Genomic DNA, 144179 nt, shown 5'->3' with positions numbered 1-144179 from the left:
TATCTGCTCTTGACCAATACCCGACAGCATTACACAGCTGTGCAGAGAGTTTCTGACTTTGATATTTTAATTAAAAAAAACTGAACTGAACTGAAATAAAGTTTGATGAATTACATTTTTGAAAATAGTTTGCTCTAATAGGCCCTCCTATTTATGTAATCATTAATTATACATTTTTTTAAAAAGGAATAGAGCAGCTCTGAAGTCTTTCATCTTTGTAAGTATAATTATTCCTGCTCTATATGGCTGCATACACACCATCTTCAAACTGTGATGTCAGCATTATCTGTGACCAAGACAAAATCCTGCACTTCAACATTAAAAAAAAGGCCAGGCGTATTTCAGACAACCTGAAACTGAGACATTAAATGTGACTCTTTCATCTCTTTTCCTTTCTTCTTTTCTCTCTCTCTCTTTCAAACACACAGACATTATTCTTCATATCAAAGCGCTTTATTGAACTGTGGTGGCTAACTGAAGCCACAAAGCCTTATTGTCTGACCTCCTCTTGAACCAGTCGGTAGTATACGGCCATTTCTCATCTCTCACCTTTTGTCTCAGGCAAGGTGTTAAAAACAGAAATAAAAGGGTGGAACTGAGAGGTCTGGTGTCCGTACTACAAAAGCGTGACAGGCCTGAAATTGAAGAACTCACTTTCAGCTCATCATATTGAAGAAAAGATAAAACTGCCTTGTTTTCCTGCAGCAGTAAAGAGATAGTCTTTCAAACGGAGAGTCTGGGTGTTGGACTAGAGATGCAGTGAGTCAAGTATTAGATTAAATCTTGTGTTCAGGTCTGCGCTGTTGAAGTGGATTAATGGGGATTCTCTCAGCTTTTGTATGAATCTGTCAATCAAACTGAGGTGGAGGTGAGAAAGCTATGTCGGCCTGTCACTGCGCTAGTGTTGCAGGTACTAGCCTGAGCCCTGAAGGCAACATTACAACGACTACTGATGTTCTTAAGATTGTTGGAGGAGTTGTCAACACATGCCCTGCAGTGCTGCAGTTGGCCTTCACTGCTGCTGCTGCTGTTGGATGTCCTGAAAATCAAGACATCCTAAAATCCCTAAAAAAGTTCTTATAGAGATAGAAACCACAGAAATGTTGGTGTGTCAAGAGCCTTAAGATAAAAATCCTTGAGTCAAACACTGTACAGGTGACAGCTTATACAGTACAGCTAGTCATCCTTTACATGTACATTGAAACATTTACACTTTCTCGCCACAATGTGCTCACGCTCCACCAAAAGAATCTGAGGAACTCTGGTGTGTTTTTCACAGGAATTTTCTAGGCTTCGCCAAAGATGAGTCATTGCTGTTACAACGTATCCCGACTGTGCTACGAAATATCACTACAAGCTTCCACATAAAAAGACTTTCTCACATTTTATTTGACTTACCCAGTCACTTGAAAGATCAAACCGGTGTCTTTTGCAACACATGCCCTGCAGTGCTGCAGTTGGCCATTGGACAATTTTGTGCTAGAATATTCAACGTGTTGTGAATGTATTTTTCTATCATCCAGGCAGCCATTGACTTCCATTTACTTCACAAATCAAGGAAAAGATGTTTAGGAATTTAAACACTGTTGTATAAAAATGTTGGCAGTAAGGTCCAGTGCTCATGATTTGTAGTAAATATAGTGGCTGAAACCAATATGGTCCTTTAAATTGTGACCGGACTCATTAGGTTTCACTCTTTCATTCCTGTGATAGTGACTGTAATGTGATGCACATGTTCTGTAGGTCACCGAAATATAAGATGAGGTGATGACTGCACAGAAATTAAGTGATGTAAACATTCAAATCTAACCAGGAAAAAATGTAGATATTTACAAACTAAATTTCCCACAAATCAGAGATGATAGAGATTAATAACCCACTATAGTATGAGAGAAAACTATACAATAGGCCGTATATTTAATGTTTGAACCTGAATCTTTTAGGATGACAGTTAAGACAGAATTAATAATTGTTGTTTTTAACTTTGATTAATTAAACTATTGAACTACTGTTGTACATGTTGCCTCATTTATAGAGACACAGACATTACTGTGGCCTACATAACCTCACCAACATTTTCTAATTTCCCTTGACTCATCATCATATTTCTGTATCTCCATTGTCTGCTCGTAAATTGTGTCTTCAGTTGCGAAAACAACATGGATTATTTAAAAAAAAAAAAAAAGACTTCTTCCATATTGTCAGAGCAAATGACAAAGAATAAATGAAGACATGGTTAACATACTGTAGGATTACCCTTACATACAAAAACAACAAGAAATATCTTAGATGTTTTTTTTCTTGCTTAGAAGTGACGACTCATCATGTCTTATGTAACCATGGAGCCACAACTATAATCTACCCTCACATAGTCACACAAAATAATTGTAACTCCAGTGGAGCTGAAACGATTTTACAATTAATGAATGAGTCGGTGAACAGAAAATGAATAAGCAACAATTCTGATAATCAATTAGTAAATTAATTAATAGTTTAAGTCATTTATGAAGCAAAAATGCAGAATATTTCCTAGTTCCAGCTTCAATGTGTGAACATTTTTCTCTTCAATTTCTATTCTTTTGAATAAAGTGGAATTTGTTTTTAAAAAAATGTACAGGGATCATATACCAGAAACAGTTTACATGTGACCTTTTACATATTTCTGTTACAATATGTTTGCAATTCGTCTTTAAAATTACATCAGGTTGCAAAATCCCCTCAAGAGAATCAATGAAATATGTCTTAGTTTGTCAAATATAAGAAAATATGAAAATACAATTGAGTACATTTTAACGTCATGTTAACAGAACTCAGTAGGTTTCAGAAATACAAACTCTTAAACAAAATAACACATTTGAGTTTTCCTGCAGCTCTACACAAATCTAACACATTGTTGAGAAAGACAGACAGACAGACAGACAGACAGACAGACAGACAGACAGACAGACAGACAGACAGATAGACAGACAGACAGACAGATAGACAGATAGACAGACAGATGGACAGATAGACAGACAGACAGACAATTAGATGGACAGATAGATGAACAGGAAGGAAGACAAACTGACAATTAAACATCTGGCTCTAAACACACACAGCCAATTATCTGTTATATCTTCACTTTCTCTTTACATTCACCAAGAGCACTATCAGAAGCTTGCAAACACACACAGAACTCACTTGGTGAAACCATGGTATTAATGTAAACACACACACACACACACAAATATGCTTGATATCAAATTCTGGGGTCAATCATTTTCAATTGTTTTATAATTTATATAAATAGCATCAGTATAAGATACCCTGGACATTTTTAAGCTTTGGGTCAAATAACTGTATTCATCTCTTGAAGGTTTTGTGTTCTGGCCTCATTCAGAATGAATAAACTTGATCTGTAATGGTCTATGTTCAGCAGGGTTACAACATTTTACTGTCACCGTGGTGGTTTTTTGCTGCCCTCTTGTGACAAAAGTGTAACAAGCCATGTAATGTTTATTTGTGTTTGAGTTACATTCAAGAAAGGATCAGAGCACAAAATGTTGAGAAATGTATCATCCTGTCTGTCTCTGTCAACAACAAAAACAGAAACTGGGCGACAAAGACCCCTTCCTGACTTCTTTCTTGACTGATTCAGATTGTCTGAACCCTTCTGACGGCATTTATGCTGGACTGAACACTTTTCCCGCAACACCCTTAACCATAACTGATACATGTCTATCCCCAATCGTGACCCCAAAGGTTATAATTTTAACCTTACTGATAAAGCAAAGTCTTAAAGGACGAGTTCACAATTTTTCAAGTCTGTCTTAAAACAATAGTCAGGTGACCAAATGAACATTGAAACAGGTTACAAATGCATTTTTGCAAGGAAGGAGGACATCGCTTACATTGAAAAAGCATTGTGAAGGAATCTCTTAATGGTCAGTATGAACAGAAGGAATGATTACAGTAAGAAAAACATGTCAATGTTTATTTGGGCACAAAATTGTTGATCTATCAATGAACCTTCTGGTCACAATCATCTCTAATCTAATCTTTAGGCCACTATTGCATAAAGACTTGCTTTTTCTGTGAAATTCTGCATACTTTTACCTCTTCAGGCCTATAAAAATGAACAATATGAGAAGTAAAGTCACTCTTTCTCTGAATTGCTCAGAGCTCATGTCCACTCTAATGCCATAAACTCTGATGAGTGTAGCTATTGCTCAATTTTAAAAGGGTCACAAGTCAAAAAGATTAGGAACAAATGGAGCATGCTTTAGTTTACGCACGAACATGTTCCATACACTCTCCAATCACACATGTCCACAATCTATTTTTCACAGTAGATGGTCCATGTAAACATTCAGTCTGCACACAACAACGCTGAGTTCTGCATCCTGGCTGCTACACTGATGCATGCTTTCAGAAATTTCACTCCACATCTGCAGCCTCCTCTTGTATTAACATTTAATAGTGTGTGTTCACTGATTGTTGTGTATCTCAGGCTCTGAAAGAGGGGTTTGTGAGCTCAGCGACAGTCTGTGTCTGCTCAGATTTGTTCCAGAGCATCACATGAGCGGAGCCACACTGCCAAACTAAAATATATATTGCTGTGACAAATGGTTAAAACCTTGATGTGAGCGTCCTGGCTGATCTGCATAAGAGCATTGTTGTAGTCAAAGAAAGTGACGTGTTTCATGTTTTTGTAGTTTATGGTCATAGTTTGTGTGAAATATTCTAAGATGATTTGTTTCTTTTTTTTTCATAGACTCTAATAATCATGCTCTATCTCTTCATCTGAAAATGACCAAATGTCACTGCAGAAAGGAATAAATTGAAATGAGCTGCACAAATGTGAGCATCTCATTTCCATGATGCTCATAATACAGGACCCTCATTTCCAAACAACATTAGGCAGATCACATTGATCTCTTTGTTTATGCCCCTACATCATGATCAGCTGCAGCCATTTTTAAAGGCTCATGGAATTTGATAACAACTCCAACAACAATAGTGTTCCTCTCACTCATATTGTTCAAGTGCAGGAATACAATGGTCGCCCAGGGACATTATTTGCATATTGTCAAGGGGTGTGTGAATAGGGCTTAGGAGAATGAGAAATTATATCAGCCACAAAGAAAAGCAATGGTCTGTGACCAAATGCTCGATCTCCTATGCATATGTTATCTCACTTTGAGGGGTTTTTGTTGTCATATAAATGCAAATGGAAGACTGGTTTGCGGGATATAATGTGCAATTACGGTTCAAATAAGAGTTTTACTGGATCTAATCCATTTTAGTGTTCTGTAAAGTATATTGCGCAGTGGACAGTGTCATACAAATCCTTCACAGCTGTATTATTTTTGGATATAATTAATTTAATATAGCATGTAATCAGTAATAGTCATGGCTCATCATCATCTTGGTTCATCGACTTCAGAAAAATGAAAATGTGATGAAGACAGACAGATGTATTAAAACTGAATATGATTTATTAAAATTGAATTAATTTGCTGGAATTTTAATAGATTTTATGATAGATTTAATTTTGCTCATTAAAGGAAGTCTGTTAAGTTAAACATCTCCCTTCAATAGTACAATGCAGAATTGAAAATGCTTGTAAAAAAGCCATTTCACCACTGGGTGGCACAACATAACAGTTTTTTTTTTTTTTCTAAAATACATAAAAAATTCCACATTTTACAGGATTATTTAACAGCACAGTCAGCAGACTGTAAAGCAGGGAGTTTTATAGAATAAACAGGTTTGTGGTCACAGAAACATTTTAATAGTTGCATAAAGTTTAGAGGAGAGAACTTAACTGAAGACAGCATTGTTTAAATCCCTGGATCAGCTGGGAAAGCCTGGTTAGGAAAAGTGGATGTGAAAGAGGACGATGATGCATAAAAGATCAGAAAATCAAGGAAATCAGCAATATGGAGTCACTATAACTGTGGCAGAAATTTAAGTCTTCAGCTGTTGACTGTTATCAATTTGGGATGCAAAATAAACAAGTCACAGGAATGGATAAATACATAATAAATATATGAACAAATATAAATGTTCAAACAAGTGTGATTACCTGCAGACTCCCCCATCACCCCCCACACCTTCATCCTCAAAGAGCTCCACGTCAACTGTATTTCATTCAGTTGTTTTCTTTTCTGCCCTTTCTTATTTCCTTTCCTCTGTTTTCTTGCCAATACAACTACATACCCACAAACACAAACAAACATACGTACACCTACTCATGCACAAAGCTTACTCATAGTACCCACTTTCATTACACCAACACACTCACCACAGTGCCGTCATAACTCATACGGGAGCCCTATTCTTACCATTCAGTCTTTGCGATGTCTAATTTTGTCAATGTATGCTCTATTGTATTTGCATCTGTTGATTCTCCCGTTGAGTTTTGTCATGTTATGTCTCACCAGTCAAGGGGGAGAAAATGAACGACAATCGGAAAAGAAAGTTAATTTGTGATTTACTGTAACACGTTGCAGGAACTGAGCGAGGGCATTTGGGCGGTGGCTCACTTCAAAATTAAGTCTTAACTTCTGGACATCTCTTGTATTTCAGTGACACCTGTTCAAGTGATGATGATCGTGATGACTGTGCCGAGCGATCAAGTGTCTTTTACTTAAGTAAATCTGGAATCACTGGTGAAAGGAAGTGGTGATGTATAGATGGGAATTCAAATATTATATTTCATCTGCTTCAGGCTGCTGTTAAAAGAGGGTTAAGTGTGCTCCTCCTCCAGTCAAACATGTTAACATGATGAAAAATTACAGAAGGGGACGCTTCCCCTGACTGTGTTTATATAAAGAAACCTACTGTATGTGCATTGAACCAGAGAGGATTACACACTTTGTGCAGCTGATTCTTGAACAACAGGCCTCATGTATGAACGTTTTCTTATTTTTCTCTTATAGTTGGTCTTTAAGAAAATCATACATGGTATTCATGAAACATGCACTGACAGCCAAGTCTGTTCTTCCCACCTGAGTATGTTAATGAATTGCAGTTGGCATAAGGAAATGCCCAATAAACCTATATAAGGGCAGCAGACTTAAGTACCGTGTGCAAACTACAAACCAACAAGCCACTGCAAATTGACAGATAATGTTAAACTCAGACAAAAGAAGAAAAGGAAGAAGATAGGAAAGGAAAATGCCATCTAAGGGCAGCAAAAAGGAAAAAACTTTTCCTCAGCAGCAATAGAAACTTTACTTAGTGAGGTTTCATTCAGACAACAAATCTTATTTTTAAGTGTGAGCAGTGGGGTCACCAGTCCAGAAAAGCGCAGAGCACATCACTAGTGCAATGAATGCTGTATGAGCAAAAGAAAGAACTCTTAGTGAAAATTTAAAAAAAAAAAATGTTTGATCTAAAAATGGATGCCAAAAAACAACTTTGTGCTGCCAGGCGTGCTATTGCAGCCACGGGAGGGGGCCAGGAAAGTGTCAAAACAACAGACATGGATAAGCGCATTGGAGCCATCATTGGAGAGGTTTCTCTGGCGGGGGTGCAGTCTGATATTCCACTGGACAGTGACCTACTACAGCCAGGAAACATCCAGTCAGCACCAGACAGCAGGATCAACTAGCGAGATCTGAAGACAATGATAAGCATCAACCCAGATTTTTAATCTTCAAAGGGAATTTAATTAAGTTGATTCCACATTAAACATATTTAAAAAACATTTGAGTTTTATCTAATCTATAGCCTACCATATATACCAAACTAATATACCATAAAACATTGGTATATGAATAAATGAAACAAAAACATATTTATTAATGGTCTTCATTTTATTTTTCAGATGCATCTGGCTCCAGTTTTCTTCAACATATGTCATCCACTAAATTAACAACACTCTCAAAGAAATAAATGAAACTTTAAAAACCAAGACATAAAAACCATTCATCAAATAAATGCCATTACATTTCACAAAGTTCAGATCATTTCACAATGCAACAAAAGTGATCTACTTACGTGTTAAAGAAGTGAAATGAGTCACCCGTGGTCAGGTTCGATGAAACCATGTCTTAAGGTTGTGGCGGTTGGGGTGGGGACACACCATGTTGCATTGCAATATTGTGCAGATCACAGCAGGCCATGGTTATTTTGCACACTTTTTCATAAAAGTTATAAAAATATAAACTATAAAAGTTTGCCACCTGCTGTGTCTAGGCTGTGTCATGATACTTCGCTCCACCATTGAGCGAGTGCACATCAGTTTCTGGTTATAAGCCACCTTCAAATTAAAAGTTGGATTTATGTTGAAAGGTAATAATGCAGACTAATGAAAATTCTATCATATTATAACACACTTACCAATAAGTCACCAATCTTCAGCAGCACCTCGATCCAATTGCATACATGATTCTGTGCATCACATATTATTCAGACGTTGATTGAATGGAATTGCTTTCCGCTGAGGAAGGGGAACGGATTTGGAGATGGTGCCTTGATGTGCATATGAGTACAGTGGATTGCTCTAATAGTATTGGGCAGTCCAGCAATGGCATAAAATTACCTTTTTATCTGGGTCTGTTGAGCAGCAGTAACCTGAATGTACTGTGGTGTTAACTGGATGATACCCTTGAGAACTTCGGTGACTGCACTACTCGCTTTCGGACTGGAGGAACTTTTTCATAGTTCTAAGAATGTTAGAGGAATTACTACCTAAGAAATGTTGGAGGAACTACCCCTTTTTTATTGTGTCCACACTACTGGAACTGGGAACGATCATAGTTCTTAGAACGCCGATAAGTGGACCGGGATATGCCAGACCTATCACCAATCTCTCTAAAAGGTCTCATTAGCCAGGAAACCAGTAGCATTGAGTGGCCTTTTTGCAGATGAGGTGGAGTGGCGTTAGATCATTTTGTCTCTGGTTTAGGTTGAGGCTCCAGATCGGTACACAGGTTTTGAAGAATCTGCCTTGGTAATCAAAAATGGCTTATGAGTCACTCTCTCTCAGCAAACAAATCTGCTTGATCTTTAAATACACACTCTCTTCTCAAGGCTTGGTTAGTCAACACATCAAGCAGTAGCAGATAAGCCACTGTGGATTTGGTTGGGCACTGTTTCATACTACTTTATATACCATGAAAAATCCTAATAGATTGCATGTGCTGTCATGATTAGTCATTGTGTGTAAGCATGATTCATGCATGAGACCCATTGTTTTGACAGTCACTCTAATGTTAATCAGGTGTGGAAATCTCAGCTGAATCAACATCTCTTTGCTTGGTTTGCAAAAAGCCTTTGGCACAGTGAATCATACTATATTGTTGTCAAAGCTACAGTCCATGGGTTTTGGACATACTTCCGTAAAATGGTTCACTTTTTACCTTACAGGAGGAACTCAAGTCTGTGATATTGAAGGAGTTATATCAGAACTGCAGTATATTACATGTGAGGTGCCACAAGGTTCTATTCTAGGGCCTGTTTTATTTCTTATGTATATAAATGCTATGTGAGCAGCTGTGAAATGCAAGCTCTTGTTGTATGCTGATGATTCTGAATTACTGGTGTCTTGGAATTATGTCTGTGAGATTGAAAACACACTTAGTAAAGAATTATAAAGTGTAAGAGAGTGGCTCATAGATAACAAGATTTCAAAACATTTGGGTATTTGGGTTTAGAACTAAGAGGAAGCTGTCAAGAACAAATAAGTTGAACGTCTCTTGTAAAGGAGCTGAAATTGTGTCTCAGACATGTGTCTCATATTTAGCAATAATATTGGACCAATCACTCTCCTGTGTATCTATTGCTGCTAAAATATTATCTAAGTGTGCCAGCAAACTCAAGTTCCTGTTTCACAAAACAAGGCGTTTTACTTTTCTGTTAAGAAACCTGTCATGTCATCATTGATACAGTGTCATTTTGATTATGCCTGTTCTGCTTGGTACAGTGGTTTGACAGCTAAACTTAGGAACAAACTGCAGGTCATGCAAAATAATGTTATTCGATATTTATTAAATGAATCACCTCAAACTCATGTTGGTAGTGATTAATTCAGAAGGGCTGGACTGCGGCCATTACAGCTCAGAGTAGAACAACAGAAGCTGCATCATATGTGCAATATCATCAGTGGGTATACTCTGCAATACTTATGTCCTCACATAACAATGGTCCATACTCAGCATATCAGGGCCAGTGTGCGTTCATGTAAAATGTGTGTGAGTGAATTAAGTAGCCAGAGGCTCCCTTTCTGAAACTGGTACCATGTTGTGGAACAGTCCTCTGCTACACATCCAGTTCTTAAAAATGAAGGAGAGGGGTTTATAGAAGTCAGGTTAGGACTCATGGAACAGGGTCACAGGTTTATAATGAAATCTGCAATGACACTGTTAATTTAGCTATCAAATTGTCCTTGTATTTTGATGTGGGCGTTATTATTTTTATTTCTTAAATAAATCTCATTGTGGTGACATGTTTTTGGATTTTATGATTGTTTAGTTTTTATATTGAATGTTTCTTTGTCTTTTAACATCTTGGGACAATGTTGGAAATAAGTGTTTTCACTTTGACATATTATCCCTTGGATTTTTATTTTTGTGTCTGTGATCCATAAATAAATCATAACATAACGTCATATCTCAAATCAGTTTAGTGCAAGTACTCTGATGGAGCATGTGTTGTTAACTGATACCAAATGACAGACCAAATGCTCTGCGCTGCACACCATCTCAAACTGAATGACCTCAACTCAATATCCTGTCAGCTATCAATGAGATTATGCAGGCATGCTAACAACAGGAAATTTGCTCTCACAGGGATTGACCAACAGCCATTTATGGTGAGTCATGACTCAGAGGTAAGTCATGACAGTGGTGCCTCAAACCGCACTGCAAGGCAAGCCTCTATTTTACAATCAGTCATAGTGGGAACACCGAATTATCACTGAGGTTGTCATTTCACCCAATGAGTCATAGCTCCAGCGGAGATCAGCTGGAGATAAACTTTTCACTGCTGTAAGGATTACAGCCAGTATGGCTATATAAGGAAAGAGAATGGACCTACCTGAGTTGTGACTCGTGTTTGTATTTGATCCACTCATGTGTATTCATGTAGTACCAGGGAGAAGTCGCATAAGCAGAGTCACACAGTGCTGATGAGCAACAAACATATGACTCTGCTGTGCCAGTCAGGACACTCACATTGACCCATTTCCTTCTGAGGGTTGCAGCACTAGTAAGGGGGCGGGGGGCAGTTTTCCAGCCTTTCTTGAAAAACAAAACCGAACTTTACTCCTGTTACTGAATCAGAGGCAGGGTCGTAGCTATTATTGTGAACACTGAGGTCAGGTCTTTGGTATTTTTGTGGGAATATGGGTTTTTTCTAACAATTTAGAAAAATAACACACAGTAGTATATTATTCAACTAGTTTTAGACTCAGTATATTTACTGTTAATTTTACTACTTTTAAGCCAACAAAAAAGACAAAGGAAACCGTATTTCCCCACCAGAATTTACTCTAAATTGTCAATAGTAAGTCTATCCAGAGTTTATATATATATATATATGTGTCTACTAAATCCAGCATGTTTTGCACTGCATACTCTTACACAACTTGAACTAGCCAGACCACAACAGCGCATTTACATTTTTCAGTATCAGTTCACTCTGTATATCCACGTAGATACAGTTTGTTTGATGTGTAGTTGTTGCACCTGGATTCAAACCGCTTGTATATATGTATGCTTATTACATATTCGGTCATTAAAGTTGATTCTACTTCTGAATAAAACAATATTACACTGCTACGTTCTCTTTTTTCTGAAAAAGTAAAATTTTCTTTGAGAACATTTTGAATTTCAGTCTGAATGAGTTTAAAAAAAGGGTTTCATCTTCACCAAAATTCAAAACACAAGCTTTAAACCTGCTGTCCCTCCTCAATAGATTGATAGGAGGCCTTTTAATATGAGTACCAACTAAATCCAATTTATTGATATTAAACAGGCCTATATCTTTAGTTTGATCAGTTGACAAACAAACAAAATGCTGTTTTTTCATTTATAAGTAAGTACACTTTACTTTATTAGCAGCATAAGAGGATGTAAGCCAGCAGTTTTTACTTTTACCAGATATATATGGCAGATACTGTATGTGAACATGTTGTGTTCCTGCCTTCAAAAGAAAAAAAGGAGGATAATCGTAAAAACATCTTATGTCCAAAGCGTCATGCATTTGGTATGTAATTTAACAATGGCTAACTTTATGTGTGTGTTTACATTTACTCAGGCTGCCACTGAGTATTTTGTTAAGTGACAGGCAATTACGCTGAGAGGAAAAATAGCTGTCTTCCTGTTATTCATTGCACGGCGAGTTGTGCAACAGCCTGACGTTTCAAAAGATTTGACACAGAGGACTTATGAACGGTGAATTGTTTCCTCTGCTCAAGTGGATGTACACAATGGTCGTATATAAAACCTAATCTACGTAAAGAATTTTTTTATATAGATGTGAGTAAAGGCGTGTTTGTGGAGGCAGTGCAAACAAAAGTGAAAGAGAGAAGAGAGAAGACAAAATGTCATCTATAGAGCACTGAAGTGAGAGAGGAGGGGCCGGTTGCATGTGGAAGGGGTGGGGTTGAGTGTGTGTTTGTGCGTGTGTATGTGTGTAGGAAGGTTATGATGTTGAGCCTCCGGTACACCATGTGCTCTACTAGTTGCTGGAGGAGCTGTCAGGAGTTGTTGAGCGATTGATGGCTTTCTCAGGGAGAAAACACAGTGTCTCATTGCCAAGGAGATCTGTGAAAACACTTTTATATGGCTCTCAACGCTTGGCTTTGCCCTGAGGTCTATACACTCATAAACATAACTGAAATAACACCCACTTGTATCTCACAGGTGTAGGCCAAACAAACACGCAAACAAGCAAACAAATGCACGCAATCACAGCCACACTGTAAAGATTAAACATGATTTAGACTTGCTATGAAGAGATTTTTAAATCTGTTGCTAGATGAGTAAATAAGTGAAAGCAATGATAACCCACAGAGCCATTTATGAGTGTATACTTTCTGTAAAAGCCTTATATTTTAGATTGTTTAAATACAGTAGTAAACTGTAACTAAATGTGTTTAGTTATGCACTTTAATGCACTGTGCTGCTAACTGCTTGTTCTTTTTTTGTATGTTTTTTGTTTTTTCTCTTGGGATTTATGTTTTTATCAATTTTTAGATATACAGTATAGCTTTATCCTTTCTGTTGTTGTTGCACAGCTGTGGGCTGGGAGGAACGCCATTACGTGTTTTTTTTGTGTATGCAAATACACAAGAAAATGACAATAAACTAAATTTTGAATCTTGAATGCTGAATCTGTTCTACATACAGTACTGAACTTTTAGTACCATTTTAAGGTACCTTTTATTTCTGCTCCAATACAATTCCAAGTGTAATTTTAACTCTACCACATTTATTTTACAGCTCAAGTCACAGGTTAATTTGCAGATTACGTTTTAAACACAAAACATATGTATGATTATCATATAAAATATGATGCGTTGTTGTACATTGAACTACTGAATTGTATATAAAATAGTTAACATTAGCTCCACTCTGAGTATCTATGATATTAAAATGCTGCTTACACATTTATTCATCAGTGAAAATAATCCCATAATATAATATATAATAATATAACACAGACACAAGTCATTCTGCTGCATAATGAGCACTTTATGTACATTTTGCTAAAAATACTTCTGTATTTGCACTTGAGCAACATTTTGCAGGACTTGTGCTTCTAAGTTGTGATACTGATATTTTAGTATCTGAATGCTTGGACTGATATTATATTGTATTTTAGACAAATTCTGAACTTTCTGAAGACATCACTTCATGCTTAATTAAATGGAAAAATGTGTGAAATAATGAACAAAACATCTGCATGTTTCCGTTTGGTTACAGTGGAGTGAAAAAAATATTGAGATACGTACAATGTTGGCAAACAGTGGAAATATTTTTAAATCTAAATTCAGAGCCACTAAAGGGAAACTTTAAGGTGGATATTGGGTTAAAATTAATATTGTAATGTTACTGTGCATTTTCTGTGGTTAATAAAGCTTCTTAAAGATTAAATTGCAATCTGGCTGATAAACATATATTTAAAATAAATAAAAAATTATACTAAGCTGGCCAAACGTTGGTCCTCCTCTGTGTCCTTATCACACTCATCCAGGGACCCATAATTTCTATTCTTTCTGACTCCTCTCCATTGAGACACCAGCTGACATCACACCCACCCACCCACCCACCCACACACACACACACACACACACACACACACACACACACACAAACTCTGGACCAAGTCCCCTGAGGTCGAATCCAGCACAATGTCATTATCATCCATCGGATTGTACGTGGTCACTGCCTATTCAGTCTTACTGACGTGCCTTTTGTGCTCAGTAATTCTTCTCACAGAAGGCCCCCCTCCGTATTCCCCCGTCCACCCTGTCCTGCCCCCCAGTCTACTGTGGCCCATCTGTAATCCCATCCCCCATCCTGCACCCCCATATCCGCCCTGTCTCGCCCTACACTTCTCCAAAACAAACCAGCTGTCTTGGACGGTCGTGTCCCCGGGGGCGTAAACAGGTGCTGAGAGGGCCGCAGGGCCTCAGCATGTGACACATGGCAGCACGCTCCTCCAGCCTTCTCCTACAACCTGCCAACACACCAGAGAGACAGAGCTTGGTGTGTTTTACAGCTGTAGACTTGATTGTTACCACAGACAAGGAGATGTTGAAGGCTAATAGCACAAAAACCACTGCAAATAAAACTTTCTCATTAGTCAAATCATCCATGCATTGAAAATGCTTGTGAAAGTACTTGTTAAAAAAACACATTTAATAATTTCCTAATGTTGTAAATTAAGAATCACTGTATTATAAGCTTTATTTAATAACATTACTATACAGTATGAATGTACTGTATTTCTTAGAGATCTTTTGATAGTAAGGATGAATGTCTTTAGCAGATCTAAAAATATACATTGCTGTGTAACCAAAATAGATAAAAGGAAAGAGGTCTGTGCTGCTGAGGCTAAAGCCAGCTGTATTTTTAGCACAAACTACACACTGTGCACAAAGAGGGGGACTGCTGGACGCAGGTCAATGTGCCTCTACACACATTCCAAAATGGTAACCACAGGTCGATGCTACTATTCTCGTATGACTGTGAACTGTCAATGGAGGCACTGATTAAAGGTTTGCACTCATTAAATACATAAGATATGGGGATGAGAAAAGGGACAGTACTCTTTTGGGAAAAAGGAGAGATTATAGAGAGCAGAAGGCGGTTTGCATTTAGGTTTAGACCAATCTTTAAATATGACTAAATCACACAATACAGCCCAGCAGAGGATAACAAGTATTTGATTGTACTTTTCAAAGCCAATCCGTGTGCATTATGCTTCCGCCTCTTCTGTGTACTACTTGGAAAGTTGATTTCATGACTTGCCATTGCAAACCATTGTGCTGCAACTTTATAAATGGGAACTCAGCAAGTGCACCAGCTTCTTTGTGCAGAGCATTCACAAGTTTTACAACTCTTTCAAGCGCTTGCAAATAAGGGACCCGAGTTTGGAAACCGTCCTTGAATGCAATAAAGTCTTTCTTTTGAAGCTGAAGAACAAAGGCAGCTTCACACTCTAAACTGTCCAACTATCACTCTCTCTCTCAGAGCTCAGCTGTGCTACACACTCTATTGTACATCTGGTACTTTGACTCCTTGACACTGCGTGCGTGTGTGTGTGTGTGTGTGTGTGTGTGTGTGTGTGTGTGTGTGTGTGTGTGTGCAACAGTGAGTGCGGGAGGGAGGAGGGTGAACATGTGTGCATATGTCTGTCTATATTTGTGGTTTTCGGGGCTGAGCCACGTTGCACATCAAAATGTTATCTTGTTGAGCAGGTGTCCTATGCTTGTACATCTTACAAGCTGAGGCACGTCAGTGGCTCAACTCGTATGTGTGTGCGTGACTTTTATCAACTTCCATCTTAAAGCAGTTCCTAAGTTATTTTACCCATGTGGATACAAACAACCCTAGTAGCAATTACTGGAAAGTTTTTAGCTGGAGACACTGAATGTGAACCCATACATATTTGTCCAATAAGCACACACGAGATTGTAACCTTATGTAATAGCAGTTGCGTGAATGCACTCAGATAATTAAGAATTTGTGAATATCCAAGAATAAAATGGAAAATTGGAAGGAAAAATCAGTGTATTTTCCTATTAAAGTTAAAAAACCTAAATTCTATTACCCTGTGGAGACAAATTAAGAGGCAAGAACATCATGGCCCTTTGTGGACTATAATTGTGTTACGCAGATAAACTGAAACAGATGGATGATTTCATTTGGGTGGATTTAAAGGTGACATACAAAAAATAAACGAAACATTAATATTTCTGGAAATGTAGTTTTCTTTCAGTTTAAGCCTATGTGTGTTTTTTTCACATAGTAGACCATATATATTTTTATGCCCCACTGAAAAGATCAACACCAGGAGAACAGATACTTCATTTCATTAAAAATTTTAGGTGCTTATTGGCACTCACATGTTCAGCTAAGTGTTGCATGACTGAAACAAGTGATCTGTGTGTGATTGTGACAGCTCATTTAGGCACAGCAGCATGCACTTTTATCAGCGAGGGATTGTGCAATATTAAGGCTGCACATTTGGCCAGCTTCTCAGACTGGCCTTTCAGAGGTCTGCTGTGCAGCCTGAAGTCTTGAATGGAGACTCTCAGCAGCAGCTCCTGCATTTGCATTTGATGCAGACTTCAGTCGGCGGACCAAGGCAGCACCGCGGATGACTCTGAACTTAACAAAACTTTGCTGATCGAGGGTTTAGTGCATCCGGAGAGAAACATTAATAAAGTAGCATCAGTTTCCTGTTAGATCGTAGTTTGAGTTAGACGCATAGCCTGGTGTGACATGTGTCGGTTTTATTTAAAATAGCTGCGGTTTGAAGAAGTGTAGACGGGACTAGTTTTCTCGGCGGAGTAGACCCACAGCGCAACGGACTACCGGTGCACACAGCTCACTGCTGAGCTCGAGCCAGGCACAGAGAGTGCACTAGAACTGCAGCGTTAAACTCCGGGATGCTTCTGTGTCACTTTAATAAACTAACTACTATTTCTATTTTGCAAAACTAAACGTGTTCACCATCATTGCCAGTTGAGCTGTTTGAAGAGCAGCTGTCCCTCCGTGTTTTTTGGGTTTTTTTTTGTGTGTTTGTGGCCCAACGGTCGGACTTCTCGACACTGGAAGGACTTAACTGAACTCCAAAAGATGTCAATTCTGCCTTTCACTCCCCCCATTGTCAAAAGACTTTTGGGCTGGAAAAAGGGAGAGCAGAACGGCCAGGAGGAGAAATGGTGTGAAAAAGCGGTGAAAAGTCTGGTGAAGAAGCTGAAGAAGACGGGACAACTGGACGAACTGGAGAAAGCCATCACCACCCAGAATATCAACACAAAATGCATCACTATACCGAGGTGAGGGACAGTTGGAGCGCTTTGTTGATGTTGACCGTGGCGGCAGCGACGAGTCTGCATCCTAGCTAGCTGAGGTGGACGGATTTAAAAAAAAAAATAAAACAGACGTTTAATTACACCGTTATTACACAAAACCAAACACTCAAATATATCCCAGGTGTTTTGCTAACTGTAGCATGCTCACCGTACACATTTTATGGCATCCTTACTTGACCCTGAAGTTGTCATTTCCACTTCCTATCTCGCGTCAATATTTCAAACTCTGCTTATCTTCCTTTACGTTTATAAAACAGCAATATGGTGGCTAAAGGTAATGCTTAACAAGCTAACATAAGTCCACAAGGAAAGCTAGCAAATCATTGCACAAATATCTGCTCAGCGAGCTGCCATACCATCATATGTGCGCTTTAACTTTAGGTGACCTGAGACTGTAAAACTATTTCAGCCGTTTCTTGTGATCAGACTGACGTATAAGTGGAGTAATTTTGCTGAAGAGGGGATATAGTGTGTGCATTGACTAGCCAGCAGCGCACATGCAATGCAAAAGCACAAATGGAGTCCAAGTTATATAACTTGGCCTTAATCTGGGACGCTTTGTAGCTCTGTGCGTAGGCGAGCCTGTGGAGCTGGCCTCCTCTCTCTCTGCTTTCAATGCTCTGTGAAGGCATTTGTCTATCAACACATCGTTTTAGAGCCAATAATCAGCACTGGCACTCGACATTAAATTACCTGCACGTAGTTAAAAGAGATTTAATTCTGTTATTAGCGGTCACTCTCCTGCTTTGGTGAAAGATTTTGACAGGTAAGAGCCTGCTGAGGTGCTGTTTGTAAACACTGGCCATGTCTGTCAAAAAGACTGTTCCCCCGCTCATCTCAAGTCATACAAACGTGAGAGTAAAATCAGTATGTAGTGCTGTGAAAAAGTCCACAGCATCCATTATGTACACTCAGTTACTATTTTATTAGATACACCTTGCTTAATTGTGTCCACCTCATTTATATTAGTGAGGGTAGACAAAATATTAACATTTTTCAGTATAATACATGACAATTCAACAGCACCACAAACTGCAGACTCCAAAATAGTCATAGTCAGTATTTATTTGTATAGCCCACTATCTCAAATATCAAATTTGCCTCAGGGGGCTTTACAGTCTGCACAACAATACAACATCCTCTGTCCTCAGATCCTCAATTGACCATAAAGTGAACTCATTACCTCTTCAAAACAACAAAAAAAAACCCTGAACATTATAACCTTCATAAAAGTAGGATTTATTGAAGGGCTGTTGTATTAGTTTCAGCTAGGTGTAACTCTTAAACTTTCAACTGAGTGTATGTTCACACACTTGCAGCAGTTTATAATCTCTACTGTTTTGGGAGTTGTAGTAAGTTACAAAAAATGGCCCAAGATTCCAGCTTGTGTCCATAAAAATGCAAAATCTCACTTGCATGTGCTGGCAATTTAAACTAGACTTAATAGCATACTGTGTGTTAGATGAAATTGAAATCCACACAGGGCACTCCCACATTCTTGATTGCCACAAGTGTGCATATCACAGCTTGCACAGGCCTGGGCTGGCGTTCAGACTTAAGCCTACCCGGAAAGTTAAATAATGTTTGCCATGATCCTGGTTTCATATTTCCCACCACTAATGCAGAGGGGAAGAGGCAGAGTGCATTAAGATGACCCCAGATCAGAACTGGCTGTCAGTGTGGGCTAACAGTGTCCCCGGAGAGCTGCTGTTTCTATTAATTCCCCTATGTTCTGGCTTGCTGACAGCAGCTGCCTGCATGTTCAGGCCTGTCCACGGGGAGGTCAGCTCCTATCTCTCTGACACATGAACTCCCTGATGAGGCTCATCGCTACCCCTCTTGATGACGGTTTGCCTTGATGCTGAGTGCTGATGGAAGCAGGCTCTGCTCATCAGATGAGCCAGGAGTTGTATCTGGTGGTGTAATAGCAGATAGGGATGTGTGTCATTTGGATTTTAGATATATTTCTGCACTTTTCAGTCCTCGCTATCGGTCTGGTTCTTTATTGATTCTCTCTTTATGTTACTGTAAGTGCGAGTGAAAAGCCAACAAGAGTCATTTATTAATGCAATCCACTCAAAAGATGTACAGACGATGGGGGCCTAGACCATAGACTAGGACCCTAGAACATAGATGTCAGTCACTATCAATCATCCCTTATTCCTCCTCTCCTCTGTCATCCTCCCTCTTGCTGCTAATGTGAATTCATAGCTGGACTGGTACAGCTGGTAGAGGGAGGAGGCGCTGCCGTGTCAGCCATCGGTCTACAAGAATTTGCCAGAATTCTTGTAGACTAAACAGTTACATATACTCTGCTTTCAATTTAGCTTGTTCATAAGAACATAATTTAACTACAGCTGTGTGTCTGTGTAAAATAAAGGGCTGCAACTAATGATTATTTTCTTGATTTTCTCAATATTCAGTTAACTATCATAGAAGCCTAAAGAAACCACAAAATAATCACATTTACGAAACTGGAACAAGATAAGTTAAGTATTTTTTCTTTAATAAATGACTCAACACGATTATCAAAAGAGTTGGCAACTAACTGATGAATCGACTTATCATTGCAGCTCTAGACAGATTGGCTTTTTACTTGCAAACTTTTACTGCACTTAGAATAACGAACATAGGTGTGGTTGTGGAAAATGTTATATTTGACCCCACACAGTTTCACTTTCTGCTCTGCAGTAAGCATGTTCAGTACATGTACAAAATAATCTTTAACGGAATCTTCCAGCTGAACTTACGAAACCGAATCACCTATGTCACTGACTGAATGAGTAGCTTTTAGCAGTCAAGCTCCACATACTGGTGACTGAGAGCACCTATGTCAGCTCACAGATACACAATTCCTCCTTTAATGAAAGCTTATTATAAGACCGTGAAAACCGCAGAAACAATCACGATATGATAACTCTTTTGCAAGTTGTTTGTGGCTGAGTTGTTAACCTTATACAGAGCTTTACATAACAGATCAACCATATTACTGACCTGAGGAAAGTAAATAAGTATGAATGTTGCAGCGTTCACTTACTGATGTACGTTAGAACTGGTTCCAATTCAGAACCAGGTTTTGGGGGAACATCCTGCTAACCAAATTAGGTATCAGTTTGGGTAATTTAAGGTAGGATTATTGGCTTTGAAAAAGTAGGAAACAGACACAGAAACTCATCACAGCTGATTCAGATATAATACTGTATGTTCGAGGGCCAAGTGCCACTAGCTGATTTTAAAATCTCAAGGCTAATGTTTTCCAGTTGTGTTGAACAAAGCTGATGAAGTTTGAAAGTTTTGTCTGTCAAAACAAATTTACAACTGTTCAGCGCTGGGCAGATGGTAAAACTTAACTTCTCAGGAACTTTGGAAAACCCGTCCGTCTGATTTTAAAGTGAACTGCTAGATAACATTGAAAATTACAGCAGCGGCCTCTGGTTAGATATGGTATCACAAGAACTTGTGAAACACGGTAAGTTTGTGCGAGTCACAGTTATTTTTGTGTGTGGGTGGTTGATGTGGGCGGTGGGGCTGAGTGTGTGTGCATGTCCCAATATGTTTACACTAGAGATAAAGCCCACATCCCATGAAAAAAAAACATTAGTCACACTCACTTGGACTTAAATTCCCATTTGAAGTTGGAAACAAAGGACTTTTACTGTATATCAGGTTTGCCTATCGCCTGGGCAGGGCTACTGCTTCACTTGCCTTTTAGGTCACTGTGGTTTTGACAATATGCTGTTTTTACTTTTGTGAAGAGCAATAAGCAAAGTGAATGTTGAGGCTTCTGTCCAATTTCAAGCCTTAGTCACTCAACAAGGAGCAATTGTGGTATTATGGTATTGACCTACCCTCCTCCCTCGTTTCTCCCTGTTTCTTTTTTTAAAATTCTCTCTTTGCATGAGCTGTAAACGTGGGTTAGTCACAAACATTGGTGTGTAAAGTGCGTCAAGACATGAAAATCTACCGGTTTCCGATGGTCAGTCGGTGAATGTGAAATGTTGTAGGCTGCACTGTTTGCGTGTGTCAAGATGACTAACAAATTAATTTCCCTCTGTTGTGTAAGTGCATTTACAAATAAGTGTCAGAGTTGTTTCAGTTGTAACGCTGGGATGGTAAATATAGGTGGTCAAAGCTGTCTTTTAAAGGGGACATATTATGCATTTGGTGATTTTCTGTTGTTTTTATACTGTTTAGATGTCAGATGTCTGTGTTAAATTTGGTAAAAGTCCCAGAACTTGAGGTGAACATATGTAGAATGCTCCCTGAAAGTCAAAAGCCAGGGCTTCAGCCTGCTCTGATTGCTTTGTTAGTAATTTTACTTCTACTTCCTACCCATGATGACGTCAGGTTGTTCACGCATGCCCACAAACAGCCATCCGTTCCATAGCCTTTGGTGCTTAGATTGTTCCATGGGTTGTTTGTTGTTTGTTTGTCCTTCGTTAATCGAAGTTTCCATTTCGATTAAAGAAGGAGTGGAAACGGAAACGGAAGAAATGGAAACTTCGATTAAAGAAGGAGAAAAAGAAGTGAAATCCTCCTACTACTGTTTGTTTACGTTGCCTCCAGAACCGCCAGAAGTTGGCCAAGATGCAGTTTCCGGGAGCTAACCAATCAGAACAGAGTGGGCTCATCGGGTGGGGGGCCCTTAAAGAGACAGGAGCTAAAACGGCCTGTTTCAGACATAAATAGACATAAAAAGCCAGTATAAAATAAAAAAGGGAGTTTTTTGAACTGTAATTCATGCAGATATACCAGTAAAGCCCCAGAATAAAGGAAAAAAGGACCCGGAAATGTGCATAATACGTCCGCCCCCTTTCAAAAATATTTTATTATTTGAGCGCAGAGAATAAAGTCTCACTGTTTATAGGATAGATCTCCCAAGAAAACAACAGCATCATTAGTTTCTGCAAATGACCATCAACTTAACTATTTTTACATTGAAATGACAAAGCCCTCAGGCGGCTGTATGAATTTTGACTATCGTCCGTCCGGAGCAAAGGGGGACGGATAGAGGGAGGAGGTCATGTTGGTTGGATGTCAACAACAGAATGTCAGACTTTGACACAGGAGACTCAGTTCCTGTCCAACGGATAGTCAGTTTTTTTTTTTTTAACCATAGCCATGATAGTTCCTCAACCTTAACCATGACCAAGGAGGTCTGCTAACCTTAAGGAAGTCGTTTTTTTTTTTACCCAAACCACAGTGTTTCCCTAACCGTAACCAATGAGTTATTTTAACCTAAACCACGACCTTTCCCTAAATGAAACCTAGTCGATTTTATGCTTAACCTAACCAAACATTAGAAAGATCAGATTAAGAAAGGGTTTTTTTTGCAACAGTGATTTGTAACTGTTGTGCAGGACACATACAGTACATATAATGTCATCTTGCTGTTAAGGGTATCAATAATTACCAACAAAACATTGTATTATTTAATTTGGAGGAGTTGTTGATAATTTGGTAACGCATCAACTCACTTCCTACAGTAATATATATTTACTTTTAGTCTTTCACGTAGTCCACACTTGCCGTTACCTATGGTGCAACCACTGCACACTGCAAGTTTCTAAATTGGTCACTTCCTCACTATACAATACTTTGTCTTTTCTTTGAATTGATTGCACACAGGAATAAACACTTCTGACACAGGATACACAAGCCTGTCTTCTCAAGTTTATATAGACACAGACACACTCTATGTTTATCCAAAGGATAATCATATGCACAATGCCAGATAGCCACAGTTAGTTAATTAATTAAGGAAACCCTGACAGGAACATTGTAGCCCCATCTTTATTGGCCCTGTCATGTTTGAACACACTCAACTATGTATGAAACAGCCCTTACTTTAACACAGACACCAACCCATTAATAAAGCAGTAGGATTCCAGTTCAGTGGGGGAACACTGGTGGTATAATGGAAGAAATTATCAACGGTGTGTGTTGGTGGTATGTGCGTCTCTTTTCACAGAGCCTGGGGGAGTGGATTCCTCACTCCTACCTACCTCTACCTACTCTGGGTATGGGCCAGTGCTGGGGAGTGCTTTCGTCTTGTTCACACACATCCCTCCTGGCAGCAAGACTACAGTCTGATTCACACTGCTGCATGTCAGGGCAAGAGAGAGGGAAAGAAGGAGACACGAGCATAGAAATAAAGATAGGATAAAACAACAAAGACAGGGAGTAGAAGGAATATGGATAAAGAAAATTAAGGCAAAGGCTGGGAGGAACTGCATTAAAAAGAGGGAGATTGGAAGGAAAGGAAGAAGCAGTACACTTTTCCCATGCAAATGTTGGTATTCATATAAGAGTTTATAGGACTTCTTTTATTGATTTGGTGTCTTTGTGATCAACAAGAGCACAATTTGTGATGGACAGGGCTAGAAGTCAAAACCACCATTTGTTTACTTTAGCAATGTGGTAATCCTCTAAATAAAATGTGTGGTTACCATTTCACACCAAAGCAGAGCCGTTACAAACTTGAAGTAAAATTTGATGGACCCAAGACTGAGAGCCAAAGCAGAAAACTTGCAGTATTGAACCTTAATACTTTTTTTTTTGGCATAAATGTGTCCGTGGCACGTAGAATAAAAAATTGTCAAGAAGCAAAAACTGGCGAAAATGTCTGTTAAGATATGTAATCTTGTTGACTTATTCTTTGATCAGATAGTTCTTGATTTAGAGAGTTTTGTACGTTGTTTTATTTAGGCTGTGTCCTTGTATGACTGCTTGTGTTCAGCACTTGATAATCCAGGCATCTTCTGTTAAATAAAAACATGTTTTTATAGAAAAACATATTTACATTTCTTAAAATAACCATCATTTTATGAGAACGGAAACTGAGACATAACATTGGCACTAGTTTTTAAAATTTTCAAACGCTACTCAGGCCTGCTCGGTTGATGCGTTTCATCAGATGGGCTCATACTGTAGTGTCAGGACCATGAGAGAGGGAGAGAGAAAGTGTGCGAGTTGATAAGGAGGGAATACAGAGTGCCGAAGAAGCTGGGGATTCCCGCTGTTGTGTCTGGTGCTGGAAGCGAGGGAGTGTCATGATAGTGGGAGAATGCGGTTTAATTAGGGAGGATGACTGATAAATAATAGGCAGACGACCACAGAGAAAGAAAAGAGATGAAAACAATGTTAGATTAGTGCAGGGATTGAAATTTGAGGGGATCAGAATGCTAGAGAGAAAGGTAAACCAGAAAGCCGAGGGGTTTAGATGAAGGAAGAGAGGGAGACAGAATATTTGGCAAGCGCCAGTGTGCTGGATTCTCCAGCTTATCAGGAGGAGACTGCGGTTAGTGTGGTTTGCATGCAAAAAAAACCAAACAGGCTAATAGCGGAGATAGAACTGGTTTGTTTTTTAGCGTGACAGCAATTCAACTTCAAAAGAAGTGTGTCTGCATGCGCCTGGATGGCAGACTTCATTAAATACACCAGACACACACACACACACACACACACTGCAGCTACTCTGTCCTGAAAATGCTGTGTATACCTGCACTGCTTCACAATGCTGCATAGACACTTACAATACAATACATCCTGTTGTTAAGCATAATAGAGCTGCAGCAGCAGAAGTCTGTGCATCCTGTGTGCATATTGTCTTAATTGTCTGCTTATGTCTCTTGAATCAGTATTTTTAATCTTCGTATCGGATGTGTGCTTTCAAAGTTGGTCAAAGTTGGTCAGATCGAAACCAGGTTTGGTGCAATTTTTAAAGGGGAACTGAAGCTTGATTTTAAAAGCTGATGGTTAATGCTGCTAAAGCTGCAATGATTTATCGATTAATCGATGGACAGAAAACAACTATTTTGATAATCTTCTTCTTCTAATTCTGGTTTCTTTAGTCATTTATAATAGTAAACTGAATATCTTTGCGCTGTGGACTCTTGGTTGGGACAAAAGAAGACATGAGGATGTCATCTTGGGCTCTGTGATACAATGATTGACATTTTTTACAATTTTGTTACATTTTATGAACCAAACAGCTCATCGTTATATCAAGAAAATAATCGTCAGATTGACTGATAATGAAAGCAATCGCTAGTATATCCAAAAAGTTTTGTTTCAATTATTCAGATACAAGCTACAGTAACACTGAAAATGTTGAAGAGACAGGGCCTCCCTTGTTTTTATCTAATGATGTTTTGGACATCTTTATGCCTTTATTAGAGAACAGACAGTAGAGAGATGATCGGAGATGAGGAGAGAGAGAGAGAGAGAGAGTGATGTGGAATACATGCAACAAAGTCCTTAACCTCTGTGTCATCAGGACAGCTGCGGACGTTTCTTTTTAAACAACTTACTTAAGATAATGGAAAGTGATTGACAGTAGAGTTGAAATAATTAGTCGATTAATTGATTAGTTGATCAATGGGAAATTTATCTGCAACTATTTTGATAATGAATTAATCATTGTTGTCTTTTTCTCTGGTCTCTGCTTATCCATTGTGAGATTTTCTGCAGTGAACTGAATATTTTTGGGTTTTGGACTGTTGATGATAATGAAAATAATGGCTAGTTGCAGCCCCATTTGACAGTATCCATCAGAAGCGCTGGGAGGTCTTTGCTTTTTCGTTCTCATAGTTTTTTTCTCACCTATATCTTATTTACGTGTCACTGTGGTTAAAAGTCTTCCATCACCTTTTTTTACAAACACGCACACACAGTCTCTCACCCTATCAGGCCGCTTTCATGTCAAGTTGTACACCTGAGTCATCCGAGACAGCATTGTTCGACTCGGATACAAGACAGGTCACACAGAGTTTATGTGTGTTGTCTGTCTGTGTGCGGTCGGCTGCTCTAATGACGATAATAAGTTGCTCTCTTCAGTCGGGTTCAGGATTCCTGTCATTCTTTGATTTACTTGACAGAAAAGGGATAGTGCAGTGACTCCAGACAGATTAGTGTGTGTGTGTGTGTGTGTGTGTGTGTGTGTGTGTGTTTTGAAGATTATAATACATGTATTATCATGTTTACCTTGTTGGATAAAATTGTTAAAATAAGTCAAAGCTCAGTGGCTTCACCTGCTTGCTGCTGCTGGATAACACCTCAATTTGAATATTTACTGTCTTTCAGAGCGTTAACTAGTAATGATATGATGATCTTGTGAAAATATGTTTTTTATTGAGGACACTTCTGATGTTTCAATGAAAAACATTTTACTTAAAAACTTGACAAAATGAAGCTTAAAACAGTTTATGTAGTTCAGTATTATATGTTCACCATTATATATACTAATAAATAAAAAGGGATATCCGCATTGAGGCCGCTTCACTAAGGGGAACAGTGAAAGTAATATCATATGAATTTTATATCATCATTACATATTTCTGTATTTGTGAGTGTGTGTGTGTGTGTGGTTAGTCAGCTCAGAGGAATGCTCTCTCTGCCTGCCGGGTCCTTGAGGAGGGCGTGGGCTGCTGTTTGGTTTGCGGCTTGCACCAGGAGTGGAGGGGGTTAGAGAGACAGCTCTGCCTCGACTTGGCCGTCTCACTATCTGCGGGGGAGTGCGTGTGCACGCAGAAAAACACACACACACACACAGACACACACACATACACACTTACGTACACACAGACACGTTCACCAGACAACAAGCCTGCCTTTGTGCTCCACTGGCCACTACCACCACTGCTGCTACGGGTGCTGGACTACAGCTGGATGTGTGTGGGAAAACAACTTGACATGAAGGAGCAGGGTTTAAGAAGAGACAGAGAGATTACATCTAAGCCATGAGTACAAGTTAACATTTTGAAATACAGAAAGAAAGTGATAGACAACTAAGGGGGTTAGTACATGTTAGCCAAAGTTGTGGAAAGCAGATGAGTCAAGGACAAGAATCACTGGAGGACATCGGTTGAAAAAACAATAATCTGCTGATTTTTTGTTTTATTAGGTTTTCTGAAGCATTCGTTCTTGAATCTGCTCTGAAGATGAGAGCACCATTTCAGCAAAAGTTGGAAAACCAAAATCTTAAGTCTAGCTAAAAGGTCCCCAGACACTTTTCCGTCAAGAACCCCAAATATAGCAGCTAAAGAGCCCGGGCGTGGACCCCAGTCTGATAAGATTTGACTTGAGGAACTGCTTATCTGAAAGCACTTTTGTTGTTTGTTTTCATTTGGTATAAAATTTCACTGTTGTAGTGCTAACCCTGCAATCAAAATACTCATATTCCCTCTCAATGAGCTCACTATGATGAGGTTGTGAACTTCTACCGAAATTTGACTATGATTTATTTTGCTTGAACTGCAGGGAACCTCTGGTTTCCTCTCACATTCCAAATATATGCAGAATATATGAATAAGAAACTCAAAATTGTCTCTAAGTGTGAATGTGAGGGTGAATTTATCTGTGTGTGTTGGTCCCTGTACTAGACTGCTTACCTGTCTGAGGGGAACCATGCCTCTCATGCATACTGGGATAGGCTCCAGTGTCCCACAACACTGAATAGAATAGGCAATTTAGGCTATAGATGGATGAATGTAGGGATGTGTTCCAACAGCGGGCTCTATTTTGGAAATGTGTATGAAAATATCCAGATTTGTGAAGCTCTGAAATCTCTTATCAAATCTTCTATCTCTCCTCACTCTTTGTCATTTTGCAAAGAGCAATAAAAACCATACAGGTAGCAGACTCCACAGTTGCAGCAGACCGTTGCTGTTGCTGGTGAAAACGACAAACATCATAGCAGCTTCATGTTAATTTTGTAATGGCTAAAATACAAAAAAACTTTGGCTGTTCTTTAGTTAATGTGCTCTTTGCAGCTGGTGTCTGTATTTGGACAGATTGTTTGTGAGTTAACATCACTGTTTGACTGCGAGCGACTCTTCTCTAGAGAAACGATCACCTAATGTCAATTCATGAATCTCTCAGTTAATCTTTGGTTTGTATCTTATCAGCATTTTAATCTGGGTCAGTTTAACAGTTCTGAATCATGACCTTCAGTATTTGGAGTAAGTAGTTTGTAAAGCACAGCCGGTTGTGGCTGTTAATTAAAAGCGTCAGATACATTTAATTAAAATTTCATATATTAAGCAGCTCATCTACATTGTCAGCCAGCAAGAAGTGATTAGACTTTCAATTTCAGTTGTAGTTATTGTGAGGAAGTGCAACCTCGTACAGTTATTTCAGCCTTCAGTTACGTGCATGTGCTGAAATATAGTTATGATTCAATAAGGGATTTGAAAGGATTGATTTAATGAAGTGGAATCGAAAAAGTTTGTGCTTCTCCACAGAAAGTGATTTGGTAAGACTGGGAAGTATATCATTATATCAAATTATTTTTTGCTGACTTGTTGACAGTAGAGGACTCGGATAATATTTTTGTCATATGATCATTTCTGTTTAATGTTTTTGGATGATGCACAATAAGTATTTTGAGCCTTAAACTTCAGTGTAAGTAAGCTTGAAATTATATTGGCCTATATTTCAAATCTCTGACCATTCGCTATTAAAAGAATCAATCAACTGTGGACAAAAATAGTACAAACTAAAAACTAGGCTTCAAAATGAACAAATAGTTGGTCACCAAGCATGGAAAAGCCATTTTAAATGACCAATGTATACTTAAAAACTTAAATTTAAGTGGTCCGTGAAGCTCAGTTGATTTTAGGTACTGAGTCCCAAGTAGTAATTAATGTCTCATAGCGAGTTCATATCAGCTATTTAACAAACCCCAGTCAACTCTACTGTGATTGTATAAATGTCACTTCTTGTTGTAGGATATCTTCTACAGATGGTGGATGGTATGGTGTGGGATTCCTGTTTAAAAGAATGAATAAACCTGGCTACAATCTGCCCTACTGTAGGAAAAAATTAACTGGACTGTGGAGAGAATTTATTGATGTCTTGCATCTGGAATATTTTCAGTCATTCATCATTTTCAGAGAGAGAGACAGGCTGCTCAGCTCATTGACTATTAGCAGTAAAACTAATGGTTCCCAGTCCTCCATCGTCTCCCCAGTTTTTCGTGTCCAGACTCTGTTATTTGCAGTCTAGCCTTGCCAGTCGTCTGTCTGCTGGTTTCTTATTTCACATTAGGCCCTCCTTCACTGGTCCCAGCACACTCAAGCCCTATGATATCACCTGTGGGCCACAGTCAGACTTGCTTTTCTCTCACACTCTATTCTTGGTTCTCTTCCTCCCCCCCCCCCCCCCCCTCCCTTCTTTACTAAGGAAAAGAGAAGTCTGATAGCTTTTCCAGAGAGAGTGGGAGGTGTATGTGGAATATGTTCCTCTGTGTGAGTTGCACCACTGCTGGAATGTCCTCACAAGCCAAAAATTGTGCGTTTTGAGCATTTTTTTTTTTTTTCTGTAATCACGTTTATCGCTGCTGGCTCACAATGATGAAATATATGTGTAGACCAAAGATTCAAAGAAATAATAAAAAGGTTTGATTTTTAAGAAAATGACCAAAGGTTTTACCATCTGCCCTTAAGAATCAAATAAAAAGGGAGACTTCTAGTCTCATGATGTTGATCTGGTTCACAAACTGAGATGATAATTTATCCACTGACAGTTGTCTGAGTAGACCAGAATGACATGCTATGTTTTAAGTGGGGTTGAGATGATGATACATAAAGTAAGACGATAGAAATTTGTTAAGCAGTGCAGATTTCACTTTACTGCTGCTGATGTCCCTCTGTTGTATCAGGTTATATGAGACTATTGGCTGCTGGAGCCATTAAAGCTTTGGCGTTTTCATTTGATAGATGTCTTAAATGATTAATCAATTATGAAAATGCTCTGTAATTAACTGTACGTTGATTGACTAAGTGATTAATTGACTAATCAGTATGATGAGGCACAAAAGATAGACATTCGCAACTGGTTATTCTATCTAAAAATGTTAAATTTAAAAAAAAATGTAATATGTAATGATATTGCTATTATGAAGAAGATTTTGTTTTACTACAGTGATTTTACTGACCAGCCCTAGATTTAGGTTGTGTGGTTGTGTAGGTTACTGTCCTCACCTACATTGCTACCAAACTGATGAAGCAACAAGTTTTTTTTGAAAAATTGTCAAAAAGCGTTCTTGGAATTGTAGAAAGTCATCGATTCCTAATTGGGATTGACATGGATTAAACATGAAGGGGGAAATTTGCACCATCCGACTCGGCTTTGTGATCCAACTCCCAACCAAGTCGTACGCTGCCCCGCTTCGCTGTACAGATGAACAAAGGGTTTGGGAGTTAAATTAAGTGTTATTAATGTTAAAATAACATTTAACCAACTCCCTCCAGCCAGCTCAAGTAGGAGATCAAGAGAAAGAGAGAACTGAAACTATAGCTAACTTCATTTTGTAATTACATCGCTTAAGTTAAGATTATTTTGTCAAACTACTGACATGTTTTCAACACAGTTTGGTAAAGTAGCAGTGTGTCGAATTTCAGAACCAAAGGTTTATTGAAGCCTCCCTTTCCAGAATTAATGAATGATTTGTCTCTTCACATGTTGTTATTGGACGACAGCAGCCCTCTGCTAAATGGCACTGGACTCCAGCTCTGTTGGTCATGGCTCGACAGACTGGCTGCAGACTTTATGAAAGGCACAAAGGTCATTTCAGCCCTACACCGCCCCCACCACCACCACCACCACCACCACCACCACCACCCTTCTCCCGGCGGTCGGGACAGTGGGACAGACGGAGGAGAGGGAAGGGGGGAGGCGTTTTAGGGGGCCCAGCCACAGACACTCTGAGCTGCCCTGAGCTGTTGAGACAGTCTGTCAGTCCTATTGTCCAGCAGCACCCTCCTTTCTTTATCCATCACCCACTTCATCTTCCCCCCTCTGTGCACTTATAGAGCAGATTGTCGCTGGAGGTTCTGATGTTTACATGCACTTGTCTGCTGCAGGCATGTAAAATTGCCCCAAAAAATCTTTTTAATGGTTTTTATTTGGCTTGAACATTACAGTTCAACTTCTCATAAATCTTCTCATACTGCAGCCTAATGACCAACATCAGAAAACAACAAAAGCAGAAGGTAAAAGGTGTTTAGCTTCTCACTGAGACTTCTGGCATCTTTTTAGTGAGCTTAGACTTAAATTTGAGTTTGAAGCTTGGCAGCGAGTTGTAAAAAGTCTGTGTCAAAAGGTCTGAGCCCACAGGGAGAGAGAGTGTGTGTGCGCGCTTGTGTGTGTTTCTTTAGCACCATCGCCAGCCTGAACACACACTATGTATATGTTTGTGTCTCTGAGAGTAACTGAGCATGCCTCAGAGTGTTTGTTTTGCCCCCCTCCTCCCCATCTCTGTGAAGCTCAATCTGCTCTGTCTGAGTTGGTTTTATGTCTAACACGCACACACACACACACACACACACACACACACACACACATACATAGACACACATCTAAATTTTGTCTAACCACTCTCAAATAACATCCTTATTTTTCACATTTGGACACCCCCTTTTACACTGATTATTACTAAATGTGTGAAGTGTAGTTATTTTGGTATGTGTGTGTGTGTGTGTGTGTGTGTGCGTGTGTGTGTGTGTGTGTGTGCGTGTGTGTGTGTGTGTGTGTGTGTGTGTGTGTGTGTGTGTGTGTGTGTACGTGCGCGCACAGATTGCACCCCCTACCATTCACACAAACTGACATGCTGGTTGGGCTTAAAGGTCAGGTTCAGCCTCGGCTTCGGGTCATGAAACACAATGATGTTGACACAGTTTCCCCTGTGGAAAAAAATCTATACCAATTTGTGCCTTTCATTTTTGTACATCAGTTTCACTTTATCTCTCGACAGAAGAACGTCATTGCTTCTCCTCTCGTTCTCAATCAGAAAGAGAATAAAGGAGCCCTAGAGATAAACAGGCATCTGATCCAATGAGTTTTAACTAGCCTTGCATGTTGTCTCGACAGATGGAAATAAGAATCAATGCAGGTCAGAAAAGTGAAGGGAGGTTTGGGTATTTCAGTTCAGTATTTTGTTCTTTGGGGTATTTAGTCATTTCTTGCACAATTCTACTTGCATTGGGACTTCATGATTGATTGAATTTGCTGATTTTTTTCAGGCATGTTTTTGTCTCATGTGGTAATGTTGAAATGGAAGGCGCTGAAACAATTATTTTAGTTATCAATTAATCATTAAGGTCGTTTTTCAAGCAAAAATGCCAAACATCTCTTAGTTTCAGCCACTCGATCTTGAGCATTTGCTGCTTTTACTTGTCTTGTGATAGTTGCTATAAAGTCCTTGCATTCTGGAAAGTCCTACGGACGGGATCAAATAAATAAAGTGAGTACAAGTGAAAATATGCAGAATCTGTTGGTTCTTTCACAGTCTTAAGTGATAGAAAGTTGAATATCCTCCAGAACTGGAATTTTGTTTAGTTGTTTGATGTCATCACCTCGAGTTATAAGAATTTTGATGTTTTCACAAATTTTTCAGTTTTCTGTCATTTTATAGACCAAATTATTCATTGATGATACAAGAACATAATCTGAACATGAACCCATAATTAGAACAAATGTTATTTTACAGCCCTCATAGTCTTTTTTTTTTATCACGATTACCTTTTATTACCTTTGGGTCTTGAACAGTTGGACAAATCAAGACATTTGAAGAAGCCACCTAGGATTTTGAGAAACTGTGATGAAATTTTACAGACAAAATGAACAATCAGTTAATCAAGAAAATAATCTGCAGATTTTTTGATAATGGAAGTAACAGTTACTGGATATATCCAGTACATACCACACAATTATCTAGTAACACATGCTGAAATCAGCCCTCTCCTTAAATCGGCCTTAAATTATACATTGTTCATTTTCATGGATTTGAGGCCGTTGGCATTTTTGAAAGCTAAATTTGTCAATATTGCAAAACAAAATCAAGGTGTTCCTGTATCATTCCTATCTATCCATATATTTTAGTGTGAGTTGAGACGTAAACTTTAAGTCTGTGGTGAGTTGTGGAGGCCAGTTTCTGCTGCCGTAGGGAGGAGCTGAAGGTTGAAAACTGCTGGCCTGGATTCTTGGAAGCCCTCGGATCCCACCCATGTCCTTCAAATCTTCAGTCTGGAGCTAACACACACAAACACAGACACAGGAGCCCAGCAGGGAATTTGGGGTCATGGTTCTCCCCCCCTCTGCCTCCCCCTGCCACATAGCTGAAGCACTCTGAGCTCCAAATCATTTTAAAGTGTTTTTCAGGGTTTGAGGTTGCCTGTTTAGACAGTGCTACTGGCTCGTCCTCTAAACAACAGGCTGAGGCTTGACGGCGGCGCAGGAGTGGTTTTTTTTACTGTCCCGGAGGTGTTTCTCATCAAAGTCTCATTGAACATGCCGTCATAAATCTCTTCAATAAAATGAGCCATTCAGATAGAGAAGGGTAAAGTGCATGTCTGGACATGTCGTGTTCACAGTGTTTTGTCTGTTGCTGTTTGTTTTGCCTTCTTGTTTTCTGTAGGTAAACAGAAATAAATCAAAGTACCGTATAAGAGAGTGAACTGACATGGCCTGTGAACATTGCAGAACATACTGTACCATTTAACCTGTACCTGCGGAGATAGTTTCTGAGTACTGGTAGCACATATTGCACGTATCAAACATGAACGAGAGCACACGGGCAACGTGATACACATTCCTGTGGGCCGGTTTCACAGAATTCCAATGATCAACATTTGCGGAAATATCTGCTTACAGAGGCAAGTAAACATGATATAAACAATTAAATCAATTAAAATAGTTTCAAAATCAGTTTTTCTAAATGTTTTACAAGAAAGGAAATGCAGTCAACATGTTTGTTAGACCTCACACTGTGTGTTTTGGTAAGAATCACTGAATGTAAACATAATTCTTGTTTGTCTTCCAGAAAACAAAAAAAAAATTTTTAGGTTTAAGCCAAAATACAAACTACAAGACTCTTAAATCCTCACCGAACATACTCACTGCATCACATGTCACACGTAAAATTAGTTCAAACCTAAGATTTAAGTTCATTTATTTATTTATAAGGACATTTCACATGAATCAACATTTCTGTAAATGTGCCAATGTTAGCCAGCTGACTAATTTTCAACCTCAGTCCTTTGGCAAGATGTTCTGAAACCAGTGAAGTGATGGTTAAAAATTACAAACAGGAGATAACAAGACACCATAATGACAATAGCAACAAAATAAGCATTGCCAAGACAGCGCAGAAGCCGTGCAGAGCAACAGGAAACAGCAAAACATTAGTACACTGACACATCAACAGTATCCACTATTTACTACATGTAGCCACGCAAGTAAGACAAGACAATGAAACAAAACAATACTGATGGATGTGTGTAGACGTGCAGAGCAACAAAAAGCAATAAGGCATACATGAAATATGATAATCACAATCTTGATTAAATGTTAAAAAATGCAGTTACACCCAACACATGAGCCATGCAGAGTTGTAAGACACAACTGTAGAAGATCGTACCACATTGTTAATAAAGTAGTAGATCAGTCTTACATACCCAGGTCATGCAGAGCTGACCGTAAGGCAACAGGCAGAGGACATGGGACAAGTTAGCAGCAAGTTAGCCAGTAATAACAGTAATAATATACAAAAATACATTTGTAGAAATTCCTGTAACAGAAATAAATGTGAAGTCTGAGGCTCAGTTGGAAGTTTGGAGATTTATAAGATACCTTGAAAATGAGTCATAATGGTCAAACGGGGGATATACTGTAGCTTGGCCTTGAATCGCGTTTTGTGTTTTTGACATTACTGTCTGTCTTAGGATTGGTCATGTCGGTCGTCCTTACTCCTATAAAGAAGAAAGTGTTACTAGTATTATTAGTGTGACTCAAACCATAACTTTACTGTAACCCTTCTCTTCATAAATACTGACTGGAAGGGGCTTTACAAAGAAAAGGACACTAACCCGGACGCCAAATAGCCAGTAATGTCACTGCAGTTTGTGTATGTCTGTGTCAGCCCACGCAGAGTCTAGCCCCACCAAACACCCACTCTGCAGGGGCATAAAACACATACCACTGACATCAGATCAGTCCCGCCTGACCATTTAACACATCTACAGTACAGTCAAAAGACTTTTTCAGCTCCAAAAGAGCAAGGGAATACTTAACACAAGAACTGCAATAGCTCTACATAAAATATTCCCTCTTTAAAGCTTATATTGTGCAATTTTTTTGTGGATACTTTGAGGCATTGTTATTTTTGATTGCACAGAATGTGAGTGTCTACATGTGATCACTGTTCCTCTTTGCAAAAGCACTTTTCATGTGTTTACCTCGTGTTATCATGAGTTTTGGATAGTTTATTATGGTTCACTTTTTTTTTAGCTGGTTTTGTGATTTAGTTATTTCAAAACTGATAACTTTCCTCATGTTCTCTTTTTTTTTTTTATCCATTTCCTGTAAATAAAGGTTGCAAGTTGTGTCATTAGGTTAAATATTAAACAGTGTGACAACATCTTAAGTGACTTTTAAAGGCAACTTAGATTCAAAGAGGCCTGAATTGCTCATGTGTCAGTCACAAAATATGCACTAATATGCCAAGCACATGAAAACTGCAACAGGATAGAGAAACAATGACTCAAGTAGACCCTCACGAACACTCCAAAAAGACACTTAACAGAATAAACACTGTGCTATGACCTCAAAAACTGAAGACCGAGGGCTTCACAAAGACAGCATTTACTGCAAGGTTTTCTATGTCACTACATAATAACACAAGGTGTTCCTGTTTTGTTTGTCCACTCTGGACAGATCAAAAGCTGCATAGTGGACTAAACACTGTTTGCCCTCAGGCGCTCTTTGATCAGACACCAAACACTTTGTTTTTCATGAGCTATCGCTCACTTTATTACAACAAGGACAACATTTATTTTTATATTCTTAGTCACGATATAACAGGTTATAATTATTATTATGTTTGCTCACTTCCCTTTTTGATGTGTCAGCAGTGATAACGAGTATGAATATGTTGTTGCTCACTCTGAGAACTTCTGAATGTGTTAGATTCACTGTCACTGAAGACAGGGCTTAACAGAGATAATATAATAATACACTGTCACTTAAAAAACATTGTACCACAAGCAAGATGACATTTCTGTTTCAAAACCTTATATTTGATGTATTATTGATTTACTATGTGTGTGTCATTTCATCTTGTATGGTTAACGAAGCTCTGATATCAACTTTCAGTTCTCTAATGTTGACTACTGGACCAATGAGGTGTAAAGTGCCAAGAAATTGCTGATGCTTTTACAAACTGTAGAAATTTTTAATAACAATAATAATTTAATTTATATAGCACTTTTTTTTTAAAAACATTGTTTACAAAGTGCTTAACATTGTCTGCACATTTATAAAACAAAAGCACATATAAATGTTTAAAACAAAATACAGCGATGCCCGTAGGAATAAAGTAAATGAAAAGAAAAGGAGATCAGTAGGGAGTGCTAAAAGATAAAAGACAACATCACATAAAAGCACATCTATAAAAGCACGTTTTTAGAAAAGATTTAGATCTTCTGGCAGGCTATTTTGGCAACTGCTTTTCAGCCATTGGACGCCTGTAAAGGGGAATCTTATCATATGAGGTTTGACAGCTCTTATTCATGATTCATGATTAAGTGTGAATAATCTTGGCATTGACCCCCAAGTGACACAAACTCTCCAGGTCTCACTTGGAGGCTTTTAAAGAGGTTTTTTAGATTCTGAACTTCACCAGCTTTCATCCAGTGATAGCGTGCGTCTTGAATTGTATGCTTCTGTATGCTTGCTTGCACATAAAGTACTCAGACACCATTTTACAGTTTCTAGACACCCTTCCCCCCCCCACCCCACCCCCCTCACCCAACACACACACTCACCCCAGCCCCCTTTTAAAGTACAGAAGCAGTGAATAAAAGCTTTTGCCATGAAAAATTAAAACACCATTCTTCGCTTGTCGCTCGTACAATGGTTGACCCAGATGGGGCACCACTGAGCTTTCAGTCGTTGGACAGTACACAGCCTTGTTTTTATTTGGAGACTGACATTTGTCCTTCTAAAGGGCTTTAGCTTAAGCCTTTGACCCTTACTCTGTATTTGTGTGTGAGAGTGAGTGGGTGAGACAGAGAGATAGAGGGGGCATATGTGGTCGTTGCCTCTTGCATAAGATGATGAGCGTGTTTTTTTTTTTTCCCTCTTTCAAGGGTCATTGTCCTCAGAGATTATGAGCTACTACCCCATTATGTCAATCAGAAGCATAAAACTAGCACTCATTACTATCTGACAGCCTAAATCATCATCCTGCCAGCATTATTGCATACCACATGAGTGCAGATGTTATAAAACACAATGAAATTCCCGTCGGTTGCTGCTGGTTTATTATTAGACATCACCTCATAACCAGCGAGCGCACAGCTGGGACCCTTCACAGAAGCCCCGACTTAACAACAATGTCAATGTTTGATATGTTTTGGAGGACAGAATACGAAGACACCAGTTTAATTTTAATTCCTCTTGAATGAAAATGCTTGAAAAACAGTCTATTTCAAACTAAAGCTCACCGTTTACTGACAGACCTCTCTTGATTTCCTTCCATCTCAAGGTCTCTGGATGGCCGCCTGCAGGTTTCCCACAGAAAAGGTCTGCCCCACGTTATCTATTGTCGTCTATGGCGCTGGCCAGACCTGCAGTCCCACCATGAGCTGCGGGCGGTGGAGCTGTGCGAGTACGCCTTCCACACAAAGAAGGACGAGGTGTGCGTCAACCCCTATCACTACCAGAGGGTAGAGACGCCAGGTATGATATTATGGAGTGGGCTTATCTTCTCTGTAGACAGTTTTATGGTTCTAACATGTTTTAAAAAAACAACTTTTTCCAAGAATTCAAAGGATAAAGTTTTATTGTTTGTACAGATCTTGTTTTTCAAGATGGACTTTATAGACTTGTTTTTATCTAGAAAGTTGTATCCACTTTTTGCTTTTTCTCTACTTTTCTGTTGTGTCATTGCATCACTTCATTCTTCTGTTATTCAGTTGTTTCACATTTTTACTTTGATTTATAATAAAGCATAATTTTTTACTAAATTCTGTTTTGTGTGTGTGTGTGTGTGTGTGTGTGTGTGTGTGTTTGTGTGTCTGCCTGTTTGTCCATCATACAGTACTCCCTCCAGTGCTGGTGCCCAGACACACAGAAATTCCCAGCGAGTTCCCACCTCTGGATGACTACAGCCATTCAATCCCAGAAAACACCAACTTCCCCGCTGGCATTGAGCCCCAGAGCAACTACATACCAGGTACCATCATGCTGTCTAACATCACTCACACTAAGTCTCTATAGCAAGGACACGTGTTTCTCCTGCACCTGCGACACAGGGCTGACGCGTATGGGATTCATTCACATTACCCCTTTGTCAAGCTGTTAACATTGTACCTGGGTCATGGGTAATGTAGTGATCCATGTTGTTGTCTGCTCTGGTTAGTCAGCTAATCACTCATCTTTAGTTCTTGGACACTAGACAACGCCTTTACACTTCCCCTTTCTGAGAGTTTGGTGTTGAAGGGGTATGAAAGTCCTTCAGTGTTCTTTTGTAAAATATTTCATGTGGACCAGTAGTTGTTGAAAAAGTTGGGACCCTAATGTGGGTTACCCACATAAGGGCTACAATGAGCTGAAGTGTCCCTGTGTTCATAAGTGTTCTGTAGCTGTATCCTACAAATTTCAAATTTGTAAATAATATTCAAACAGCAGAGAATTTAGAGAGCTACTACAAGAAAATCCAGTTAAATTGATATTAAAAAATAAACCTCTAAAGACTCATATTCCCTCCCTTTTCTTAACTAATGTTTCACTTTTTTTTGTTGATATTATTTTTGATATGTAAATTATATTTTGTTGCTCTTGTGTTTGTGACTATCTTGCCTGTTGGATATGTAATTTCTTGTTTTGAAAAGGGCTGTATAAATAAATCTTAACCTACTTAGAACACAGATATGCACCAGAGATATCTATCTTAGGAAATGTTTCCATAATTATGATTTTTTTTAAGTCTTGTTTTGGTCTGTGTGTGTCTCAGAAACGCCACCACCAGGCTACCTCAGTGAGGATGGCGAGACCAGCGATCACCAGATGACCCACAGCATGGACACAGGCTCCCCAAACCTGTCACCAAACCCTGTTTCACCCACACACAGCAACTTAGGTAAAGGACTGTGTGTCTGTGTATGTGTGCGTAAGTGTGTGCTTGTGTACTTTTCTGTCTGCCTGCCTTTGCTTGTAGACAAATGTTTCCATAGTGCATTTCCCAAGTGGGAATTCTCCGTTTGATTTGACTCCATTTTTGTAAGAGGAAACCAGGTGATGAAAGAAGCCTTTGTCTTCCCTTCACCGTGTGAGCTGTTAAACAGGCCAAGACACTATTCAGCCCACACTAACATCAATGACAATATCCTATGTTTATTCTATCAGGACGGAAAAACGCCAGGGGTCTTGGCCGGCGAGCTACTGGTGAAATAACAAAATCACAGCAGTTTCATTTGGCAATGCCGTCCAGCTCCGTTCTGTACTTCAAAGCCAAGGACAAAATGTTGAAGTTGTTAGAGAGTCGCCATGTTGAGGGGAAAAAGAGCAAATTACCAGAACCAGATGAAGTTACTGAAAACTATCATGGATAAGCCTGTAATTTGACCATTTTGGCTCCAGCGTTCCACCAGTGAGGGTTGAGTTTCCACATTTTGTCTCGTTAAAGCTTCTGGGAAACAGCGTATGGGTTTGACATTTTGTGACGCAAGCTCAATCTAATGTTTTCTTTGGTTTGGTAGTGTTTTCTTCCCCGCTACATCTACCGCTACCCCATTCTCTCCCCACATTCACCCTTTTTCACTCTTCCTCACCATTGTTGCCCTTCATTTGGATTTTCTGTCATATTAATTATATCTTGCCTCTTTTTCTCTGTTTCGTATTCTTCGTTTTCATATTTGATTCAATGCAAGCAAACTGTCACTTTCTCCATCTTTGTATCAGATCTTCAGCCAGTGACATACTGTGAGCCGGCTTTTTGGTGCTCTATTTCCTACTACGAGCTGAACCAGCGGGTAGGAGAGACCTTCCACGCCTCGCAGCCCTCGCTGACAGTGGACGGTTTTACGGACCCCTCAAACTCAGAGCGTTTCTGCCTGGGCTTGTTGTCCAACGTCAACCGCAATGCAGCTGTCGAGTTAACACGCAGACACATTGGTAGGTGCTGCCTCGGCTGAGATAATGATTCTTTCATAATCTCACAATACGTCTTTACCTACTCACAATCACACTTGTATTTCACTTAGAGTATACCAACACTAGAAAATATATTACTCTACGTTTGCAATTACTGTTCACTTCTTCAGTGCAGTATGAGTTTTATCTGAGGAGTTTGTTGTTCTGTCTTTGCTTCCTTTAAGGACGCGGTGTGCGACTGTACTACATTGGAGGAGAAGTGTTCGCTGAGTGTCTCAGTGACAGCGCCATTTTTGTCCAGAGCCCCAACTGTAACCAGCGCTACGGCTGGCATCCCGCCACAGTCTGCAAGATCCCTCCAGGTATGTGTCCAGCAGACAGAGATAGAAAGTTTTGGGAAAGAGAGAGACAGAAACGGGGGAGAGAGAATTGAAGACAGAAAAAGAGGGGAGAAATAGAGTTGGGAGCGAGGGAGGTTGGTAGAAAGAAAAATTGAAAGGAAAAACTGGAAATAATGAGTAATGTGAGCAGCTGTGGCTCAGGAGGTAATCGCCAAAAAATTGCAGCGTTGGCTGTTCAATCACAGTTCCTCCTGTCCACATGTCAAAAGGTCCTTGAACAAGACAATGAACTCCAAATTGTTCCCGATGGTCAGACCAGCAGATTGCATGGAAGCTTGAACCAGTAAATGAGAGGCCAATTGTAAAGCACTTTGAATAAAAGTGTTATGTAAATGCAGTCCATTTACCAAACCGGCAGAGGTCAACATACACAAAAACAAATTAGCTTTTCCCACATGTTCATAAGAAAAGCCCAGTATGAAGTTGTTGTTGAAACCTGTTGTTTCACGGGTGAGTGTATTCTCTGTGGGTCGAATATACTTCAGCACTTCTCTGAGCACTTTCTGTGTCTGTGGCAAAACTGACTTAACATTGGAAGACCTCGCTAGTTAGCCAATTTAAGTTAAGTCAATTATTTTAAATTGATGATTCAGAAAAGATTTACTGTGGTTGTATTTTTGCCGCTGTGAACATCATTTCACCATCAGTCTGGTTATGTCTTCTCTAACCAAAGTGTAATAAATAAAACGTCTTCCTCTCCACAGTGTTCTGTAGAAAACTATTAACATATGATTTCTAAATTTAAGAATGTTACATCTATAAGTCGTAAAGGAGGCTTGTTGACTAGAAGAACAATGTCGAAAACATTCATTGCACTTTGTTGTCTGAGCCTTTGCAAGGTATTGAACTGGTTTTTGAGCTTCAGACAGTTAAACTCAGAGTTCCCACCCATGTGTAAGCCAGATCTCCCTAACAGCTGTTGGGGAGATCTGGCTGTTTTCGCAGTGTGTCCCTGTGAGACCAAGTTGAGCGAAACCTGATTTTTGGTTGAATCTTAGTTGTCTAATGTTCTGTTGCTCGTTTTTTTCCCCCAGGCTGTAACCTAAAGATCTTCAACAACCAGGAGTTTGCCGCCCTTCTGGCCCAGTCAGTCAACCAGGGGTTCGAGGCCGTCTACCAACTCACCAGGATGTGCACCATCCGCATGAGCTTCGTCAAGGGTTGGGGAGCCGAGTACAGGTAAGCCGCTGTGACCTATCAGCAGCTTGTTTAGTTTCTAATCAGTAAAACCAACCACAACACGGCTTAACTGCTTAAATGGTGACAAATCTCACAACCAACCTGTCAGCAACATTATCAGCTCTGTTGTGTGAAGATCAAATCCTTAGCAAATGTCCTATGTAAATGCAGACAATACAAACAAACAGACAGTGAATCACATCCCACAATCCAGCCGCCCCCGCTTCCAGGCATCTGCTCACACTCTGGTGAATCCGGTGTATGACGTAGCCAAACCCTCATCAATAGAAACAGGCCCCAGTTGGCACGCCAGACTATTTTTAAACAAACACACATGTGCTGTGTCAAAAAGAGATGTCAGACTTTCCCTCTTCCATTCCCTCCCTGTTTTCCACACAGTCTGACTCACTGATAGTAAGAAAAGAGACGGAATGAAAAAGGGGAGCTGATGATTGGCTAAAAGTTGGCTCTGCAACAGGAGGTTTCCACAAGGGAGAAACCTTTGTGCTGTGAGCAGCTGCTCACCAGTCCTGTTCAGACCGAATGCTGACATGTGGAGACACTTAAAAACAGGATTCAGGTTACTGGACCAGCCATGCCCTCCTCCCTCTCCACCCACACCTCACTCTCTCTCTGTCTTTTCCCAAGCTGACCGTTGGTTGTTGTTTTAAATCTTTTGTCCCATGAGCTCCTCTTTTTTTTTTTTTAAATTTACTGGAAAATAGACATCAAAATGCACATGAACAAATGTAAAGGTGAATGTATGTATCTTGAAAAAACTGAACTATAATTGTCGCACCTGATTTATTCAGATAGAAGCTTCCTATCATTGTAATCTAGAGGCAAAATCATGCAACTGTCTCAGTTCATCTGGTTCGCCAAATCATAAATCAGACCTGATAACGATGTTAGATGATGTACAGATACTTTCTGTCTGCTGTTGTTGCTGGCATTGACGGGAGGTTTATGTTATTAGTTGGGTTTTTTTTAACTTAAAGTAGCTCATTCAAACTGCTGCAGTACATGAGCTTTGGTTCATCTGCAGCGTCCACTCCACACAACTGTCTGGCTGACTACACGGTTGTCAAAATGTGATTGAGTCAGAAAACAGTTCAACATCGAGGCGAGTCAACCAGTGGCAGAGCAGAGAGGAAAAAATTACACTTAGTTATCACTTTGTCAGGCATACTGGAAATAGAAACTTTTTTGGAAATCTGACCCTTCCTTTCAGAGCACACAGCCTGCATTTTGGACTACAGTCTGTGCTGTGTTTTCTGCAGCTGATGTTGATCTTTTATTGGACTCTTGAGGCACAAGAGCTGTCACTTAACTCCACCCGCCTTCGTACATATCGCTTGGAACACTTTTGCCTTTCCTCTGCTCTCCTCTCTGTGGGGAAAGCAATACGGGTTTTCATATAAAAGCTGCAGGGAATCAAGCAAGAGCCAAAGGATATGGAGATCACGAACTCGAATGTCTGGAGAAAGAATGTATACTTTATCTTCTCTGTTTTTTGTTTTTCAACAGCCTTTTAAAACATATTTCTTAAAGAAGCTATCAGAGGAGCAACCTTGAAAAAACTTAGTACAGTCTAAGCTTTTTTAAAGGTTTATAGAGCAAAGGTAACAAAGTTTTACGAAACACAACTTCCCAATTTCATTTGCACTTTAGGAAAGGGAAAGAATCACGTATAAGAGATGATTGTTTATTACTACTCAGGCTTATTTGAAATGAAATTTATCTTAAATTTATTTTTACTGGCATTAAAACTCATGTAAACCTGCACTCATCCAGTTTTGCGGTTTGGCTTTTTTTGTTTTCCAAGGCTTGAAATAAAAGAAGAGTAGTTTTGCTTTGATTAAACTAAACTTTGTACATTTATTCACACAAAATCCTGCCGTCTTGAGTTCTTCACATCTGTTTCTGCTCTCCTTGTGTCTCTCCCAGGCGACAGACGGTGACCAGCACCCCCTGCTGGATCGAGCTGCACCTGAACGGCCCCCTGCAGTGGCTCGACAAGGTGCTCACGCAAATGGGCTCCCCCAGCATCCGCTGCTCCAGTGTCTCCTAGGGAAAACCCTTCATTCATCCAGCCACATCCTGTACACCACATCTTCTGTCAGTGACTAAAAACACAGACTGCACGCAGATGAGAACGGTTACACAAGTACAGAACGATGACGAGCCCCCCCACCCCACCCTTCCCCTTCTTTCAGCCAATCCTCAATCTATTACTTTGTCCTTCCTCCCCACCAGCTGTCAGTAGCACTTTTTATATACATGTTGTTTGTGGCAAAAGGGGACAAGTGCATTAATGCAGTAAAACGTTAGTATGATCTCCACTTTTTGTCCATAATTATTTTGATGGAAATTTTTACCTTTGATATGTTTGGCAACCACAGTAAGTGCCAGAAAGGCTGTAACAATGGGAGGAGGGTTTTTTTTTTTCAATTAAGAGATTCTTATTTTCTTCATTATTTTGTTGAAAAACTCATTTTTCATGATTTTCATGTTTTTGTACAGACATTAAAGTGAACAGTGGAATTTTTAAAAAAAAAATGAATTTAATTTTTTAAGCATTAATAACAATTTTGTAAAGCATGTGTAAGATCATGTTAAATGCATTTCACTTGACTTTGTTTCTGTATTTGGGCATTTGATAGGTTATGAAGACATTTACAAATGTGACCCAGTGAGATGGATTGAAAACACATAATTTCATGGAAATGTTCAACCAGCATTTGTAAACACTGTGTGAAGAAATATACTGTAAGCCTAGTAATGATACTGGTTTAGGGCTTCATACTGTCAACTTACACAGCTTTTGTTATGACATGGTGTTTAACTGCATGTGCTTGTTTGGAGGGAAACAAATTATAAAGAAAGCAGCGGGTTAGTCTTCAAATTAAACTTTTGCCCCATCTGAGAGCTGTAAACTGTATACAGAGCAGAGTCAACAGCAGCTGAGTCTCTTCTAGAAGTCGTATGTGATACAACTTGTCAGCCAACTCTTTGTATAATTACTAAAATAATCAGTGGTCATTCCCCCTTCCTTAATGTGGTCCGTCTTGTTGTAATCAGTCCAAATCTCCTGCCTGCATGTAGCTGTGTTTGGGCAGTAGATTTGACTCACTGACAAGCCGTCTGATGCTTCAGAGTAGAGCAGAAAGGAGTAACAAATATTAAAAACCCGTAAATTAGTACTTAAAGACATTGGCATACATCAAATGCACTTTTGTTAAATAATATTCTAGTAAAGCGATGTTGAGAAAGTACATTCAACCGCAGTTGGTCTGCTACTCAGAGTGAAATTTATATCCTGCACCATGTACAGGAAAGCTTTGCCAATTTGCAAAATACTTTTTCAACTTTGTGTTGTGTAAAAGGCAGCGTATTCTCAGAACTTGAAAACATCTCACACGCTATTCTGCACATTTCTACAAATTTACAAACTGAGGAGACAACATACAGCAGTTTGCATACTTGTGACTGATACGAGCACTCTGCCGAAGGCTTTGAAGTGTGAAGAGAGCAGGAAGATGCTTTTTGCTATTTTCATTTTCTCTCTCAGCAGCCCATAACATTGGTCTCATCTTTAGCCATCAGTGATATTGACTTTTTGCACACTCAGGACTGTAAAAAAAAAAAAATGCAGCAGAATTATGTACAGAAACAGTGAAAAGGACAGATGCATGACTCTTGAGACTTTAAAGTCTATTTTGCTACCAATTATTTTTGTAGGACAATAAGGTGATAAATGTTTTTTTTTTTTTTTCCGCTCCAAGTGTTTTTGCATGACAAGACAGAAATACTGCTGGCAGGTTTGTGGATTAACAACCTTGTATTTTTCTACCTGTAAAGATGAGGCAGTTTCAGTACAAAGCACAGCTTTTTACAAAGGGAAATGTTTAGATAGATAGAGGCATGTAAATAACAGTAGCTCCTCAGAATCTGATGTCCCTATGTTTTTAGGTTAAAGTACATGTAGTATATACATGTGTTATTATGTGACCATTAACCTTTATAATGTTGATGGTTTTGCCAGCAGGAGAAGTAAAAAAAACAAAACGTGAGTTAAATTTGGGGAAGAGCTAATGCTGAAATAGAGAAGCATAGTCTTAGCTTTGGTCCCGTTTCCTCTCAGTCACCTGCTGTGTTGCAGGTGGTTGGATTTCCTTCTGGTTCCAAAACACTAGACAAAGACACAGTGGGTGAACATGGACAACATTTGAATCCTTTTACAGTACTTATTTACATTAACTCAGCGTTTGATGTTAATACCAGCCCGGTGGTGCTAATATTTAACATTTGTTGGGACTCATGAGAACTGCAAAGCCATGTGATTTTACTCTTAAAGCTGGCAGATTTTGATCTCTTCAAATGATGATGACTTTTAAACTGTCAAATTATGATGTTTCAGAAACAGTAGCATCTATCAATCTGAGACAAGACGGCTCTGTGTGGAGCTTCTAGTGTCCTTGAATGCAGCAGTCCTAATCCTAATGGGTTCTTTAACCCCATGGTCAATGTAATTACCCAATAGGGAATATTTTACAAGCAAATTGTCATTTTTATACACTCTTCAAGTAATAGTGCTTGTGTGTGTTTTTCCCCCTTTGTTTAAATTGTTCACTGTAATCGTTATTAGTTGTGATTTATGCTTTTGTGCTCTGAATTGGTCTTTTTAGATGTCTTGTATAAAATTATATCCTTTATTTTTCTCTGCCTATAAAAAGTTGATGTGATGCTTTATATTTTTGTTTATTATTGTTGGTGTATGAATAAAATCTATATCTTGTGGTGATACCGGGGCCGACGTGCCAAGTACGAGGGAGACTGGTTAGTAAGAATCTTAAATGTCAAACCGCATCTTTATTTCAGTGACCTTTCCATCGGATTTCAAGGTTATGGAATAACAACATTAGAAATCACAATTACCAAGTACTAACTTGATTTTATAGCTCGGCAAGTTTTGGTAGCATGAAATATACTTAGAGGCAGTTTTTACATGCTCTGTCTGGAGACATCTCAGGTTTTAGTCCCTCTGTCTGTTTCCGTCTGTAGTTTGGGGATTTCCTAGTCTGTGGCTGTCCTCAGAAGCAGACAGAAACAGTAATTACAGGCCCAAAGCAGACGCTCTGTTGTTTCTCCACTTATTGCTACATTACAAGCTAATGCAGACCATAACCATCTCTGCTGTCACAGAGGCACGGCAAGGGTTTGAATATGAAGGCAGGCTTTGTTTGTTCGATGCCCTTAAGGTAAAAGGGGGCAACTTGCCAGGCACTTCAGAAACCACTTCACTGTGGTGACAAATAGTTTGGTTGCATGAGAAAATCAATTGTTGAAGCAAGAGGTTAGGCTGGGCCTGAGCCAAGCGGAGTTTTCATCCTGCTTGTTCACTCTTCTTTGATTTATGGAATCTGAATGCATTAAAAAGCGGTTAACGCACTAGCAAGAGTCTCCATATTACGATTTTATACAGTCTACAGAGATACAGAGTGATAAAATCAAAAGCTGAAGCAGCAACTTTACATTAAATCTCCACCACAGTCTCTTTTTGTCAGAGTCTAGTTCTGCCTGCGCCTCTCTCCAGACAATAAAAGCATTTAGCACTTAACTCTGTGGTTTGCTGGAGAGTCAAAGACAGGGCAAATATGAATCATTGATTGAGACGTGTGCATGTGTATACGTGCTTGAAGGATGTGCATATGTAAAAATAGATAGGAGGGAGATCTGTAGTGTAATTGTCTGAGGATATATGACGTTTACAATGATCTTTACAAAAATATACAACACATTTGAATTATATTTTCAGAAAAAAAAAGCATTAATAAGCAGTTTGAATATGTTTCAAACAGACTGGCCCTTTCTTTCTTACAGAAAAACATACTGTATATAAAATAATCTGACAGCATTGGGCAGATATATAAGACATCTTTAGTTACTGAAGCTTTTTGGACACATAGTTGACACGAAATGACAGTTTTATGTGGTAAAAGTTTCTCTTTGGGAAGTCATCACTCTAGGTATTAAAGTTTCAAGTCAAAGTGCAAAAGGCTGGATGAATTCTGTCCAATAAATCACACTCACAAGGAAAGTGCTATCAGATAGCAGACAGAGAAACTGAGGAGTGGTCCTGTCTGAGTGAGGGGCACTGAATCATTTATAAATTATGGCCTGCTATGATTTATTCCACACAGACAAGAAGCAGACACCAGCCCTTTAAATGCATAAAAGAGTAGACAGCTGGAGTGTATTCAGGTTAAGACTCTATGCTCTATAATCATTTTAGCTTTTGGGTATTTTCACTCATAATTTTGTCTATTAAAATCCTTTAACCTCCCATATTAACATATCTGAATAAAGCCATACTGACATTAATATGTGAACATACACTGTTAATGTCAAAAAATAAAAATGATCTTTTTAAGTCTTTAACACATTCAGTTGAAAATAAATGTTTCCATACTCACTCATACACAATGTAATTCATTTAACTGATTCTCGGTCTAATTTTAAACATTTTTAAATATCATCTTCAGTGTCAGTTTGGATTGTGTGCACTCTTGATACTATGTTGGTAGTATCACACAGCAAGCCTGTTAATAAACTGAAGATGAGTGATCTGTTTTAGCTCAACACTGCCATCTGCTGGCAGCAAAGATTACTGACGGGCCATGACATGAAATGAGTTCTGTAAACAGCAAGAACAGCAAGTTTAAGCTTCAAACTCGTATTTATTTAATGTATTTTATCAAGTATCTTTACCTGTATTTGATAGTGAGAGGAAATAAGTATGGTGTCCCAGAAAGCTCAACACACTGCTAAAAAGACAAAACACAAGCAAATGAAGAAAACCTCTCTGTCAATTTGAGAACACATGCACAGTATTTAAGAACAACTTGGTAGTTGAATGGTTACAGCACAGGCCACATAACTACAACGTGTCTGGGTTGGTCCCAGCCAGGGACCTGTGTGTGTTGCATGTCATACCCATCTCTCTCCCCTTGTTTCCTGTCTGCCACTTCACTATAGACTGTCCAATGAAGGCAAAAATGATCTTTAAAAACAAGAAATGCTGCAAAGTGAGAACTCACAAACAAATACACCAAACATTTCAGTGATGATGTTTTCTTCATTTGCTTGTATTTTCTTATTTTGCAGTGTGTTGAGCTTTTAGGGCCACTGTAAGTCTATTCTATTCTAAACTGTGATAATGTGGATTTTAAATCATTTGTCTGGGAGAGTGTAATGCCAGTACTGCCTGTCCACATGCACACACACACACACACACACACAACTACATGGTCAGCATCTCAGACCCCTAGGCCACCAGAACACCCACTTTTAATGTATGACTAATGTTTGTAAAAGTTTTATTTACATTTTGTCAGTTTTCACAGAGAGAAGATTCACTAATGCTGAAAAATGAAATGAGCTGTTTGTACATATATGTGTGTCTTCAAAGTCTTCAAAGTGACAAAAGGACAGCTGAAGATATTTAACAAATGTCCAGATACAGATACACATAAATATCAGTATAATTATTCAGACCATGTCTACTTATGTTATGTTAATAAAGTTAATTTATGTTTTTAAGTAGTCTTTATTCTTAATAAAGCCTCTGTGAGGCGAGGCACCTTGCAAACACAGAGGCTTTACATAAGATATTTGATCTGAGATTGCAAATAACATAATATAAAGGTGAAGATTCAATAAGAGCACAAATATTTGACTCATTTTTGAGTGCAGAAATCATCAAAGAGCAAAGGTTCACATACTTCTAAAACGATACAGAGAATTTAGGATCAAAGAACAGCCTTCTGCAGCATCCACAAAGCATAAATTGATTATCATCACAAGCCTGTTAGACTATTAGCCCACATGATTACAGCTAATAGTGATTAAATGAACATGACTGTATACGGCAGAAAGAAAGGGCTCCATGCATCGACAGAGTTAGTGGAAACATGGCTCATGTTGTCTGTTAAATTGACACGACTTAGTGTTGACGAGTGAGCACAAAGATGAACAGATGAGTGCCGTCAGCTCTGACTCCACATGAAGGTCATTCTGGAGCAGGTGTTGACAGCGAGAACATTTTGTGGGAAAACAAATCCATTTTTACAAAGGTCACCATTTGTTTGGTGGCATTCTCTCCGTTTATCTCTTCTTCTCCCTCCGTCTTTGTCATGTCTCCACACTCTTCCTGCTCTTTCCTGCTCTCTGTTTACTTCTCTGGCTTCAGTTTATTTTCATGAGGAATGCCTGTCATTGGTTCCTCCGTCTGCCAGGTGGGAAAAAAAGCGCAGACTGCAGCGTTATCAGCATTCAGTAGCCTCCAACCTGATTTCACATCCATGGGTGGCTACGTTACAGCTGTCTCTGGACAGCAGCAGGTACTCGGCCTTGCATGCCAACCCGAGATGAGCACCCACTTCTCCAACTGGCTGCCGTTGGCCCACTGCCTGCATGTCACCCACAAACACACACACCAGCAGCAGCAGCAGCAGCAGCTACTGTGCATGCCAACACTCATCCCCCTTGTCAGCTGTATCACCCGTGCAGGAGAAAAAACTGTCACCCTGCCTCAACTGAGTAGATATTTTGTTCAACATCATTCATAAGCACCTGGCCAACACTTATGTTCAGTGCAAAAAAGCATGCATATGAAATGCTCAGATGCAAATTGGTTGTGAGAGAATGTTTTGTGTAGCTTGGAACAAGCAAAAGAGTTTAATTTTGCCCCTTGAAGCAATTTTCTGCTGCCTGGTGCATTTTTTTTCTGTCAATATGTTCATAGTTTCACTCCCTTTCAAACTGAATCGCTGCACCTTCACTCATCTAACTTATATTTGAATCCTATTGTTGAATTCTGATAAAAAAAATAAAGTAATAAAGATCAAAGCAAGAGTAGTTCAGGAAGCAGATCAACCTGAAACCCTGAAGAAGAGGTAAAACAGTACAATCACAAGAGCAATAAAAAGAGTGGGAAAGGAGAGTGGTGGGAAAGACGTGGCAGTGAGGGAAACATATTTACTGACATCCATGGGCTGTCACCACTCTGATTAATGGTGGTTGGAATCCATGCCTGGTGAAAAGGTGTTGTTGGGGTGTAGAGAAAGCCCAGGCGCTGACCCAGAACTAATAGCATTTGACTTGAACAAGCTGTCCAACCTGAGAGAGTGAGCTCTACTGCTGCCGGTACAGCACCGGGCTGGAAAGAAGGGGAAATAAGAAAAGTTAGAAACGGGAAACAAGGTAGTCAGGTTCACAGCACAACCTTTAAACTTCGGACATCTGGTCTGAATTCAAGGCTGTGTCCAAAATCTATTCTCTATTTACTAGTCTCCATATAAATACACAAGCAATAGTTTTCTCTAGTAGTGAGCAATAAATGTAGATTTCAGACACTTAACCGCTAGCATTGTGATGTTCCGTAACTGTAATTTACAGATCCTTTATAGGTGAAGCATTGCATTATGGGATTCAGAGCCATTGCTAAAAGTGAGGAGACAAATGGCACATCCTCTGCATTGTTTTTTGGTATGTGGGGGTTTTAAAGTTGCACTAATAATACTTTTATATCAACAATATGAAAGGTCTCTCATGGTGGTAAACCGTACAGAGAATTACCACCCAACTCTGCGGTTCCTTTCAACTCTACGGAGCATTTGCATAGTTTTGATTTCAGTGCCCACAAATTTCACTTTCCAGACACAGCTTTTTTTCAGTGAAAGAAGTGAAGAATTTCACTGTACTTTACATGCCCAACACCAGACAGCACACAAACAAAGTTAGCAATTGAATGGTGAACAACATGGAGCATTTTAACTGCTAAAGAGCCAGATATTTCCCTCACAGGTCGGTGGAGACCAAAAACAAAGCTAAAAGGAGAGTAAATATTAGAGTTATATTGAGGGACTGGTCCTGGTGAGATATTAAGCAAAAGGTAGCATGCTATTACTACCTTTTAGCAGAGAACCACATAAAGCATATACATTTTACACTTAATTTAACAGTGGAAAGTAAATATAATGCACCAGGTATTGAATTCAGACAAAGCTCATATTATTTAGGCTAGTTGCACTAGCGATATTAAAAGGTTGGTTCACACAATAGTGATATCTAGTCATGCAAGTAGTTTTGGTTTCACTTCACAGCCTCTACTTCAATAAAATGGAGGTGAATGGGATTTTGCTTGTGGTGCTCACAGCATTAAAAACATATGAAGAATAGCAGTTTGAATAGTCTTGAACACCAGTTATTCAAGATAATCCACAGTACATGCTATTTCTATGGTTGAGAGTAGTTCCAGTAAAAAAAACTATTCATAGAGAGTTTGTGGAATAAGCAGGACATGGAGATACACACTGTTTTGGATTTTTTAAGTATAATCTTTTAATTCTGTAAGTACCACAAACAAAATTACATTGACCATCATGTGCATGAACAAGTAAAACCAAAGCTATCTTCATGGCTACATACTGCGACAAGTGAGTAAGAAAATAGGTTTTTTTTTATTTACAGGGGGTTTTAATAATGGTGTCTAATGGGGTTCTATGTCTAATAAAGGTGCATTTTAAAACTGTCATTACATTTGGAAATCTAGCACAGCTACAACTCAATATGGCTATTTCTGCAGGTCTAAAAAGGAGTTAGAGTTCTTTAAGTCAAGTCAGGATTATTGTAGTCCAACATAACATAATACCATATAGTTCCTGATCTGTCTCAAGCTCTCAAAGAAGAACAAAAAATGGTTAGGATGTGCACTGTATACTGTGAACACAGAATTCTTGGTTCAATTCCTGGCTGGGAACTTTTGTTGTATGTCACATAAGACAAAACATGAAAGAAACCTTGCGAGCAAAACTTCAATCAATGATCTGAAGATCACCCTCCTCGGAGTGAGCAATATAAGCCATATGTATACAAAAAGACACACACACATAACAAGTTTAACAGTCTGTAGAAATTCACGCTGCTCACACTTGTGTTGTGGAGCTACATGTTGGTATTACCTCCTTATGCTCGATTCTTTCATGTGTACAGGTCACCTCACCCTGAAAGAAAACACAATACATTCACCAGTAGCTCCTGGTCACGTTTCCCTGCAAAACACAACAAAAAAAGGGGGTCTTGCTTGAACAAATCTGCAGTGTATTTGCCAGGAACATCATCCTGCCACGGTTGTTTTTGCTGAGGGCAACAGCAAGCCCAACAGCTGGGACATAATGAAGCTTTCAGGCACTTGTTCTCTTGTCGTGTAGCGCCAGCCCCTGTCTGCTTCCACCAGATGTTCCATGTTTTCCCTCCAAAAGAGTCTGCTGCCAAAATGGGGACGACTGCTAGCAAAGTGGGAACTAGCTAACTCCACAGTCGATTTGGTTAATTGCTTGTTTCGTGTTTATTGGGCAAGGCCCTGTCACTTGGTTGTCATCTTTTGTGTAGCCGAGAAAAACAGTGCTGCTCTTGTCATTCTCACTGGTCTGGAGTCAGTTGGGTGCACATAAAGACGCTGTTATTGATTTATTTTCAAAGATCATGGTGGCTGTCATTGTGGATGTTGTTTGATGGATGATGAAGGATGACATGCACATCATCATCATGATTCCTTAAAGCAGGTTAGACTCTGCCAAACCAAATGAATGCAAGATGTTAGATGATGCAGGATACCATGAGGAGCGTGATGTGTGTGACTCAGCGCTTATCACTAGCTGCTGAACCAGCCAACTTTACAGAGCTGGAAGATTCAGTAGCATCTCTTCAGCACTAAAACTGTTGTTATAAATCAGAGCTGCTGACTTTACTTCATGTCACATGATGGTTCCTCACAGTGCAAAAGTGACCACTGGTGAAAACTCTTAGGCTACCTCTTCTCTTGGTGAGAGGAACAAAATCACAGTGTGATGTTAATGGAGACATACTGTACAGTATGTGACTGTCAAGGAAGGTGAGATAAGGGATTTCAGTTACTCATGTTATTGTAATAAAGAAGCTTTTTAGAGTTCCTGAACTACTTATGAGTACATTTGAAGGTGATTAAAATATATAATAGCTTAGTATTTTTCTTTTTTACAATTTTAACAGGAATACTTGTCCAAATTCTAGAAAACATCTGTTACAGAGTATTGTGTTTCGGTTAGCATATGAAATGTGTCCATTAAATCACAATACACTTGAAATTGTACTAACAGGGAATTATACAATACAGAGTTGGATATCAAACTGCACCTTCAAAATGCTACTGCTAATGCTACTTCACAAAAACACAGCTATTTTTTGACTTTCTGAGATCTTTCTGGAGCTGCCTCCTACCATCCACTAATGTTTTCTTTCTTTCCGTCTTTGCTTTGCATTTTGGGACGATACAGCACACTTGAATAAATCAAATGTTTTTGATATGCATAAGCTAACGGCCACAACGGATAGCCTTGAGATAATGCTAAGTGACAACAAACACACTTAGATGATGATTTGAAGACGGTATGTATTTATTTATTTATTTTTTGCTGAGGTAAGTAACACTAAACTGTCTGAAGCACAATCAAGCACATAGACTGGGCCAAAGAAACGCCATTTTTGAGAGTTTACTTTTCGTAAGTTACTGTCTATCAGGACACCTGTTATATAAGTTCATTTATAACATTTCCCTCTCTAAAAATTAGCTTTATACAGAGCCCCTAAAGTCCTGATAGGTGATACTTTTTTATCTTGTGCGCACAAGTTATTACCTTGTTCAAACAAGTTATTATCTTGTTCAAACAAGTTATTATTTTGATCAAACAAGTTATTATCTTATTCAAACAAGTTATTACCTTGTTCAAACAAGTTATTATCTTATTCAAACAAGTTATTACCTTGTTCAAACAAGTTATTATCTTGATCAAACAAGTTATTATCTTATTCAAACAAGTTATTATCTTGTTCAAACAAGTTATTATCTTGTTCAAACAAGTTATTACCTTGTTCAAACAAGTTATTATCTTGTTCAAACAAGTTATTATCTTGATCAAACAAGTTATTACCTTGTTCAAACAAGTTATTATCTTGATCAAACAAGTTATTATCTTGATCAAACAAGTTATTACTTTGTTCAAACAAGTTATTATCTTGGTTAAACAAGTTATTAACTTGATCAAACAAGTTATTATCTTGTACACACAAGATAGAAGTATGCACATAAACTAAACACAAGCACACATTTATACGCCAGTGTTTCATAAACCACATTCATTTCATGACCACATAGTATTTAGTCAAAAGGAAAATAATGTGTTGTTCTTTTAACTACAAATGATTATATTAAAACTATCAATTAATTTGCCAGTTTTTTTTCAATTGATTGATTAATCATAAATACTCTCTATAAAATGTCAGATAATTGTGGAAAATGCCTTTAAACAATTTACCAGATCCCAAGGTGAAGTCTTTAAATCGCAGTCCAAACCCCAAAGTAATCAAAAGTACCAAATCTTCACACCTGAGAAGCTAGAAAAGACAATGTTTGGTATTTTCCTACATAAATTAATGAAAATGATCAATCTATAATCAAAATTGTTGTCAGTTAATTTTATGTTTCAATCATTTCAGCATTACTTTAAACTACTTTGTCTTTATTAAGACAAGGCCAATAGTTCTTAAGTCAAAACTATCATCTGTCTGAGGATGCTGATCACTTTTTAATTAGCGTTCAGTGTATGTGTGTGTGTGTGTGTGTGTGTGTGTGTGTTTGTGTGTGTGTGTGTGTGTGTGTGTGTGTGTGTGTTATGATACATTTTCTCGTTAATTACAACATTTAATCTACCCCTTGCCAATGGAGTCATGTTGCAGGCTAACTGAATTAATTGAGACTAGATGTTTTTACATATGTAATTAATTTAAATCATATCATTTATGCTTTGCTCAGTTCCTGTTAAACTGAAGAGTCAAACCCTGTTTTCTTTTTGGGCAAATGAAGAAATCTCTATGGGCTATCCTGTCACTGATCAATGCACATTTAGATGTTTTAACATCTGGCAAGCCACTGGAAATTGGCTTCTAAGGCAACATTGCGTTGCTATCATCCTCCCATCATTAGCTTTCACCATTGCCTTGGGGTTCATAATGTCATTAGCTTACATAGAGACGCAGTAAAGTGATGTTACATGACGTTTCTCAACTCCTTTTATTGAAGTAGCCTGCCATGCAGCCTGCTCGTCCTATTCCATGGACACCACAGGGAAATAAGACATGATGAGAGCACAGGCTTGATGACATGAGGTTTAAAATTTCTTGTGTCAAACATCATTTAATTTTGAGGATTAGGCAAATAAAAAGCATCACATAAGCTAGCAGGAAAAGCTTTCTAGCAGTGGTGTAATTTTAAGCTCTCATGGAAAATGGGCTGTAAAGGATTTGGTGTTGAGCCAGTTGGCCTACGATGAGCTTTTGTACATTTTCAGTCTCTCCTTTGCAGCCAGACTAAATCCGCTACATTTTTTGCTCACATCTGTATGTAGTACAAAAGGTTTTACACTGAAATTCCAACATGCACCATAGCTGCAATAGTTTTAATCGAATGTGCAGTCAAAATGATTAGCCACAATGACTGAAATTATGTAGTTGTAATTACAAACAGATGGGAGGCTTTATTTGCACTTAAGGCAACTGTGTGCATGGGAAATGCAGTGTGAACAAGAATAATTAAGAAGTTAAAGTCTTGCTTTTTTTCCAAGTTGTGTTTAAATAATCAACACTACGATGTAAATTTGTTTTAAATTAACTGTATAGCTATATGAATGCTTTGCTGGAAGCAGCTATCACCTTCAAGGCTTGAGATTGTGAAGATACCGAGTGGTTTTTTATTCTGTTTTTTTTTTTTTTCATGTATCAAGACTTCATTTTGTTTGTTTTCTGGAGGGAAACAGCGTGTAAAGGCTGTGATGCCTCATGCTGAGATGTTTCTTGTTACCTGAGGGCTAATTTGGGAGAAAGCAAGTAACTCATCAAGTGAGTCGCACAGTACCGGTACCACGGTCAAACAACCTTTAAAAAAAACACTTTTACAAGATTGAAAAGAAAGATTTTTCACAAAGTATCATGTTTTTTTTTTTTAACATTTTAATATTCAAGAGCCACTTAGCACCTCCACTGGAGCAGTTGGGGATTAGGTGCCTTGCTCAAGGGCACCCACATATGTGCTGTCAGTCCAGGGATCTAACTTTTACTGGCAAACTTTGGCAAAATTTCCAAAATTTAATCTGCAGATTTCCAGGACATTCACTGAATTTATGATTTTTATTCATGACCTTTCCTTCCAATGTCATCTCCAAGCGTCTCGGAATAAATAAATCATCAGTATGTTTGTTTATTCTGTCCAATAATTTAATGTTGTGAGGTGAAATGAACATTGCAGCATCTAGTGGTTCGCTAGTGGCCTTTATACTCTGAATCAAAACTGCCAGGGTTATTTTTCAGCTTTAATTTGGATGATATGTGTGTGTGTGTGTGTCTGTCTGTGTGTGTGTGTGTGTGTGTGTGTGTGAGGTAGGGATCAGATACAAACGTGAACACAGCTTTGTAGAAATATTTAGTGCACTGAATGTCTTCTAAACATCTCAATTTCTTGTTTATGCAGCACAGTCCTCCAGTCCTGCCAACAAGCTGGTTCATTACACAGGGCACCACCAGTTCATAACAGTTTAACTTGTTTGCAGTTCACTCAGTGTACAACAGAGGTCACTAGAAGCTGCTCTTGCATGAAGTTGGCAGATAGTCTACACCAGTGCTGTTGACTAAAGTTCCCAAAATATGCTGTAGTTGTGAAAGTCTTTCTCTAAGCTACGATTAACAAACAGCTTGTATCTTATTTCCACTCCATCTGATTCAGCAAACCTGCAAGCGCAGGCGTGCTTTATTTATGCTGGTGGATTTTATGCATGACAGTTTTGCTGAAGGGAAAAAAAAAAAAGTTCCTCCTCCCTGTCTTCCCCATGTTTCCCCTATTGATTTTGGCGCTGCTTTGATGTGAATCTGCGCCAGAAGTGTCACTTAGATAAATCACTGTTAGTCCAAGCTGGCATAGCTCTGCACTGGTGACAGAAGGGAGAATTCCACGCGGATCAAATAAATACAGATGTGAAGTAATTAGTTGTATTCCCAAGGAGCCTATTGTGGGCATGTTAAAGATGCTAGGGATCAGCTGGCTTTCCCACTAGCAGCTTTTATCAATTTAAACAGATACTAGGTGAGTCACAACCCATGTGGTTTTAAGATGAGTCACATGTCCCGATGTTGGGGCCTGGAAATTTTACAAGGTGATATGTCAAGTGTATCACTTGAGGATTTAAATAGGAGCATAACTTTGTGATAATTAACAGCTTGGCATCCTTTTTTCACAGACGCTTACAAATTTGTGAAATCAAGCAAATACTGAACTCTAAAATAAACACGTATGAAAATATAAATATGAGCAGAGTTCATGTTCCTCTACTGTAACAACTATAATGCTAAAACTGGTTTTACATTGTTTTCCAGCAATGACTGGGGGACAGATCAACAGCAGCTTTTTAGTCGACATAATTGCATTTTTGTAGGTGGCAGCTATCACGTAATTAATTTCCTTTTTATTTAACCTTGATTCAACCAACCTGAGAGCAAATTCTTATTTTCAATGTCATCCTGCATGGTAAACGACAAAAGGCAATTAGTTAATTAGTGAAACTCATAGAAAGGATAATAAAAAAACATAACAAAAGGCTGCAAGCTAGCACAAGAAAAGCTGGACAGAAACATATGGACTATATTTTTCTTTGATTGCACGGCACCCATCTCATCATTTCGCAGCAGCCTTTCACCCTTAACATGAATTAAGCAAAGTACAGTATGCAGATGATGCTGTATAGATAGAGTTTACAACAGCTGCTGTTGCTTCTGAGAGGCACATTAGGTTAGGGGCCTCCAACAATTTATGTAAAACATGCTTTGATCTTGGCTCTGACTAAAAACGCATTTGAAAAAAAAAACACGCTGCTTTAAGTGCATCATCTTATAACAAAAGGAGTGTACATTTGCCACATAATACTGCCATTACGATTAATGCCACATCCTTGTGAAATTGAAACCCACTTTTTTTTTTTTTTTTTTTTTGCTCTCGCAATTATAGACCCCTTCAGGAGGGGACGTATTTATGCCTAGCAGTTAGCAATGCATTGATTTAATATGTTTCTAATCAGGACATACAGCTTCAGGGCCTGAAATGTTAATTTTTCCTGCTGCTTACAAAGTAGCCTTTGATTTTCTGTCACGGCAGTAATTACAGTGTTTTGCCACTAGATAGGGAGAGAGCTTTGTCTCGTCTAATTATGAGGTAATCATTGCTGTAGTGCCAGCATGTTGTTCTCACCTTTTTTGTTAATACTATTTTAATTTTATTTTTACAGCTTCCGGCTATTACCTTCCCCTCTAATTCACACTGTGACACCGTTAATACTATGTGTGTGTGTGTGTGTGTGTGTGTGTTTGTGTGTGTGTGTGTGTGTTTGGAGTGTACTGTGACTGTAATTGTTGTGGTATGGGTGCTGTTAATTACTGGAGTAAACGGTTGAATCACGGCCAGGGCCCTTTGTGGTTGCAGAGTGGCGGGCAGCAGCGGAGAGAGACAGAGGGCTGCAAAATTGTTTTTACCATCTGGGGACCGAGGGAGAGCGAAGGGGAAGCAGAAAGGAGAAAAAGGGGAACAGCGGCAGACAGAAAGGCCCCAATTGGTGGCCAGAGCCTAAGGGTCCGGGGGTCCATATGGAAGGCAACACTTTGCCTTGCGCTTTATTGCACACCTTGCTGTTTTAATCAATGGCAAGCCTGTTCACAGAGCCTAGAGCAGCAGTTGTTGTTTCTCATTGTCTCACTGCTACTTCCACTTTTCCTGCTCCACTATACCCCAACACTTCTTACCAAATCTCTGAAGAGCTGTTCAGCACTTTCGGGTCTCTCTAGAAGCCGGAGAAGCGGATGTGCTGCGGTGAAAACGTTTGCATTATGTTAGAGGTAAAAGCTCCTATTTTGTAATGATGATTTGATACGCCTTTGGCTCCTGCCTGCGCTGCTCTAATTCCCCAGTAAAGCAGGGATAAGAATGTAGATGCCTGCTGTGTTTGGAGTCGTTTCTTAAAATGGAGGATACCATTCCATCTGAATTCCATTTGAGTGTTGAAAGTAATGGGATTAGGCTACAAAAGGCGTGTTAACACCGAGACGCCGGGACCCGTGCTAATAACACCATAAAAGTGCCAGCCAGCAGTCTGACTCCCTTCTAACCCCACCCTGGTTGGAGGCAGAGCTGGTAATCACCCCCCTCAGACCGAGCACCACGTAGAGGAGTGAGAAAAAAAAAAAGGCTATGTGGGAGGTTGTGTTTGATTTTTATCACAGAACTCTTGCAAGAACATCGATATTTCATTAAATTAGACCCCCTTTTTCTTTTTAGAGACCCCACGACAGGGAACGGCCACCTGTTTAAAATGGAGCACCTGCTGTTTTGATTTTAATGTTTTCTTATATGAGCAACATCTCAGACAACATATCAACAGAACAGCAGTCAGCATATTGACTGTTTCATGTTGTTTGCCATGATCTTGGGTAGCTATGTGCACATACTGCATATTAGGTTTCGCAACACTGGAATCTAGAAAACCACAACTGATCGGTGAAGCGATTTTATATTGATGAAACTTTCTCTCTTTTCTCTCGATTGGCCATGAGTCATCAACAACCGTACTCCGCCAGACTGAGTATTGTGTTGATTTTGTGAACTCTTGAGAGACTTTATCATGTAAGTAACTCCAGACAAATTAGATTAAGATTATAGAAATAGCATATGATTTATATTTAAAGAAAAAAATACCCCAAAGAACTTCAAAGCTATTGGTGAGGCACTGATCATTTCTTAGCCATGATACATTTATCAGTCGGTACAGACTGAAATATCTTAACAACTATTGGATGGATTGCAATGAAATTCTGCACAGACATTCATGTTCCCCAGAGGATGAATCCCAGTGACTTTGACCATCTTCTGGCTTTTATCTCTAGTGGCACCATGAGGTTGATATTTGTGGTTTTAGTGAAATGTATGTTGGACGGATTGTCTAGTCAAATATCATCCATAGCCAACAGAATAAACTCATACAAACACCAGTTTCAACAGTTTCTCACTGTCAGTATTCACCTTGTCTGTACAGTTTTTATGTCACAGTAATGTAAAATAGAAAATACAAAAGTGAAAGTACAGTGAAAACAAATGTCTCACTACAATAAATCAATGTAAAGGAATTATTTAGAAATAAAAAATAAACAGAAAACCTCCTCAAACACCCCAATGACCATCCAAACACTTCTGTTCATGATCACATAATTTCATCTGATATTAACTATACACTATACTATTCACACTGCTCAAAGATCTATGATATAACCTCTAAATGTCTCTGCTGTGACGTCCTCACATGCAGCATGTCGGCTCTGTCCTTCCTCTATGTCCACACATACCGTGTACTTTCACATCTTACCCTTTGCATAAAAATATGAAACATTTATGAAAGGATATGATGGTTGGGTGATGTATTTTACATGTCATGATTTACAATGAGCATGTTGATAAATGTGCTTGAGAGTAATATAAACCATTAAAAAAGCAATGTAACCCACTTTCATTGACTTGTAAATGGCACACAGTGTGTTCAGAATAATGATTTCATCTCAACAATTATGCCAAAGCAATTGAGAAAAACTTTAATAACTGTGTTTTGATGCTGATACCAATTATATTACGCCAACAACAAACAGAAGTAGGTTATTATATTATAACATCATTTTAACATTATCTTTTTCAATAACAACTGTCAACCAAGAGCCATCACTTAAACCAGTGGTTCTCAACCTTTTTCCTCAAGGAACCCCTGTTCTATCACTGAGTAAACACACGACCCCTGACCAAGTGACATATTTTATGGATATTTCATATTATATATTCAATGCATAACAATAACACCACAGAACAACTGATAATTGTACAATTAAGCTAAATAGTGAATGCAATAACTAATGGGAGTTTATGTAAAACAAGCAATTTGAATGACTGTTGAGCAGATTATGTGAATATCGCATTAGAGATTAGTTTTATACATTTCTCTGGATTATTTATTTTGAACTATTATACATACTTATTATGCTTATTTTGGACAAATTCAGTGTTTTCTTCTCCCTGACACTCAGCCGTTGTTCTATTAGTTCTTTGGTTGTTTTAACTGTGTACTTTTCTTATGCAGGACGAGGCTGTTGAGCAGAAAGTGATAGCTTGTGTTCATGTCTTCGCCATGCCCTTATCATCCTTTATAGTTTAAAAAACATCTAAACTTTAAAAAAAAACTACATTTAATTCTTTTCCTCACAAAATTAATGATGAGATATACTGTATGTATATATATATATATATATATATATATATATAGTTTTCTTACACCCCTTGAAACCAAGAAGGCCTTGCGACACCTCGTGAAGCTTTGGTAACCCCTGGTGGGCACCGGGACCCCCGGGTTGGGAACCAGTGACAATCGCTCATTCATAATGAGGGTAAACTATTTTGTTATAGCATCAATAAGCACTCTCAAATCATGAAACCTTCACCACAGCTTCACTGCTGATGTTTTAAAGCTAAACAAAGTTCTCAGGTGAGTTTCTGAAATTCAGCAGTGAGCTTTGAGGAAATCTTGAGATCATCAACGTGATATATTTTGTGAGTATTCTGTTGAGTGACTTCCTTTTTGCCCAACAGTGCACTGCACACTTAGATTGGGTGTCACAGCTGCATGGTGTCATCCAATGTGCTGCGTGGTGTAATAATTAGGATGCACAACAGAAGCAAAATGTTGCATGATGTCCACTTTTCAGGAGTCATTCAGCAACAGTCTGCGCTGTCTCTCCTCCATGTAAACTGACACTAAAGCTGCTGTTTGACTCGTTGTATTACAGCCTTTGCCATTACTTGGATTTGTGATTAAATTTAGCAAAGTGCTGCCGATAGCCGAATTGTCCAGCCACTCTCAATTACCGTCTAGGGAGGGTACCTGAGAAAGCTTAACACAGCAATTAACAACTTAATTAAGTGCCACAGCCATTGTGGCACTTCTGCAACCATACAACAAGGGGTGTATTGATTGCAGGGGATTGCCAGTTGGTCCCCAATTGATCGCCCAATTGATTGGCTTGGATAGGCATTCCTCAATGACTCAGTGAAGGAGTTGGTGTGTGTTGTGTGTAGTGTGTTTTGTCTCAAAGGATGTAGCCGTCACACTGCTGTGTGACACACTGATAATGACCTGCCAGACTGACTGCGTGGCCTCTCCCAATCCCCCTGGGTGTGACACACACGTCTGGTGTCAATCACTCACTCACTCGCTGTCTCCTTCTCTCTCTCTCTCTCTCTCTCACACACACACACACACACACACACACACACACACACACACACACACACACACAGACACACACACACACACACACACACACAGAGGCCCCAGGACTGAGCTTGAATTCTAAGTAACATCTGCAGTCTATTCCTTCTAAATTCACCTGACACTGATGCAGTAATAAATACACACTTACGTACGCTGTAAGTACACAGATACTGTACTTTAACACTAGCAACACAAATGTAATTACATTCAATTTCAATGCATCAGTCATTTTGCAACAACAAATTGCCAATGTGTTATGTAATGTCTTGATATCTTTCTGGTTAGATTAAATTAGTATATGGAAAGAAAAAGAAATGTCACATTGGAACATGGATAAACACCTGAAGACAGATAAAATTATAGCACACACACACGCACACATACACACAAACAGGAACGCACATGGATGGATGCACCCACCAACCTACGCACATACACACACACTCACACACACAAACATAGATCCAGTGCTCCCTGGGGAGCAGTTAGGATGCAGGGCAGGCCTGGATATAAGAGGGGAGTGAAGTGGTGGTAAGACGTCAAATAAACTGTCATCTCTTATTGTGTCAATGAAGTAATTCCCTTTTAAAGGCTTGACCCCTCACCCTGGAGGAGCTCAGCCAATTGCAGTGCATTGGAAGAGCCATGAGGTGATAACAAATGACTTGACTGAGGGGGGGAAGGGGGGGTCGGGGGGGTGCGGGTGCTGAACCAGTTACACCACTTAACCAGGTAGAGGTTGTGTACAAATCAAAAAGAAATAGCCCTACAAGTAAAGAATCAATTGTTATCAGTTCTTATTTTTATTATCATTTTGAATATTGAATATAATTTGAATACTAAAACATTTTGTATACATATTATTATTAATTTTGTAGAGTAAGGAGAATAAATCTCCCTTCCAATTCAACTGCATTACACTCCTTGACTCAGTAGTTCATTATTTTTCCACTAGGGGGTAGTATTATATGGACTGACTTAAACATTGCTCTCAATGAGACTCTGACTTCCTGACACAAAACTATTCAGCTATGATCAAATATGTTGTTGACAAACATTCACAACTCTGAGGACGGGCTTACAATGTTCAGCTTCAAGACGGGGTAAATGGTACTTGATTCTGAGGGTTTATTGCAAAAAAAAAAAAAAATTATGGCTTTTTTGTGTCTGTTTTTATGTGCAGGTAGGTGTGTGTGTGTGTGTGTGTGTATGTGTGTGTGCATGTCAGAGTGCTTGACAGGCTCAGCTCTCTCTGCGCCTGCTGTGGTTCTGAGGTGGTCAACTTATGACCTGTAATTACATTGCTACTGTACTCTCACATCTCACCGGAGCACGCTGGTCTGAGACACTTCAATTACCTCACTTCAATACCTCTGTTGCTCTCACATGCCCAACAAAATCATAATGATAGTCCAGGGAAGGGACTGATTCAAAATTTTCTTCATGTGCAACAACGAACGTTGCCAATAGAAAGCCAGTACAGAAAACATTAAAAGAAAAAAAACCTATATATCAACATAAAAGCAGATGTCTTTCCCTGAAGTATCATTATTATATTATCAGCATACTTAACAATAGGTATAATCTTTCTGGGTAGAAGAAAACCTAAAACCTGAAAATCCTCATGCAACCTCACAGACAAGCTTGTAAATTCTTATAAAAAGCCTCCCATCCCATCTCAATATGCAGACATTTCAATACTTAAACAAGGGAAGCTTGAGAAAACAGCACAGCAAGGCCAACAACAATGCCTGACACACAGTCTTTGGAAATGGTCTGCATCAATTTGCATTCAAACTTGTTGTAAAATAGAGAAGAGCAAAAGATCTATCTATTGAGGCATATTTGAAGGTTGGGTCCAGATGGCATATGTTTGCCCTTGTATAGTTCTGTCACATTGTGGTGTAACGGAGCCTCAGCTGCAGGATTGCAGCTTTTAATGAAAAAGTGGGGGCCGCAACATCCAGGTAAGACCCCTGGAGGTTGTATTTCCAGGGCTTTGTTATATCCCACAATGAGGCAGTGTGCACTCATGCACATGCACGGACACACACACACACACACACATACAAACACACACATACACACACACACACACAGATTTAACCAGACAATGATAGCTACAGTAATGTTTGATAATACACACATGTAAAAGTAAAAATCAAATGTTGGACGTATCCTTGATAACCTGAAAGAATCATGAAAAATAGGCATTATTAAACGTCTCGAAACTTCCAACAAGTATATCAGGAAACACCTGAGGTTAAATGCACACCAAATGCAACTTTGGAAATGGAAGAAAATCTTAGTATTTTTGGTAATAATTAATAATTAATATAAAACAGGCTGCCAGACATTTTGGAGTTCTTTGTGGGCTTGTTACAAGGTTCAAGGCTGGATTTGTTCAGTATTGGTGCTGTCAGTTGAAATGCCTCCAAATTTTATAAATCTCTTACCCGAATCCAGCTTGTCAGTATTTTTCTTATTTATGACTAATGTTGTATCAGCAGCAACTGCAGGCCTTCAATAGAGGTAAGTGGTGATAACAGATCACCCTCACAACCCACTAGATTATACGACTGATTTTAGGATTTTATTAGTAATGTGTAAATCATTAAAGGGTTCAAAATAAGAATAGAGCAAAATAAAAACATTTTTAAATGCCTCTGAGCTAAATGTTTTGAATTAAACTTAATCAACCTGCATTTATTACTGTTACCATTTCCACTGACATCTTGTTTTCATTATATTTAACATGATGCATTTGTCCAAGTGATTAACAAAAATTGACCCGTACACTGTATAGAAATTATCAGAGGTATCCTGTGGGTACATTTCACTGAGTTTTACCCAAAAAACCTTCAGAGGGCTCATGAGTCAACTATGTAGTCCCAGAAATGCTGATTATATCATATACTCACCTACACTGCAAGAAAAACATCTCACTCATGTCACAAAATAATTTCCAATCACACCATTAATCTCAAAATGGGACAGCTGACTGTCCAGAGCAAAATTGTTTGCTCAGCAGTTTAGAATCTGTACTGCGTGCCATCTAAATACACTGACAGGACAACAGACCCTGGTGGCTTGAATTGGCCTGCTCAGAAGTTCCAAAACTGCAAATTAACCTGGCAAGTGCAGAAGTTGCCTGCTCTCTCTTGCGTTGTGTAATAAATGAAGCACAAATCTGCACTCTTGACTCCAAGCAGCTGTTAATCCCCTCACTGGACGCACAAACCATGATCTCATAACAACAGAATGATAGTAGTTTATTAAAGCCAGATTTGGAGGTATCAAACTTCATAAAATGAAAAAAAAAAAAAACATAAAAAATAACTTATTTATCTTACTTCTAGTTTGTAAGTTATATCACAAAGGCTTCTCATGAGCCTGTGTGAATCATGAAACTATCAAGCTAATTAAAATACTCCAAAATGCACACAGCAGACATGCACAAGTGTGTTTGCTACTCTCAATATGCTAGTGCGGCCTTTTCTTCTTCTAGTTAGAGTCAAATATTATTATTAATATGAATTAACCAACCAGCAGTTTCAGCTGTCTGAGCTGTTATTTTTTATTGTTACAACTATAATATTTTTTCATTTTTTAGTACACCAACAACAAATATTTGCTAAGTAACCCCCATATTAGTGCATCACTTAAAGTTTAAATACTCTATCTACCGCAGATGCAACAGAGGTAATTGGGACCATAAAACCGCTGTTCAGACACTACTGGTTGTTGTGAGCAGAACAGGCAGAGGGTTAAATATTTGAGTGTGTTGGCAGTCGGGAGAATCTCATCTGACAGGAAGGACCAGCACACACCAACCCCACCACGACTTTCCACTGACTCACCACAGTATCAAGTATGTTGTCAGCCATAAATTAGACCAAATGTGCGTACGTGCTAATGACCTACTTGATTAATCAAAACCTGAAATAATCCTCATCTACTGATCTAAATAACATAATAATATGAAATTGTATTGAACTTTAATAGGAGACATTTTTCCCTCCGGTGAGGTCAGAGGTCACAGCCAGTAGAGCTGACAGGAAGTGTCTATTTAAAGGAGACTTTAGGGTAATTGATGCTTTTTGGTTTGTGGAAATTTAGAAGAAATATTGCCAAGATTTAGGACACTGAATGTGCTGACGTAAACACAATATTTACAATATTTAATGTTATCTTGATTTATTAATCATTAAAATGTAATTAAAGCATAGAAAAAGATTTTAAATAGATACTGTTTAAACTTGTTTGGTTGTTAGCATGCTAATACAGGTCATGTTCTTTAACATATGACTTTACTGATATTTAAATTGAATTTTGGAGCTGATAGATAATTAAATAGACATTTTATGGGTACAAACAGTGTGAAATGTCTTCACACAATATTATCAATCGTTTTGTTGTTGCTTTTTTGAAGTAATAATTTTGTTAAGTAATGCAGTTTAAAAACATTAAAAACAAAGGTTTACAGAGAACAAACACACAGGAAAGTATGAGTAATTAATCATCGTGCCAACCTTTTTTTTTTTTTACTTATTTCTTTAATTATATCATTTTTTTCTTTGTTACTTTCACTGCTCATTGTGTTGGGCTATATGACATGTGAGCACTGACCATGATGAGTTCTTTTACACACCAAAGGTCAGAGGCATCACTTACAGAGAGAGAAGGACCCTCCAAACACCCACTAAGTCATTTACCTCATTCCTTATCAATTATTGACATGCAGTTGTCAGTTGAAAAGGCAGCCAGACTTTCCGTTGATCTGTTTGATGAATATTTCAGCTGACAAACAGGCCACCTGACACTCTGCACCAAAGCAATGTGTGGTTAGAGAGAGGTCGCTTATTTTGCCCACATGCACATATGCATGCACACGTGCTGTGTACAATTACATGCTGTCATTACTATTCTGTTCTGTTTGCTTTACTTACTGTTTATTTACATTAATTTCCACTGGACTGTGCATTTACCACCTTTTGTTTTGCCTTTTTGACTAATTTACAGTAATACATAATTTAAAGCAGGTAAAATTACTTACAGTCTGCGAGGCCACTCTGGCACTATTATATATATATACTATTGTATATATGCATTGGTGGAATGTAAGTAACTATATTTATGCAAGTACTGTAGTTAAATACAGTTTTGAGGTACTTGTCCTTTACATCAGTATTTCCATTTTATGTTACTTTACACTTCTACTCCACTACATTTGTGAGGGAAATAATGTATTTTTTACTCCACATTTATCTGACAACTATAATTACTAGTTACTAGTTGCAGATTCAGATTGTACATACAAAACATGTTATATTATATAATATAATAACATGTTATTTATATTGTTAAAGACAAAAGTACCCAACAGTCTGAAGTAGCTGAAATGATATATATTGCTATATAACATTAAAATCAGTAACAATAATCAAACATTGCTAGATACTGTATGCTAACAGATCAATGTATTTGATTTTGATACATTGTGATATAATTATATATAAATACACAAATCTGTTCTTGTCATCATGGGTAAATCAGCTGTGAAGCCAGGGATGACTAGTTTTAGTGTTGTTCTTTTTTGAGTCTGAGGATTTTAAAGTTCCTAAATAATGTCTTAAAAACTGATGATTTAGGTACATTAGAATATAAAACAGGGGAAAAAAACACATTTTCACTAATTTGCTCCTTGATTTCCACATAAGTTGGTTTGGGGAAAATTGATGCATCATGTGAGTAATCAGTACAGTTGAACATTTGGTTGGAACATTTTTGGCTGGACCGCAACAGCTGGGGCGAGCCCTATAAACACAAATGTCTGTCCCTGACCGAGTGACTGAGTGATGAAGTTACACCAATGGTCGATCACTTTCTGTATCCACCCTCTTGTGTTTCAGCCATATACTGGGTTTTGACCTAGTCTTGTTAGCAATCAGTTCCCTGAGCTGAAATTACAAGTTGTATAATGCATGTTCATAACAAAGATATTATGCCAAAGTGAAATATTTCAAGCAAATGAAATATTTTAAGGCTTCAAGCATTTTGTTCCCACTGTATCATGTGGAAAAACAACACCATGTAATCACATCTTGCATTCAATAAAGTCACTTGACCACAGCATGAAAGAAGAGCCAATAGAGCTCTGGTGAACTGGTGATGTGTTATTTATGTCAGGCTCAGTTCAAAAGCAGCCTCTATGAAGAAGACACACCCCATAAATTTTTCTATGGCCCCTATGAGCAGGTCAGGAAGGCACCAATATTTCCTCTTTATTAGAAACAACAGAAACAACATGCAGCCATAAAGGGGACCTCAGAGGTGAATCTGAAACACGGGAAACGGCAGAGAAAACATGCTGCTCCGAGAGCTGAGAGGTAGTCACACAATCCATTCCTTCAAGCGGCTTGTCCGTATATCTGTGCTTTTCCTCATAACTCTCACACTAGTGACTCACAAACTCCCCATGCTTCATCACAGGTCAACTTGAAGATGAACTTTAAAGGAAGATGTAACAAATGATCGCAGCCTCTCCGGCAATTCATATCGGCTGAAGTGCCATAACCCTCTACATATCCTGACCTCAATTTGGAGTCTGCGTGTTGAAGGCCCATCTGAGGGAGATGGTATCGATCTGAGCAGGGACTCTGGCAGCATCAATAAACAACAGGCTTCAGGCTTCAAGGCTGAGGAGACACATCTCTATTTCAGCTGGAGGGTTCGCATCTGGATACCTGAGTTGGGACACGGCCCTGGACAGATGGTGGGACATGTTTTTTTGTTTTTTTGTTTGCTCAACTCACAGCAGGTCTAGCTCCGTTTTGAGGCCATAGCCAGTGATATCCTCATTACTGTTGGCTCTAGCAAGGTAAATAAAGCCATAAACCCCGAGCGGACACATTTTTATTTTGAATAATTACTATTAATGTTAAGGGGCATATAGATAGAAGGTAACCTAGTAAAAGTCAATATCTGGGAGGACGATCAATGCTTTACCAGCAGACAAACAGTATTTCAAGATCTCCTATATCAGCATTACAGTGAAAGAAGACAGTGCTGACTTTGGCTCATTAATCAATAAACACAACAAACCAACCAATACATTTGACACAGACTAATGAAATAATAATCATCATCATCAGAGGAAAGAGGAAGAAGAAGCAATAACAGGCTGCATTTGTACACATTGTTACACACACAAAAAAACATCCATTAATGAAAATTAAACTATTAGTAAACAAGTAATGGGCAATCTTGTTGGACAATTTAGTTTGTGTCTTGTTTACTTGCTTTTCCCTCTTTGCTGAGAAAGTTAAATAAGTGTGCCTCATATATTTAGAGTCAAACTGAGCTCACTTTGCGCTAAGCAGCTTGTCAATAGTAAGAAAAAGAGGTACAGGGCAACAAAGGAGGTCTGATAAAATGGCTTTTAATTACCAGACAGTGAATGCTGGCCTTCCTTTACCACTTTCTCCTCCCAGCCAAGTCAGGAGTTTGATTTCTGATAATATGGATTGCTGACTGGGCTTCATCTCAGTTTCCCCTAAAGCAGAAGGACCTAACGTCAAGTCCTGGGAGAGCATGTTTGACAAACTGCCATATAGATCCTCTGCTTTTCATCAGAGGGCAGTGCTGGTGGAGGCATTAATCAGGACGCTTGATAGCCTGGCTTTGTTTTCCCATTTACACTCCTGTAACAATTAAGCAAAGTAATAATTTCAGGCATTACATGGAAATCAATGGGTCTGTAACCCAGCTGTTGGTACAGGTGTAAGTGATGAAAATTCAAAGTGGGTCGATGAGATGAACTTCTAACCTCTGTGCGTACAGTGTGTGTGTGTGTTTGAGAAAGTTGGCAATAGATGGACAAACAAGTACTTAGATAGATCTAATATGCAAATCATATGATTAACAAATAAAATATGATATATTTTAGAAATTAAACAATATATAAAGTAGTACACCTCAACCAGCTGCTTATTAAATGCATCAATAATAATCCCATAACGTAAATTATAATATAACCTTTGACAGGGGTGATTCTACATAATGAATACTCTTACTTTTGATATATTAGGTATATTTTGCTGAGAATATTTCTGTACTTTTACTTAAAATAATATTTTAAATGCAGGAGTTTTACTAGTAACAGTATTGTCACACTGTGGTATTACTTCTTTGACTTAGATAGATAGATACTTAGGTAGATAGATACTTAGACATGTAGATACGTAGATACGTAGATAGATGACCTTCCCTTTTCAATGCTTCTCTTACCTTTTAAACAAGATGGTAACCACTGATACAGAAGTTCATCCTTAGGCCACTTAGAGGTGGAGACTTTTGTTTTAGCTAGTGGTGACAGCCACTGAAACCCAACCTACTGAATGGCTGCGCACAGCACACGCGTCATTGATATTGTTCTCAAGCACCACATGTCCAGCCGGGTCTGAGCCAGAGCCATGGGGAGATAGAACAAGCTTTAACAAGTTCTTATCGTTACGCAGAAACCCAGTCAACAGACTCGGGTATCTGCTCTGTTAGCAAAGCGCTGTAAATTAACAGAAAAAGAGACTTCACTTTGGTCAGAGATCAATGTCTTGTTCTCGGAACTGCAATCAGAGCTGTTTGGTGAGCGGGCAGAAAGACTGATTCAGCTCCTCAATCATAAGGCTGTAATCACTAACGGTTTTAAGTGCCCCTTTGTTTTAAATTCAATCATTCAGTTACAATTATGACTCATGCTGAGTGGAAACTTTTGAATACTAATGCTGTGTTAATGTAGAGTGAAAGAGGTAAAAACCTCTTTCAATACTTGGAAAGCCATGGCCATGAGGGTGCATACTCCTCTGCACACCTCCTACTTTCTAAAAAGAGGTTTTCTTAGGCTGATTGTCAATACGGATGTGGAGCCTTGTCATTATTTTGTATCTCTGTGAAAGTGAGGATCATTCATATGATATCCAATTAAACTTTTATAATTGTGATCTAAGGTCAGATTTTAAAAGGATATTTAATCATTAGATACACACTTAATATAACCTCTGAATGTTATTGTACACTCAGTATTGTACTCTCTTATCAAACTTGATCTCACATCAATGTCAAGTCAACAAAAGCTTTCCAAGGTGGCAACAATCTCTTATGATGGAGCATGTAATAATTCCCATTCAGTATAAAAGGTTAAGTTGTACCCAGTGTTACCTTCATGCACTTTTCTCTACAAAGCTTTTCAGTCCAACTCTTCTAGTTCACAGCACATTTATAACTAGCATGACATCTTGGTTTTGTCAGTAGTGAATAGTGACTACAATGACACACAAAAAAAGTATTTAAATTATTTTAAATCACATTATCCACACTATATTCATATTCCAACAAGGTGAAGTTGTATAAAAACTTTTAAAATGTTGGTAATGGTCAAGTCGGTCATTCAGTTCTATAGGATGTTGTTGGGGTTTTTTTGTCAAAGTCCTAGATTACAAAAACCTTTTATAACAGTTGCAATGTAAATCCTTGCTGACATCTTGGTAAGTCTGGGTCATTTCTCCTATTGTAAGGGAATCACAAGCATAATCATTAAGACAATGATTTCAGATAGAAATTTTAAAATGTGTTTCAACATATTATGAGAATATGTTGCAATGGTGGCAGCTTACATTTAACATGTCAAGTATGTCATCATTTTTACTGCACAGTCAGTAATACAATTTTTGTGTTACCAGTGGTGGAAGACAGACTCTTTACTTAAGTAAGAGTACCAATACAGCAATGTATAAATACTCCATTACAAGTAAAGGTCCTACATGAAGAAGCCTACTTAAGTAAAAGTACATTAGTATTATCAGCTTGATGTAGTTAAAGTATTGCAGTAAAAGTAGTGGTTTGGTCCCTCTGACTGATATATTATTATATATGACATCATTAGATTATTAATACTGAAGTGTCAGTGTGTAAGCAACATGTTACTGTTGTAGCTGCTGGAGATGGAGCTAGTTTGAACTAGTTTATATACAGTTAGCTTGTTTAGTCCAATAGTTCCCAACCTAGAGATCTAGCCCCTCTAAAGGGTCACCAGATAAATGTGAGGGGTCGTGAGATGATTAATGGGAGAGGAAAGAAGAAAAAACAAAGTTCTGATACACAAATCTCTTTTCAATTTTTGGACTTTTTCTCCAATTTTTGGTGAAATATTGGATCATTTGATACATTTATTGAAATGAAACCGTGTGAGAAGTTTAGAGGGAAAAATGACTATTTGGTGGAGCTGTTAACAAATCATAGACATCTGAAATGTGACCCCGACTACACACTGCTTTTTGTAAGACGTAAAAAGCCAAAAAGGTTGGAAACCACTAATTTCATCTTTAACAATGTGTTGTATTTTAAAGCTTGTTATATCATTGTGTCAATAACCTGACGTGCATAACTTGAAGCTTGACAAGATGGATTCTTGCTGATCTTTTGATCTCGCAAATTCGGCTGCCTCGCAAGGTAATTGTGTCAAATCTCCATCTGAAAAGTAACTAAAGCTGTCAAATAAATATTGTGAAGTAGAAAGTACAATATTTCCCTCTAAAATGTAGTGAAGTGGAAGTGTAGAGTAGCATCAAATGAACATACTCAAGTTAAGTAAAAACTTTACTTAACTAAATGTACTTAGTTATTTCACACCACCATGTGTTACTTACTTCACTTCACAGTAAAAGCAGCCATGTTTTGAGCGGTTACAGGAATGGAGGTCTTTTAATTTGAAACGTAGTAACCGGATGTTGATTCGGAAATGCTGTTTTTGGAGCAGTTGGCCTTATTTTTTCCTCCCCCCTACCCGCATTCCGTGAAGACCCGCCCTACTCTGCTTTTGATTGGCTAAACTCATTGCCTTTCTTAGTTAAGATTGGTTAGCTTTAGTCATGATAAGTACAATTGGTCAGATTTGGACTGAAAAGTCAAGGTCAGAGCCAATCAGAGGTAGAGTAGGGGCGGGTCTTCGCAGAATGCGGGTGGGAAAACAAAATAACGCGAGCAGTTGTGGTTTCCTCTAAACTAGCTGCATGGCTAAATATCTCAGATAACGCAGTCTAAAACGTTGCCTCAGAGAGGATACAAATACGAGTTTATTGTAAAAGCTAAACCTCTCATACGGTTATGACGTGACTTCGGCTTCGGCAGTGACTGAGCTTTTAACGGTTACCGTTATTTAAATCTCTCCATCACTTAGTGTGTATACTGAACAGGATGCTAGCATGTGTTAGCGAACCACTGCAGGAAATTAGCTCGTTAGCTTAGACAAGCCAACCAAGTGTTGTTATGAAGCGTATTTTTCCTTCTTTATGCTCATACTCTACTTGAATAACCTCTGCATTATGGACACCGAGGGAATAGTGATTCGTATAAAAACGCCGGCGGGTGACATGGACTCGTCCGTCGACTGTCCATCTCTTCTGAACTTCAATGACTTGCTGGTGAGTCTTCATAAAGCTAACTTTCACTCTTGATTCCTCTTCATGGTAGCTTTTCAGTAAAACGCCATACATGCAGTTTGAATTCATGAGTTTGGATGTCTGACTGAGCATGTGTCAGCCCAAATGTGTTATACTGAACAGGTAAATGTTACAATGCTGTGACCCCACCTTACATTTTAATAGTTGTGATCTAATAATTTACACGTCTGTCTTGATCATAACTGTAACTATTTCTGTGCTTCTGTCTACAGTTTTGTACTATATACTTTGTGATTGTCACTGTTGTCTAACCTTAAGGAACTCTTCTAAACATTTTAGGTCGCTATCAGAGATGTTATGCCTGAAGCCACCGTCACTGCCTTTGAATGTAAGTATGTCCCACCTTGTACTGACTTACTGCTGACATAGCTGCTCTGCAACCACATCCTTAATTCTCTAAGTTGTTGACACATGTTCATAATACAATCACAATAGCAGGTCCTGGTAATCTCATAGTTATTAGTACTGTGAAGTTTCTAAAGGGTTGCTTGCAAGTAAGAACTTGTTATTACAACAAAACCATAGTCTGATAGTTTACCAACTTAATGTCATTTGTATAATATTGTTTCTCACAACTATAGGAACCCTTTTATCCATAAGTCTAATCATTTTTGCACTGTAAGTAGGTATTATCTGTCTCATCAAAGTAAATATGGCTGTATGGAGAAGACAGAACATAGCTGAATTCAATCTGCTCATTGATACATATCAAAATAATATGAATGATGCCATATTTCATACTGACATGTATCCTAATAAGAAATAGGAAACTATGTATTTTATCCTTTTGCACTTTGTTCTGTTGAAAATGTGCAATAACTTTTTAATTGTGCAGTTGTGATTTCTAAAATAGTCTATTCAACTGCATTAATACTGAATAACTTGTAACTTGTGCTGATTATCGTCTGAGTCAGTAATTGTATTGTAAACAAGTTGATGGATAAGGCATGTGAGCGTGCGTGTGTACAGCTTTGTTTCTGGATTAGTCATGAAACGCTGACAAAAGCAACAACTTTTTTGTCATTTCAAATGATATCATTTCATTATCGTGTCTTTCCAAACATGTTTTGGAAACCCATAAACTTACAAACTCTTTGTAGTTATGTCACCCATAATTTTGCAACAGTGTTGCTTTGTTTTTTCTCATTGTGTTCCTCAAAGTGATGGGTACTGTTTCAAAAGAAGTGACTTCACATGACAATTTTCTTAATATTGAATGACATGCATGAAGCTTTTTGTCAACAGCTCTCCTTTAAGGTATTACTCTTTGATAGAATATTAAATACAGTTAACATTTTGTGTTACAGTTTGCTGTGAATACTCATTCTATAAAATGACTGATGATTAAAGGTATACTATGCAGGATTTGTCAGTTGGTGTTTGTAAACACAGCATTCTAAGTTGGCCACTCCTCCCTTGCTCGGAGAGGGAGGGAGATAGAGAGAGGATTGGGGAAGAGAAGAGAGGGAGCAGCGCTGGTGAGAACAAAGCCGTGAATCAGATAACTAAATCGTACCTTCTAAAGCACAAATAATCACGCCCACACCTCCGCACAACCCTGCGGGAAGATGCCGCGTTGCCAGATTTTGCGTGAATGTAAAGCTTCATTCTGTCCACTGTGGCCTCTCACAGAGCAGAGGAGAGAGACGGAGACAGCGATGTAACGTGGTCGCTATGCTACAAGTCCCAACCTCACACCCTGTGTGCTGTTATTGGCTGGGGGCTACATACCCACTGCCCAGAGGTTGATGGCCAGAAGCGCCACGAACAGAGCAAAATAATAAGAAAATACAGGCAGAGGGCAGAGTCTCTGTAGATGGGCTACATACACCACCACACACTTCTAGTGGGTCATAAGTGATGATTGAGAGGGAATACTTTTGTAGGAGTCCATACATTGTTTTCTGAGAAAATTCTGCATAATATACATTTTAACAAGTACAGTTGGGCAGTCTGAACTCTAAATGAACTTGTCATTATAACATAGGATGTGTTCTGTTACGAGTGTTGCCTGTGGTGTTGAAAGCTGTTTATGTCTGGTTATTTTTAAAATGATTTACAATTCAAATTTTAACATGCTTCTGTGTTTTCTTTTAGATGAAGATGAGGTGGGGGACAGAATCACTGTAAGAAGTGATGAAGAACTCAAAGCCATGTTGTCATATGTGAGTACATGATGAATAAATTATTTTATTTTTTTTTTTTCCACCATGTCACACACCAATATCATAGATTGCATAACCAAAAATGTGTCAGCTATATGTTTATATTATGTCAGTTTTCTAGGGGCTATTTCATCATTTCATTAGAAAGTAATTCTTATGAAAACTGTTTCTGTCCACAATAAGACATCTGTTGCATGTCTGATCGTTCTAAAAGACAGAGCCTTCCTCCTCCTCCTCTGTTGCTTTTTTTCAGACTTCATTCTTTCTTAGACTTCATTAAATGTGTTTTTGGGGAACTTTTCCAATCCAAATTAAGGGAATAAGAACAGAATACATGTTTGTTTGTTTTTTGTTGCAGTGGCTAATATCAGAGTAAGAAGATCCCTTATTCAGTAGCGTTCAAAAAGGCTACCGCAAGGCCCTCAGATCTATCAGATACTGTGTTTTTTTTGTTCGTTTTTCTTTAAAGAAATTTTGCCTGTTATGACTAATACTACTAAACTTGTAGTAGTAGGAGGCACTATTGGTTTGGCAGTAAAACTTCTAAAAACAGGCAGATGTTGATGACTACAACCAAACCACAGGATTGACGAATACTAACTTCCACTTCTTGCCTCCACCTTGACACTGTCTGTGTATTTACCTGCTATTCAGTAACCAGTATACTTTTTTGAAACAGAAAGCCCCATCCAGTTCTTTATAACTCAACCTAACAACCGTCTTGTTGATAGTTTGTGGCTACACACACACATGCACACACATGCACGCACGCATACACACTTCCACTACCCATGCAGCATCCCCACCTAGTGCAGTATATTTTCGTATTCCACCATATTTACTGTTCATTCCACGGACAGTAAGAGTAATGATGTGTAATGGGTTGCTCTACGAGGTACACTGAAAGCTAAATGAACTGTCAATTTTTATTATTTATTATTCAGTACTTAAAGTTTTGCCTCATTAAAGAGCGGCCCCCCTGGGCTGCAGAATTGTTCAAAATCTACTTTCATCTGTGGATGTCTTTTACCCCCCATCAGCTCACAATGATGCCGCTAGAGCCACAGGCACAATTTACACTCCTTGTTTTTTGTCCATTTTTATCATGCATTCACTTCTGGTTGCTTTTTAATCATTAAGTAGCATAGGGTAGCAGGGTGATTATGGAAAAAGAGACAGCTGTTGTGTAGATGAGCATTGTGAAACAAGGATGGAAAAAGTGTTGACCTCAGCCTGCTTTAAGATTCACATAAATGGTTGATTTGCATAAAAGTATTTTGCAATTTTCCTTTTGTGTGAGTGGCTTTTGAGTGTCCATAAGTTTTCTGGGGTCTCCTCGTGTTACTACCGTTATTATGTATTGAATGTAGGGGTGGGCGATATGGCCCTGAAATAATATCATGATATTTCAGGGTATTTCTACCATGATGATATTCTTGATGATATGACAAAACACTCCTCACAGGATATTTGGCTCTCCTTGTACTCCACTTGGTACCTCTGCTTGAGGTAGTGAAACAAGTTTGTTGTATTTCCCCTTTTTGTTGTTACAGTCTTCTTGCACTTCTTTAATATTAATGTGTTGATGTGCAGCTGATCTTTTGTAATGAAACCACTTCCACGCTACTAAAGTTGCTCCCCTTTTTGGAACTAACTCCTCCACCGTGGAGCTGGAAGCAATGTTACTTTGTCACTTTTGTTACAATGTCACTTTCAGCCATGCTTGTTGTCGCTGTGCTCAATGGTATGATGTCATTACATCAACAAGTCGGAATATTGCCTTTATCACGATATGAAATTTTTTTTTCATCATATTAAAAATTGTACTGAATATCAATCACTGTTTCCCGAAGCCCAAAGTGATGTCCTTAAATATCTTATTTTATCCCAACCAACAGTCCATATATGTAGTTTAGTGATATAGAAGACTAAAGAAACCAGAAAATATTCAGATTTGAGAAGCTGAAACCCGAGAATGTTTTTTTTCGATTAATTTTCTGTCCATCGATGAATCGTCTAAGCAGCTCTAGTACTTTTATCAAAATGGTAATTGGATAAACAATTGACTAAATATCAGCAGTTGTTGCCAGTATACTTCTTGAAATGGTTAAAAAGCAATTATTTTCACAAAATGTATGAGTGAAAAGCCGCCGGTCAAAAACTTCTATCATGTTATCTCTACTTTCACATACATTGGTAAAGTGAACATGCTGCATTTACAACTACTGTATATCCAACAACATACAGTATGTTGCAGTCTTGAGGAAGGTTGATAATACAAGCTGGTTGTATCAAGCACATAAAAGCAACTAAAAAGCCAGAATGTTTTCTTGGTGAAGGGACGTGCAGTCTTGAGAAGATTAAGACTTAAGTTGTGGGCATTACCCTACCTTCATTCTTAATGTTGGAGCAATTTAGAGGAGTTAAGTTTGTCGTTTTTTATCTGTTAAAGGTTGGCTTTAGCTTTTTTTTGTTGAAGGGTTCATGGGACACAGTAAATAACTAGCTTTTGTAAGACATCCAAAAGCGTAAAGCATCTGATGTATTAGGTGTGTTAGATATAAATATGATATTATGTCATTTTAAAGTTAAACTGTAAAATAAGCAGCAGCAATGCTATGAGGAGATTATTTTCTTATTTTTCTCAATATAATTACAGGAAACAGTGACCCAAACAGCCAAATTGTTAGTATGTGATGACAATTTTATAAAAGGTTTTATATAAATATATCAATTAATACTACCTTTATTAACTTAAGTTTAATATGTACCAATAAACATTTACTTTGAAACTGGAAACAAAAGGCTGAAACAGTGCTTTGAATCATGGGTGACATTCTATACTTTTATTTAATTACTTACTGTCCCAACACTTGTTCTTTATTCAGATGATGTGACATCCTAATAGCATATTAATTTACCTCACTCTGCACCTCAGTCAACCCAGCACAAATATTCTGTTCGCCTCCACAACACCGCACTGCTTCGTCCACAGATTTCAAAAGCCATTTGTACAATGAATTTTTGGCAAACAAATCCAGGAGCGCCGTAATGGCTTTCTTCTCCTCATGGGACAGCCATGTGTACTAAAAGCTGCTGATCACCTGGAAAATACTGGGCTCACTAAAATACAATTTACACTAGCCGAGTTCTTTTAAATGTCTCCTGCAAGGGTTATGCATCTCAGCATTCATTTGCATTTGTGTTTAGAGGATTTTTTTTGTTGTTGTGGTTGTTTGCTGTGGTTGCCATTTGGCCTCCGCAGAGACCCTGGTGGATTTTTGCTTCAGTGTTGTTAATTCCAGGTGAGCAGACAGCCATTATGTAAAATTAATAGGAATTAAGGGAAACCAGAATGTTAGGTGAAAGGTGGCATAAATCATTAGAGTCTCTCATGGCCGTCCTGTGTGTGTGTGTGTGTGTGTGTGTGTGTGTGTGTGGTTCTGTGTGTGTTTGTTTGTGATAATCAGTTAACAAATGTTTTACCAGACTTTTAACTATGCGATCATTACACAGTTTTTTTTTTTTTCAAATTCAAGGTATCTCCTTTGGCGTCGCCCTGCGAAAAATTCATACACCTTATTGCTGAGCAAAATTAATGCTCAAATTCAGTACTTAATTAACATCAGTCTGCAGAGGGCATTTATTGTGAGAAGTATCCCCCATCACGGAGAACATTGATTGCTACATGCTCCTGTGAGACCCACTAGTCTTCCAGGCATCTCTAATCATTGTTCGACACCTTGAAAGACAGACGCCCCTGTTCAAAGTTAAAGACTGGCCTGTGTCAGGTGCTAAAAAAAAACATGTGACCTCATCCGTTCCTCGCTCAGCTCCCCCTGGAGGTAATGGCTCTAATTCCACCATTCTTACTCCCATTTCCCCTTAGTCTGCTAATGATGATGAGACCCAGTCTCTGCTCTCGCTCTCCCACTTGTCCCTTAAGGCTGAGCGATGGTATTTGGGATCGGACACTGTTTAGTTATTGGCCAACAATGGAGAATGTCTTTTAATAACACACCTACTACAGATTACGTGGTAATTGCAGCCTTAATCAATAAGCTAGCTGAGCGGAAAATTAAAGGTACGTGAAGCCCGACCCCCCCCCCCCTCACCCTCCCCAACACACACAACATGTTTTTGGTATTAGGCCCATTGTTCAGATGTGGCCTAGTGAGAACGCTGGAGGGCAAAAGCAGAGGGCTAGGAGCGAGGAGGGATCTGACAGTGATAAATAGGCCTTTTAATAACAGCTGTGCCACTTGGGTAGCCATTCTGATCCATTCCCATCCAAGCCGGTCCTATCGTCCTCCCTCCCTCCTTCCACCACAATGAGAGAGCAAATTTACATATCTCCATGATGACTTGGTAGTTCACACTGGATTGTAAATGAAAAGACACAATGAACACATGTACACGTGAACTACACAAATATGTACATCTTTGCAAATGTCCAACTGTGTCTGCGGTAAGGTCTTGATTTTAATATTTGTTGATTTTTGTCGAAGCCCCCGAAAGGGAGGAGACACAGAGACTCATTCACACACATATAGGCTGACTCTCTCTCTCTCTCTCTCTCTCTCTCTCTCTCTCTCTCTCTCTCTCACACACACACACACACAGTTTAACAGATGGTTTGGTTAACTGAAACATCAATTATTGCATTGCCTTGGCAAGCATCTGAGAGGCTCCAGAGTGTGTGTGTGTGCACGTGTTAGTCCTGTAGGATATGAGTGTTTGGTGAGCTGTTGACCTGAAGGAGAAAAGGGTTAATGCTACACTCCTTCAGAACAAGCCCACAGGGCATTGGTCCTCGTCGGCAACAGATTTCAACACAGCGTGCTCACATTTTTGGGATCTGTAGATTAATTCTGATGTCATTTAAATAAGCACCTAGTTTTTTATGTGTAATATTGCAAATTTAGTTTTATGTTATTATGATTGACTGTTTGTTTTTTTTATTCATTCTTTAACAATTTCAATTAGGCCTCTATTTGTGAAAAAGCTGCCTTTCCTAATTATATTTTTGCAGGTTCCAGATTCTGTAATTATCACTTCAAACCACTCAACAATTTGTGACTTTCTTTTCCCCTTTAGTACTGCAACACAATGAATGAACAACGCATGAATGGACTGCTGCCAGACCCTCTACAAATTTTTCCAAGAGGTACGAAGTGACATATCACAATTTATCATAGTTGTAAACGCTGAAAGGCTCTCCATTTTTGTAATTAATGTGTTGACAATTGGTCACAAGCGTTCTAAAAATGTAAAAATATTCACACTTTCCCAGAAATCAGCAACTATTTCACTGAGATTTGGGTGAATCACTTGACAATAAGAAACTAGGAGTATTACGTGACTTGAAGTTGCCTCTGGACAACATTAAAATTCAGTGGCTCATTCTATTATTGTTGCATGTGTAAATCAACATTTTTTTCACTTCAAGGACATTGAAACCTTAAGCTTGTGTTCAGCATTGGTGTCATTTCTTCCTAAATTTATTTTGCAGTGTGATTGCCTTCTCAATACATACCTTTTCTATATCTACACTTAGTTTTCTCACCACTCTTAAGATATATATAATCTCAAACAGGCCCCAAGGGCAAAGTGACAAAAAATTGTATTGAGCCTCTCTCTCTTACTCTGGCTCTCTCCTTCTTTTTATATATGTCTTTCTTCCTTCCTCTCCATCTTTCTTTCTCATTCTCCTTTCTCCCTGTGACTCTGTTTTCTCTTCCTACCTACCACCAGCCGTCTCAAGAGTCCAACATCTCAATCACTCTCTTGTCTTCCAACTAATTTCGGAGTAACCCTCATATTTCCATTTCATTTTTTTTTTCTTCTTCTTCTTCTTTATAAAGAACTGATTCCTTTTCAGCACATTTGTAAATGGCCCAGTGATGTGTTCTACAATCTAGTCAATTACTGTTTCAGCTGGCAAGACTCCAGGGATCCGGAACATACATGGCCTGAAGGTACCTATCTCAATAATTGTTTCAGCTGCCTTACACAGAGCGGGGTTGGGGGGGTGTGGGGGGGTTGGGGTGGGTGGGTATGAAGCGAATGGATTGGTAACGCTGTGTTCCACTTATTGAAATGTCAATTGCAGTCAAGGCTCTCCTTTTCACTCATTCTCTTGCTCCCCTCGTCTATGTTTATGTATGGAGATGGCTGGCTGTGGCTGCAGCGGGGCTTTTCTTTCTCCTCCCCTATCTCCTTCCCTATTCTGCATTCTTTTCTCTAATGCAGAGATAGTCATCTAAGAGCAAGGTGTTATATGGAAAACCCTGATTAACCTCCAGAGTATTATGATCCTATCCATACCATATTATAGGAAGACCATCAGTATTGGTTAGACCAAACTAAGTCGGGCGGTAAGAAGATGTCATTGTTCAACCATGAAATTGTCATTACAAGCCCCTCTCTCCCATTTACAAATGGCCTTCCCCAGACCTTCCCATTTTATGTTGGGCATATGTTGCTATTGAAACTCATTGCTAATTACCATGGGTTAAATGACTTGACACCTCCTCCATTTCTCCAGATAATTATTATATCCATCTCTATTTCAATAATAAAATGTGTTTTATTTCATCTATCCTCTGAGGAGCTTTGGTAACAACTACTGAACTGTCAGTTTTTTTTTTTAAGGTCAAGGGTCTGTTTTGAGAAGATGATGTTTTCCAAAAACCTTTAGTCTTTTGGTAATCTTTCCCCTCTTTTCTCCTGTTTTAATATAAAAGTAATTGGCTGAGGGGAGTCTTTTGCGCTGTTTAAATTAGGTCTTCCTGGGCACTAATTAAAGAGAGAATCCCTGTGCTTTAGTGGACCCAACGCACCGGCCTTTTGACCTCAATTAAATTAGTTATTTTTAGTATCCCCTTCGCAGGGTCTTGTCTCTTCTTTTTTATTCGATATCTGGGTTGAGTTTAGAGGTCTTTGGAGTAAACATAGATGCAGATGAATAGATGTAAAGAGCAAAATCCCTAGTGAGGCATGACATTTTTAATGTTTATTTTCTTTCAGTCCTTAACAACCCCTTTTTCCCGTCTCACTTTCATTAGTATTAAGCTATATTTCTATATTTGCTACACCACGCTGGACCGAGCGCAAAACTGTCAAAAAAAATCCCAACATAACTACAAATGACACAAACAACCAGTGTATATATGTATGTTTATGTGTATATATGTTTTCCTGAACAATGAACATCAGAGCTGACCAAATGTAGCATACAGAACAAGAAATTCAGACCCAATCTTACCAAAGTCCTTTCAGTAATTGATTGGATGAGTCCCCGTTTGACCAAACTCAGGCTTGGTTTTAACCGAAAACCAAAGTTTTGAAGAGCCCCCATGTTGTCATGAACTGGCTCATGGTTCAGACAAAAACAGGAGGGAGAACACACAGTCAAAAAAAGACTGTTTATTAAATCAAAGTATTTACCAAAATAAATAAATGAAATGTCACAAAATCAGTAAAAAAAATTGGTGACGTAAGGAAAGTCCATGTGGGAGGGGAAAATAATGCTGGTTAAATGCTGAAAGAAATGACAAATCAAACAAACAAAAACCAGGACCACACATGAGAGCTGAGAGAGAGAGCGAAACAGACTGAGCCATCCAGCTAAGTAGGCCCTCCAGACCAGCAACCCAGGTGAACCTTACCCCACTGGCAAACTTCACTCTGCTGCCACTTCCTGAAAGGCGAAGAGAACACAACCAGGCCAAGCAGAGTAGGAGCAGGAGGGGTTGTCACAGCATGCAAATATATTTTTAAGTCTCCCCTCATATTCCTTTTGCTGCCTGTCAGCCGTTTCCCCGTATGTGGACACCTCTTTCTTTCTTTTTGCCCGCCTCTCTTCTCTCCCACGAAAGCCAATTAACCTCGAAGCTGAACTGAGAGCCTGTGTTTTGTTCTTGTTCATTGGGGGGTCTGGCCATATGTCTGTCTGTCTGCCTGTCTTTTGGCCTTGACCATTAAGTGTGTGTGTATGTGTGTGTGTGTGCGTGCGTGTGCGTGTGTCCCCGGCTTGCGTGTATGTGTTTGCAAACCTTCAGGTTAATACAAGACCTAACCCAGCCAATGACTGCACTCATGCTGTCCCAGACCCTATGGCCAGCAACAGGTGAGCATGCTGGGGCATGTGGAGCATGTTACACTACCTGGAATAAACTTCAGTGGTTAGTTGATAGATGAGTAGAAACAGGTCTGTGATACTTACATCAGTGCTGCTGTGCTGTTTTTTCCTCCTCCAGCTTAAAGAAATCATCTGCTGAGCTGAAGAGGATCTTGACAAATGGACAGGTGAGCTTATGTTTTAGTTTAAGGAGAATTTGACCACTGTTAACTCACTGCTCCTGCTATCACACCTCGTTTCCACTGACTAGAGAACGATGGGCCTCGTGCAAGAGCATTTTTGTATATTTATCCTAAAACTTTTCTCTGTGAGGTTTGTTCATACAAGAGTTACAAGTCCGAACTGTCTTAACTGCATGATCTTGTCATTAGTTGCTCATTTCAGCCTGATGAATTCCACCTGTTCATGAGGACATGTGCGTGTTTTGAGATGTGATCATTAGCATAATCCACGCCCACTAAAATTGCCATATAAGGCTCCATGTTCCACTCTGTTTGTGGGCGAGTTTCATTCACAAAAAGTTCCCAAAAAGTAAAAACACTTTGCAACTTCAAGTCCTGCTTTCAGAAATCAGAAGACGAACAGATAACATATTTAGGAGTGACAATAGGAGGCCCAAAACAGTTATAAAATACAAATTGCTAACATGTTATCAGAACAGGTCTGCACTGTGACAGAAATAAAGAGGAAACGCTTTGACGTGAAGTTAGATGCTAAAGAACATCTTTTTTCAGTCTTTTTTTCCATTATTCTGTGTGCCAAACCATTCACTGGTCTCCTTAGTCCACTGAAATACAATATGAAACATAACTGGCAATTAAGATAAATGATCTGCAGCCTTTTTATTTGAAAAAGTTAACTGCATTAATTAATGAGTGGGCGCAGGGTTGTTGGGGTGAAACAGACAGAGCGTCGAGTTATTTTCTTCACCTCAGAGTTTACATTGTTTAAGTGCTGCAGTATGCGTTGGTCATCTGGTCTCATTTGTTACTGCTGGAGTTCGCTGCTCCGCTCTGCTAACGTTAGTCTCTGACTAGAAAGTTCATAATACAGTATACTTCACATTCATCTTACAAAGGTTATTATTTATTTAGTCACTAAATCAAAATATGCTTGCAAATGCTGCCTTTTTTGAAGATGAACTACAAGATAACTAGTGTGTGCTCGCTGTCCGGGTGCTGCATGCACATGTAAGAATCCATTCCCCCCCACCCCACCCTTACTACAGGTGATGTTGCAACACAAAATATTACTGGACAGAGACCTGCAGAGACACAGACGCAGCTGAGAGAAGTTTCCTAGCAACTACTGAAATTGTAGAAGTTGCTGCGCCAAAATATGTAAATAAAAATCATAAAATCTAAAAGAAATTTCATTAAATTCGCAGCCATGATGATGAAAATATGGTAAACAGAATATAAATTTTAAGTTTGTTTTACTTATATATATTTTTTAAAATATATTTTTTGTTAATTTCAGTATCAAATTTAAACTCAAAATTAATTTGGATTAGAACATTATTAATGTAAGTCAAACAAGTGTTTTCTCCCCAATGAAGAGAGGCAGAGATGATCGATTCATGACTCGTACAGGTCTGGACCACTTGTAAATTTTGTTCATACCTAAAGAGAAATTCTAAGTACAAGAAAACTGATGAAATCCGCAAATGTTCTTAAATCACACTATGTGCATTTTAAGAATGAATCTGTTTGTATGAATGCTTCTTGCATGACGCCCATTGTCACTAGTGGTTGGCTCCTCTATTCATTTTTTTGTGGTGCCAACTGTGGGCAAGTTATACAATGTGTATATTTGGTTATTGTCTCTTGGCTGTGGCACACTGGGGGGTCTGTGGGATCTTTCTAACGAGCCTGCTATAGTCTCGTTACTTGCTCTCTCTTTTGAAAACACACACACATTCAGACACACACGGTCAGAGTGGCTAACGTGTCAGAGAGACAATTAAGCCAGCGGCCTCTCAGGTTTCTGCTGTAACACAGTGAACTAATAGAGCTGTTCACTCCCTGTTCCTCCATCTCTTCTCATTCTCTTTACCTCCCCTCACCATGTTATCAAGTGAACAGGGGGCGGGGGGAGTTTTGTCTGCACGGACACCTGCATGTGTGTTGGGATGCCTGCCTCTTTTTTGTCTGAACAGAATTAGTTTTGGCGGCCCCACATTGATACCATATCTGCCACAGTACATATTAAAACAGACTTATTTTCAGGGCTCTACATTCATACACATATTAAATAAATGCTCTTAATTTTTTCAGCTGCATGGGATGAGGCAAAAAATAATTGATAGTATTATATTTCATTATTTAATAATAATATAGTTTAATATTAGGGCAGTGTAAATTCTGCAGATGTACAGTACATACCTTCACATTCTCTTAAATGAGAAAGTTTCCACATTTCCATATCATTACGACCTATTTAATATTGTGAATTATATAAAATATTATTAAAAATGACTTAAAATTAAGGTTTTGTGTCTCAGCAATGAATATGTTGATGCGAATGTAGTTTTTAAAAAAGAATTTAAATAATGCAACAAATATATTTAAATGTAATATATGTATATGTATATGTATATATATATATATATGTATATGTATATGTGTATATATATATATATATATATATATATATATATATATATATACACACACACACAGGACTTAGCATGTTAATCTTTTCTAAGTTATGATATTAACAGAGGAGATGCAAACATGTAATTGCTAGTAACTGCTGCAACATAGTATCATACACTACGTAATTATTTGTGAAAATAATGTATCGTGACTGTCCAGTTTAGTTACAGATTTTTCCTCACATACATGAGGTTAAGGAAATTGCTTAGAATTAGAGCCCGACAGATTTTAAGGCTGATGCTGATTTTGATACTTGAAGGTTTAAAAAAATATGATAATGATGATGTATCAGCTGATATTTATTTTTTAAAACTGAAACACATAATGTAAACAAACATTTTTGATAAGTATACCTAACATTATTCTGAACAAGACATTACGCAGTTGAAAAAAAAATTCCCCCTTTGAGGAATGAGCTGTGTTCTCCGTCTCATTATCTGAGATCTTTACTTGAGATATTTTAACATGGTCTAACTGTTATAACTACAGTATTGTTTGAGCATTCTGCTCACAGTAGTTTACAGAGGGACTTAATTTTGGACTACTGAGAGGACGGCTGGGAGAGTAGAAGAAACTTTTGCCCAGAACAGCCATGTTAGCGCGGGTTCTGTTATTTTACCCCCATCTGACACTTTCTTATCAAAGTGGACTGGAAAGACGACGGCAAACAAATCGTCAATAAACTCTACATCAGTCACTCCCTCACTCACCCAAGCACAATGTCCTTTTAATAAATTGGATAGCAAACGTTGTATTGATCTCCTCTCCTCCTCCTTCTGCCTCTCTGTTTTCCCTTCATATGTTGCTGAACTTGGAGTGTTTGTAGCCTCCAGTGAAAATGCAGCTCTCTTTCTCTCTCTTTCTTTCACTCTCTCACTCGTGTAGTTACACATACAGTATCATCTCCATGGTTGCATGTCTTCTCATGTTATAACATCTAAGTACCATTACTGTACACCTGTCTGTGTGTGTGTGTTTGTGTGTGCGTGCGTTTGATGCTCTGCAGATAAATGCCCAAGATATCCACTATCAAGAGCAGCTTGGCCATGGAAACGGAGGCACAGTTTACAAGTAAGTGTTTGCCGGTTCTCACATTGAGGCACCAACGTTACAAGGCCACAGCACAATAACAGATAGTGACACTGAAAAGATATCTGCTGAAGCAAGTGAGATGGTGGGGATGATGAATTCAGTGATGCTGAAGCCGCTATACAGTGCAAGTATTAAGGAACAACGTCTCAATAAGTGGCCAGTTTTAGACTGATGAGCGTGATATACTTCTTAACTTTTCATGTTTTTTCTGCTCAGTTTTTATGACTAAATTGCAGACATCACTCTACAGTAGTGTTATGTGTAGGGTTCTCCATTCTTCAACACTCCCCCCCTCCCTCTCGTTCCTTCATCTGTCCATTTATCTCTCACTGTTTCGTGTGACATCTATCAAGCTGGTTTGTGTCTTCATTTATTTATTCTGCTTTGAAGGTTGCAAACATATATGATATTGATTTGAGGCTGTAAGGTATGACAGCAATTGACTTAATCGGTCTATAGTACAGCACATTACCTGCCACAAAAGAGGAGTTCCATCCTCACCGGCTAGACAGATGTATTACTGCCCTGCTAACATTATGACAAGGTTGGCATTTGTGTCGTCGCCTCTATCCTTCTTTTCCCCACCCTCTGTTTCCTCCTTCTCATCAATCCACTACTATTGAGCTGTTTTATTGAGATTGAAGTATTGATCACTGCTCAGACTAACCTTGACTTGACAGAGTGGTCTGCCTCACATATTCCCCAGCAAACCCAGTAAATTTCCCCATCTGGCAAGTCCGCAAGACAAGTCTTTTTATTTTCTCTTTTTTTTCTTTCCAACCACCTTTTTACTGTTTTATGGCTTTGAGATAGTTTCATTAAGAGCCAATCTCTCATAGTTGTAGGAGAAAGAGATTGCTGATCAGTTTGGCACTAGAAATGGTTACACTGCACTGGGCAAGGCCAATATTGCAAGCCCAACAACTTCTCAGTCAATTTAGCCCAGCAGAAAATCCATATGCTTTGGTGCTGAAATTGTTATGGTTGGGAGGAGAGAATAGAAAAAAAACAGATTAAAAAAAAATCTACCTTGGTGTTTGTTATTTTGGAGTTGTGGATTGTTTTATTTAATGTCCTTTTTAATTGAGATCTAAACCATTGTTTCCAGATAAATCTCATGTAGGATTTAATTAAAATCAAAACATTCATTAGTTTGTTGGTGCTTTTTCAGGTCAGAAATATCCGGGCAAGCAGAGCAGCCCAAACATCCTTTTCTCCAGCTTGGAGATGGAGCTTGTTTGCATGTCCTTGAATAGAGCGTCCCTTCCCGCTTTATTATGTGTGTTAAAAACATCCTTACTAGATACCGCAATCATGTCAGCTGACTCTTTAATTTGAGGTGCAGTGGTTCAACACCATTTTACCAGTTTGTTTAAGCCCCTTGTTGTATCAGAAAGAGGTTGGCTCATGCAGAGAGACCTCATACTGTATAGACAGCAACATATAGCTCTGTTAAAAATGCTAAATTTAGGCAGATGACACTGTCCATGGACCTAACTAGAAGCTTCTCAGTGAAAAATGCATCCTCGGCCAAAAGACCATGTGTATCACTGTCCACTGTTCACTGTATTCTGTTGTTCTTAGTCAAGTTAGTCAATTTTATTCACATAGTGCCAAATCACAACATATCTCAGGGCACTTTTCACATAGAGCAGGTCTAAACCGTACTCTAGTTTACAGAGACTCAAGATTCCCCCCATGAGCAAGCATTTGGCGACAACAGCAAGGAAAAACTCCCCTTTTAACAGGAAGAAACCTCGAGCAGAGCCGGGCTCTAGGTGGGCGGCCATCTGGCTTGACCAGTTGGGTTGAGAGAGAAAGAGGGAGAGGGAGAGAGAGAGACACACACACAGAGAAGCACAAATACAACAAGAGTATACTACTTAGTATTGATATTTTTTATGTAGCTACTCTCAGTCAAAACTCAATATGTGAAAAATGTTACAATATAATACAAAGCGCAGTAGATATAGAGCTATTAATATTCTGCATGTATTCCATTCACTCATGTCCATAGAGAGTACAACTTTGATAATCAGGTGTAGCCATGAAAAATAAGTGGATATTTTTATCTATTAGAAGTCTTTTGTATATCACACAGAAAAGGCTTCACAGTTCTAGGCCTTCTTGCCTTTATAAAACTTTGCTGGTTATTAGAGCTACAGGAAATTGTGAATTTGTAACTAAATAGGAGTTAATTGTGTTTGTGGCCTTAACACCAGCTCCTAGAAATTTCATTAATAACTGTTAATTACTTCCCTATCTCTTTCATTTTAATTATTTTGTCACAATCAGAAAAAGCTCCAAATATTTAATGCTGCTCTTCCCTTTGTGTTGCTTTTAATGTTATATTGACAAGTATTAGTCAAGTAGTTAGAGTTGGAGAATGACTACCTCCTGACTTCTATGTATTATTTTACGCAGTTTGGCTGGATTTTTCATTCTAACAGTTCCAGTCAATTTATTAAAACTTTTGTGTTCTAGGTAAGGAGTAAGTTAACCTACTCTGAGACAAAAAAAAAACATTGATAATTACATCATATCAATTATCCAGTCTGTGTTCACAAGAGCTTTATCATGGTAGGATTTTCTTAAAGGGTTTAGACAGGAAGCTGCAGTTATCCAATCAGGCGCATGAAGAGATGAAAATGGGAGGATCACTTGGTTTGAAGGATCACTATAATCTGCTGTCCATCTCAATCACTGCTGACCCCAACCTTTGGGTGTTGTGTCTGTACAAACAATTGTCTCCAACGTATTTAAAAGTCTCTATGACTTAGCGTGCTTAAGTTAGCGTTATCAGAGCTACTGAGCTACTATACACCTCTTTAGGCTTCAGGCCTAAAGAGTCTATTGTAATATGTTATTTTCTTAGAAAGAGAAGGGATTTTTCTTTGTCAATGTTTTTATTCTGTTGCTAGTATTTATTTTAGGTGATTATGATCAACTATGATTGACTATGATTCTTTCAGTACATGCAGATTTTTTTATATTACTTTATGCAGCTACTCCTAAGCTTTCATTCACAATATTATTACAGAAATCACATTATTACAGAAATCACATCAGAAATTAGCTGGAGAAACCAAAAAGTCAGCCAGTGTTTGCCCAAAGAAAACTATGCTTTATTACAACTTTTATTTTCATTGCTCTGGCCATCACCTCTATTAGTTATGATAAAATTGTACTCACCAAATGGCTGGGATCTTTGAATGTGGTGACATCACTAAACTGATGATAGGAAACACTAACAGTTAGATTAATATATAGGACTGACGCTGCTGCTGGGGTGCTGCATTGCTACGCGCCACATAGCGTTGTATCTCCTGATGTCTGTAGCACATACTGAACACATCTTACAGACAAAATAAGTATTCATGGTGCAGTAGCCCGAATATGCCAATCAGGTGCCGCTGACTCATGTTGTCCTTTATTTTCTTTAGTAATTAACGTTAATCTGAACTAGCTGATTTTCATTTCAGCAGGCAGATATTTACAATATATTCATGATAATTTTGATAAGATAAAAAATTAGCCAGATGCATATTTTCAATATCATGGAAACACATGCACATTGGTTTTGATCAGGTTTTTTTTATATTATTGTTGCGATTTAAAAACAAATTAAAAAAAAACATTTTTAATGCCATATAATTAAAGCTATAGATAATTAGTATTTTTGCTATATTGCACAGACCTAACAAACAAATTTTGCTGTGTGATGCAGCAAATGAGCCGTGATCTTGCAGTATACATACATGCATGCTGTGGACCTGGACAGGTTTCTTGATTGCTTAGAAACCAATACTCAGTTCTCTTCAGCTTCTACCCTTTGGTCCATATTAGGCTTATCACGTGTGAAAAGCACTACCAAAGGCTCCCCACCTTTTAACCTCTTAGCCCATTTATGACCCAGAGCCATTTAGACTCAATTGGATGTTACCAACACCTCAGCTCTCCATAGCCTCACGCTGACCTGACCATCCATCAATGTCGGCCTTTGTTTTTTATTACACACTCTCTTAGAGGTCCATCTTGTCCAACAATCTAACTGACTCTATGGCTTATAAATACAATAACAAGGACACACAGGGTATTTTTTGTGGCTCATGGATCTAACAGTGCAATTAAAACAAGCACATTTGTGTGGCTGTGACTGTGGTGACATCTACTTAGACGCCCATGGCTTTTCCTTTAGCCTCAGCCCATTTTCTCCATTGATTTTGTTTTGTCACCACATTGATTAGACTTCATGTTGAAAGACCAAACCTCTTTGGCTAATTGGTGGTTACCTAGTATCTTGTGTTCAGATACTTTAAAATTGTGTCTAAAACCAGTTAACAGGATTTAGTTCACACCTTCATCACAGCGCCTCTCAAACGCATCCTGAGTGACCACTTGTGATTGGCTTTTAGCTGTCTGCTTACATTTGATTTTATCTGTAAACTGTGACATCCAAACAGAGGAAAATGTGTATTTAGCACTGACAAGGTTATAGAGATGAAGACTTCATTATACTTTAAACATACTAGTTCGTAAGATGTCACAAAGTGTGATTGCCTAAAGCTGATTTAGATTGCATTGCTGGGAACTGAATAGTATTGAAAATCTACCCAGACTAATGTTACACATTAGCTGCCAATAATCAGAGTTGGTTTCTTAGCGGGTGTGTCGCTGAGTGGGGAGAATCTGTTAGAAACATGAACGACCTGTTAGTAACATGAACTGGTTGGTGGTGAACTGTGACTTCTGCTTAGAGCTATGCTTCCTTCGGACAGTCACCCAGCCACCCTGACTTCCTGGCTGCTTGGGAGATGCTGGGGGGAAGAGAAGTAGCTACGCTAGGTAGCAGCACGTCCGAGTCACTCCGATGGGAAATCTTTGCTCTCCCCTGTGCCTGTTCACATGATAGACTGGTGACATCTGAAGACTGCTGTAAAAGCCCTTTAGACTTAAATTGCTGCAAAAGTACGAAAGGTATCACAACACAGAATAAAACTTTGAAAATTCAAAGTGAATGTTTTAAAATTTGATTTGGTTTGTAGGATAAGGGATGTCCAAGCAGTTTAGTCTCAAAGTGACAAAGATTCCAACTCAGTTCAACAGTTCCTCCTATAGACTGCCATTATAAATTTTGATGTTTAAAAATTAATGTAATATCACTGGAATATGCTAGAAAACAGAAAATTAATAGCACACATCTGCTGAATGAGCTGAATAGTTTGACATTTGAATGGTTTTCTAGCATTAAGTATCCAGCAATTGAAAAGGTCCAAAAAATATATGGAATGAGGAATAAGAAGAACGACGATGACAATGATGTTCAGGGAAGGGTAAGATTTGATCATTGAACAACGAAGACAACAGCGTACACTTTAGGACAATCTCCGCTCAAGGACATTGAAGGTGTTGTATAAACAAAAGTGATAGAAGTAGTTGTGTGAAGAATGTAAAAAAAAAAAAAAAAAAAAAAAAAGGGTTGAGAGAGAAATTCAAACATATTTGATATTGTATACCTTATATATATTTGATGTATTGGTGAGCATATTTTCACACCCCCACACACTTGTGTTGGCTGTTAGTATTAGTTCATTTAATTAGTTATTTAATAAAAAAAAATATATATATCAAGAATGTGTATATGCAGAGGTCAAAAGAAAATAAACAGAAGAAAGCAAATTAGGCTGACTAAGTCTTTGTGACTGAATATTTGGGTGAATTATTAGTTGAATTGTTAAATAAGTATTTATCCGCTGGAGATTTGTGTGACACAATGATCCAACAAGTCCATTTTAAAATTGGAAAACCTACCAAATACACAAACAAGAATTAAGAGTCTACAGCCATGCTAGCAGCTCTGTGAGGATATACCTGGGCACAGTGGTGCTTTGAGATAATGCCAACATGCTGGTATAATGTTTACCATGTTAGCATGCTAACATTTGCTAATTAGCAATAAACACAAGGTACAGCTGAGGCTGATTAAAATGTCATTAGTTTTGCAGGTATTAGGGGCCCTTGGAATAACCAAAGTAATTAGGATTCATCTTCCGTACACAATGGCAATCAACACCTCTGTGGACCTGCAATTGCAATCCATCAAAAGTTGTTGAATTATTTAGTCTGGAACAAAGTGGTGGACAGATTGACAGACATACAGACCAACATTGTCATCCCTATACATTTGAAAACAGCAAATGTAAAATTAAATGTAGCAGTAACACTAATTACCTTTCAGTATTGCAAAAGGTAAAATTGCAGCAGCTCTTACCTTTGTTGCCTGTTGATGGTGACGTCAACAAACTGTCAAAGATATTACTTTGTTGTCCTGTGGGACATATGGCATATGTAACTGGTCTGACAATGAGTGAATGTCACAAGACACCTTCTAAGAATAAAAATTAACTTAAATATTTTTGCCCATGACAGTGAAAATAGTGCTACAAAGCCACTCATCCTAACATGCATTTGTTTCTGCAGTAGTCAGACTACCAAACCAAACTATGACAAAGAAATTAAGCACACTTTCTAAAACAGATGTGTAAAGTTGGACCATAGCTTTTCTTGAAACGCCAAGTTTCCTGATCTTCCGCAAAAAATATAATCTCTGAAGAGCCATCTTTACAATTTTATGAACATTGGCTTTCACATTAAAGATTTGCAGACATTATGCCAAGAAATTGAAACCCTTGAACATGTTCAACTGGTTTTCCAGCAATATCAAGAGGTGGTTTCCCACTCTCAACTCTCCTGAAGTCCCATGAAGGGTTTTTTATACTGTATGTGCATGTCTGTCTCTGTATTTAGGTTTCTGTCTCTCTGTGTCAATCAAGATAACTATTATAGCCGTATCAGGTGATAGTGTCAGGGAGAGAGAAAGGTAGCACCGTCATCCACGTGGCAGTGTAAAAAGTACCACGTTAGCCCTGATCCAGGAGGCCAGTATCGCTAACCTACAGCCTCAACTTCATAGACATAGAGAGAGGCCCTATGAATACTGCATGATGGAGCTTTTATTACAGAGTGAGCTGGAGTGTAAATAAGATCCAGGCAATGGGGCACGTTTACTGGGGTCAGATCAGGGAGAAGTAGCGGGGGGGTGGCTATGTAACCTTGTCCCCATCTCTGCCGCTGTCACAAGCCTGTCACTGTAACTCATACAGGGATGCTCGGCCCTGAGGTGGTCAAGGACAGTCTGGGAATAAAGCTTTAACCAAACAGTAGTCACACCATATTTCTATCTCTTAAGTATGCCCTTCTAACACTTATTTTAAACTCTGCGTTTTCTATTTGATATACATAGCATAGACATACAGTGTTTTCATCATTTAATTATTACAGGGTAATGTTTTGATAAAACTATCAATCATAATTATATTCCATATATGTTGGGCCTGTTGTCCTTAAATATAGATTATGGAGACATTTCCCTTCAGGCTTATGTGAATCATATTTAAGAAACCACTCTGTGAAAAAGATTACACATTTTTCAAAATGTCTTTGGACCTCAACTAAATGAACCAATATGCCAAAGAAATTCTTACTCTTACGTTATTAAACAGATGTGAGCCTGTAAAAAAGTGTACACACACTGACAGTACTTGTGCACAGAGTGTCCCACAAACACCGAGCTGCTCTCCTCATGTGTTAAAGTAATAGTTAGGTGCATTCAGCCACAGGTTGAGTATGTCATTCAGGATTTCTAGACTTCATATTGAGAGCTACAAGTTGTTTAGCATGGTGAAGACTTGGTTTAATCTCTTTTCAGGATGCTTTACACACACAACCTGCCCAGTCAGTATTTAACATGTCTACCCCTGTGATCTTGCCTCAATTAACATCTTCATTTTAATTAAGAGGCAGCAGTCATGCTTAACTGATATTGATTGTAGCTTAAAGCAAGACTGATACATCAAAATGGAAACAAGGCCATCAGCCTTAGTGCAAAGAGCTCTTTTCCAGGAAACATGACACTTAAGATCAAAAATACTCTTGGGGCAAAAAGAGACTCTCTACAAAAGTCAGAAGAATGCTTCATTCTCATAAACTTAAATCTAAAAAAATGATTCTGTATCGTTGGCCATTCCATATTTGTTTTTTGTTTATTTTTTGTGTCAACTCTCGGTTGTATCAACCTGACTGCTGACATGGCTTATCATGCGGCTTGAAACAAATTAAAGTCAGACACATGATACAGGCAGCCAGCATTTCTATTTCTACAATTGTGAACCGTCTAAGATTAAAATAGTAATAGGAAAAAGTAAATATTGAAACATAGTTATTTACTGAGAACTTGCCACAAACTATGAAATGAGTTAGCAGTTGAATGTGTGTGACTACTTGGAACTATCAAGAAAGTTAAAAGTGCAAATGTCCCACAAAAGTCAATTATTTCTTAAAAGATCCCCCAAAATATGTGGTTTGTTTTTGACTTCATCAGTTATGAGTCCCTTATCTCTTAAGAAGTGCAGCTAGTGTACAGCACAGCATAGTTATAGTCAGGAACCAGTGTTTGTTCTAACCGTGGGTAAATACCTGACATGGCACTAATAGGTGTCATTAATTAAAGGCCCGGGCTAGTTTAGAGGTGTCTGGCCGAAGAGCAATGTGATACTCCAATCTAAGACACATTAATCACACCTTGCGCCATATACATTCTCTCTGGAAGACCCGCTGACAGGTGAGTAGCCAGGTATCACATGTACTAAGTTGGCTTCCAAGCAAACCGGGTGACGTACGCTGCTCCCACCTCATCCTCATCACCTGACAGCTGTTGGACAGAATTCGTCCTTGAGGATTGTATGTTCAGAGGTCCTGAGCTATTGTCACTGGTGCCGTAAACTAACCTTCAAGGGCTGTAACTAAAGCCGACGTTTGGCATTAAGGAGTTTGATAATTAAATCATTACGGGGACGGTCTGTGGCTGCTCTTGTACTTGCAACTCAAAACTCTGTCTGGAACAAGTAGCAATGGGGCTGACTGGATCTGGTTTTGGGTGGTGACCTCTGACCTTCAGAGGCATTTTTTCATCCTATGTAGACTCCGCTGTTGCAATGAAAATCACAGACGGGGAATTTTTATTGTATTGCTTTGTCATTTATATCCTTTCATTTCCCATCACCTGAACTTTTTTAACAGTTCATATGTGCCAGTTCCTGTGTGGTTAAACTGTATCTCCCCATTTACATTTTTGTTGTGATCAGAGCGTCTCACATGGAAGCAAACTAAAAATAAACTTGAAAATCAAAACACACACGCTCAGGTGACCATTTAAAAGACATCTTTGTATAATATTGTTTCATGTTTTCTTTTTTTTTGTCCTTCTAGAGCATACCATCTTCTTGGCAAGCGGGTTTTAGCTGTGAAGGTGAGACCTGCTTTGTGACATCTTCTCACACCAAAATCTTTTTCTTGAAGTTGATACCATTTTCTTCCTTTCTTCCGACATGACCGTCAGCCATGGTGCCTTTGACTATGTAGTTGGCATAATGAGAGTTACAACATTTAACAAATGAAAGATTTCAGTTTATTTTAAGTTTAAAAATGGATATATATATTACAGACACCACTGCAATATCAGCAGAACATTTGAATTGTAACTTTGCTTTAGACGCAGTAACAGACTTTTGAACAAATCTGAAGTGATTATCTGACAAATTGGTAAAAGATCACAGTAAATTTGACAATATAGGCAATAGAAGAGAATTCAAAAACCCTGGTTTATGAACATCTAAAACACACTTGGATTTTTAGTGTAGACCAGGGACTGGCAACCATGTACCATGGAGTGTTAAGAGACTGGATTACATTTCAAACAAAGGCTAGATCTTGATTTCACTAGTTCACTCGCTGCATTGTGGCTTTGATGAAATAAAAGATGTATAAAATCTCAAATTCATTTGTAAAATGCTATTTACACCACTGAATAAACCTTTACACCATGTTTATGATAGTACTGACTCCCTCGTAGTGTCAATGATTAGTACAGAGATCTAAATGGGTATCATTACAAAGGTGATGATTGATGTCTGGTTTATTCTTTTTGTTAGATGTCCATGACAGGACCTGTTTGAGTTGTTGTTGTTATTGGTTGTATCTTTTATTCTTGTGTCTCATTACAGGTCATTCCCCTAGACATCACGGTAGAACTACAGAAGCAGATCATGTCGGAGTTAGAAATTCTCTACAAGGTCAGCTTTGACTCATTTCTTGTTCCTGTTTACCTTTTTTTTCTTTTCTTTTCTTCACTGAGTGTCCGATCACATGTGCAGTGTTAATTAACAATGAGTCTAAGTAATGCGGTGCCAATCTATCGCCTCTGGTCTCACAGTATAAGCCAGGGATCAGTGACACATGGACACATACAGCACACACATGGAACAGGCATGTGAGTTTTTTTTCCATGCACAAAGGGAGGGATTACTGTTAAGCCTAGAGAATTTACCCACCCAAACTATCTGAACATGGAAACTCCCCCCTTCTACCATAGACCAATTTTTGTCTGTTTTAGGGAGGGACAGGTGATATTTAGGGGGAGATAGCAGGTCAACAGTATATGCCACATAGAAGTGGTATACATCATCTGAAAGCTGGGAACCTGAAGATTAATTTGAGATGCAGTTCAGCACCGTGTGACAAGTTTTTCTTGTCATAAATCTGTAATAAACATTGTTTTGGAAGTTTAGAGTGTATAAGGGGTTAGAACATTATGATGGAAGTATATGATGGCCATTCCCATGCTCATTTATGTCTCATAAGTTGTTGCAGCAATTTTTGGGTTACCATTTGTTACACAGATTTGACCATTTTTGACCAATCGAGAATTGATAAAAATGGTCAAAAATCCCTCCAAAATACCACCATCAGGAACACCATAGAAAAATTCATGCTGTGATTCAGTATCAAAAGCTTTGACATTTGGAGATTTCTGTAAGAATTGCATTTTAACAGCAATTGGATGGCGAGCACTTCTGTTCTGGAAATTGCTCATAAACCCCCTTATTGTCAATATACCTAGAAAAGCCATACATCCTCTGAATGCTCAAGGTCTCTAGTTTGTGGTTATGAAGTTTCATGTGGCTGTGATTATCCTAGAGGTCACAATAGGTCATTTTATACAGTGAGGTCAAGTTTCAAAAAATGGTCTCACCACAATGAAATGGCTACTGTGGGGACTAACGTCATCATACAGTTGGGCTCATTGAATACACAAGAGTCTCAGCTTTCCAGTTATACAGATTTATGCAATTCCAAGACTGTTTAGGGATCCCAGTGTGCAGAAATATTAAAACCATTTTTAGAATAGACGAAAATAACACATTTATACTGCATGCAAAAAACACCATGGTTTTTGCCCAAAGCTGCATGGGATTCACATAAAGCGGACATGTCTGTAAAGGGGAGACTCGTGGGTACCCATAGAACCCATTTTCATTCAGATATAACTTTGGAGCACTATTTAGCCCACTTCCCCACAAGCTATCATGACATTTTTGATACCAATGGATGCATTATGTCTTCACTGTAGTTTTAAAATTTAGCCCGTGACAGTCTCTGAAAGACAGTAATGTCAGCCGAGGACGCTGGCGTTGTTGACTTGAAAGAAAGAGAACATGAACAAACCACAGTGAGCCAAGTATATTGTTGTGTTTAATGGAACTATTATGCTCAGCTAGTATTTACCTCTACTTATTTACCATCAACTCAGCATAAATATTTTGATATGCTCTTTAATTATGAAATTGTCTCTTCTCTTGATTGCAGTGCGACTCACCCTACATCATCACTTTCTTCAGTGCCTTTTTTGTAGAGAACAGGATATCCATATGCACAGAATTTATGGACGGTGAGTGGATCTTATATTTTTTCTTTGCTTGTCACATCTGTGTAGAGGTGACTTAGGGGAACCGTCCTCTGTCTCTCTACCGTGTATCCATTTTCACTTCTGTAGACCAAAAGAATGTCTTATCACTGTGAGCTGTTTAGCATGCCTGTGTGCTAAAAGCTACAAGGGCGTGATAAACGTTGACTTAAGTGCATTTGTAGATGTGTTTGTATGTGTGTGTGTGTGTGTAGATTGGTGTGAGATGGGGGACTTTCTATGTTTGTAAGTGTGTGTGTGTGTTTGTCCAAGTGCGTGTTAATGCAGTGATTCCCCTGTTTCACACATTTGCTAACTTGTCAGCAAAGTCTGTCTAACCTCTGAGCACTCTTTACTTTATGGAACTTTTCCCTGATCAGAAATTTCCAGTTGTACTTGATTATTTGGAAACAATAAATGACTATGCTCTGAAAATTGGGCAAGATAAGGAAACATTAATACATTTGTCATCTCAAATCTTGTTTTATTGTTATTACAAAGAAATGTTAAACAAATACAATAAGTGTCAGAAAGTGCAATTGTAACAAGCAGTAAATATATTGAATATAATTGTGTAGAGTCACTTAAACTTTCAAGTATATCTTGAAACATACTTGGGATGTGTCCTCTGTGTTTAAATCACCTTAGATATTGAGAGCACTGGTCCGCTATTCTGAGAATGTCCAAACTAATCTGGAACATTTTGAAAAGATCCTTTTCTTCTCTGTTTTGGTTATCTTTGACTGTTTCTGTGAACATTTTTGATGTGTTCAAGGATTTGGCTGGTGATTTTCTGTATTTTTCTTATCACCAAGAAATCTCATGCACAGAGCCAAACCAACAATGAACTCATCATACTTAGAAGTGTTGTGCATGTATCAAAATCTTATATATTGAATTCTTCTGTGTAGAAATGGCTCCAAAGTAAAAAAAATAGTGATAAGATAGTCCCCCGCCACTGTGCACGTGTTCATTTACAGAGATTCAATAGTTTGTTGTACTACATATTACAACCTCTTGACTTTATGCTGAAGTTCCTTGAGAAATTTATAGCAGTTCAAAGTCAAGAGGATGTGCACAACTTACTGAAGCTCTGTAACAGAACTGTGTTTCTGCACATGCGCAGTGGCAGGATGAAGGAACATGAATTTCTAGTGTAAGTGGATCAACAACAGTTCTTTCTTGGCAAAGGTGCCAGTTTATGCTAAAAAAGTATCATAAGAAACGCTAGTTGACCTAATAAAAAGCTGATTAAAGCCAGACTAAATTGCAAGCAATACTGCAATATATTTCTGTGAGTTGTTTGGATAAGTATGAAGTGTCTCAACATGTGTGGCCGACATGAATTTGTGTCTGTATTGTGCTAAAAATACTCTTAAGAAATGTGTCCATAATTTATACAGTCATTTGCTATGTAACCGTCTGAGTGAAAGAACGTTTGGTCTCTTGCAGGTGGTTCTCTCGACGTGTACAAAAGGATTCCTGAGCACGTGCTGGGTAGGATTGCAGTGGCAGTAAGTTTAAATGAAATACACAAAATCTTCCAATTAGTAGTTTGTCATTACTGAGTGAAAAGCATTTTTTAATCAATATGTGTTTTTGAGTTTTTAGAAACAATTATTTAAGTGTTATTTATTTGAGTCGACTGAAGTACCCCACAGCTACATATCTCATGATGTAATGGTCGATTTAATCGTCCATGTGTGCCAGGTAGTCACAGTTTTTAGTGTGACCTGTTATTCGTTTGTCGAATACAGGACCGGTCTAAGGAAAAAATTGAGTAATTTTATTGATGGGATAGAAGAAAAGAAAACCACAGGTGTGAATATTTCAATTAGCCTCTATTTGGTGAAGTGGTGGACAAAGTCAGTGCTGTTTTCCCCATATCCTCCCCTCTCTCCTTTTCTACTCTCAGTTAAAACCAGCATTTTTATGGAAACGGCCTTGATGTTGATAAATGCATGTCTCCTTTCCACACTCATTACCCTTCTTCTGTCTCCTTTCCTCTATTCTGTCTCCCCCCCTTTAACTTTGTCCGTAATCAAACGATGACAGCTATTTAGTCAGTGTTAATTCTAATTCACAGCTTTCCCTTCTTTCCACTGTCACAGTTGTTAATTATCACAGAAGGAAAAGCACCCAAGAGGGTGTGAGTGAAGCTGCACATGCCAGTTTCACAACCTTTTGAGGCAGCAGGACTCCAGAGCTTTTTTGCTTTCTTAATTTGTCTCTGAAGTTGCTGTGGATTACGCTGCCAGTATACTCCATAAGAACTGCTTGTCAGATGGTCAAATAGCTTCAGAAACCCCTTTCCCCCAAGTACTATATAAATACGTCTTTACTTACTTACTTTCCTGTCCTTTGAATTGGGCTGTGTACAACTGAGCGCATCAGTATCCACCTCCAGGTGAGACTGTCTGAAAATAGGTGCTATTATCCTTATAGCCTATTTAAACTATATCCCATCTCCCCCCTCTCTATGACAACCGGCTTTTCACTACACCTTCGAGAGTGGCTGTAAGTGGCTGTATAAACACACATGAACGAAACCAGTTCTTTTCTAGTATAAGCCAGTAGTTAGAGATGGACGACAATAGCCCAGGGGCTAGAGTCAGCTCTCACACCCCATGAATGAAAAAGTCACCACAAAACAGTATTACTCTTTAGGAAATGTATAATACTTTGAATATGATGATTTTGTTATACTTTTTTGCAGTCTTGCATAGTTAATGTTATCACTTTAGCTAATTTTACAAAGTCTCTGGGTGCACTGGAAGAATCTAGCCAGACAGACAGAGCTATAAGTTCAACTAACAGGAGGATGGCCCCCTGTGAGGGCTGCACACAGGTGATAAACATGTGCCTTTCCTCTCTTACCAGTTGCCAAAACATCCTCAGTGGACTTTTCAATATGTAGGAGCAACATCTCAATACTGAGGTCCTCCCTAATTGCTTAGCTCCTCATTCGATCCTCTAGAGAAAGACTAGCCATCCAGTGGAGAAACATTTTCTCAGTTGCTTCTCTCTGTAATCTCTCTGTTGGGGCAGATGTGGCTCAGGAGGTAGAGTGTGTCGTCCACTAACTGCAGGGTTGGTGGTTCGATCCCTGGCTTTTATGGGGATTGAACCACACTGAACCCCAAGTTGCTGCTGATGGTCAGGCCAGTGCCTGGCATGGCATTTCACCCGCCATTGGTGTGTGAGTGTGTGTGTGAATGGGTGAATGAGAGGCAAAAATTGTAAAGCCTTTTGTCTGTTAAGGTAGAAAGGCGCAGTCCATTTACCATTTACCATTCTTCAAGTCACTACCCAAAGCTTGTTACCATAGCTGAGGATTGAAACGAAGATTGACCAGTAAATTGAAAGCTTTAATTTAGAGCTCAGCTCTCTCTTTGCCATCACAGTCTTATACAAAGTCTGCAGCTGCAGCTGACACACCTAAACTGCAGTCAATTTTAGGATCCTTTGCCCCATTATTAAGACTCAAAGATGCCTGAATTCTTTGAATTCTGGCAGTAGAGGAATTCAGGAAGAAATAAATATGGTCTCATAAATTGGTGTTGCTGATCCCTCTTTCAGACATCGCACTCATTTAACTGACACAGCTCTCACTCTAACAGCACCTCTGAAAATCTTTGAGCAACAATCTTCAGCATTAAAGCAAAAAAATTCATGCAGACGGGGGGGGCCAAATTCCTATGACTCTCAATTTTCTGTCAGACTGTAAAAAACATGTTTCCTTCTAAATCTCAGGTTTAAACAACTGACCAGAGTCTCCTTTCCAGCATCGAGCATTTCACAATAAGATTCCATGGCAGCAGATCTGCTGATGGACAATCCAAAGGCAACATCAGTGCAGCATTAGAGACATATGTCAACCGTGACAGTCCAGCAATATACAGAAATTTCAGCATTTCAGGGTGAATCTTGTCTAACTGCACAAGCTGACCACCTCAGTGACCTGTGCCATGACAGCCAGACGTTTATTTTTGTCGTTGTGAATTGATAAGACTTTGTCCAACATCCCAGAATATGTATGCCACATAGATGTAAAGGGCCTTACAGAATGAACAAAAAAGGTGACTGAGAAAATTGTCCATGTAGACACGAAGTTAAACTCTGACTGCAATGTCACAGTCACATAAACTGTCAAAGTAGCTGCTCTAGGATTGAGCATTGAAATCACAGACTAAGTCTATTAGTGTAAATTCTATATTAAGGTCAGGGTTGTTGATATTCACAGGTATAATTGTACTGTCCTATAAAGCATGTGGAGTGGAGGTAGTCATAAAAGTGAATTAATTAATCAGTCAAATGTGCTGGTTGAATTGTTGAATGATTTTGAAAAGAATATATTTTTTTCCGTCGTCTGCTTCTCTAGGTAGTCAAAGGCCTGACGTATCTGTGGAGCCTGAAGATACTTCACAGAGGTGAGTAAGGTAGTGTGCGGGTTGTGTGTTTATTAAAAAAGAAAAGAGCAGAGTTGATAAAGACAAGCCGCAGAGTGCTGATGTTGCAGTTCTATCAAGCAGTTTGTCTCCGCAGATGTCAAGCCTTCCAATATGCTGGTGAACACCCGAGGACAAGTCAAGCTCTGTGACTTTGGTGTCAGCACACAGGTATGCTGATTTGTTTGTGTGAGCGTTGGAGAGAGAGTGAGAGAGAGAGAGAGAGAGAGAGAGAGAGAGAGAAAGGATGGAAGACAGAAAAAGAAAGACAATTGTCTATAGCTGTATCACCATAGTCCTGTTCAATCTGTGTGTGTGTGTGTGTATGTGTGTGTGTGTGCATGTGTGTGTGCATATGGTCAACCTGTCAATCATTCTGAATTCATTTTCAACTCAAAACATCAGCATTATCCCAAGGGTCTTCCTCTCACATTAACTTCTCCCCCCACCTCCATTGTTCTGCAGCCTCCAAAAAAATCTCTTGTTATAATTATGACCCACACACACACACACACATCAGCAAAGCCTCATTGATATGTATTCACAAGATGTGGGGAGAGCGTGGGTGGCAGACAATAGCCTCGTCATTGTGTTTGTGTGTGTGTGTGTCTGCATATGTGTTTCTGTGTGTATGTGTCTTAGGCGAGTGTGGCAGTTTGTGTGTGTTTTGTAATGTAATCATCAGGGACAGACCTTCAGCGCTCCCCAAAACATCAACCCCGAGGATCTGTCTCCCTCTTTCAACACACACACACACACACACACACACACACACACACACACACACACACACACACCATTCCTTCTATGGTAAATTAACCTCCACTTCCTTGGAAGTTCCAAGGTGAATTTTTACACCCTGTATGTGTAACACTAACAGCATTGACTTGTCCTCTGTCTTTTTAGCTCTATCTTTCTGTTTATCTCTCTTTCACACATACAATCTCTCTCTCCCCCCTCTCTCACTATCTGTAGGGCATGCTCCAAAAAAAAAAAGAAAAGAAAAAAAAACAGCCGTAAGGGAATAGACACTCATTATCACAGTCCTGTCATTGATGGCATGTGTCGTTGTATCCACACAGACAGACTCACTAATGTCTCCTTGTCTCACTCCTGTTCCCTTTTGCGAGGGTTGAGAACAGCCCAAAATATCAGCCTGATATATCAGTAGATTTAGGTAATGTAAGTTAGGTCCAGCCCCTGTTTTTTTTTTATTCCCTAATATAGGACAGTGTAGTAATGACTTTTAAAGGTTATGACATTACTCATTACTGTCAGTTGAATAGTCTACATCTATATTAATATGCAGCATGATAAGTTACTAATCCACTGTTAATGACTTTTAATTGCAGTTGGTGAATTCTATTGCCAAAACATATGTGGGAACTAACGCATACATGGCGGTGAGTGACCCCAAAAAGTCTCATGTCACAGAATTTTTTCTAGTGAAGATCAAATTTAGCTCAGATCTTGTAACTTTGTCCTTTATGGTTTTTGATGTTTTTGCTCCACAGCCGGAAAGGATATCAGGGGAACAGTATGGTATCCATGCAGATGTCTGGAGTGTGGGAATCTCTTTCATGGAGGTATGACAGCTTATATACAGTATATGACAATGTACTATAGTTGAAAAACTGATGAAGGAAGCATAACATTTGCGCAAAAGTGGTCAATTTACATTATTTAACACCTCATAATTTAAATCTTACAGATTATTTTAGACTGTTGCTCATTGACTGAGCTGCATAAGATGCACATGTGTTTGTGTGTCCATGTGGGTACACATCAGTATTCATCTCTCCCCAGAGTCTTGATCGAGTGCTTGACTGACACCCTGCGTTTTCAAATAACATTTTAATTTCAGTATTACACTTCCCTTGTCTCTTGTCCTCCCACTGACACTATTGATTCTCCATCTGTTTCTGTCCACAGCTCTCCCTCCATAGCATAACAAATGATTTGGGCTTCTGCCTCAGCTTTGTTTGTCAATAATGTTTAATGTCATTACAATTATAACAATAATGGATGAGTTCACAGGAAAAAAGCCATGTCAAAATTATTGACATGATCTCTGTGTGATAAAGATGGAGTTTTATTGCAGTGGACCCCATGGCACTGTTCTCTTTATTTTTTATCCGTAGAGGTCTGCATTAAGCTAAATGAATTGGCTTGCAGTCCCACTCAATTTGGATTGATCTTTAGCCTACTAGTTGGTCTATTTATGTTCAAGGAAAGACTGTGAGCGTTTTGACGTTTTAATAACGTAATGTTGCCAATAAGCTGCCCTTGACCAAGATGAAAAATGCCCACCCCAAGTGAATTACCAAATGTCAAGGAGAGCTGTCACCCCCAGCCCTCCCACCCCCCCCAGCCAAAAATAACAAACATACACACATTACATACAACCATCCCACAATCCTGTCCTCCTCCTCTTTATCCCTCTATTTTGTTCTCAGCAGGTGGTAATTGTGGGGGGGTTATTAACTAATAGCTGATGTTGTTTGATGAGGAAGTGTTATCAGCAGGTGGGCACTAAGCTTACCTCAAAGACTGAAAGTCTCAAGTTCTGCACACTTCAGCAACTTCAGCATCATTTCCTTTCTGTGTCTACACATTTATTTCATGGCATTAAAACACTGGCAATGAAGAGGCATGTGCAGATTAATGACATGTGTACATACAGTATATACGGTGGGTGGACAAAATATCATGAACACCTGTGTAGTCAAATGCAATCAACTGCAGCTGCCATACAAGAAATTATACCTTTGTGAAGTTTATAATATTTCTTAACTTTGTCTGATTTGTCTGTTATTGAACTCTCAGGTCTTTGATAAAGGGTTGTAGTTTCTTGTGTCATCAAAATGTACTGTATTATATTGTGGTGTAACTGTATACACACACACACACATACACACACACACTGAGCTGTGGGTACAGCGTAAATATAAAGTTACTAAAGTTGCCCATTATTAAGGTGCACAAATAACTATAAGCATTTTGGAGGGATGTTTGATAGATTGCGTTAGTGTGTACATGTTTTTACTGACTCATCCTTTTCAAATGTTTGAAGAATATCCTGTAACACTTATTATCTTTTTTACACAGTTGGCGCTAGGCATGTTCCCCTATCCACAGGTAAGTTATTTTCAATGTTGTAGTTATATATAATTATATATATAATTTGTGTATAAGGCTTGTTTTCTTCATTTCTTATCTATTTCTCTTTTAATACTTTGAAAGGAGATGATTTGTTTAAACAGATTTTTGCTCTGATAATTTCCTGTTGCAAACACCACCTTTAGTTTACAGTAGCAATCTTCTTGGTGGTTAAACTACAGTGTTTTTGCTGCAAATAGTATTGATATATCTTATTTTCTCATGGATATTTGTAATATGCCATTTTTTAAATTTTTAAATAAGATAATGTTTTTTTATATTTTAAAGATTTATCAAATATAAACTATTCATATAGTGAGGATTCCTGATTATTCCAAACCTTGAATTTTGTCACATAATTTTAATAAATTACGGCATTCTCATTGTTCTTTCTGACAGTTATTAAAAACACTAATTTTGATTCAAGGCCCTGAATGAGACCCAGTCGTTTGCTGACCTGAAAAAATAATTTTCTGAGAACTATATTTTCTAGATGCGTTGTTCAGTAGTGAAATATAACTTTACATGTATCTACTACAGTATGTGGGTGTATTTTTTTTTCTCCCTCATTACATTAAGTTAAAATCCTGCTCAAATGTAATTGCCGACCACAGAAGTGACTTCCCAATCTCATCAAGTCTTAATTAGCCCTTTAAGATGGGTTTATCCCACTAATCCCTAGTTGAGCAATCTGAATCTGGTTACCTCAGTTTACCTGCTGGCTGCCCTCATGAAATGTAATGGGACAGATTTTATCCAAATTAAGTTTGTTCTTTAAACTACATTGTGCACATGTAAAAAAAAAAAAAAAGCTTTGTAAACCTTAATTTTACAACAGAAACTTTGTTGTTTTAAGTACCATTTCCTCATGTCGACTCCTAGATGCAACTTCTCACTTTTTTTTTTTACTAACAAAGAAACTTATTGATGTCCTGACAGTGTCCTGCGTCAGGAAAGTCAGATGAAAGATAATTATGGTTGATTAAAGAAGCCAAGTGTGATGTAACTGCCGCACTATCTGCCCAGGGATTGTTTAAGTGACTGCTTTCTTCTAGTATGTCAATTGTTCTTTCTGAGGAAGTGAGAGCCAATTTACTAACTGCTAGTCAAAGCTGGGGCTGCAAGTTGTGGGTCTTATGAGAATTTAAAATCTTTGGTCTTATAGGTATTGCATTTACCTGTCAGTCGTGCAAAACCACCTTTTTGAAGATGGTATCCTGTTAATGTGTGCTGAGAGAAACTGATGTAGCTCTTTGGTATTTCCTGATGTGGATCATTGATTCTTGATTCTTAACCCCTGATGAAAAGCAAATGCAAATCTTTGTGCAGTGGAGCCAGCATGTGTTTATAAAAGTCTTAAAATTATTAGAGATGTAAATGTCACACTGTGGTTATCCATGTACATGTATGGGTGTGTGTATAACTACAGCCCAGGGCATGCCTGATATTAGAGTGCTATTTATTCCTTAATTTAATGCTATCATCATGATGTTAATTGTTAGTGTATTTTTGCAGATAGAGGTAGTTTAGTCCACCCTTGTCTACGAAGTGGACCAAATATTATTAATATTATTCAGTTTATAGATATAGTTTAGGCCTCTATCTAGCAGTTTTCCTCATCTCAGTGTTAATTTTCCCCTAGCTCCATATGGTACTGCAGACAGTTCACCTGCAGGCTGTAGCAGAGCGGTGTGGCGAGAGCGCTCAGATCCAGCTCGTCAGGCGCAGCCAGCCAAAGTCCTCGGGCCTAAGCTGTCATTTTTACAGACGCTGGCACAGCTGTCTGTGCAAAACCCCCTGCTACACTTCACATAGAACATTTTAGTACAGACTGAGGACTGAAGTTGGAGGAGATGAAAGACCGGAAGAAAATCAGTGGTATCTGTGTCCACTGCAGACTAGTGTAAGACACAGGATGAGTTGTTAAAGTTGATTTAGGCTTTGAGGCGTTCATGATTTAAAAGCCAATTTTAGCACCATTTACGCCCTTTACATTCTGGGAAAGTGTGGGTGCTCGCCAGTTGCTTTCATTTGTGGATTTTGTTTTAGTTGATGCATTATCTTGCATTCATTCCTTGGTGTGTATGTATGCACGCGGAGTGGAGTCATCACCTCGTGTTTGTCATGATTAGAGATGGTCTCTTTAATTCCACTTCACCACATGTCGGGATTCATTTGCATTCTTTGTCAGGAGTTAATGGAGTTTTTGCACGGCTCGCTCTGAAAGTCTTTGAAGACACCAGACCTGATGTGTATACAGCCGCCAGCACTATTACTTCTGATTGATTTGTTGTCTTTTTGTTTGCTCTATGGTTGTTTTTCGTTTCTCTTCATTTTGTCATATTTTCTCAAATTTGAATAGATTTCAGGATGAAATATCATGTTAGTTTTTTTTAGTGTGTATGTTTCAGGAGCTTCCATTACACACCACGGCATCCATCAAACTGTTTAGACACCCTCCCTTTGTTACGTTGTTTTTTCCTCTCAAATGCAATGGAAAGAAAATGGTACCGTGGTACTTACATACTGTATGTGTGATGTAAACAATGTTTGCTGTAATTTTTCAACGACAAAAGTCATCTCAAAGTCTGTTTTCTCACTTTACTTGATCTCCATCATGAGTCCTCCTTTTAGAAACTGGTTAAAATTTCAATATATTAGGCTTCCCTTTTAGCTTTAGATGACTTTACATATGATGCGAAGAAAATATTGACCCTCCCTTCTCAATCTTGAGAATGTAAATCTACACTATTTATTATCACACTAATTATTGGCATTCAAGCCTTTTTGAACAAAGCACAACATCTGCACAAACCTTTTATGTAACTGCATGTGATGAATGATAAATTATATTTTGACTTGATAGAGCTTTCTCGGTCACAAAGCACATGTGATGTAAGTCTGAATTTACCATGCAGGGAGCAGTACTGAAGCTTCTGGGTAAGGATGAAAGGAGATCAGAGAAGAGCTGCAGCCGTTAGATGATTTTTAACCGTTTATAATTTCAGTGTAGCTCATCTCAGGCTAATAGAGCGACTTATTTGTTGTTGACCTAACAATAAAGAAAACAGAGAAAATGACTCCTCACCATTTCCCTCTTTTTTTTTTTTTTTTTATTATATCTCCATGGTGACAGAGAAGGACTGCCCTTCCCACAACCAAAACATGCTTGTCAACCTTTGTTGAAATTGATGGTTTTGATCAAACTGGGAGCCTCTTGTGAGAGTTTTCTGATTCCTTACCCTTGAAGAAATATCTTTGAAATCCTTAAGAAGGAAAAAAAAAAGCCAACTGATCTTTTAGAAGCATTTATTGAGTTGCTCTTAATAGGGACAGAAATAATTTAACATCTAAAAATTGATTTGTGACTTCTTTTTTTCCGACTGAACCCACTGTGATATTTTCAAATGACCAAAAAAGCTTGATGTGATTCACAAATCATCACAGAACCACTTGAGTGGCTCGTAACAGTCTGTGAAGGAGGTGGTGTCCTTCCTGATTCCTGTCACCAATGAAAAAACAACACTACTGTCAAACAATTGTTTGTTACCCGTAGATCAGGTATGGGATGATCATTTTGAAGAAATCCCTCTATGGGAAATCTTGTTTAAGTATAAATATCCTATTAAACAATGTTTACCCTCAGGACAAACATGCAGATAATGATATGCCTATCAGATAATCAGCCCAGAGTTTAGAGACAATGTTAAGGGGGAAAGATAGTGAAGGATTGCTAAACCTCACTTTTTGATATGTGGTTAAGCCACCTAGTACAAGAAGAATAAGTGCTCAATTATGCTTGAATAAGTTAGTCTCCCACTATCCAATTTCAACCCCTGGAGCAGCACGCAATTTGGTCCAAGTAATTATTTCTGAACAAATTACTTTTCCATAGTTGCCTTTAATGTGTCTGAATCAGGCAAAACTGGATATAGAGGCAGTTTAGGAGTCTCTTGGTATTTACAGAGTGTGAAAACCTGTATTTAATTGAGTGAATCAATAAGTGCTCTAATGCACTGTCAAAACAATCCAAAGAACCTGAAGACCTGAAGAAATGAGCAATTTATTTACCAAACACTATTAAACATTTAGCTAAGCCTAGATCTTGGACCTTTTATCAGTCAGTCTGTATGATGTTAGGTTACCAATTTGTGATTATGGAAATTAAAACTGAATATATGTGGTCTAGTTTGTCCTGATGAAGGTAACCACAAGGGTTTTGAATTGAACTAAACGCTTTCATTACCACAGTATCACTGCAGTGTCATAAATTTTAAGGTATTATCTCAGAGGCAGTGTCTAAATCTACTAAGTGAATTGTTCCTGTTGGACTTTACCTTACACATTTTACCCCGTTAATCCCTCTGATTGTGATTGCAGTAGACTGTGCACGTAGTAATTAAAATATATTTTTTTCTCCTATATTTTGTTTCCCTTGATTTAAATGATAAACACTACTTTTTGGGGATTATTTTTTTGCACGCCTCTGGAAATCTGCTCTTCACTCTAATCAAATTAACAAATTTGCATTTCCCAAAAATAAGAGTTTATTGTCAGTGTTGCACCTTTGAAAGAGAGACATAGAGCATGCTTATTACAAGGCTCGCTCATACTGTTTGTAACCCAGCACATCTAGATAACCTGGAGGGCAGGAATAAAGTGCTACTCTGAAAATGAGCATTAGTGGATCTTTTACCCCCATTCTCCACAAATGAGAGCGAAGCCATTAACATTTGTGTGTTTTCATTATGTAAATGGTGTTAACGCAAATTGCCACCAGGAAAGCAATAATTTTCTCCTAGTGATCATAATGTGTCCAAGTGCATCGTCTTGATTATGACATGCTAATTACATATTGCCTCTTCTCTTCTTCTATGTCTTGCCTTACAGATTCAGAAAAACCAAGGATCTCTAATGGTAGGTTTTATTGCATTAGAATAGGAGAAAAGAAAATAGAGGTCCCTCACACTATATTCTGTTACTGTTGGCTGGCTCTCTCACTCGAAAATTCACTCAAATTGCATTTTTGCAATGAAATATTAGATCATGCTTAAACTGCTGGTATTACATTAGGTGCCATTATGGAATAATAAAAACATTCAGGAGCTGAAGGATGGCTTTGTCTGAGCTCGCTGCGTTTGATTAATCTAAGTAGATACTTTTTTTATCACACTATTGATTTTCCTTATTGCCAAGAAATTCCATGTGCACTAACATGTTTTTTTTCATCGCACTGTGTCTCTCTTCTTCCAGCCTCTCCAGTTACTGCAATGCATCGTTGATGAGGTGAGTCGTCGTCTTATGTGCTTTTGCATCTAAAGTCAGTCCTAATGGCCCGGAAAGCTTATATTTTGTTTCCTAATGAAGCAAACCACTCAGGCGGCTTTGCTCCCCACTCACTCAACCCTTCACCCTATGCAACTGCCTCAGGCAATACACATATGCACACGCACATTACTGTAGAGGTTGGACCTGTCATGAGTTACACACACACACACACAGCACAGCCACAGTTCTGTATACTAGGAAGCAGACAAAAATGTGTAACCAAAACTACTGACTGTACCGCATGTTTCGATATAAAATGCATATTCACACAAGCACAAAACCAAAGAGACTGATAATGATACATGAGCACTGAAGACCACAGCAAGCGTTTACCCATCTAATAGGTAACATCTGTTTTATTGTTTGTTTGTTTTTTACCTCACAATACACACACATGTAAACCGACATATGTACAAAAGCAACAGTCAGCCAATACCAAAACAAAAAATGGCACATAAAAACAGAATATAAACAAAAATGAACAGACAAAACAGCAACACACACACAAAGATTTATTTTAAGTAACATGTCTATCCACTCTGTGAAAGCAGCTGCCCTTTAACTTTGTTTACAAAATGATTATGTTTGACCATCGTCAAACGTGACACATCTGAAAGCTTCTTACCACGCTTTTTTTTTAGTTATTGCCCCTTCATCTATCTTTCCTTCATTTCACAATTCCACGCTTGTAATTGGCTGAGATTTTAACACTGTAAACAACCCAGTCTTGGATGAATCTTCTCATTAAAAAAAAACTGGATTGTTTCAGAGCAATGGTACATTACAGCAGTGTATGTTGGAAATAGGTTAAGTAAAATCTGGTGTATTCATCACACTATTCATAACCTACAATAGGTAACATCTGATTCTGAATTGCTCTTGTGTGCCAGCCGTCTCTTAAAACACAAACACAGTTCATCAGTTGAAATACTTCAAAACAGGCTACCACGCATTGCTGCTCAATCTGAGGCTAATCTGAAGAGGTTTCTCTTTGCTTCCTAATGCTCTCACTGTTTTATTATGTCTGTGTGCATGAATGTGTGCCTGTATTTTCATCAGAAGCACTAATCATAACTGGAGACCTTCCCCTCCTTTCTTTTTTGCCTCAGTTCTTTGCTGACGTACACTAATAGTAAAAATGTCACAACACCCCTCTAGCCTAAACCAGCCCCCCAAACCCTCACAAGCCATATCGCACATTAAACATACAGTGTCACTTGTCCTTAACTGCCTATAGATTGGCCGTAATTAATAATTAAATGCTTTTGGTTGTAATGGATTGACCCCAGCTGAACTGTTCATTAGTCAGCTAGACGGAGGCATCACTCAAACTATTTTTCCTGTGCCCTTTGCCGTCTCCCCTTGAGGCGAGAGAACACTCTGTTATCCATGGCGAGCCAGCGCCGCCTTACTGTCCCAGCTTATGCGGTGCTTCAGAGGAAGAGGCAAGAGGATAAGCAGTCTTTGGAAAGATGAAGTTGCTCTGATAGAGTGTAAAGGCTGAGGACTGCACTACAGTGAGGGAGAGTGTATACGTCAATGAGCAGTAGAATACCCAGAGAAGTGCTGTATCTTAAAGTGTTTCCAGTTTGTTTCTGGTTGAGAACTTACAACAACTTGTAGGATTTAAAGACACCATAGAGCCCGGAATTTTATTTTATTTTTGGTACTGAAGTGAAACAAAGATTGTGGTTCATTCACTACCTCCGCCACCATTTACATGTGATATCCCCCCAGCAGCTGCCTTTTTATTTTTCCTTTTTAAAGGTGCAGTGTGCAGAATTTAGTGGCATCTGGTTGAACAGACTTGGCAGAAATGGAATATGATATTCATAAGTGTGTTTTAATTAATGTATAATCCCATGAAAATAAGAATCGCTGTGTTTTCGTTACCTTAGAATGAGCCCTTTATATCTACAGAGGGAGTGGATCCCCTTCCATGGAGTCCACCATGTTGCACTGCCATGTTTCTACAGTAGCCCAGAACTGACAAACCAATCACTGGCTCTAGAGAGGGCTTTTCGCCTTTTTCGCGAGTTTCGCAGCCACCATAGGTTCTCCTACATGCTTGGAAAGCGTTTATTTTTTTCCCACCAGTTTTCTGTGAAGACCTGCCCCTGCTCTGCCTCTGACTGGCTCTGACCCTGATATTTTTACCCTAACCATCTCAACTCCTCATCACTAAACTTAACCAAACTAACCCACGAAGGCAACGAGTACTAGCCAATCAGAGGCAGAGTAGGGCGGGTCTTGGAGGAATGCAGGTGGGAAAAGAAAAGTAAGGGACTTGAAGGGGGAGGGTGAGTGGAGGGGAAGGGTATTTAGTTGGTTGCAGTATGCAACCTCACCACTAGATGCCACTAAATCCTACACACTGGTCCTTTAAGAATACCCGATTGCAAGATTTGAGTGTGCTAACATCAATTCCATAGAGTAGTTAATTTAATGCTTAGGTATTTTTAATTGGGCTCGACACAGCTGACTTCAACATCATGGCAGGTGTGATAAATTATAACTTACTCACTGACATTTTTAGATATTGCCCATTAGTAAACACTGTAGAAGTGATCCAAATACATTTTATTTCCTTTGGTTGTGATGCATTGATATTGTGTATGACTTATTCACTGGGGATTTGAAAGTTGCTTCAACGGCTGAATGAGAAATGTGCTCCTGTGAGTGGATCATTAATATTATTGTAGCTAGAGGTATGTGTGTGTTAGGGGGTGGAGTGTGGCAGTCCGCCTCTCGCTCACGTGCCATCTCCTCTCATTTTTATTTTTTCTGTCCCACACAAACAAACAGAAAGGCATTACCATGGAAGGCAAATAGTAAAGACTAAATATATGACAGAGATGAACATAAGGGGGTGGACAAATAAACAGATACACAAATAATTATAATTTGCCCTGAGTAAATCTCAAATACAGAAGTGGCTACAAAGGGAAACAGGAGTCTGACAAAGATTCACAAATAAGATTTCTTCCAGCAAAATTCAACAGCAACATCATCAACCCAGAAAAACACAGAGCAGTTTACATAGAGATCCTTTCATTGGTAAAATTATTTAAAACAATTGAATAAATACCTCTAAAAATTAAGAAAAGCTACATTGCGGACCTAACAAACACTATATTTACTGGATGCCTATTAAAATATCCCCATAGATGTATTATGGCCATGAAATATTAGGCCATATTACAAGACCTGATACACTCTGCATTGCTCCATTTTCACTCTTTACTTTTTAAAGAATGATCCAGTGTTCAGGACTTCTATGTACAGTATGTTTGGACACACACTTTTGACTGGTACTGTATATTGAGGCCAAATTAGGTACCTTATGTTCATTGATGTACGTTTAATTTCAGTTATTTTGACTATCATCCATTTAATTGCATTTAGGTCCAACTACACTACTGTATAAGGAATTATCCTGCGCATCTTTTTAAATGTTAGTTTGTATTAGTGTAATGAAGAGAAACGTGCACCTTTTTCAGTCTAATTCTTGAATGAGAAGTTCTCTGTAGTTGTTCTCCATCTGACCGCTGTCCACCCTCATTAATGTGCCTCTCTCCTCTGTTTGTTGAATAGCAAGTGGCTCCACTAATAAAGAACTCCCACTTTATTTTCAAGCCTGTAATTACTGATCTAATTTTGCCTAATAATTGCTTCATTGCAATGACATGTATATTTACTCGTACCCTTGTACCCTTGTAGTGTGTGTTCTGTCTCATAGTGCAGCACATTGACAACTGGAGGAATAATTCACACAGACTAGCCACTTTCATCAGCCTGCTTGTCTTTTGTGCCATTGCCTGCTGCCACATCAAAGCTGCAGCGGTGTTCCTCTCAGCTGGAGACATGAATACATGCATAAATGTGTGTATTTCTGTTTGTGTCTGCAAAAGGTGCATGTGCATGCAAATATGTGGGGAAAGTGCAGAGAGAGATTTTCTATCAGATTTAGCCTACACAACACTTAAATTAGTTGTGTAGTCAACACTTTGCACAAACTGGGGGTCCAATTGATCCTGTTTTTCTGTGTGTGTGTGTGTATGTGTGTGTGTGTGTGTGTGAGTGAGAGTGTGTGTGTGTGTGTGTGTATGTGTATCCTATAGTACAGTGGTTGAAAATTATTTGGTACTCTCACTCTAAACAGAGTGTACACTCAGGCTTGTGGTGTGCAGTGCTCAAGGGCATTTGTTTGTGCGTGTGTGTGTGTGTGTGTGTGTGTGTGTGTGTGTGTGCACACGCATGCACTATGATATATTGCTCATCCAAGCAGCGGCAGCACTCTGAAGTGCAGCGAGATTAGAAGGAACCTATTTCTTTGTTAATTTAAATGGGTTCATGCATCATGCTTTGCGGGAGCCTGCCGATCAGAGCATTAAGGAATGGCGAACACTGCCCAGAGGTGTTTTTAATGGCACAGCAGGGTTTCAAATATAAAGAGGTTTAATTCCCCTGCATTTGAATAAACCCCTGGTTCTGGACCCAGGTTTCGTCATTTTTTTGCATATCTGAGTAGTTTGTGAATTTTTTTTTTTCAGATCTTCTTCCATATCTCTGGACATCACTACAGTGTATATAAACTTAGCATTTACACCTACTTTTTACCTATTGGTCGATTTACTTTTGATGTTTTCGGATAGTACTACCAGTACTAAAAACAAATCCTGTATCATATTATGCACATGCTAGTTTGTTGGCATGTAGTACATTAAAATGCAGCAATCAATGTCAAATTTGAGGAGATATACTGTATACTTTAGTAATCTGGAGATGTTGATGATGATGTCTTAATGGCAGTTGTCTCATTTCATTAGGTTGCGTATTTTAACAGAGATATATAAGAAGATATTTGAACACTGTATATTATAAACAAAAAGCTTTTATAAGTATGTACTACTTTATAACATAATACTTTTTACTACTCATTCACTAATAATTATATCATTCATTTTAAGTACAGTTATTCTTTTTAAAATTTGTAATATATACTTTATTCCCTGTCATCAAAGCATGTCTTTTTTTTTTTTACTGATTTAAAAACTGGAAAGATTTTTTCAAAACTAAAAAGAGGAAATTTCTTTTGACTTTTGCTTTTTGTACACATTTGCATTTTGTTCTCTGCTATAGCTTACTGGGACAAAGAAAACACGAGAGAAACACAAATGTTGGTTTAATACAGAATTATTTAGTGAGTTATTGTTATTTAGTGCTCGCCGTTGTTGAATCTCAGTTTGAATGTTAAGAGCTTTTCATACCGGCAGTCAAAGGTAGGTAAAGAACCCAGAGTAGTCTGGGTTACTCTTGCTCCAGAGTAGGAGCAAGAGTAAGGAAATGGATGGAGTAATGAGGTGAGGGGCCGTGATGGAGGGTCAGTGTTGCACAGTCGCTCTACATGACACAGGTCATAGAACCTGCATTGACAAGATGTAGCAACTCTGACACACACATATACTGTAGTATTGTTTACTTCTTGATTAACTTCGGCAGCTATTTTCAAATGCAGTCTTAGCCCTAAAATCAAATGTCCATATGAGTTTTTGTCCACTTCATCCTCCGTTTACTTTTTAAGTCAATTTTAGTCTTTTGTTAGCCAAAGACGACATTTTAGTCTAGTTTTAGCTTGAAGAGTTTTTCACCTTGGCCAGAAGACCTTCATTTGCTCTTTTCAGTGAGACTTGTAACTTGGCTCAGTCATATAGAGGATCCTTTCCATGAACAACTTTTTTGACAGTTATTTTTAATGTCCAAAAGTTGGTACCTACAATAATAACAATTACAGAATATTTGTGACATTTATGGTGGTTACAAATTGCTGTTTTCATGTTTGTCATGTTCAGCATCAGGCAGGGTACCAACGTGATGATAGAAAATCTAAACAATGACAGCTCTAATATACTACAGTTTCTCTTATATTTGCACTTTCATCTTTTAAGTCGCTGAATTTGTTGACCCAAGGAGACAAATGTTGTGTCACCCAGCAGATTTTGTACATTAACTTGTCAATACAAAGGATGAAGAGTGCAGCATGTATCCTTGAGGTCAGAAACTAAAGTGTTCATACAGGACAGGTACTTAACTCTGAACCTCACTGAATCCAGACTCTTCATCGTAATTTACTCTTTGAACATATTGTTGAATGTTGAGTAATTATTCCATGAGATATAAATATATGTTGCACTTGTGCACTTGTAGTGGTCTTCTTCAACCACTACATCTTTGTGACCTTGTCTTTTCTAAAGCACTAAACCTTGTAGAAGCATTTTGCATTAACCTTTTGTCAGAACCAGCAACTTCTCCCACTTTGCCACTCTTATTTCTATATTATTTATACATCTTATTATCACGTTGCTGTTGCTCTGTTTTCTGCTGGCAGTCGGTGGCTAACACATTTACCATAACGACTTGGTGGTGGCTTTGTATTGGTCAACTTGTTTTATGTTATTCCGCCCCTTGTGGATAAAAAATAATCAATTAGCCTTGATTAAACTCTAAACCTATATTACATCATGTTTTATTTGACAATTCTGTTGCACCAAAACTCTAAACCTAGTTTTAAGCTTAACTAGTTTCATTATAACCCTTCCTTCATCTGTTTGTAGTCCTCTCAATACCTAGATTTGACCTGTCCTCTTGGTAGGTTTCCAAGAGAAAAATAAGAAAAAGACTTAAAATTTTGACATTTGAAGCATGTACAGTTAAGTTTCAAGATTGCTAAGTTCCTGCACCAAGTTATCATCACCCAAGAATAAAATGTTTCTTTTTGTCTTAATGATTTTGTTTCCTTTTCTCAGGATCCTCCAGTTCTTCCTGTCAGCCAGTTCAGTGAGAAGTTTGTTCACTTCATCACTCAGTGGTAAGGCAGTTGCTGTCAATGTTAATGCACTTTGGATTTATCCCTCATATTTTAAATGGAATTTTGTCTGTCTTCAATTATGTCAACTGTGTAGTGCATTTGTTTGTGATTCTACTTTGTACTAGTTTATTATGTTGGCACAGTGAACCATCTGAGCCCCACAGAACAAGACTGAAAAAAAAACCCACACAAGCTGCATTTGACGTAGATGAACCAAATTATTGTAGATGAATAAAAGGTATTATAGTATACAATTACATTTAAGTGCATTTACTTTTGAGTTAATGCTTTGTGGTTGTAATGGTTTTAGCTATGAGGTTCAGTGCTGCTGATATTGAATAAAATGTCAATCACTTATTTATCTAATGCAACAGGACAAAGACAATGTTTACCCTGTGTTTGCCCCTGATTCATTAGCCCACTGTAACCTTTACAGTTGCACAAACATGTACATATACACACCCAAACCACATGCAAAAGTGTGTGTGTGTGTGTGTGTGTACTCACTAGCAGGCTATGCCAGCTGTTGTTTACCCCCCATGCCTTCCTTATTTACTCAAGCAGGGCACCTGTCTCAGGACACACTGATTTACGGGTGCTGAGCCCTGCCTTGGTGCAGAGCTGGCACTGGCCTCTCCCTGGCTATTCTTAGAGGGTTATGGCCCATTCATTGTGATACATAAACCAGTTGCTGCACTCATCCCTCAAAGTCCACTATGTAGGTCGTTTTGTCAGATAGTGTACGTATACATAAAATGAAGGACACTCACAGAAATACACACACTGATGTGGTAAGTGCTGCAGTTCAGTGGTCTTATAATTAAGAAATATTAGAAATATTGATCAAATTATTCTGTTTTAAATTAATGCACTGTGTTGTTAAACTATAGTGTTTACTGTGTATCAACCCTTCTCTTTCAGTTTCTGTGATATGAAAGGTTTTGTTTCAAGCATCATCTTGAATACAAGATTCAAGAAAACTTTATTGTCCGTTAATGCAGACAATAACGGAAATTTGTCTTTCGCTGGTGCATGCAGAACATCAAGTGCACATAAAAGGACAACACAGTACACATAAGGACAACGCAGTACATGTAGTAAAATCTCATGCATTTATAAAGTAATATTAAAAAGTAATGTTCATTTATGAATGAAAATTATGCCATAGAAATGAAACAAAAACATCTTACAAACAGCTTGAATAGTGCCTGGATATAGACTGCTTGTATCTCTTTCTTTCAGTATGAGACGGCAACCCAAAGAGAGACCTGCCCCTAATAACCTCATGGTAAGTTAAACAAAGCCTTGAATTACGCAGATTTAACCCCACAAAATATAACTTTTGAATAACTCTGCACAGAGGGTGATCATATTCATGTATTCCAATAACAAAAATTCTATTAAACATAATTTTATAATCTCTGTAGCCTTTGGAATATAATTGTATTTTTCGCAATGATTGAGGTGTTTTGGGTCAAGGACCCTTAAAGTTGGCATTGCTCTGTAGAAACAACAGTAATGAACTTTTTGATAGTAATGAAAGATGTCAGAGAGAGGTCAGTGTGAAACCTTGAGGTAGGATTGAGACCTACTTCAATAATTTTTTTCAATAATTTGTTCAATTCACCGCATTGGACCCAACCTGAATGAATCAGGTCTAGCAGCTGCAAAAGAGTCAAATAATTCTAGTTTACAAAAATTAAATTTTATAGCCTAATGAAAATTTGAGCAACGGACAAAAGGAAATTATTTTAAGTGTGTGTGTGTGTGTGTCTGCCTGCCTGTCTTTGTGCATGTACTGGTAAGAAAGTATGCCAAACAACATGTAGACTTCATCATTCATTTTAACATCATGCCTCACCTGCAAATTGGAGACACAGAAAGAGACAGTTCAGTCTCAGTTTTTTTTTATTTCATTAAAAAATGTAAAGCACTAGGTCAGTTTTACAATTTAATATAAATTACTTTTCCCTTTTTGTCATTTTTCCATGATTTTTTTTTCTGCATTATTACTACTCTTTCAGGCTATGTTGAATAGCTTTTGACATGGTGTATGTACAGTACCAGTCGAAAGTCTGGACACTGTCTAATTCAAGGGAATGGGAAGGTGTGTTTAAACCTTTGACTGGTACTGTATGTCCTCACTCAAATAATTGGATGGGAAATATTTAACTCACATAGTCTGACAATCCATCCATCCATTTCCTGTGCAATATGTACTCTTCAGGATCAACGGCTGGTGGAGCCAATCCCAGACTGTGTTTTATAAACATTTTCAGGTCAAAAGTTTATATAATTGCTCATACCATGCACAAATGAAGTAACATTCAGAGATTCTAAAAACTGTATGTAGATAAATCAGTTTAAAATTTTAAATTGTATAACTTAATCCTGATTATTTCTTTGTACATGAAAGAACAAAAGTAAAGAAGAAGAGTGCATTTAGGGATTCTCATGTTAACGTTTACATTGTATTTTATTGAGAGAATCTCATCTTCAAGCTTTTGCACATTTGCTAAACATACAGGGATCAAATAGCTGTATGTTTAAATTACGAAATAAGAAAATAAATCTAAACTAACACACACATATCAATTCAACAATTGAGCTACCAGTTTCTGTTGTCAGTGTCCTTCTCTCAATCTTCTTGTCTAATATATTTATCTCCTCCAACTGAAATGCAACTTTCCTGATGGCATATTTTCAGCTTCCATATCTTCTCTTTTCTTTTTTACTTTAGGTGCATATGTTGTTTGCCTTGTGCTTATATTGCTGTTGGCCTAATACAGAAATGATGACAATCACAATAGATGATGTACATATTGATGAAACTCAGGAACCACCACTACTTTGTTCTAGGTTAAATATGAGCTTTGAAGTGACATCTGCTTCGAGCAGCCGGTAAATCAATCAAAGATCACATTTATATAAAACATTTCTTTATGTCATTTACCCTTATGCTTTGTGATTTTACATATTTTTGATATATAGCACGGCTTACGGACAGTTAAATACGCCGAGTTATTTAAAATGTGTTCAGCATCATCTTCAGCACCACGGACAGCTGACAAGCTCTTAACAGCTTGTGCTTGCACACATGCTAAAGTACTGCTTTGGGTAATGAGCGTAGAAATTTAAGAGCGTTCATAGAAACACTCTTAGAAAGCGCTCTTAACCTCTAAGATCGATCATTGGCGGGAAAAGAGGCCCAAGTATCTTTACGCATACAGTTAGGGTTAATAGTGTCTGAATTGCAAAAAATACCATTGTTACAGGTTTTACTGAGGTGCCAGTAAAACATGTGCACTATTATTAATGTAAAGATTAAACCTAAAAAAATCATCTAAACGTCTAATAATCATGGTATAATTTCTACCTGGCTTAATATAAAGTAGTTTGTACCATTGTGTGTGCTTTGAGGTGTCTGTTAAATAGTTTCTTAATGTTAATTTTCACTGGCTGTCACTTGGGCTCAACATGAATAAGGTAACTGTGATTTTATTCTGTCTTATTAATAACGGCCGCTAAGTTAATGAGTTAGACTTGTGTGTTGTAAGACACTGTGATTCTATTACAATACAATTGAGTTTTATAAATAAGGTAGCAGACTCCCTAGTAGTGTCTACCTTGTACTCCTTTATAGACATTAAGTTCCATCTCTCCCTGTCAGCGTGTCTGACTGGTTTATGAACATCACCATATGCCTCTCTGCTCTGACATTAGCACACAAGGCTACAGCAGTTTGCACAAACTGCCTTTTAAGAGTTGCAACACACTCTGGTGTCTGTGTTAGGACCAAGGACAGCGACAGTTAGGTCCACAGAGAGACGAGGGGTGAAGGTTTGTGTTGTGGGGACGGAGGGTTGGAGGGTGTAAATGCAGAGCTGCTAACAGATTGCATGTTGTCAGTCTCCCACCAATAAGGAGGACTAAAGGGAAATGTTGGCTAGACACTCATTGGGAATTAATGCCTCAAGACATAAATGGTTCTCTTGAGAACATGCACTCCTTATTTTGGGGAAGTTCAACTTGTTTTTATGCCATCTTCACCTTAAACTTCTATTGTTTGTTGAGTGACACCTTCTACTCCAAACGATATGTTGTCAAAGTCTATCTATATAATCATTCCAGGAGTGGATATTGTATTTAGTTTGATACAAGAATCTACCTATTTCCTCTTAGTTTGGCTGATTTCTGAATCCACACTTCTTGTGGACTGCTTTTGTATTCATTCTGTGAGGAAGAATATGAATAGTTGACAATTAATTATGAGCTTTTTCACAGTGCAGTTTCTTGTGTCCTCCATGACATGTTTTCACAGCCAGATCTTCATTCCAACATAAAAATGCAAGGACAAGGGTTACACTGAATATCAGTTACCAATATTTATCAGACCTTCACCAATGAATAGGCAATTTATTCCCCCAGATATATGAACACAATGATCCAGTACACTCTGTAAACCCAATTATCCAGTGCTTCACTACACTACAATATACATAATTGTACAGTATATAATGTTCTCTAACAGCAATTTAACAATTCAGAATATCTCCATGGCTTAATGTCAGCTATCAAGAAGATTGTTCTGATAAGGTTCAATACCAATTGTGTCTGTCTGCAAATTTCATTGTGAGTAGCCTACAAGCTGAGGCAAAGCAGAATAAGTGAAAACATGTAGAACTTTCTGATACCCCCTAAAACAGACAATAGTTAAACTTTCAGTTAAAATAAAGTCTTAAAAGTTGAGTAACTCGCAAAGAGGTCGGTTAAACACACATCGAAGTAGACAGAACACAAAACGTTTGTGTGTGCAAGCTAACTGTTGCTACTCTATTTATTAGTATTCAATGGATCTTTGCTCATGAATAGTAGCACCCTAAAAGGGATTTTATATAAAGGTAATGAGTAGAGTCCTTATTTTGTTTTCTCTTAAAAGTTCCTTGAGGCAAATTTGTGATCTGTGATATTGGGCTATGAATAAAATTGACTTGACTGGACTTGACTGTTGTGTTTTTATGGTACAAATAAAAAAAAAGAAAGAATGACAATTTGTTGTGCCAGCTGAAGGTGGATTTGATTGGGACTTTAACCTCAAGAATGAATTAAAGGCCCAAGATTCAGTACAAAAACGATACTTAACATGTGAGCAGTGTTGTTTTCTAGACTCTTTAACAGTACATAGCAGGTTGAAACAGTTGGAGAAATGAACGTCTCTGTGATGCATGTGTTGCAGCATCAAGCACACAAACCATCTTTAACAACAAGAAAGCATCTCTGTTGCTTAATTTAACAAAAAAAGATCCTCTCTTTAGAAGTTTGTTTGGGTTTCAGGCTGTGTTTTCATTTCCTTCTTTGTTGCGAAGCATCAGTGTTACAATGACTTTACTATTCCTACATCACTATATGTTGCTTCCCTTTCAATTATACACTTGTTTTTTCCTTCTCTGGTTTTTTTAAATGCTACGGATCATCGTAGTTCACAGCACTGCTCCTGTCAGTGTTTTTTTTCTCTCCCTCTTTCACATTCCTACTTTGCCCCACTTCCTTTATATTCATTGTCATCCCGGTGCTCTTCTTTAACATTTTCACACATCTCTCTTTGTCTTTTTTTTGACTCTCGCTATCCCTCCATCCCTTTTGTCTTTCCTTTACCTATATTTTAGTCCTCCTGTAGGCCTTTCATTTTCTCCTCTGCCTATGATGAACTGAGATATAAGGTCATGGATCCCTGCCTTTGTGGTACCAGCCTGCTGATTGTCTTTCTCTCCTCCTCCTCCTTATTCCCTCTTTCCTCCCCACCTCTCACTCTACTTCTCCATTCCCCCAGCCTCCTGAGTACATTAAAACTCTTTACCTATTCTATCTGTATGTTAATGCACCCAGCCACATCTCCCCCTTTCTCCCCTCTCTCTCTGCTGTACAGAAAGTGCCACCATTTGCTCTCAGTTTTTATCTTTGCAACTCATTTCTCCTGGAAGGTAAATGCGGGAAATCACACAATAGGTGTAGACGCTGAGCAAATAATGTTATTTTATGACCATACAATCTCATCTAGCAGCTCTAGTTTGCTCATCAGGTTTCAGCATGTAGCTTCTCTAATCACTGGTATAGCTTTTATTGATGTCATTATTGTCACTGGGATTTTATCCTATTAGACGTTCTTTAAAGGGCTGCTGTTTGTTTGCGTGCCTGCTCTTGATGGGCTTTGTTCCTGAAGCTTTTCACATTGTGTTACAACTACTTGTATTAGATGCTTTGTTTATTATTATTATTAGTATTATTAAGATTTTATCCAATTGAATTTATTGTAATTTTACCCAACTAAGGCTTCACAGTGGTGCACTATGGCAGGGGCTTTTCAGTGTCAGTGTAATAGCACTATCATGTCACCATGTTAAAACAGCCCCAGTGGCCTGTCAGGTGGTTGCTGTATGATGGTCTAAACATGTTTATTGAAGCCAACGTTAACATTAGAGACCTTAGGAATAATCACTTACTTGGGGACTTGATAAAACATTTCAAATTTGATAATTTTGGCGAGGTGTTAATTCATGAATTCTAAAATGATTGCTTCATTGTTGCTCTGAACATCTCACAAAAACATCCTCTAATACTCCCAGAATCAAACTGGTTTTCAAACAGTTTTGTACCATTGTCTATTAAGTGTTAAACTGAGGCAAAATTAAATTAAACAAACTAAAAATTCTCTGTGTCCTTTTCGCCAAAGTCAGCTGCACAGACGATAGAAGAAATGAAAAGTAGTTTTCCTGTTTACTAAATCCCATAGTTGAATTGATTTGATTGATTGACACATATTTAGTCATTACTGTCTCATTTAAGTGAGCTATCAAGTTACTGGTTTTTATGATGTTTAGTTTTTAGCTTAAGAAATTACCTATTACTGTGTTCCCACTGTGAAGTTAGTGATATACAGTATGTCAATTTAATGAGCTGTTTCCACTGTAAATTAGTAGCTCGTACTGTACATTGAAACCATGAAACCAACACTGGAAATGGAGATGGAGATGGAAGTGTTGAGGTTATCTGAGCCCAGATGTTTTACACCATGACTCATAATCTATTTGTCATTAAGTTAGCCACTAAGAGTCCCCTCTTATGTAAAGAATCACATGATGAGCCATCAGAGAGGAAAGTGAGTGTCTTTTTCTCTACTTATACTACTAATGCATTTTTCATTGTGGACACCCTATCTGGTCATCATAAGCTAATGACGTTGGTCAGTTGAGGAGACTTTCCATTGGCCTGCTCCCAGGACGTTAGACAAAACGGGTCATCACTAAATACCCGCAGCTGATGTTTCTTGGTTTTGGTTCTAAACAGGCTGCTTTCTCCTCTTCCTGCTCCGTCAATACAAGTCCACCTCCACCTAGTATGTGTGCTGCACCTATTGGCTCATTTATTAGGCTTTAGGACAAAAAGGGCACATTACATTTAGCTTTATATTATTTGATACGCATCACAAAATATAAATGGTGCAGCATTATTTTGTGAATCAGTTTGCTTATTTTTGCTTTAGTTCATTTGTGTCTATGAGGGGAAGAAAAACAAGACTGATCATCCCACACCCTTATATTCTTTGATTGTGATTTGATGGACATTTCATTTCTCCCTCCCCCCTCTCTCCCTCATCGTCCCTCATTCCCTAGCCGGCAGCCTTCACGCAGCCTTTTAGCACCCTTGTCAATGCAGCCCCCCTATTCTGCTTTACTATTCATAGGCAGACATACACACTGAGACAAATTTCCTAGCCCCTTTTCAACCCCAGACACACCAGATGAGCCCCTCGGTTCTTCACAAAGGAACCCCTCCTGCCTCTGACTGTCCCCGAATCTAGTTACAGACTAACACACACACAAATACAGATACACACACACACACACACACACACACACACACACACACACACACACACACACATAGATACAGGCGGAAGCTTGGTAGCATCAAGTTTTCACTACTACGACAATAGTATCAAACACTGTTGTAAACTGTGGTTCTTATTACCAGCAAATAAACTCTGACTGGTTACTAGTTATCCATGCTACATCTCCCATGAAAACATGTCAACGTGCAGTAATTCGATCCAATGCCACCCACAGTTTCTTGGGTTGCTTCTTAATTGAATATTCCATTCATTCCAATTTAATGATATAAGACGATATGCATTTGTCCACAGCCATAAGAGCCTGAATGTCTCAGATGAGCCAGTAAACTATTTGATTTTAAATGCAGTTTTTTGAAACTACAGAAATGTATGTGCTTGTCTGTCTTTCTGTGGTCAGTGTTTTTGGGACAAACTACTGAATAAGCCAATTAAAAAGGACTTAAAGGATTTAATAGTAACAAAAACAGGGACTTTGGCACTAAAATCACCGTTATGTTGAAAGATATCTACTTGAGTTGACTAATTTGGACGGCTGAAGCTTCATATTAGCTTCAAATAAACTTTTAAGTACATTTTTGCACAGAAGGAGGACTGCGTATTTTGGCCCCCATCACTTACATTGTAAGTGCATTATGAAGGGATCTTCTACTGGTCAGTATGAACAGGAGGAATGATTACAGCAAGAAAAACCTGTTTCAATGTTCATACAGGCACCTGACTATTGTTTCAAAATTATGTGTTTCATTGTGAACCTATCCTAAAACAGTGATATCTGCATGCATATCATCATCATTTGGGCACACGACTGTTGTTTTAAGACAGACTTGAATAATTGTGAACCCGTCCTTTAATGTCACTGACTGACTGACTTAGTGACTCACTAATGTTGAGACACACATGCATGATATAAGGCAGTGGACTGGCAGATTGTCTAATTTATTGTATTCATTTTGGATAAATAAAAGTAGCTGATCAAGCCACTTACTTAGCTTATTTACAAGTTTATGAACCTCCTAAACCCTGGAACAAATACTGTGTTTGTCTTTATTGACTTGGTTTTTATCTATTTAAAAAGAGGTGTTGTATGATATTGTATTTTCAATGCTATTGCAGTATTTTACAGCAATACTGTCAGGCATAAGAGAGTGATATTGACTATATTACACATTTAATCATCCATACAGTATGGGTAGTTTTTGGTAATGATTCATGTGTGTGATGTCTTGTACAAAGTTTAGTTATTATGTATGTCAAACTTAACTTTGTAAGCTTTAATTTCTGAGGATTAGCCGCCTTTACGTTTACATTGCTATATGTGCAAAAAGGATTTTCACATGCATGCTTACATATCATCGCACTTCCTCAGGGTTCTTCTTGTCAAAATCACTGATGTCCTTAAACTTTCCTGTCAGCACCTCCGCTTCCACGTGTTTTCACATTTCACCCTTGGGTCTTCATTGACATGAACCCCATTCACACATAGTGGTACACTACAGTATGGCACCGCTGCACCACTGTCACGTCATTTTGAATAATAGCTGAAGTTGAAATGACAATCAAATTGATGTTTAGACCTTGTACCTTTTTTTTCCTTCACATAAAAATCCATATTGGCATATGCATAAAGAAAGTCTCTTTCTTTGTGAATCATCCTTTTTTTTCAGGTATGACATGAAAATAGACAGCAATGAATATTGTGGCTAAAGCAAGCTAGTCCCATTGTTTAGGAAGGTTAATTGGTCAGTTTATCCGTGAATTGATGATTAGACAGGAATGTATTGGTTTCTCCAATGGATTTTTAGAACTAAGAATATCAGTAAGTAGCTCTTTAAGATATTTATTCATTTCATATGACTTTTTAACATTTTTTTCTCCCAGAGTCGAACTGGCCATCAGGAGCCAGTCCGACTGGTGGGCCGGTTGCATTATTAGCCTGGGCCGGTCTGTGTAAAAAGTTTAGGTTTTTTTTGTCCCAGTCTGACCTTGTTTTCTCCAAATATACAGAAAAACTATAGTCCTGGTCACAGCTAACTGTTGTTGGTCTTGAGGGGGGGGGGGGGGGGGGGGTTGTAGACTCTCACGTCTTTCTGCTAATTGCCAACCACTTTGTTTCAGCTGTTGGCAGTGAGCTTCAACAAGATCAAAACACTTGTGGATGTTTACCCTCTCCTGCCCACTGTCCACTTCTCCATGATTGTGACCAGCCAGTAGGATTTGTTAGTTCAGAAACATGGTATGATCTCCAAGCACAGCAAAGCCAGAAACTCTCCAGCTAGACAGTAAACCAGGGCTGCTGTTGTGGTGGACGAGCATTGTTGCGCTCACTTTTATATACTTGGTTGGGGACTAAACTAGCCCATGAAATCAGTGATGCTCTTGCACATTTTACCGTCCTTCTTTATACCTTTTTCCATTTCGGTGGCTAACATTTAGTGTTTTGGCTCATTTATTGGTGAATATCTGGAAAAAGCTCTCCCTTACTATGCAGACATTTTTGAAGGCAGCAGATAGTTTTGAAAGTAGCGTTAGATGCTTGGATCATTAAGTTTAGAGGGGAAACAGCATTATAACGCTCCCTAAGAGAAGTTTCATTGCATTCTCTGTGAACTGAGATTGGCCAAAGTGCTCACACACTTTTCACCATTCATACACACACCTGCCAGTGCCAAGCAGTTTCCAGAGGGAGCTAGTGATTAGCATGTAAATCTGTAAAGACCTAGTTATTCTATCTACCTCCTCACCCTTCTCTCTTACACACACACGCTCACACTGACACACACACACACACACACACCATGTTTCTTCCAACACTATTCTAATGAGGTGATGACCAGTCTCTTGTTATAATTGCCTCAAACTCGTTTTAATTTCTTCTGAGCGTATTAATCATACATAGAGTTATTTAAAACTGCATAAATTAATCTTAGATTAAACAGACCCTTCAAAGGCTTCAAACAATTAAAGAGTTAGGTAGAATTTCCCCTGGGTTTAAGCCATTTCTGTTTCAGCAGCACAGTTGCAGGTGATTATCCCATTTTGATGTGGCCAGACGGTGATTAATGTAACTTTTAAATGAGTCCTTCCCCCATCTCACCTCTGTCCACACACCGCTACAGCAGGAAGTCAGAACACCTTCAATGACCTAACTAAGGAGTAGTTATTCACTTTGTATTTATAACTCTTACCTTACAGTCTCCATATTTAATTTAAGTTGCAGGTAATTTAATTATTCGATTATGCGTGTGTGCGCACTTTAATTACTCATGTTGTGGGGACGTAGATCTGTTTACACAGTCGAGCTGCGAGGACTCGATCGCCTCCCTTTTGTGGACAAAAAAGCAAGTCCCCATAATGTCAGTGATTAAATTTTTAGGGTAAGACTTGGTTTAGGGCTAAGGTTAGTTTTAGGGTTAGTCTCCAGGAAAAAAGTCAATGTAATGTCCTCTAAAGAGATGAAACACGACTTTGTGTGTGTTTGTGTGTCCATCAAACCGAAAGGTCAGGAGCCCCCCCAGGGGTCACAGGATAACCCAGAGGGGTCACGCGCAGATAAACAAATTTTTCTGCTATACAAAATTCCAAATTTTAACTTTATTCTTGTGAAATAGTTAATAGTTTTTTCCTCTTCAGGACCAAAACTTCCACTGCTCACAGCTCATAGACGTATCCAGTCTGTGACAAAGAAACCAGTAAGAAAGATCACAGAGCCATGAAGTGCAGCTGGATCAAGTCCAGTCGATATCAAACATGCTTGATATCTGCAATGTATTGGTGATTGTGCAGCTCTGGAAAATGTCAGTAGTGTATGGTGAAATGTGAGTGGCTGTTTTTAATTCAGTATGTAAGCACAATGAAATTGGGACCAAGGGAAAAAAATTGTTTGTACTTTTAGTAACTGTTCCATAGCTTTCAATCAAATCACACAATTGAAGGCAGATGGAGTTTGACCATTTGTCATAGAATTACAAATGTTCAAATTTCCATTTTTGTGTGTGCTTGTTTTTTGTTCATGGCTTAAAAGTTGAGAGTGAAAGTTCATTCTTCATCTTGGAAACGGCAGTTGACAAACAACCTCATCAAAAGATAAGTTTACTATAACTTTGTCTTGTTTCACTTTCTGGTTTAACTGGTATCTCTCCCGTAGGCTTTCTGTACTTCTCTCTTTTCTCACCTTTTTTATCTCAGTCATTGTTTTACATTATTCACAAAACTACTTTCAACCAGGTGGCAATAATTACTGAGTTGAAGGATAAATAGAGAGAGAAAAGAAAGATCAGCTGAATCTGAATGACAGCTTCAGGTGAAAAATATAGAAAGTGTTAGTTAATGTTGTTTCTACGGCGTCTTGGGATGTGTGATTGTGTGGTGTGAGTGTGGTATGCCAAGCCAAAGCGACGCACCTTCATCCAGGTCAAATTCCAGCAGACGTCGACGGCCTGTCAGGGTTAATTTCTAGAGCAGAGGTGGAGCGCTGGATTTTAAAAACATCACCCAGGACTTCCTCCTTTATTTCTGTATCACTCCCTCTCTACTGAGGCAAGGAAGAATGATTGATGAGATGAGTATTCAGCACATCGGGGCACCCAGGAGCGTCCACTCCACCCGTCTCATACTGACACACACACACACACACTCGCACACACTGATATGAGAGTAATTAACCTCAGACTGTGTTAACCCCAGCTGCCCATTAGAAGGACAACAGGATTGATGGGGCTCCCCCCAGTCCTTCACAACTCTCCACAGTTTGTGCAGGATCGGAGCACAGTGGAATGTGTGGAAAATATAAAACGACACCAGACTAAACACGTGGTGATTGTAGTAGTCAAAGAAAGAATTGACGTCACACATAAGTCAATTTGATTTTGGTAGATTTCAACTGTGGTGCTACAAACTTACAAAGTTGTCCTTTTAACTTATTATGTTGTATTTACCTGTCATGTGATTTAGTTTCTGCAAAAGGACGAGGACGATACAAGCAGGAGCCTGTCCCACTTTGTTTCTAATCTTACATTGTCTGCACCAGTTTGGGTGTTGCTGGGGGGGGTTGAACACTGCGCCACCACAGAAGAAACAGCTGAGAACAACAATACTCACCTTGAAATTACTTTTACACGTCAAACATCTGAGACAAACTATTTACATTATGTCACTGTTACAGAGGGGCGTTAATAGTATTCTGCAAGCTTTGCATATTGACAATATTACTTGCAGTGCTGAAAAGCTCATTCGAATGATTGTAAAAGATGTTTGGGAATGTTTTTGTGGTTTTATGAGCATGTGAAACAAAATGTTCTTATTAATTCACTTGTTCAAACTCCTCTGTAAGTCTTCATTTGTTTTTCAGACATCGTTGTATTCTGAATTTACATGCAGCATCTCAGTAAAACTCAAATCCCTCTTTTGTGAGTCAGCATCTTAAGGCGTCAGTATGCTTCATATATTTCCTGTCAGATAGTCGAACCGTGTCTGAAAGGCCTTCCTCTCACACCTTTCAACTGTTTCTATAACTCTCCAAAACCGACAATAGAACAGTCTTTCCCACACTGGCCAGGTGTGCAGAGGTGGAAAAAGTGTGCATAGTTTGCACTTTCATGCTCTCGTTTTTCACACAGCTACTTTTGTTAGTTTCTGTATGTATAACCAAGTGCAACACCATGAGGTGTGCGTTGTGATCCAAATTTGAATGATTTTATCATGTCTCACGCCTCACATTTTTTACCCTGCAACCATTTCGAACAGCTGTAAGGGCTTTTACCTGTAGATGAGGTTGACGACACATTGTACGATATAGTTCGCTTCAAGCGTACTCCGGCCTTTAGTTCGAGACAGCCTCCTATTAGCCATGTACAATGGTGACGGTCTCTGGTTGCTGTTAAGAGCAGATATTGTTAAAATCAGTGTTGACAAGTTAATTTCAACTGGCCGGACACAATGTTGTTTAACTAATTTGCCAGCTAGACGCCACAAATAAAATTCATGGTCAGCTTCAGTTGACTTGTCTCATTTACAACCTCTTCCCCTCTCGCCTTTGACCCCTTCTGTGACCTCTGTGACCTCTTGCTCAGGTCTGGAAAGTCTCCCAGATGAGGCGGGTGATTGGGACTGTTGTCATTGAGATATCACATGTGACATCTCTGTTTCAGTCCTGCAGCAGTAACAAGTGAACTCTACCAGCATTTAATAAACGTGATGAGCCACCAATCAGCAGAGAGCATCGTGTCTGAGCTCGATTACCGGCACCACTGATGAAAATCAAACAGATATTGTGATATATCTACCTCAAGAAGACAAATTAACATCAGATACAAAAGCATTTGTTATTACATCTTTTTAGGTGGTTGACCAGAAGTTTTTTGTTGTGTTTTTGCTGATACATTTTATGACAAAGCTCATTTTACAACCTGTTATGACTCACGTAGATCAATAAACTCCAAACACATTTCTTTAAAACGGCCTGACAAGCCATCACAGAAACATTTTGCACTTAAAGCCAAATCTGTTTGACTTTAATATTTAAGAGTGTTTAACGACGTTCCTGTTTAATTTATTTGTATTTTATTATTATTTCTTGACTAATGATTTAGAATAATTATACAAGTAAAACTGAACAGCACACTTCACATAAAGCTGCTGAAATGTTTGCAGCTTCAATCTGTTAATAATAAAAGTGATAATAAAAAATATTGCACTATGGTTATAAACAATTTTTAATAGCTGTTAGAATATAATTTCTCACTTTTATGAGAAAGCTCATTATTTGTGTTGACTATTTTTATCGCTGCTTCAGTTTGTCGTAGTTATTCTGAAGTCAGGTGGATGGAAAAAGATTAGTGCCAACAGAGATATTAAAGCGCCTAACTCAGAAACATCTGATTGAATAAATAAATTTAAAAATTTGCCATTTAAGTACAATTTTGAACTTGTTTTTGGAAATACAAATTCTGTTGTCTAACTTTATTATTTCAGGCTATGCTCAGCCGTTTTAAAGAAAAAAACACCTGGTCTTTGTATATAAGTCTCAAGATTTTCAATCCATTTTTATTTAGAGGTTTATTTTTCATGTTGCAAATTCAGAATTTTGTGATTCAACTAAAATCTTTGGAGACACTTATTGCGCCATTTCTTCAAAATCTAAATCCAAAACTTACTGGAGCTGATATTAGTCAACGATAATCTATTAATCGTTTATGTCATTGACTCACAGTTACATAACATTTCCTAGTTCAAGCTTCTAAAGTTGCAACCAAACTCCTGCAGACTGTCTAATCTGTGGTGATACATTTATTTGCAACGTTTCGGTGTGAGATCTTCATCAGGCGAATAGTTTATGACAATGAGAGGCTGTCTTAAATAAGGAGCGACTGTAAACCTGCAACCAAATACATTCTCCAAGTGCAGTAGGAAAGCATGGATACCAAACATCAATTTATTATATGACGGTCTCCAATATCATACATGGAGACAGAGATGTAAAACACTCTATATAGTAACAGTCATAAATGTACCTAATAATGCATCTAATGTTTACATTAAATGAGTAGATTACTATAAAATAAATGCTTAAGGCCCCAAAGGCTAAACTTCATGATATTGCAGGTTACATTTGTAGATGAACCCAACATAACATTTAGAAAACACCAATAATACATTTACTTAAAACCCTCCACAATACTAAATACATTAGACATCAGTGCCTCAAAAAATACACGTAGCTTTCATTTATTCATTCATGCAAGTTTCTAAAATGTGAGAATTTTTTCAATTGGAAGACGTAAGAAAATTGTGACAGACATTTTTCACCATTCTCTACCATTTTATAGACCAAACAATTCATCGATGACTATTATGAAAACAATTAGTTGCAGCCCCTAAAAATTCAAACTTGTCAAATGTTTTCTTCATTAAAACTTCTTCTTCTCTCTTATTTTTAGGATCATTCCTTCATCATACAGTTTAATGATGGAAACGCAGAGGTCGTGTCGATGTGGGTTTGTCGCTGTTTGGAGGAGAGACGAGCGCAGCAGGCTCAGGGACGCATCTGACGTCCTCCTGACGTCCGCCCAAGATGGACGGTGATGTTTGACCACGAACCTTGAACACTTATCAAACGCTTCGGGGTCAAGTACGTCAATATGCACTGTACAAAGGACTTTATGTACATGGACAAAAATCACTAGATGTTTAAGACTTCATGTGAGTAACTCTTCATTTAACAGCACTTTTGCGCCGCGACGATGAAGAGCTCGCACCCTTTGAACTGAATATTAATCTCTGCATCCAAAAAAGTGCAGAGAGCAAATTCTTCCCAGCGTGGGTCTCCATCCGCGGCTTCGTCCCCACGCTTTTTTCCGGGAATAAACAGAAATGCAGTGAGCATCCTGATGTGATGAACGGAGGTAAACGGTCCCGAATTAAAGGATTAGTGACTATAAATAACTTCACAGTTTAAGACTACAATACGCTGACAGAGTTGTGCTCTGTTTCTGGGATGGTATCTCAAACAACCGTCTTGTGCTTTACTGTTGACAGCCCTCTAGTGAATGTTAAGGTTTTTGCCTGTGAGTAACTGCCCATGTGTGTGCCTGTTTTACCAGTGGTATAATTTATTACCTCAGCAAACGTAGGTTGTTATTGTAATAGCAAGGCTTCCCCCAAAAATGTACCTATTTTCCAATGCCTGGACTAGAGTACCCAGTTATTCCCAAACCTTGAGGTTGGAGAATAAATGGATTCAAAGCTCTTGTCTCTTTGTCTAAAGGGGTGTTTGTGTTAGTGAACAACAAGCCCAACAAGTACCAGTGAGTCCGAAAGCAGCACTGCAGTGTTAGACTGGAATGAAATATTGACCACAGTCTTTTCTTGATTGATAATGTTACTAACATTCACCTTCACCGGAAGGAACCAGAGGTTTTCTTTTCATTTAAACCAGTTTCTACTCAGTTGCTTTTCTTTCCATTTGCGCAGACATGCCTGATGGTGAACACCTACTGAATCAACTATTACAGGCAGATCTCCACACACACTCTTTAGCTTTTTGTTTTTTCTTACAAACCATTGAGAGTAAGAGAAAGTATGGACGGTTAGTAACGTAACAGAGATCCTAACTCTTCTTCCCCTTATAAACCAACACTTTTTTTCCATTTTAAATACTTGTTTTATCCTTACTTTAGTAAGCTATATCATGAACTGTACAGAAATAACAATATTATATTGCATTGCCTAATGAGATCAGTTGATAAACTATAAAGGGAGTACATTAATGCAGTGCACTAAACACCAAAGACCATTGACGAGCCAAATGGTGAATTATATCCCATGACTGAGGCAAACGTAATGGATTAAGTGACGACGAATGCTTTGACAAGGTCTTTATGTGCAGCTGATGGAATGTGTAGCACTCAAGTGCAATTAAATGCCGTTTCTTCCACAAAGGCCAAGTAAAAGCAGCCTACAGTAACGCGATGTGTACAATGTGATCATCGCTGGAAAAAGAATGTAACGGCAAACAGTAAAAGAGCACCGATTTTTCTTTAACATGTGATTTGTAGTTTCTTCAGTTCCCTGTTAGATGTGCTTTTGTCCTCTTTAAATGATGAGGAAACACACAGATGGTAGAATTCAATCACTGGTTTTTGACTGTAATTTAAATCTGAGAACACAGTTGTTGTTGTTGTTTGTAGCACAATTACACATTGCGCCAGCGTGTCTTTCACAGTTTCGGAACTCTGCATCAAAATGTGTCATATATTTGCATAAACAACCCTAATGTGAGACCCCTTTTTTTCATCAGTATGGTTTTCTAGCATCGTATGTAGAATTTCTGCCACTTAAACATTAAACATTTACTGTTGTGTGTAACTGACCCTCGTCCTGGAGGAAACACTGCATGTGTGAGGAAAACCCAAGCTGTGTCCCAAGTCCATACTCCATACTGAATCTAAGTACTTTCACAATTTATTATTTTAATTATTATCATCTCTGAATATACAAAATTTGTTATACTCAAAGATGCAAGTAGTTGCTTTTGGGGTTTTTTTTTGTGGTGTTGGTGAACACGATGGTTCAGCAGCTCCAGAAACATCTTAAAAACAAAAAAAAAATCAGTTTTCAATTCAAGATCCACTTGACAGCTTACTCCAGAGCTTTCATGCTCATCTTGTGTTCTTCCAGCTTTCAAACCAAAAACAAAGTTTCACACTCAAAAATATTAAATCTTTGGACAAACATTTAGTTTTTTTCTTGTCCAGCTGTGCACATGTTAGTGCACAATTATAAAGTGCAATAATAATTTCTTGAATACTATAAAAACCATGAAAACATGCAGTGTAATAATGTATCAGTCCAGTATGTCAGGTGGAATTAGGACGCAGCACCACAGTCTGGTGGTTATCACTTCTTATTGCATAATTGAACCAAACAGGGTACGATGTGGAAGGGAAACTTTTCAGTGTCCTCTGCTTGTTGTGTTCAGAAGTCGAGTCGTAAATTTTATTCATGATCAATATATGACATATATAATAATAAACTACATTAAATTGACCTTCAAATGGAATCCCTCTCCATATCTAGTCCTCTATTATTGCTGCAGGAACCTCAACTAAGTTTGTTTTATTTAATTATCCTTCACTCTGTTACAGCAGCTATGGTACAGTTTGTGAGCTGAATCATTCCAAATTGTTTGTTTGTTAATGAAAGTGAAGTGAACTGTTTTTTTTTTGTTTTTTTTTTTGTTTTTTTTAATGAGTGTACACAATCAGCAGAGGCGCAATGTGTCATGATCCCTCCCATATTCACAAAGTTCACGGGTGCCATTATTTGCCTCTGAAAACTGAAAATGAGGCACAGCCTTTTGAATTTAATGTACATAAATACGCTTTTACCTTCACTTTGGGAAGGGTGTTAGTGCAAAGTGCCACCATAAGATGACATGATAAGCAGAAAGATTTTAATATGATCCAGTACCAACAGTTGTTTAGGATGAATATCTACTCTCTATTATTCCACATATTGTTCATTATATTCATGTGTCACTTTAATTCAGATTCTACCATACTGTTAAAACATCTGTAAGACATGAGCTTACAGTAAGTTGGCCTTAGATGTATCAGTGAATACAAACATTAATGTATTCTAGCAACTCAAATAAAACCAAAAAGAAAAATACATGTCATATTTCTGAACAGGTGTGCTGTGAGGCTCTTCATGCAATTTTTATTGTTTCTTTGATGGTTGAGCTCTGTACTCATTGACTGTGATTTTTAAATATGAATCTGCAGCATCAATATTCATGGAAATATTTATTGTTTTTTTTTTTTTGTTTTGTTTTTTTACTTTCAGCCTGCTTACAACAGAGATCACCTGTTGCTGTGTGCTGTGATATTACTGGCTGATAATGGCCTTTTCTGTAATTATTTGTTCGCACATATTCCAACCATAATGCACAAATGAAATAAAAAGTATTTAAACATAATAATTTAGGGTAAGTCTGAGACTTTTTTTGTTTGCTTTACATTTTGCCTTGACCTCTGAGTGCAACATATTCTGTCACAAACATTATTCAGTATATTGAAGTGTGTTTCTAGATCTAGAGCTGGTGAGCAAAATCACTCTGCCTGTTGGACACTTGTGCAGACGGGCAAGAAGAGCCTTGCTCAAGAGTATGTTGGTGGTAACTTCTTATCTTAAAGAGGTCGTATTATGCACATTTCCAGGTCTTTTTTTTAATATTCTGGCGCTTTACTGGGATATCTTTTCATGATTTACAGTTCAAAAACTAATTATTTATCTTATACTGGCCCTTTATGCAGCCCCTCGGTTCAGCCTCTGTCTGAAACAGGCTGTTTTAGCTCCCGTCTCTTTAAGGCTCCTCTCCTGATGAGCCCACTCTCTTCTGATTGGTTAGCTCCTGGTTAGTCTTGCCCAACTTCTGGTGGTTGCAGAGGCTTCGTAAACAAACGGTAGTAGCAGGATTTCACTTCTTTTTCCCGTTCTTCACACAAGAGGGGAAATTCTCAAATACATCCGTACATGTTCGAGCGCCGAATCAATCTTGGCAACAAAGGTTACGGAACGGGCGGCCATTTGTGGGCATGCACAACTAATCTGATGTCATCGTAAGGAGGACATAGAGGTACCTTTGCAAACCGCGCATTCAGAGCAGACTTAAGCCCTGGCTTTTGACTTGCAGGGAGCATTTTTGCATACAGTCACTTCACATGGACATCCAACATCATAACAGTATAAAAATAACAGGAAATCACAAAAAGCATATGATGTCACCTTTAAAGATGAGGACATTATTTGCTCATTGTCAACAAATTCCATGAAATCGATCATACTAACAAATATTGTCAAATATTTTATACTGTGCATCCAAAGCCTGACAAAGTTTCTTCTGTACCATAGACCTTTATTGTTGTCCAATAACTATTAAAAACACGCTAATGAGCCACTCTGTCATTCACACACACACACACACACACACACACCATCCTGCTGCCATAAATACTCAACAGCCCTCAAACATATATATAAATCCGCACCTGAGAATAGTTTCCAACATCTGCAATATTTCTTCCTTTTTGAGCTACAGTGCCGAGCGTCTCCTGTGGCTGAGAGTCACAGACGGGGTGGGGAAGTCTGAAAATACTGAGAGAAACACACGTAGTTGAATTTGATCTTTTCATGCAGTAACACCTGCCTTATTCTTTGATAATCTTACAACTACTCCTCTTCAGCATCCTGAGAAGATTTCATACAGATTCTTACATTTTAGGATTGTTAAACTGGTTTGTTTTTCCTTGTGAAAGAGGAGCAGCTCCTTCCCGCTCATTAAATCCATGATTGCACATAATGTGACCATGAAGTTAAAGTAGATACAGTCAGCTTAAAATCACAGTAACAGGACTCTGGACACCTTTAGGACACAACCCCAAGTCTTTTCATGGCTTAAAGCAAACAGTCTCTTCATTAATAGGTTGACATTTAGATGTCTTGACATGAGGAGACCCAAACCTGGAAGCACCTTGCTATCATAAGTTCACTTGTAATTTGCATTTCATAATTATCTTGGTCAACCTTTAATTAACATCAGCTTCATTCCTGGTTATTAATTTGTTCATTAACCTGTAAAAAGGTGGTTAGAGTACACAATATAGTCAAATAAGAAGACTTTGTTTACATAGATTTTCTCTTAAAGCATCAAGGACGTCCAGTTTTCTTTCCTTACAGGTTAATTCGCTTGAATAGGAAAGATGCATTTTTAATCAACCGTCTGTTATAACTCGTACATGTTGAGACATGAATCACTCCCAAACCTTTAGCTCCTGAAGGTGAACATAATTGCCTCCAAAAGACCCTGCGCACACCTTTTACCAGTCTATTTTCCTTCATTAGAAGAGCAAAAGCAAACGTAGTAAACTTGTTTCACTAAATGCATTTCGTCCCCTCAGCAGCTTCACATGCAGGATGAGATGCTGCAAACTCATCTGGTCATTTCCAGAGGAACTTCTTAATTTAATACAAAGAGGTTGTAGTAATGAATTAATTATTGTTATAATTTTGTCAACCAAGATGAGCCTGGCAATGTTAAGTACATTAATGAAAGTCTTATAATGTTCAGGATGTCTAGAAATGAAGTCTGAACTTTTTTTATTTATATCCTTGACTCAAAACCTCAATAATAAAATGCAGAACTTAAATATGAAATAAGGCTTCTTCCACATCTTGTTGCAGTATAATGTGTGTTTTATGTCTTTGGTATTTCCAATTTATTTAGATATAATGAAGTTTCAGCCTACAACATGGAGAGTTGTTTTACATAAAGCTGTGAATGTTAATGAATTTAAAGTCAGTTTTATGTGATTTCTTTCCAACACTGAGTAGACATCTCTTGAAAGTTGGACTTTGAAGACACTCGCCATCTTTTTATATATATAACATTTGTTTGGCATAGTGCAGTGTAAAGAAAAGTAAAATGTTGCCGTTCACAAATCTACAAATGAAGAACAAAACGTGACACTAGTGTCCAGGCTGAAAAGAAAGCCGCATTCCCCAAAAATCATTGAATTTAAACTAATAATGCTGTCATGCTGCTAATGGCAGATTTAAAAAGAAAGGCTTTTATGTGTTCTTCAAACAGATATTCTGACTGAGGACAACTCATATATTCAGGTGTAGCACAATACATGATTAATTTTCTGCTTTGGCATCGTCACCTTTTACAAGCTAATTAATTTATCCCCTCAGTGTGAAACACAACCTATGATTCATTTACAGAAGGCCAGTGAGCTCTTTTATTTAACTGCTGTGTTTCCCTCAAGTCTCTTTTATCTTGAGCAAAAAATAGTCTTGATCTCAAAACAAACTAATGTCAGTTTTCACAAAAATTTTCTTTTGCTGTCACAAAAAAACTAGGAGAGTACACTCAGATATCCGCCAGGTGTGTACAGTCAAGATGGTGGTGAAGATAACAAAAAAGAGGGATTTATTCATCTCTTATCATGTCTAACTTTAGTGGATCATAACTTATCGGGTGTGGCATTAATCTGCAGATGCTCCGGTTCAAGATGAGGCCAGACTTTTCTGTGGATGTCAGTTTTCGAGCCATGACAAAGGCCAAAACGTGGCCTGCAACAGATTAGGTAAGCCTTGTTTGCCGGAAACGCCTTTTGCGCCGTTGTAACGCACATCCTAAAATGGCGACGACTTCTGAAAAGATGAAAGCTTTATGATAGGCTCATAAGGAAGGACATTATAAAATAGGTTTTTCAAAGATTGTGAATCACCGCAACCACGAGAGGTCCTTGAACATACAGTTATAAATGTGCACAAAATATATTAGGCTGATGCGTCCAGTATAGTATACAAGATTAACTGTGGACAGATACACACACGACACCTGGCAGAGATAATTAAATTAACAAATCTCATTTTTATCCATGTCAGCTTTGGGTTTCCATACATATTTTCAGCCTTCATACCTTTATTGTATTACTTACTGTTAGTCATACTTTGTTCTTTGACCAGAGACCTTGTGCAGTGTTATTTATGTATGTTTCTGTCTGAATGCAGGCACCACATCTATTAACCGGCAGGCGTGATTTAAATATTAAGCATAATTGTGCATAACATGAAGGCGTTTCAGGACCCTGACACACACCTAAGCAGCGTGTAGTCAGTCAGTGCTATGTTGTATGTATTATCAGGAGCTTTAGAAAGTAGGACAAACAGTGCGCTTTCAGAGCTGGTCTTTCATATTAT

At 38.4% G+C, this 144179-nt stretch overlaps 2 protein-coding genes across 4 annotated transcripts; both read left to right on the top strand.

Moving 5' to 3' along the window:
• Positions 1-16743: 16743 nt before the first annotated feature.
• Positions 16744-47025, top strand: smad3a (SMAD family member 3a). The gene is made up of 8 exons (XM_067584366.1): positions 16744-17503; positions 38085-38278; positions 38640-38774; positions 39555-39680; positions 40502-40714; positions 40918-41055; positions 42129-42273; positions 44221-47025. Exons 1-8 carry the CDS (start codon positions 17301-17303, stop codon positions 44342-44344), a joined length of 1278 nt encoding a protein of 425 aa, XP_067440467.1. The 5' UTR covers positions 16744-17300; the 3' UTR covers positions 44345-47025.
• Positions 47026-74770: 27745 nt separating this feature from the next.
• Positions 74771-140391, top strand: map2k5 (mitogen-activated protein kinase kinase 5). Of its 3 annotated transcripts, XM_067584333.1 has the most exons (22): positions 74774-75247; positions 75566-75614; positions 77384-77451; positions 82549-82618; positions 83389-83429; positions 85515-85582; positions 85713-85761; positions 89258-89322; positions 98671-98710; positions 99465-99533; positions 101107-101188; positions 102656-102717; positions 105585-105633; positions 105749-105822; positions 107004-107054; positions 107166-107237; positions 108760-108789; positions 113701-113727; positions 114064-114096; positions 120945-121006; positions 122249-122294; positions 136850-140391. In XM_067584333.1, exons 1-22 carry the CDS (start codon positions 75116-75118, stop codon positions 136958-136960), a joined length of 1350 nt encoding a protein of 449 aa, XP_067440434.1. In that variant the 5' UTR covers positions 74774-75115; the 3' UTR covers positions 136961-140391. The 3 variants fall into 3 exon arrangements, with proteins under 3 accessions (XP_067440444.1, XP_067440434.1, XP_067440452.1); XM_067584351.1 differs by lacking the exons at positions 74774-75247; positions 83389-83429 and having other exon boundaries at positions 75567-75614; XM_067584343.1 differs by lacking the exons at positions 113701-113727; positions 114064-114096; positions 120945-121006; positions 122249-122294; positions 136850-140391 and adding an exon at positions 110453-111902 and having other exon boundaries at positions 74771-75247.
• The last annotated feature ends 3788 nt before the right edge of the window (positions 140392-144179 follow it).

Source organism: Thunnus thynnus, chromosome 1, assembly GCF_963924715.1.
Source record: "Thunnus thynnus chromosome 1, fThuThy2.1, whole genome shotgun sequence".
NCBI classification, from domain to species: domain Eukaryota; kingdom Metazoa; phylum Chordata; class Actinopteri; order Scombriformes; family Scombridae; genus Thunnus; species Thunnus thynnus.
The sequence above is the reverse complement of the archived record's forward strand: the minus strand, read 5'-3'. Positions and strand labels throughout refer to the sequence as shown.

What these genes read in the sequence shown, in the direction of transcription:
- smad3a (XM_067584366.1), top strand. Translation starts at nt 17,301, where the DNA reads ATGTCAATTCTGCCTTTCACTCCCCCCATTGTCAAAAGACTTTTGGGC. An exon ending in CCAGAGGGTAGAGACGCCAG is followed by an intron (nt 38,279 to 38,639) that starts GTATGATATTAT and finishes TCCATCATACAG; the next exon opens with TACTCCCTCCAGTGCTGGTG. An exon ending in AGTCTGCAAGATCCCTCCAG is followed by an intron (nt 41,056 to 42,128) that starts GTATGTGTCCAG and finishes TTTTTCCCCCAG; the next exon opens with GCTGTAACCTAAAGATCTTC.
- map2k5 (XM_067584333.1), top strand. Translation starts at nt 75,116, where the DNA reads ATGCTCATACTCTACTTGAATAACCTCTGCATTATGGACACCGAGGGA. An exon ending in CACCGTCACTGCCTTTGAAT is followed by an intron (nt 75,615 to 77,383) that starts GTAAGTATGTCC and finishes GTTTTCTTTTAG; the next exon opens with ATGAAGATGAGGTGGGGGAC. An exon ending in ACTTTGGTGTCAGCACACAG is followed by an intron (nt 105,823 to 107,003) that starts GTATGCTGATTT and finishes TTTTAATTGCAG; the next exon opens with TTGGTGAATTCTATTGCCAA.